Source organism: Taurulus bubalis, assembly GCF_910589615.1.
Source record: "Taurulus bubalis genome assembly, chromosome: 13".
Taxonomy (NCBI): Eukaryota; Metazoa; Chordata; class Actinopteri; order Perciformes; family Cottidae; genus Taurulus; species Taurulus bubalis.
The window spans coordinates 20759127-20863218 of NC_136601.1; the positions used below are offsets into that span (position 1 = coordinate 20759127).

At 44.3% G+C, this 104092-nt stretch overlaps 6 protein-coding genes across 6 annotated transcripts in view; 3 read left to right on the forward strand and 3 right to left on the reverse strand.

The window, feature by feature from the left end:
* gpc3 (glypican 3) overlaps nucleotides 1–2140 on the forward strand; it is a gene marked incomplete at both ends in the record, with an annotated part of 95173 nt that extends 93033 nt beyond the window's left edge. Inside the window, one exon of the mRNA XM_079228757.1 lies at nucleotides 1965–2140. Coding sequence (XP_079084883.1) covers nucleotides 1965–2140 — 176 coding nt within the window. The remainder of the gene's footprint in view (nucleotides 1–1964) is intronic.
* An 8479-nt stretch (nucleotides 2141–10619) lies between these two features.
* On the forward strand, nucleotides 10620–36762 carry gpc4 (glypican 4; the record flags this gene model as incomplete). Its single annotated transcript, XM_079229095.1, has 9 exons — nucleotides 10620–10776; nucleotides 29378–29536; nucleotides 33892–34289; nucleotides 34600–34765; nucleotides 35561–35691; nucleotides 35789–35935; nucleotides 36022–36146; nucleotides 36259–36431; nucleotides 36536–36762. The coding sequence occupies 9 exons, from the start codon at nucleotides 10620–10622 to the stop codon at nucleotides 36760–36762; spliced, it is 1683 nt and encodes a 560-aa protein (XP_079085221.1).
* Nucleotides 36763–42208: 5446 nt separating this feature from the next.
* brd8b (bromodomain containing 8b) lies at nucleotides 42209–56726 on the forward strand (the record flags this gene model as incomplete). The annotated part of the gene is made up of 18 exons (XM_079228876.1): nucleotides 42209–42227; nucleotides 42967–43123; nucleotides 44081–44150; nucleotides 44278–44327; nucleotides 44457–44579; nucleotides 44874–44954; nucleotides 45645–45709; nucleotides 46325–46500; nucleotides 46943–47134; nucleotides 47633–47726; nucleotides 47923–48065; nucleotides 48542–48968; nucleotides 49076–49113; nucleotides 49197–49396; nucleotides 49889–49981; nucleotides 50697–50765; nucleotides 50878–51163; nucleotides 55090–56726. 18 exons carry the CDS (start codon nucleotides 42209–42211, stop codon nucleotides 55147–55149), a joined length of 2343 nt encoding a protein of 780 aa, XP_079085002.1. The 3' UTR covers nucleotides 55150–56726.
* Nucleotides 56727–56858: 132 nt separating this feature from the next.
* On the reverse strand, nucleotides 56859–58453 carry LOC306746344 (DNA damage-inducible transcript 4-like protein). The gene is made up of 2 exons (XM_079229244.1): nucleotides 58234–58453; nucleotides 56859–57623 (listed from the first exon to the last, which is right to left on the reverse strand). Exons 1-2 carry the CDS (start codon nucleotides 58397–58399, stop codon nucleotides 57178–57180), a joined length of 612 nt encoding a protein of 203 aa, XP_079085370.1. The 5' UTR covers nucleotides 58400–58453; the 3' UTR covers nucleotides 56859–57177.
* Nucleotides 58454–65738: 7285 nt separating this feature from the next.
* sting1 (stimulator of interferon response cGAMP interactor 1) lies at nucleotides 65739–72856 on the reverse strand (the record flags this gene model as incomplete). The annotated part of the gene is made up of 6 exons (XM_079228765.1): nucleotides 65739–66614; nucleotides 67129–67315; nucleotides 69137–69372; nucleotides 69586–69694; nucleotides 71297–71489; nucleotides 72630–72856. The coding sequence occupies 6 exons, from the start codon at nucleotides 72854–72856 to the stop codon at nucleotides 66334–66336; spliced, it is 1233 nt and encodes a 410-aa protein (XP_079084891.1). The 3' UTR covers nucleotides 65739–66333.
* Nucleotides 72857–77754: 4898 nt separating this feature from the next.
* Nucleotides 77755–95799, reverse strand: ppp3cb (protein phosphatase 3, catalytic subunit, beta isozyme; the record flags this gene model as incomplete). Its single annotated transcript, XM_079228877.1, has 14 exons — nucleotides 77755–77933; nucleotides 80047–80094; nucleotides 81009–81106; nucleotides 81302–81386; nucleotides 81536–81613; nucleotides 82403–82528; nucleotides 82770–82864; nucleotides 84400–84477; nucleotides 85624–85763; nucleotides 87413–87558; nucleotides 90201–90312; nucleotides 92225–92349; nucleotides 95220–95420; nucleotides 95751–95799. Coding segments are annotated over 14 exons (1560 nt in total), but the record flags the coding sequence as incomplete, so codon positions are not given.
* Between the last annotated feature and the right edge of the window lie 8293 nt (nucleotides 95800–104092).

A 104092-nucleotide genomic window follows, 5' to 3' on the forward strand; every position in this document is an offset into this window, starting at 1 on the left:
GATCAGACGGCTAATTCAATTTGGAGCTATCTGTTATTTCAGGAGCTCGGATGTGTGACGGTGTATGTGTGTGTGTGTGTGTGTGAGAGAAAGTGGGCGAATGTGTGCCCAGCCACCGAGACGTGTGCGAGGGAGAGGTATGTAAAAAATGCACCAGTGTGTGTGTGCGTGTGTGTGTGTGTGTGTGTGTGTGTGTGTGTGTGCGCTCTGCGTCTGGCTTGTCAGGGGACAGCTCATAGCTGGCGTTCCTACCCAGAGAGCTGCTTTATTAGATATCCTCCTGCCCTCTCTCATATAACTCAGCCTTCTTATTTCAGTCTCCCTCATAGCGTTCTGCCAGGCGAAGCAGCACAGAATATGTCACACACACACACACACACACACACACACACACAGAGGGAGGGAGAGCTCAGCTCGGCGTCGGTAGGGGAAACAGCTGTGGATGCAGAGCAGCGGGTTATCAGCAAGTGGGAGCGGAGCAGCAGGTGACTGTGAAGTCGCTGCAGTGTGCAGAACAGATGGAGACGACGGGAGGAGAAACAGTGAGATGCGGGAGCGACTGAGGAGTAATTCGCTTTTTCAAACTTTCACTCATCTAAGCGAGGATCTGCGTGGCGCTCGGCCTCACGGCCCCACAGTGAAAGACACCCGGGCGTCTCCCAGTCTGCTGCCAACAGACGCCGTTACTGCGGCAAATGAGTTAAGTGCCTTGCTTGAGGGCACCTGCGCGGTCGTCGTGGAGGGAGAGGTGAAAGTTGAGGGTGATGGTCCGGTCACAGTGGATATCGCCCGCGGCACGCAGACCAGGAGCCCCACAGCAGGTGTCATTTTGTCCACACCGTCCCTGAAGTCGTCAGGAACTATGTTCCCACGGTCCCAGAGAACCGCAGCGCAGCCGCTCAGCGGCGTGTATGATTAACAGCGCGACGAAAGCAAAAGCGTCGGCCACAAACATAACTAATAGCTGCACGAGAGAGGGGGTCGGGTTCGAAGTCCCCTGTCCCCGCAGGACTTTGGAGTCAGTGTAACAGCCAACATCTCTGCACACAGCGAGCTTTTATTCTATGTAATTGAAGACATTTGTAAGGGTAATAAATCTGAACCATTTTGCAGCGTTCCCCCCACTGCTTCCAGTCTTCGTGCCAAACGCCGCTAGCAGACTCCCGACTCTCCAGCTCCATAGTTACTGCACATTAGAGTACTCATCCTCTCATCTAACGCTCGGCCCGAAAGCGTATGGGCATATTTCCCAAAATGTGAAACTATTCTTTAAAAATGCAGTGTTGACCCTATGTTTTCGGCCCTAGGGCCCTGGTTTGTCTCTGGAGTCTCTCCCTCCACAGGAATATACTGTATATCCCTCCCTGCTGCCTACAACATACCTTCAATAGTAAAAAATGAGGTGTTATCGTTCCCTTTATCCACTTTGAAAATTACAAAAGGAACCACAAAGTACCATAGACGGTGGACTTCTATCTATTTCTGGACTCATTTAATAAAACAACCTAGTTTCCTTCAAACAATGAAGTCATATCAAAGAGAAGACGCACAGCAGTCGAAATGATTGTGCGTTTCAGATCCTGAGACATGACCTCATTCAGCCTCTGTGGGTTTTAATTTTCATTTCTTGTTTTCAGCATCTCACCACTTAAATCCACATTTCAACACTCACTCCGGGTGAAATATGTGTCTGTGTGATTCTGCTTGTGTCTGCAACAATAACATGCAACATCTGGTTCTGTGCGGAGTTTCCTCGTTCTCCGAGTGCAACATTGCTTTTACAGCTGTGTAAGACATCATGTGAAAAGGAGGACAGGCGTAGCGGCGCACATGTTTTTCAGCTTCTGTGACAGCGTTTGTTCTAATTGTCTCCGCGCCTGTTTTTCCCTGCCTCTCTCATATTTGTCATTCTTTGTCTCCTCCTCGCTGTCTCCTGTCCATCTCCGTCTGACCTCCCCTCTCAGACCTGGCCGATAACCTGGTAATGGACGACTTCACCTTCCAGGAGCAGCTGCTGACCCCTCGCCTGGCCACGGCCGGGGTCGGCGGCGCCTCCTCGCCTGCCGCTCCGCTGTGGAGGAGCCGTCTGGTCCCGGCGCTCCCGGTGACGCTCGCCCTGCTCCTGCTTCGTCCGCACTGAGCGGTGCGATATCTCACACTCCCGTCACCTCTCTCTCCCCTGGGATCCAATACAAGGAAACCTGGTTGGTTTCTTTTTTCCGGTTCCCAGTGTAAAGTTCAGTGGCTCGTCAAAGGGAGCGTCGGACAGTAAATGCTACATTTCTCTTCATCTGTCTCAGCAAGAACCCGTTTGGCTTCATTCAAAAGCACTGTTAGTCCTCAACAAACCTATTAAAGCACGCCAGATAAACCCACGGCGTCGTGTACATAATGAACGTGCCCTCCGGTCGACTCCCACTGCGACTTCTGTGCCCTCTCGCCTCGCCTCCTCTCTGCTCTCATGCGGACTTCTGTGTGGAGACAAAGTGACGGGGGATCCTCGCCATGACACGGCCGTGTCATGGACCTGCAAGTGAGGAGAACAGACACACACAACAGACCTTTTCAAAATGCTCCCAGTCTGCAACACGTTATTGTTAAGTTGGAAGAAGAAGAATACAAACTTTTGCTACTCTCTTCCATGACTGGTCTGCTGCCAGGACTGGACTCCAGCTGGGGGAGTTGTTGTGAATGTTTTATCTCTGGAGGTGAAACCCCCATTTAAACATGCACTGTACCTTAAGATGCCCTGTTACTACTTAAAGCTGGGGTAGCCACTTTATTTTTTTGAGTTATTGGGCAAAAGAAATCCATTATAATAACCTTTTAGAAGTGGTTAGGTAGTTTTCTGTCAGAATTTGAAAATACAGGGTCGCTTTGCCGTATAGGCAGGCGTTGCCAATTCTGGAATAGCAACTTTTTAATGCAGGATCTTCCTCCGTTGAATCAGGCTTTCACCGTCTGAAGGGATGTGCATCTGCCTCTGTAGAACAGCCAATGGGAGAGCCGTCTCTGGCCAAAGTTCCTTGTCGCGCGGACGGTTTTCTAAAGCCAGAAAACAGAGCCAAGGTCAGTCCACTTGAATTATAACTTTTGCCCAATGACACCAAAGATAAACTGCCTCCTGCTTTAAGCCCCGCCCCCTCTTTCTCTCTCATTGTTTATGTCCTAGTGATGGCTAAATTATTTTAGACTCAAGTGTTCACACTCCCACCATCAGTGTTTGCTTCGTTTTGTAACACTGATGATTTTTTTTTTATTGATTTTTTTTTTTTAAGGAACAGCCCTATAATAAAACAAAAAAGATCATACAAGCCTAAATCTCCAAATCAGCCTGATTACTGTACAGATGTATGTTTCTCTGTGTTGCTATGTTTACAAAAAAATTGTTTATTTGAAATATTGCCATATTTCCCAAGACTATGTGGTTTGTGGACTGAATTGTTGACGAATTCTGAACTTATTCTTTAGCGCTGTGAGTAAAGCGATGAGTAATGTGTAACTTTTGTAGTTGGTTTGCATTGCGCGTTCTCAAAGTCTGGACCTTTGTATTCAATCATTTCTCCTTCTATGTTCTGTTTGAACCAGAAGTCAGATTTTTGTTTATTTATGTTTTATTATTTGTTGGGTTTAGTTTATTTTGATGTACTCCGGCATGCAGCAGAGCACCAGGGGGCCTAAACAGAATGCAGCTTTCATTCATCGTTTCATGCATATGAGGAAAGTGCAATGTATAATAAACTAGACATGTTTTAGTGTTTTGTGATTTCTTTGTTGATGGAAGACATGAGGCTTTCTTATTTCATGTGTTTCGTAACAGTCGTGATTGTGACTAATAAGCCAAGAATGTATTTGCCAGGAATGTTTATGGACCATGTGTACTATTCTGCAGATTTGCTTTTGTCATAAAATACAGATGTGTTATAACGTAAACGTATTTCTCATATTTAAATTCATATTCAAGGCAGTTTAAAGAAAATATCCAGACTGTAGCACAACAAATTTAAAGATAGTCTCCACATTAAAACCCCTAGAAACTTGGTTTCAAATCGTATGAATCTCAATGTTAAATATCAAAGATATTAGAATAAAATAAAACTGGTATTTGTGACAAAACAAGCTACAATCAAGGATTGAATTAGGAAAACGACTAAACTAATCGACTAGTCAAAAGCCAAAGCTAATCTAAGGAACACTGTCGAAGGGAGATTTATTTTATTGAAATATTGCTGAATCCTGATTGGTGCTCTGTGAATGTGACTCCCGCCTTCCTCCAAAAGCGACCCCGCCCACTTTGAACCGCTGAAAGAGAGCACAGACAAAAACCTGACTGACAGAAACCGGGAACATGAAATATCCCAAACTGTTATAATTACACCCCTCATTACAGAAAGGTGTGAGCAGGTGTGTTCTGTCGTACCTGTGGCCACACCCAGCTGTGATGTAGCGGTGCACAGTCCCGCTTAACGGCAGCGCAGGCCGGATTTTCAGCCTGAACTGCACGCAGTCATGGGTCTTTTCTCTTGTGTATTTTTCTATTGTGTAACCGGTCCAACAGAGAGCATGGGAGGTCACCTCAAGGTTGTTGTTTTTCCATTGCGGCAACACAGGGATCAATATCATAAACAATCCAGTCCTCTAGCACGTATCTGGTAAGTGTTCCCCGCTAGACTTTGCACAGCTCTCAACGATTAAGAAATTATCCGTTGTGCAAACAGCGGTTGCTAGTTTGTACACCAGCAGCCACAGCACACCAGATTCAAATGCAACATGTTTTGTGACTTCCCAAGTGTAAAAACCTATTTTGCTGACTTTATTTTTATCTCGACTGCTCTCTGCTCGCACTCATAATCCACAGTTGCAGTAATTGGACGAGTCCAGATGCTGCTTCACTTCCCCGAAACCTTGTGCTTCACGAGGTTTCAGTTTTTGTGGGTTTCTCAGTTTCTCTCGTTTCTTTTCTCTCTGGGGTTTTCCTATTAAATCAGCGATAACAGGACGTTAACATTTGGATACCCCATTTAAGTTAAGATAAAACTACTATTGCAACTGTAGTTCCCATGAGTCTTCGCCAGAGGTTTGCTATCAGTCATTGCTCACAAAATACTTATTCTGTTGAAACGATGGGGTGTTCGATTCCTTCCCAAGATACTCATTAAAGGCGTGTATATGTACAATTTCTATGTGATTATAAAGTCTAATCAAATTATTTGTAGCTTTTAGCTTGTAGACTAACGAGACGGCCGCTGTTAATGAGGCTTGTATTGTTGTTTTTGTGGTTAGCATGGTTCGCGACCCGCTTCTCTGGATTGGATCACAAATTCAAATCGGTCGAAGTTAAGGAACAATTGACCAATCAGAGATCAGAAGGTTAAGAATGAGGACATCATCTTCCTCCATAGATAGATAGCTATTTAGCTCCATTCATGACAAATAGTGACAGAAAAAAAGGCAACAAGTGTGGAAGAGATCGCGTGGACGTACGTAGACTTAAATAAATAAACAAATAATTATTTTGATCAGTGGGAAAAATGTCAGCTTCCATGTCGACAGAAAATGATGTTGGCGGGACAAATATGTCACTCGCTCCTAATTGGTTGAAGCAAGATAAAACAAAATAGCTCCCCTTCCAGGAGAAAAATATTAAATTATGCAACTTAGTTTGTGTCAGGCTACTTTTACATTAGAAAAATGGACAGAAAACACCAGAATTGTGTTTTATCTTTTCCATTTCTGAGGAAATACATTGTTAAACTGATGTTACAGAGGGACGCAGAGATGGGGGTTTTCCATTGGATTTTGTGGTAAAAAAAAACAGCAACAACAACGTTATACACACATGTTTTGTTCTTTTATGAATCGGCAAAAAAGCTAGGTTGTAAAGAAATAGTGGGGAACCAAAGCGCTCAGAATGACAGATCAGCTTGAACAACTTGAACGTCACGTCACGTTTTTAGGGCATTCTTTAAGAGCAAGGAAAATAAGAGAGAGAAAATGGATGGTGTGCCACAGGGGTTATGAATAGGACACACAATGTTGCAAGTATATATATATATATATATATATATATATATATATATATATATATATATATATATATGTTACTTTATGTTCCTTTTACCCTCTGATCCACTTCAAAGCCCTTCTCGAATCATATAATTTATGTTTCTCTGGAGTGTGCTGCTTGTTTTCAAAGCGCCATGTGAATCATGTGTGTGATTCTCTGGATCTGTGTTGCTCCCTCCCAGCAGATGATGAACCACTCTGGGCATGACATCTGCTCTCTGTGGGGTTTCTCTACATTGAACCCCATTAGTTTTACCCCTGGAGTCACCTCAGCCAGGTAACAGACACTCACTCACAGCGCAACAATGAAACGGAGGTGGTGTACTCTGAATGCTAATGGCAGGCTGGAGAAAGGGCAAACAGGCCCATTGAAATGCAGAGTTCATGTGTTTTTCTTAGGGTAATGTTGGGGCAATGTTGGGAACGGCCGGCATGATGAGAGTGAAAGGTCAATGTGATGTTTGTCAGCAGGAACAGTGAGAATAGCTGACTATCAGGAATTGTTGCATTTTCTGCCCTTATGAATATGTATTTCAGCTTTATTTCATGGTCGCACAAAGCTGTTTGGGCTTGGGCACCTTTACGGGCTTTAGGGGTCATCGGGCGGTGCATGTGGATTAAAATAACAATGTGCTTCAGGTGCTTGAGTGTGCTTGGTCCAGTCCGGTTTTCTTTCTTTTTTTAACCAAGCTGGATGTTGAAATTCCTCCGCTGGAGAGCAAAGCCTGAGACATGTCACGTCGTTCAAAGCTCATTCATGTCTAATTACCATGGCACTGGACCATTTTCGTACCTTTTGTTGGCCCGTGGAGGGGAGCGCCGGGCCCACGCTCTCCCATGCACACGGCTCCAGCGTCCTCCTCCTCGGCTTCCCTGCAGCAGCCGCAGTCACACGGAATGAATGGAGCCGCCTGAGGAATGTGGACACAAAAGGAGGAATGTCATTTTGCTGAGTGCTAACCCCCCAAACCATTGGACGTGTGCGCACACACACACACACACACACACACACACACACAGCGAAGCACCCCACAAGTCCAGGCATGTTTAAACGCAGGGGGTAAGAAGTCTGATTACGACTTATTTGTGTACAAGGCTGAGTTCAGAATCTGTGCACTTCATTGAATTCTGTATCCAATATTCATTTTTGTAAAAAAAAAAAAAATGTCTCGACTTCATTTTATGATTTATAATGAGTATCGTAAAGAGAGGAAAACTCTCGGGGGGGATTTAAAGGTGGACAGTTAACTTTTTGGGAACTGTCTTATCATGGGAAATTTAACTTCAATTGTTTTTTTCTCCAGTGTCACAAGAAGAAACAAATTACAAGGGAGGGTCAAAGGTCACGACAGCAGATCCAACACACTGCTTCTGAGAGGAGGCGAAAGAAAATAGAGGTGCAACAATATGATAGAAATATGAGGGAAGGACACAGGAGATATTCTTGGCAAGTCGAGGACGGACCAGGATGTGGGGGGATTCTGAGTATCTGTCGAACAGATGGCACTTTGAAAGAGTTAGAGAAGAAACATTTCATGCTCGTCCATATCAGACACATCTAGGTTGAACCTGTTGAGCCTGAAACTGTTTAGCGATGAAGGGATTGGTTAAAGTTTCCCCTTGACCTCAGTGTTATGCTGAGGCTTCAACGCAAACAACAAGAAGTTCAACTTGACGTTTTGAGTGATTTATTTCACCACAACAGCGGGACGCCCGGAGGGTCCGTGCGCCAAAACAAAGCAAATCGTCTCGTTATTCCCAGCGATCTTCCTTCATAATTCATTCGATCGCTTTTAAAATAACCTTTTGTCATCCCTGACATCTCCGCCGTGCTGCAGCCGACTGTTTACTCTAGTTTATAGCACTATATGAAGGGCAGCTGCACACGAGAGACACCATCGCCCCGTTGCGAGCAGCCTGACCCGTGTTTGTGTAAGGAACAGGCCTGTAATTTTGAGTGCATGGTCACGGAGCCACGAGCCGGGTTTTAATCCAATGGTTTTAAACAAACTAAGACGTATTAGATTAGAAAGGCCAAACAGAAATAACACATTTGGGGGGAAATGTGTCCTCGCTGCCATGCAGCAAAGACTTTAAGAGTTTACAGTGCAAATAAAACAATGCTGCACCATAATGACTTCACCGTCAAGTGGTTTTCAACGTTTGGGAGCCCTACTGGTCCTTGGGGGTGGTTCCAGTAGGTAAGTCCTTTATCTTCCCTCATTATTTCACTTATTCTACGTTAGGACAGACCTTTAGTTCAAAGAGTTTTTATCTCTGAGGTTATCTCCAGTCTGACAGTGAAAACTGATAAGAAAAGCCCTCTCAAGCACAGGTCAAAAGGGGCTCCGCAATGAAAGAGATTTGTGATTTTGAGAACGTTTGGTGATCTGGTTGTTTCCTTTCCTTCATGTCATGTGGGCCGGTAATAAGTCCTCATGTTCTGCCTCAGCGGAGCAGCTCCGCCTTCAGCTCCAGTCCGGATTTTCAAGACGGGTTTCCACACTGTATAGGAATGTCTATATAGTCTGTTTTACGCTAAATGTGACCATAAAATAATAATAAATGGACATCATGCTGTATTGAAGAGGACTTCTAATGAGCCATAAACTCTCAATGATGAGGTAGTACATCTAGGGTTCATACACATTTTGATCAATGGATTTCCATGACTTTTCCATAACTTTTCACCGAATTTCCATGACTAAACATTTTGTGAAATCTCGGTGTAAACATAAAAAAGTGAGAAAATGTAGTATTTAAACTAACAATGAGAATCCCGAAGCATACAGTAAACCTTAAAGGACACAAATGAATGAGAGACATTAGGCTCGTTCGAAATGAGCCAGTTCTGCGCAGAATCGATCGGCGTTGATCGGCGCGCAATGCATGCTGGTTAGATTTGTGTCCGACTTGCTCCCGACTTGCTCTGACGTCATGCACACGTGGTCAACGATACTCTCACGAGATCAAGTCGCCGTCGATTTCAGAGTCAGCCGCCGCAGTTGCTTTCCAATGACTGCGTGGCCCAGTGCATGATGGGAAATGCCTGGCTGTCGCCACATCAGAGAGCTGATTGGCTCTTAGATCTGACAGCAAACACCACGTGTTGTAGAAAATCCTTATTTTATGTGTAGTTGGAATACTTAACACTGGATTATTGACTATTAGTCTCATGTTTGATCTAAAAACATTTATTGTGTGGTTGTTAATACAAAATCGTATTTATACAACACACATCAAAACTACTAGTAATGTATTTCACAGGCAGACATCAAAAGACCAAAGGATGCAGCTACACACTCATTTCTACATAAATATATATTTATAAACACATATAATAAATCCAAACGTGATCTGTAAACTACAAGTAAACAAAAGTTCGGAACTAACAGGAAGTACTTTTTTCTGTGACTTCCTGTGTCTACTTTGAAGGCAACGAACCTAATAGTTTGATTAAAAGAATAAACATTTATATAGATGCCTGTATGTATGCCTGCTTATATTTTGAGCGTCTTTCTTTTAAAAGCAAATTCATTATTTCAAACTCAGCGTAAATGAACGTCATGAACGCATGAATATAACACATTTCCATGACTTTTCCAAAACTTTTGGGAACTTTCTTTTGTTTGAAGAACTTTTCCAGGCCTGGAAATAACCATTTTAAAATACAATGGCTTTTCCATGTTTTCCATGACCGCAAGAACCCTGTGTGTAGGTAGAAGTAGCTCCTTTTCCCATAGACTTCCATACTGATGGCTACTTAAAACATAAAAAATAAATAATGTGTGGCACTTCTGCATTGGCTTGCATTGCCCGGGCAACTTCTGAAAAGCCAACGCAGAAGTGCCACAAATGTTTATTTATTTATTTTCCACCGGTGTAGTTCGTGCAGAGGGATCCGGGGTCGGCTCCACCCCTGGTGTTCCCGGTTTCCAGGTCTTTTGTCCCCGGAACTTGCGCTCGCTCCTGGGTGTCCACTAGGGGTTTTCTCTCGCTCGCATCTGGATCCCAGTCCGACCAGCACGCAGACCAGTGTCCTGTCCTGCGGAAAGCCACGGCCTCAAGTTTTTGGGGAAAAGAGAGCGAGAAAAGAAAAGGAAGCCGAAAAAGAAGCAACTTTCCCCCCCGTGTCCTCGCCTCTGCGTGGTTTTAACTGTCGTCGAAGCCGTGAAGTGCAGTTAAAGAAAAAAACTTCCCCCATGTTTTAAAACTAACTTCTTTTTATTTTTTCGTGTTTTTTTTGGGGTCCTCGCGTGAGTCTGGAACTCGACATTTACGTGCTTTTAAACGGACAACGGTTGAGCAGCGTTTTACGGTTATTTTCGGTGTGTGTGAGTGTTTTTTCCTGCCTCAAAAGAAGTTTCAGAAGTGGCCTCAAGAGTGAATGAAGTGTCTGTTGAGCTGAAAGAAGGCAGCGCGCGCGGCTCCATGAGGAAACTCGGCGTGGGAGTCGCTGAAACTTTGTCCTAGCTCCACACACACCTGAGCGGTTTTACACACATCTATTTTACTTTTTTTTCTTCTGTGCTGGTACCCTCGTCTGGTTCGCCATGAAGACGCTGTCGGTGCTGTGTGTAGTCTGCACGCTGGTCGTGTTGTCCGGGTCGATGACTGCGGAGCAAAAGTTGAAAAACTGCAACGACGTGCGCGCGGCGTACAGCTCCAAAGGCTTCAACGTCAACGATGTTCCCAACAAAGGAGTCAACGGTAGGACGGCTTTTGTTGTTTTTATATACATATATTATTATGTTTTAGCTTTTAGGCCTGCCTATAACCTCAACTACTGTAGTCCTGAACAGTGGTTGCCAAAGCGGGGGCCGGGGACCCCCCGCGGGTCGTGGAGAAGTCCCCCGGTGGTCCTTAGGCTAATGAGAACTTTTTTTTAAGCTAGCAACGTTAGCATAATGTGGGCTCAGGGTAAAGGTCAGGGAAATGCATTCACTGTTGCATTGCCATTGTTATCAGCTTATAAATACAGAGGAGACAGTTTGCTGTTCAATGTCATAACTCTTTTTTTTTTTTTTTAAGAAGTGTTTTCCAGATGTGTTTTTTTTTCTTATAGACCAAATCTTCTTAAAATGTAATAAAGTGCAGTAGTGTGTAACATGAGAAAGTGTAGAACCGTTAAACTGTCACTTGTGTACATGGACATGTTGCGCTTCTGTCAAAGTCTATATGGAAACATGGGTATTCATGCAGGCATTGGGCCTCATCTCTTCTTTTTTTTCATGTGTTAAAACTTGCAGTACATTGTGAAGTTGTGTGTGGGGGAGAAGCTGTGAAACATTTGTGGGATGCATTCTTTGGGCTGAAAAGCTCTTCACCACTCCAGCGTGTAAATATAGCCCTCATTTAGGAAATACTTGAAGGTAATTCATAACAATAAAGAGGTATAATCAACACACGGGCTGTGCTCCCCGCTGAAAGAAGCCAGGCCTGTGTTTATTTCCAGGCTTCCTTAGCGGAGACTCCTATGGTTGGGAAGTGCCGGCAGCCTGCAGTGATTCAGTAAACAAGTCCTGTGCTTTTTTTTTTTTTAGCAAGGAGTTTGGACCCCCCTCTATCTGTCACTCTGTCTCTCTCTCTCTGGGTTAGTAGATTTTGTGGTTTTCACATATTCTGTGTAGGCACATGTTGTACTCCTCCATCTGCCTCTAGTCTGGTTTGCAGGACAGGATATTATGCACCAATGATGACCTCTCGGTAATAAAAAGGAGCTGCTGTGTTGCTATAACCAGACGGAGGTGAGAAGGCAAATCAATTTAGCTAATCACGAGTTAAACCCAAGTGATGGAAACTTACGTAGAGGGGGGGGCGTCTTTCACAGTGAAGGCCTGAAGGGGAGCCGAGGGAAGGGGGTTGGGTTGAAATTCCACTGTGCCCTGCATACTTTAAATCCCTCCCTTCTCTCATTTCCCTTTTCATTTATACGGTGGGTAAAATGAATATGCGCGCATATATTCAAACCCTTGAATTCAGTCCGGTTTGGTCGCCAGTTTGGCTTCATCTTGTTGTCCTTGTTTAAAATTACAGAAGTAGTTCATCCACGCTGTCATGTTTTCCACCTTTTACATTTTTAGTTTATCTCAGTGAACTTAATAATTAGCTTTTCACTTTTTCTCCTCAGACTTTCCCATCTTCTATTTGTCAGCTTTTGGCAATTTGTTCACAGCGCTACTCCATCTTGACAAGGGTGACCGATTTGTATGTGTTTTATTGTGCCAGTGCCCTTTATTAGTTTACTTTGCATAGTAAGAGGATGTTCACACTGTCTTTTTTGGCTGTTGACAACGGCTTATTAGAATTTAAGTCGGACGTAACTGTCAAAGGAGCTCAAGACTTATTTTCCCCCCTGCATTTCACACAAGTCTATAGGACCTTTTGTTTTCCGTCTGTATGTCTTTGTGATGCTAAATGTCATTGAGAGTAGCCCAACATGTCTGCATTGGTGGGACTTAATTGTCTTGCATCTCTGGGTTTTGAAAGACGGATCTGAATGAAGGCAGTTTTATTGTGCAGGTTTGTGTGCGACACACACACACACACACACACGTGCCTTTTTCCTTTTACAATAGATTCCTGGTGTATGTCTGGGCCTTAAGCAGGGCCGACCTCAATGAGCAGGTCTTTGTCATTGGGAGAGACTGAGATAATTGATCCATAGAAAGCAACATGGTCTACTGTCATTAAAGAGAGCTGAGGGTCACCAGAAAGTCGAAAATGCACATACAGAAGCCTCTCAAGATGTTTCACTTTGTCGGGGAGGAATGGCTCCAGATGTGCAGTCTGATTGAACTTCAGTCGTGTTTGCCAGAGCATCACTTCTGCACTTTGTAATGGGTCAAACTCCAAACATGGATTCCCCTCGTATCATAACACAGTCTGTGTTTAAATTTAACTGGGAGTGAGGTTGCAGAACATTCAATTCCTGCAGGTTATTTTTTTTTTTTGCTTCAGCAGTTAATAATCGAAGATCGGAAAAGTCTGTTTCACTTCTAACATCTGCAGAAGTTGAAATACTGAATATGTGATGCAGTGAAATACGGTTGTTCCACATGAGGCTCGTGGTTGTGATATGAACATTTCCACCAAAAATAATGGGCCTATTTGACGTGAACCAGAACTGTGCAGATTTCTGCTGCCGAGAAGACATACTTTGAAAATTGCACAGTATCTTTGCCAGTTGTCACAGAGGAACTTTTTGACGTGTTTACCTCCTTTTGATGCGCACACCATAAATCAGACCGATGGAATACGAGTCTCATTGAAGGCATAGGGTTCAAGACCCGCCTGCCACAACCACAGACATCTTGTGTTATTGTTGGCAGCGCGGAGATCAGAATGTTTGTTACCATTCACATTACCGAAGGGCCCGGCTAAAGCCAGACTTGAGATTCAATAAAGATTTTGAAGGCAGTAAAAACTAAAATGGAAACCCTGATTGCTTTGGCATCGACTAAATTGAGTAATGCAGAGCAACGACAGGCCCAGTTGGCGAATTCCTCGACGATCCCATGGTATCAATCTTTTACCACTCACGTGGAAGCAGTTCAAGACCTCATTCCCCGAGTTTCTTGTCTGCTGCATGATGATTTGTTTGGGGCATGTGGTTGAATACCTCACCTAAATGGGTAATGAATGAAGCTCGCCGTACTAGTGATGACACATAAATAATGTCGGCAATCATACGGAATGTAAACTGTATTATTTTACGCTCTGAAGTTATTTGCTAATAGCAGCTTGTGATTATTTTCTCTAACAGTTATATTTGATACTGTGATAAATGCTTAAAGGTGTCGAGACCAGCTCACGCCGAATACAGAGCCGTTAACACTGATCAGATCGGTGTCTGCCATGTCGAGGGCGACTCTTTTTTTATTCTTCTTTCTTCAAGCAAAATGTGTTTTGGTTTACTCTGGAAGTCGGGCCTGATGTCATGCTTCAGGTATGGAACAATGGTGGGGATCAAAGAAGAGGGTCGGTTTACCCGCCCGCGCGATGAGCGTCCCCCCGACTCGTAATCAGTTCAGCGCACTATGACTGAAACTCAAAGCGTGCATGACCTCAGTGCGTCGGCCTCTCGGAAAGCTCGAAGCGTACCGCGGCCCTCGCGTTGCTCCCTCCGCTCCTCCGCCGGCGGCTGTGCGCCTGGCATCGTAACGTTTCTTAGGGAAATAACAGGTTGTGTTATTGCAGCGACATTCGGCAGATAAGAGCGGGGAACTGGGCCGCGCTCAGTCTGCAGGGGCTTTTATAGCTCAAAGACCAATATTTGAGTGGCTCTGCTCCGTTCAACTGTGGCCTGGTATTTTAACGCCTGTAATAATTAACTAATAAACTACCAGCCAAGTGTCTAACTCGGCTCTCAAGGTCAATCCCATAAAACACCAACTGCCTTCTTTGTTTTATGTGAAACACTTTGCAAGTCTTATCATTAAGGATCACTCCGGCGCTGCGCTTAGTGATTAGGTTTAATTTCCTCTCATTTAAAAAATTGGTTCTAGAAAATTACAGAATAACTGTCTCTGCAATAGTTGTTGTTTTTCCCATATGGGAAATAAAAACACGCAAAGCCGCTTAGAGGAACCCAATTGTACAGTTTTATAATTAGTGCATTGTGTTTGTAATTGTTTACGCTATCGGTTTTAAACACTCGGCCTCCCTCCTGTTATTGCATTCTGCGAGGTCAAGAGTCCAAAAAACCCGTCTGTTTGTTAGCTGCACTACAAAGCAGCCACCAACATGCAGACAGAAGGTCGTTTATGTGGTCGCTGATATTGGATGACGCTTTAACAGTCAAGTAAAGTGATGTGTTCTTGGTGAACCACAGTGATACTGAGGGCCTGTGTGCAATCACATCTAGTCAAGATGTCGAAATCCGTCTCTAAACGGGCGATAAGAAAGAGGCATTTTATGTGGCCAAAGAAGTATAAGAATGCGTTCAATGTGTGAAGTCATTTAAGAAGTTGACAAAAATAGTTTCATGTTTTTTAAAGACTCTACAAACGTCGTAACACAACTCTTTTTGACTTGAATATCCCAAAATCTGTAGAGCACTTCGTTTCTTCTTTCTCAATTAGCACATAAAAGATATTTCGAGCCCTAACTCGTTTCTTGTCAGATGCAGCGGGATCAAAAAGATTCAGGTGTGTCATTGAAGAAACCGTCTTGGTTCCACCCACAGGCGTGGTCGCAACCAACGGTGGATTTCCACTTGCTTCATGACGGTAATAAGGAAATACTGTCGTTGCAGCCGCACAGCACATCAGATGAGATGTCGTTTCAAACCGTTACAGGAGTCAAATAAGGTCATGACAATTACTGCGTGGTTCATTTGAGTCCAAATGTAGTTTGTCTTAGCACAACTTTCTTTTTGTTTGACTAAGCTGCACAAACATTATCAATGATTGATTCAAGGAGAAAATTAAGTGTGTGTGGAGGGGGAGGAGGGTTTGAGATAATAATAAAAAAACACCCTGTATTAAAGCCAAAGCATGCCCAGTAATCACTGATAACATTCCTGAGCGAAGGCATAGACTGTTATATCTTCTGGTTTTCAAACCGCTGAAGCGCTTCCTCTCACTCGCCATGTATGCCTTTTTTTTTCCCGAGAACAGGTGTAAAAATGCAAGTTTTTCTGTAGTTTCACATGGAAATATTATTAGTGAGATCTAAAATGACAAATCACATTCAGCTCAGCCTTCATTGCTGACTTCCGCTTTGGTTTCGCCTGCATCGGGTTTACAAGAGAACGCAATGGCTCCAGGGCCGCGGTGCACTAAATAAATATATATATATATATATATATATATATATTTTTTTTTGTATTATTCTGATTGATGTTGCCACATTTCTAGTGTTCCAGGAAACCGGAAGGCTGGTCGACATCGTGAGCCCCTAGTGGTGTCCTTGGAGATCCCTTAAAAGCGGTGATAATGTGATGGTTCCTGTTGCTCACGGGACAGCCCTTCCCTAGCTGTTTGGCGAGCCTTCGGGATAATTGAGTTTAGGTATCATGAGGTTGAGGTCTTGTGCACCCGGGGGGGAGCCTGGCTGTGACTTGCAGCGTCCAGAGGAGGGAGGGAGGGAGGGAGGGCAGGCCGCTACACGTGCCTGCCAGCTCTGCGGTATCTCACCGCTCTTATCAACTTCCTGCGATCGCGGTGCAGCAGCTCTGAGATCAGGGTCTCTCTCTCTCTCTCTCTCTCTCTCTCTCTCTCTCTCTCTCTCTCTCTCTCTCTCTCTCTCTCTCTCTCTCTGTGTCCCGTTCTGCTCTCCCTAACGAATCAACCTTATCACAGCGTTCCTTTGAGAGGAAAAACTATTTCAAGAATGGTACTAAAACACCCTTGTTTGGTTGATTTCATTTTCATGGATGATTTTGTCACCCTCCACCCGTTCTGGTGCTCTTCTGTAACATGTAGGAATGTGGAATTCCCCCCCCCCCCAAAATTCATTTAGTATGCTCCAAGTGTAGCGTTTATTCAATAGCGGTGTGTGCGTGTGTCGACTGAGAGTCTGTAATTCCATCTCTCTGCATCCTTTTGCTTTGCCCCCACCCCTATAATGGCCAAGTGAGCGACAGATCAGTGGGGGGTGGATGCTGTGTGTGGGAACAATTGAGCACCCCCTTTTTTTTTTTTTTAAGGATGGCCTGCCCACCCCCCCTCTCACCACATTCCACACCGGACCACCAAGACCCGCACATTGCAGCCCCAGAGCTGGGAACACACGGCAACAAAGAGAGCGCCGGAGAGACAGACCGAGGAGGGAGGAGGGAGGAAGGAGGAGGGAGGAGGGAAGAGGGAGGAGAGGTTTGACTGACAGGAAAGAGTTTTGTACCGGAGCAAGTTTCACTGAGTATCTGGGAGAAACGGTGGGCCGGGCGGGAGCCAGAGACTCTGTGTATGTGACACAGGCTTGGGGAATCTGGGGAAAGTAACTAGAAGCGTGCATGCGCTGTGACTCCCCGTCGGCCAGTCACACAGGCATGTACATGCAGCTATGAGCACTCGGGTCTGACACAATACATGGTTTTAACCCAAGGGCCCCACGGTACATTTTTTTGGGCTCGGGTGGCCGCAGTTAAACTCGACACAATATAATTTGAAGTATCTCTGCTTGTCCCTGCCTGACGCAAGCTGTGAGAAATCCTGATCTGGCTTTTGTGGTTTTCCCCACTTTGAGCGCAGGGTAGCGACCCCCCGAACCGCCTTGTTACCGCGTCCCGACTGACATATCGGTTCATTTTCTGTTCCCCGCACTCGCTCTTCAGCAGCTCCTCCGGGAGGTTTAGTTTCATGCCGATCTTTCCTTTCCTCGTCATCCCTCGGTGATTTCTTCTCTTTTTCGCCATCGACGGTGGTTTGCTGCTATTTTGCTCCCGTGCTCCTTCAAACCCATCTACCCTCTTCTGTCTAGTGTCTGCTTTTTACATTTGTGGTTTTCTCTGGCTTCCAGATGATGCACATGCCAAAACTAGTGAACACACCGCTTTGTTATCAGTTGTAAATGTTTAAAAGCATTTGACTTTACACGGTGTTTGATGAGGTGCTGTTAGTATATCGGTGAGTTTATCACAGATACTGTTCCCTCTCCATCGTTCAGCTCCTCTGGCTGCTAAGGTCCTTTTTGTGCAGTCGATGCTTGGTAGTGTACTTTTATTTATTTTGTTCCTCTGATATTCGATGCCGCCGTGCGTCTCCTTTTGTGTTGAACACCTCGGTGCTGGTGTCACTCAGCCAGCTGTGAGGAGTGTGGCGAAAGGGCCACGGGCTCTGATCCCAAACTGCAGGGGTGGAGCGTGAACCCCCACTCCACCCCACCCTTTTGCCCGACACGCTGACGGCTCCGCTCGCTCCCCGAAGCCGTCTCACCGCGTAGCTGCCGGTGTGAGGGAGCGTGGTCGCGATGTAGGTGTAACTCTCAACCAAGTTTTATTGATTTCCCAACGAAGCCACAGCAGGATGGATGTCCGCGTTGATGGTCGTGATCATCGTTAGGATTTGTGCGACTCGCCAGAGGCCCGTGTGGTTGGGGAGAGCGGTGAGGGAGCGAAGCCAGGGACTTGCCTGGGTGTTTGGGCTGCAACCCCAGAGCTGGGTGCTGGCCAGGCGAGCTGTAATCCCTGCTAATTACTCCCAAGGCCGACATCAAGATCCCACTGACGAGGAAGTCACTCACACTTAGCTCATTTCTCCAAACTGCAGCAAGCTTAATAGGTTTCCTAATATTTGCCTAATCCCCTTGTGTGCTGCTCGCTCTCATTTATTTTCATATGAATTGTATTGTTAGAGCAAACCTCTCCCACCCCCCTTTTTTTTTTCCCCCCCTCGTCAAACTTTAAAAAAGTAATTTTCTCCGTTTAAAGAAAAAACAAGCAACAGGCAGATCTTTGGCGGCTTCACATAGCTCTGTGAATGTGACTGAGGAGTCGATGATACGCGTTAGAAGCAGCTCATAAGCGAGTGAGGGGGAAAAGGAAACCACACATGAAAGGATCAAATAGTTTGTTAAACAAGAGCTCCAAAAGCAGCAAATTCGGTTAGCGTGTTTTGAGAGCAGTTATTTCTTTTTCTTCTTGCTTTTGAGAGTCATCTCGCCAATGTTGTACATCGTCGGAGTGGAAAGCGTCTTTGATTTATCGACACATTCAGCGCACATCGTCGGGACCGGACTGAGCCGTCCATGACGGGGGCCCATTAGACCATTGTGCCGTTTAGGTTTAGGCTTTCGGGGCCCTTTGACAGACTGCGATGAGTGGTTCTCTTCCCACCGCCTTCGCTGGTGTCCAGTTTCGTAAGGCCCAACAGGTATATCAGAATCTTTGTTGCCCTTTTGTAGCTTTGAGCTTCCAGAAACCTGATCTTGTACCTGACCTCATTCTGCCTGGGGGGCCCCCGTCCTGCCTCAACATCTGGTGGACTTCAGCTGCTTTTGGATGTCTGTTATAAACATTGTCAGGACAGAGCTCCCTGTCCTTAGGAGGGGTTCGCCGGCTTTTTTACTGGCAGCGATGAAATGTATTGTTTGTGTGTCATGTCCTTTTTTTTTTTAAAGGCTTGCATATGTTTCAGCAAAGTAGGATTTCTTAAATTCTTCTTTTATGTGGAGTTGAAGGGTGGGGCGTCGTGATTAGTTTTTTTAAACTTGCAGGCCCATCGAGACCATTTTTAAGTCTAGCTGGCGCACTGTTCTGCAGCACATCTTAGAGAGGACTTATTCGTACGCCCAACAGTAGTCCGCTTCTCTGACGGCACCACAGTGTTTGCTCAGGGTCCCATGGTAAAGCACTTGGCCTTAAGCAAAATGTGTTTTTCCTTTTTCTCCTGCTTTTAAAGTGTGTTTTTAATTTCTATGCCATGAGTCAGTGGAAAAGATGGAGGTGCTGGTGTAGAGGGACAAGTCAGGAAGGTCTTTTGTGTCTCTCTACCTCTTTTTTATTCCCCCCCTTCTCCTCCTGACAATCACGCTGTGCTGTAACTTGTCCTCTCCGTTTGTCTGCAAAACCTCCGCCTGCCTCTGCAAACCTCCAACACAACGCAGTCTCGCTCTCTTTCACTCACTCACATTTCCTCGCACAGATGCACACAGACCAGGTAAAAGGTGGCATCTGTAGTAAAAGCATCAAACACTGGAACTCTGCGGCTCATCAAAAGGAACATAACCTTAAACACAGACGTGGAAGATTAGACCAGCTGTTAACGTGAATCATTGCTCCCTCTGATGGGTGCTGTTTAGAAAAGATTCCCAGCTGAGTGATGGTAGGAAGGAAAGTTTCTTTTCTCCTGTTTTTCCCTTTATGTATGGATCTATGGCCCATACAATATTTGACACAGCCGCTCATGTTTAACCACCTGGCTGACTGGGGAAGCCTGCGCAGGTCCGAATGCCTGGATGGCAGTCGAGCCAATCTCCAGTGGTTGCTGTGTTTACCGGAAGGAAGTCAAACAAGTTGATGATAGTTTGCGCAGAGCACGTTATGAAAGTGGCCCGAATTCAGTCACCTCCGGGAAAACGGGCCGCTTCTGTTTGAAGTACGAATTCCCCGATTCTATGTTAACATGAATCACGGCCTCCGGCTTTCTCGTAGTTGCAGACGGAGCCTGCTCAAGTGTTGAGTTTGACCTTTCATTTTTATGAGCCCATTTCTTCGCAGTGCTTTGTATTTCTTGACCTCTTGCAGACCTCTGTACTTGCTTAATGTCCACTTTAGCTTGTGGCAGTTTTGACTGAATTAGCCCCCTGTTCTGGCCTCCCCCTCATCTAATGTGTTGTTTTCTCACTCTTGAACTTTAATGGTTTCACTCAATATTCTCTCCAGAATAGTGTTGTGTCTTCATTTCGTTGGTGGTGAGCTGAAGCTTTTTTTTTTTTTGCCAACACATGAACCTTGCCCTTTCACAGAAGTGTTGCACGACTTGTAAACAAACCAGACGCACAAAGCAAAATATAGTTCTGCAGCTGAGGGTTATTAGGTGCACCTATACTTATAACGGTAATAAAATAATTACACAGCGGCCCAGTGGTCTAAACCAAGATGACAAACTCTTTGTCGCTCACATTGCAGCTACACTCTTTGTTACCTTTCACAATAAAAGCCCTGCGCCTATACCCTGCTTCACCCCTTACCAGAGGGAGCTTAAATTCAATATAGAGGAGGATTTCACCTTTTTTATACGTGAATGTGGAGAGATGTGACCACGTAAAGAACTGATCTAAATTATGAAATGCATCAAACAAATAAATCAATTAGTTTTCCTGATGGTATCGTGCCAGTACTGGTATCAAGATATGTCGGAAGGTGTAATATCCATCTTGCTATCAAGAGACTATGGCAATCATGTCATGCCACCTACACAAGAGGTCAGAGAGTCAAACACAGTCCCCCAGATTATTCTGTGACTGCGAGCGGTTTCATGTGTTTCTGTGCGGCAGGTGAATGTTTGAGCCCTGCCCCGGTGGTTGGAATTGTGTTCCTGACTTGTTAAATGTGCTCGGGGAAGTGCAGGAGCCAGTTGAAACCCTGACAAAGCAGTGACCTGGGAAGTGGTGTCGGCAGGGAGCTTTTGTGTGGGGAGACAAAGCCGGAGATGCAGGGCCGGGACGGGAGAGGGAAACAGACAGAGCGAGAGGCCGGGGCAATGTTGTGGAATCTCCCCAGGGGCTTCTGGGTAAATGTTCATGGATGACAGCGTTTTGGAATGTTCACAAATGTAGAGTTTTAATTGGCCAGAGGCCCAGACTGGTTTAGTAATCAGAAATGGACTCTGGTGGCGGAGGGCTCAGGTTTACAGATCACAGCGTGTGCTTTGCATGTGGGATTGTGCTCTTTCTTGGAAAACGATTCACGCCGAAATGCGGAGGATTTAGCGCAGATAAACATTTTAATGTGACACGTTCTCCCTCCGGAAGACAAATGGTCTATTTAGAGTTTCTCTGTGGCAGCGAAGTACGACTGCATTAAAAAGCAGTTGATCAGACGTGGAGCTTGTAAAGAGCTTCTCCTCGTGCCACGCAGCAGCAGACAAGCCTTTTCTCTACATTTTGGCAGTTTGGTGTTTTGACAGCTGTGTTGTGGAGGAGATTTTAATTCCTGATTTATTCACGGTAGCATCATTTTACTCAGTTATTATCCAAAGCCCTGTGGCTGGCTGGTAGCTGAGAACATTCACTCCAGAGAGTACTCCCCTAAACCAAAACTTCCTGCCTCATAAATGGATGGTGAGCATTGTTTTAAGCGGAGTAAATCTCTCATGTCGCAAGCAGCGCTGACGTTTCCCGAGCTCGCGGCTAACTGAGAGGCTTCCTCCCAGAAGTAGATCCTGCTATTTATGGATGTTACCGAGGGTCTATGCGATTGTTCTTTTCGCGTTAACCGCTCAACACTTGACTGTTTGATGCCGAGTCATGGGTTCGAATCAGCCTTGACGTCGTGACTCATCATGTGAGGAGGCACAGCTGCTTTCTGGTCAGCTGACGACACGCCGAGTGACACTCAAAGCTACAGGATGAATATTAACCGACAAGTGCGTTTTTATTGGTTATGATTTCGATCAGATTTAAAGTTTCTTGTCATTGGACACGGTCAAAAGATGTGTAGTGATGGTAAGAAGGGATGTAACTGAATACTATCTGTACACAGCAATCTGTGTTTTGTATACACAATGTATTAAGCCATTCACAGGCCTATCATACAATCAGCTGTTTGTCTTTATTTCATGGGACTCAGCTGCTCTTTATCTCTGTACTGTTGTACAAAACGTCAACATGGTGATTTATTGAACTACAAGGCTCTTGTTTTATGTGCCAGTGTGCGTGAGATGAGCACACCCCTCCTCATGAGGATACTATGTCGTTTTCAGTAAATAGAAAACGGCAACAACACGCACACACAAAAAGTTGGCTCCAAAATGCAACTGACCAATCTGGAAGAAAGAAATGTACAAGTACAGCATGTAACGCCGAATCCAAATAGCAGCACCAGAACAAACTGAGGCAGACACTTTTTTATTGAGGCCAACATGCAGATGTTCTGGTCGCAATTTTCAAACAATTCCTGTAAAAGATTTTACTACTTAGCTTAAAATGTTTAAAGCCGTCGCCCACTTCGGTTACATCCTTTACTGGCTATAGGCTGGTTATGAGAGCGACGTAATGTCTGAGTCATGGGTCAGCTGGAGCGCCATGCTAAAATGCTGTTGCCACTCCCTGCAAGGGGCCGCAGATTTACTGTGTGTGTGTGTGTGTGTGTGTGTTGCGTGTTGTGGAATACGCCGCAGACGTGGCACCTGGCATCTCCGGAGAGAGAGCTGGTTATCAGACCAAACACTGATTAATACCTCAGATGAGGAGAGTAGCATCCATTAGCCTGCCGATAAAGCGCTGCAACAGCTTCAACTACGCTGTCTGTTGTTTAAAGTTTCACTTCAGTTCTGCGTACACAGAGCAGCATTCAAGAGAAACGCTTAAGAGCAAAGAAATGGGATTGGCATCGCTGCCAACCATTTTGTTAAAATACTAGTCCATTTCAAAAGTCTCCTGCAAGCACATTCCAGGCTCTTCTGGACTGCTTTTAAAACATAAAAAAGTATTACTGGTTTGGCCTAAAGTGCTATAAACTTGTCATGACTCTATTTTTGTAAGAGGCTGACGTGTAGACACGGAGTAGGTGGAAGTATGGCCCTGCCCTGATTATCTCCATATGACCAGTCCAGTCTCTAATGATGGCTTCCGCTTACAGCATAATGTTGTTGAACCCTTTGCCCCGTTTTGCGGTTCATCCTGCCGTAGCTCAGAGTACACCCATGTACGCAGGATGTTGGCGCGTTAGATAAATGTAATGCCTAATACGACGTGTGTTATATCTATCCTGGCTTTTTTATGTGAGTCAGTGGTTTTGCTCTCCTTTACATGGTTTGGACAATCTCATTTCTCATTGTGAAATTCCACATAATGTAGTATAACTAATATTTAACTTTTGACTCCGCAGAGCATTTTTTTAAATTTCTACTTAACAGGACTGTTATGGTCATGGAAAACCTGGAAAAGGCATGGCATTTTAAAATGGTTATTTCCAGGCCTGGAAAAGTCCTTGGGGAAAAAAAAAAAAAATTCCAAAAATGTTCTACGAAAAGTAATGGACATGTGTTATATTCATGTGTTCATGACGTTCATTTACGACGAGTTTGAATTAATTAATGTTTTTAAAAGAAAGACGCTCAAAATATAAGCAGGCATCTATATAAATGTTTATTCTTTTGATCAAACTATTGTCCCTCATTCATTTGTCATTTAATATATATTGTATGCTTTGGGATACTACATTTTCAAATTTTTTCATGTATACACCGATATTTCACGAAATGTTTGGTCATGGAAATTTGGTTTAAAGTCATGGAAATCCATTGGTCAAAATGTGTATTAAGAATTGTGAAAATTGACCTCAGTTTGTCTGAAGAAAATAGCGAGAAACATCTGAAAGGGAAAGGCCATCAAGGCCCACTTTCCTCCCTCCTCCAGCTCCTGCTGGCACGATGCCCTTGAGCAAGAGTCTGCGGTTGTTGGGAGCAGCAGCCTGACGTGAATGTGTGGATGTTTGTAGCCTTCCCTCCTCCCCCTGCAGCACCTCCTCCAGGTTGTAAATAAGACTGAGCTCTCAGTCAGCTCGCCTAGTTAAAGGATTTCTTGTAATATGGGGGGAAATATCATATTATACCAGCACACTTTTCCGAACTGTAAACTGTGAAAGCTTTGTGTTAAAGAACAGGACACTGGTGGCTCAGATACGGCACGTTCCTCCCTTCATAGTTTGACTTTAGCACATTTTGTTTTTACTGCACTCGGCTGATCTCATGCGGGAGATTCCCCTCGCTGAACCCAGCCTCAATTATGCATCGAAAACATTTATTCCATCGTTGAATAGATGTTTAATTCCAAAAATGACACATCCGTCCCTCTGAACAAAATGCTGCCTTTTCCAAGGCCATTACTCAGTAAGCTGATAAAAGCAAAAACATTTTTGCGACGTTTGCTTTCAAATAACTTGATTTGATTCACTTGTGGAGGGCACCAAGTCAGAATGGTTTGACACAATGAATTGCTCGCTGAGAAACTAATTGGAAAAGCTTCTCCGAAATGGATGAATGGCATTTTTGAACGAGTCATGTGTAAAGGAATTCCTCTTTTTTAATATCCAGATAAAGCCCATAACTGTGGAGTCCTTCCAGATTAAAGAGGAAGGGAGTCAAAAAACAAAGTGGTGATTTGACAACATGCTGCAACAGGAAAGAATTTAAGAAGGGATTGACTTAGACAGCAATTGCTGGGATTTTGGAAATGAAATACGGCGCCTTTTAATCGCTCTTTTCAACTCAACATCTACAACTCTCAGTAGACATTGTGCTCGTAAGTAAAGCTTTACACCTTTAAAAAGCAGCATCACGGGCTCCTCGACTAGATGAGCTCATGTGATTGTGTTTGATAGGATGGGACGCAAAACAGAAAGTTATCCAACAAATGGCACCCGTCCCATAAACCCCCCTCCTCCCCGGGATAATTACACCCTAGACAGAGGTGAGAAGCAAGAGGAGAATGTTATGGCTGCAGGGCGCGCAAATTTACAACAGTCTGTGTGAGTAAGGCTCAGTAGACTGGCAGCGCTCTCCTTTACATGTTACAGCAGGGAACATAATACGACAAATCATAGTCCACCTCTGTGTTTCTAAATTTTGCGTTGCAGACGTCACAATGCTGAGTGTGTGTTTGAGGCTGACTTTTAAATGCCGGACATTTGGAGATCAATCGGACAGACTTGGAATATATTCACACGTTTTCTTTTTTTCCTTCCTTCTCTGTTTTTGAAATGAAATCGGCCCCAGTGTTCACCGTCTCCAATTACCTACATTCCGCCAGGATTGAGTTAGTGTGTGCATAGACTATGAGCAACGTACAGTTTATCACTTAATTATTTACAAATGTTGATGTCTGTGTGAAAGCTCGGAGGTTTGGGGTTGAGTCGCAGACCACCAGGCTCCAATTAGTGACAGACGTGGGCGACCGGTTCGTGACATGCGGTTCGATTCCCCCATGGCCTCCTCGGCTTCCCGAGCGGCTTTAGTGACGTCCCGAGTTCAGATGGGTACAGAAATACGACTTCAGATCTGCAGATCTCAACTTCAGATGTGAAGATTTTTTGACTTTTTCGGATCTTAATTGCTTGTATTCTCTTTTTTGTCTGCATGAGTGTTGGTGGTGTTATTCCTGGAGTGGTTGCTGTGTGTTGTGGTGTGCTGGCTGGCGGACAGGGTGGGGGGGGGGAGGGGGTCAGAGGACAGGACCTCTCTCAGAGGAGGGGCTGTTAACCCCTGACCCCGCTGGTTAAGCCTGCAGGGCGGTGGTGGTCGAGGCGGAGGTGTGTGTGTGTGTGTGTGTGTGTGGATCGGGGGTGGGGGGGCACCCTGAGGTCCGTCTAGTTCGGGGGCACATGATGGCAGGCAGAGGGGGCGGTGAGGTGTCTAATCTGGTTTTTGTCTGTGAGGCGTTTTCACTTCCCCCACCATCCTTCCTCTGAGAACAGCGTTTGAGAGGCAGGACAATGTCAGAGGGAAGTGACTTATTTTATGAGCCATTTAAAAAGGGGATGGTGGTCTCCCCACAAAGGGAAAGCAGGGAGGCTGATGAATGCCATGACACACAGTCGCATGTTTGTTTACAAGTTGCTGCTCTTGTTTTGACCACCATAAATGGCAGTACTCCTCTTCTGAGCGACGCTTGAACACTGCTCCGTCTCTGCGTCTTGTTGCATCCTAAAGTGCTCGGCAAGCTGGAGGGGTGAGAGCGCCCCCGCCTTTTTCTTAAGGAGCTCCGTACGGCAATGAGAGCCACACAAAGCCTCTTCATGCCAGCGATGGAGGATAAGTGACTGATTCGTCCGGGCTCCTTGTGAAATAGTGAGGCCTGTCACACACAGTCCGGCGTGACGCTGATTTTTATGGGATCGAACAGTTCCCGTTAACTGTTCGCTCCCTTGTGTTCCAGCAGGGCCGTTTCTTGTCTCCTGGCGGTTTGAGGAATTGGCTGCCAGAATGTTTTCACAAAGTATGCATTAGCTAAGAATCTTCACTTTTCAGAGACCTAATCCTTTGAGCTAACAATGTGACATTTGTGCAGACATTCCTGTGAAATATTGACCATCTCACTTTTATTTGTGTACTTTGGTAACTAGGGCTATTTTCCATGTGGATATAGCCCTTTGGATTGTGCGCCTGTGCTGTGGGCGAGCAGGGGGCCCCGCTGGAGGAGAGACTGGATGGCTGTTTCACCTAAAAGTCCAGTCTGTGTGCGCTGCTGCTGCTCCCTCCACCTCCAATCACGCCTGTACAAAGAGCCATGTGTTGAGCAGTGATGTGATGTGTGAATGTGTTTGGGTAGGGGCTGCCAACTGTGCCTGGGTATGTGCGAGTGTGTGTGTGTATATGCATATAGGAGGGTGAGGGGAGGGAGGGATGAGTTTTGGGGAGAGGACTGCGAGAGGAGGAGTGACTTGATTCTTATTTGGACTTGGTCCCAGACGGAGGGGTCCAGTTTATGGCGCCAGGGTGCATCCCTCCCTCTGGTGCCCGGTTTACATGATTGTACTGCAGTCACTTCTGACGCTGCCGTTGGATTATTCAACATTTAAGCTGCTATTTCAGACGAGTTATCATGTCAGTTTAACCGAGACGGTCTGTGTTGTTTGCGGCGTGATTCGCTTCATAGATCAGCCGGCACTCGTCAGGCTCTTGAAGCTCTTGGAAACTCGATCTAAACGTGTTTCTGTATCTATCTAAAGGTGTGTAAATAACAGAAGTCATCAAAGCAAAGTCCTGTTTCTATTACATGCACCAAAAGAATAAAAACAACCTCAAGATGTCAGAGAGGAACAAACCCACTTGGCTCAGATTGTTATGGTGACATGTAAAACACGGCAACCAGCAGTGAAGGTAACAGAAAAGACTGATGATCAAACCAGAGGAACTGCAGCCACCACAAAAAAAAACCTCCAGCAATAAAAAGTAATGGAATAGAGTTGGTTCACGGTTAACGCTCACAAAGCTGTAAGTGATAGAAGGCCGTGAGCTTTACCAAATCCCTTCACCAATAAAAAGAAAGATGACTCTTGTAGTTTGGATTCAAGGTACTTTCTGTCTTTTGTCGTCACTTAGAGAAAGTTGGGTTTTTGAATGGTGTCTAAACAAAACAGTTCACGGAAGAAAAATAAGGATGGGACAAATTTAAGGAGGAGCGGGAAGACATTCATGGTTATTGATAATGATTATAGGAGCTTCGTGAGCTTGAGTTCCCTGTGGCCTGAAACAAAATTTCAATGCTTCTCAGGGTTTCCCAAAACGGGAATGCACCCGACGCGTTTCGCTGCCCACACGATGTGGAGAGTCGGCCTGATCTCTTAAGGCTCAGTCAGTGTGGGATAAATAAATGCTACAAAAACATAACGGGCGATGGCGAAGCTCCGGTCCATGTGTGGCTCCAGTAGCAGCAACCTGCACACAGGCCTCGAGTCAGAGAGCACGAGCTGGTGGGGAAAACCAAAAGGGCCACTGGCTCCTGGATGCAGTGAAAGGATCCCTGTGTTCTCCCAAATTCCAACAGCCATGTTTAAGACAAAACATTATTGCAGCTGCGACTTTGCATTCGTCCTCCTCCGAACCCTCCTTCTTTAATTGGATGTTAAACTCACTTTTGACAAAGTTGGCAGTTGCTGTTTTATCAAGGACTGTATTTAGACATGTATTAGTGGAGGAAAAGCTCGTAGTGGGTTGTGTTGAGTTTATTTGGCTCGGTCCGAGAAGGCAGATGTGTTTGAGAACGTTTAAACAGTTACAAGTTCTCTGTCTACACTGGCATTTCTGGAACATTTGTCCGACTACACTGAAGAAAAACACTTCACATCTCTGCTCGTTGGCACGCGAGGGACACTTAAGCCGCTCCAGCAGGTGGCTCTCTGCTGTTTTCAAAGTGTTTGTTTACAAAGTAAGCATAGAAATAAAGAGAGATGGCATCATACATTCCTCTATGGATCACGACATCTGAGGTCACATGGAAATAAAAAAAGAAGTGCTTAATGACACAACAGACTCCTAAAACAGTTTCCAAAAATGCAGCTCTACGCAGATGCAAAGCCAAAAAAAAGAGAGAAGAAAATCCTTTACGAAAACATTTACCTGCATCAATGTTCCCGTGACCGGAGTCGGCCTTCTTACCAGCAAAGTGGGCGAAGAGCTAATCCTCTCCTCTTAAAAGTCTGTGTTTCAGAAGGACACGGCACTCAGAGAAAGCTACAGCGCTGAACTATCAATCAGGACGGGGAAGTGCCAGGATAAGAGCGAGGCTCCATAAAGTGGCCAGCTAAAGGCTGCTCTGGGCTGAGTGTTGCAATTAATCCACTTAAGTGCAGTTAAGGGGGTTTTCACAGCCAAGGTGCATTTGATTTGGTGAGGGGTGAAGTTGTTACTCTGTAGCGGAAAGGTTTCATCGGACAAAAGCAAGGAATGGTGTTAATGATCGATACGCTTGTGTTTCAAACGAGTAAAATATCCTCTAAGGCCGGCTCAGTTAATTGATAACCTCACACACGTTAACAAAAGCCACTCTGCAGTCGTTAAGATTCTGAATTGGTCTTAAAGTATGCCAATGAAATGGAATCACCTTTTTTAGAGGCGCACTGTTCAAAACTGTTTTCTTTGCAACGTAACCAATCGGCTTTATTCTACATTGAAGTGACCTGTGTCGTTCTCCTCGTCTCTTGCAGGAGCCCCGTTGAAAGTGTGTCCGCAGGGTTTCTCCTGCTGCACGCTGGAGATGGAGGAGAAGCTGAGCCAGCAGAGCCACACGGAGATCAAAGCTCCCGTTTCCAGGCTTAGCACCAACCTACAAACCACCTTCAGACAGAGGCACGACCACTTTGACAGTAAGCAAACACACACACACACACACGCACGCCAGCCGCTTTTCAGACTCGAGTGTGCCGGCGCTCTGCAGCAGCACTTGCGTTTTTGACGGACGCTCCCACCTGCCAGTGCACGGCCCCGGGCGGAGACAGTCAGTCTGTGTCCGTCGGCCCGTCCACCTGTCTCTCAGCGTCTCATCCTCCACCCCCACGCTGCCCACTTCCCTCGCTCCAGAGAGACGTGCACGCTTCCAGACGGACCACACACATCTTCAGATTTAGTCTTGTCTGTACTTCCTGTGTGTGCGTGCGTGAGCCTGTAAATATTGGGATCGGGTTTCTCTCTCTGAGGGTGGGAGCTCATGGGAACATGCAACAGTGCTGAGTCACCCAGGGAGCGGGACGGCTTCGGCTCCCCTCAGCCAACCGAGCGTGTCACCGGCGCTGGAGGACGAGTTTAAAGTTTGGAGTTTAAAGTGTCTGAATACATTGGCATGTTGCCTGTGATGTGCGTGGTTTGATGCGTCTGTTTGTCTGTTTGTTTGCACACATGCATGCCTGCGCACATGCGAGTCAGAGACCTTCAGATCTTACGTGTCCGTGAAACGGGGCGAGGGATCGTCGGTAACGAGGAGAGTGTGTATTGCAGCCAGATGTGAACAGGAATGTGACGTGTCGGAATGCAGTGGCTGCTCGAGCCGTCGCGCCTCTCTTTCCCTCCTCTCTTTCTGCCCCTTTGTCCCCATCAAACCTCCTCTCTTTTTACTACTCAGGCCCTCCTTTCTCTTTTACATCACACGCGATATCTCTCTGTTCATGTTGATCCCTTTAACGTTTCTGAGAGCTGAAAACGTTCCTCTCCCTACAGTAGCGCTTTCATGCTTTTTCCATTTTCTCCTGAGAACGTAGCGGTATGTGTCGCAATAGGACAAAAAAAAAAAAAAAGAGAAAAAGTAGAACGATTTCCAGGTTGAATAAGTACACCAGCATCTCTTGTAGCTGCTTTGCATTTGGTCTTTTGGGGCTGCGAGCGGTGACGTTTTTATTGTCTGCACATTTAATAATGGATGTGTTCCTGCTGAGAAAGATGGCGAGACTAAAAAGGAGCTCTTTGATACTGGAAACGCTGTTGTCTTGACAGTTTGTCTTTTTACATAACTATAAAAAAAACAGCTGTTATCCTTGGTTCACCCCAGGTGTGTAGCACAAACGTCACATCAGACTAATCGCGCAAAAGTCGAACAGAGTTAGACGAAGCCTGAATAGCTTGTGGGGTCAACTATCTGACCGAGAGAGCGCAGTCCTGCCTGCTGTCTCTGAACTGTTAGATGTGGGATCTCTTTACAAAAGCCTGCTGTGCTCTCTTCCACCCGGGACATCAGACCGTCCCTCACTGGATACGGTGACGGGCTCGGGTTGCCGTGCCATTATTTTCTGTTATCGCGTCAAGACAACCTGAAGGAGGCACTTCCGGCCGGTGAAACTGGCACAGGAAGTGCCCTTTTTTGGGCCATCCCGTCGATGACGCCGGCCGTTTGCGGTTGTGCGTAAACACAGCTGCGGCCGTACACGGAGACGGACGCAACAACCACTCGCACAACTAACAAACTCAGGAAGTAGTGTATGTGATTAGGCAGGCTCTCTTCATGCGCCTGGAGCTCGGAGTCACGGCCAATTAAGACCAGGGCCGGGAATAGTTCTTCCCTCGCTGTGTGTTTGTCCTGGCCTCAGCCTGTCTGTCCCACTGCACTGACCCCGTCCAGCAGAGCAAGCCTATGTCTGGGATTTAAGCGCTTGGATTAAGGCCCCTTCGCTCCAGACACACACACAAGAGACATCCATCCGAAAGCTCTGCAGTCCAACAGCAGGAGGGACAGAATCCCATCCCATAAGAAAAGGGAGAAGCGCAGGGACTAATTGGCACAAATAGGATGCAATTACTGTCTGAGCTGGGGTTGGGAGGAGCAGAGTTTATAGGGACGGGGGAGGGGAGGGGGGGTGGCTCTCCTTGGAGGAGGAAGTGGGAGGGAGGAGTGGGCGGAGAATCGGTCAGCTCCTCTGTTCCCATGATGGATCGGGCCCACAGATCATCGCGTATAATTTAGGGCCTTCTCTGCAACATGTGGAAATGATGACAGGGAGAGGGGAGAAAGACGAGCGCTCACGGAGGCAGGAGTCGTCCTTCTTCCTTACATTTCGCTACAGCGTTCTCTCTCTCTCTCTCTCCCGTGTAACCTTTCACCCAGATTCCCGCAGACCATTGGCGGAGCGACCCGGCAACATTTTTAATGGAAAAATCATGAGGGAGTGAGTGTTCGGCTCCCCGGCCTGTTGGCAGACGGCTGTGTGTCATAAACTGTTTTTAATGACAATGCAAGATGCCTGTGTAATGCTGCTCATACTTCAGACCCCCAGCTTGGGCCAAAGAGCCCCCCACCCGCTCCCCCGCTACCACCACACACACACACTTTTCTTTTTCTTTTAACCAGTGGGTTTGTCCAAACTCATTACAGGGCTTATCTGTTTAGCATATAGGCATTACCGCTCTAATAAACTGTAGAAAGGAAATAGAGAAGTTTGGGTTTGTCCTCCTGCTTCGTGCTTCTCTCCCTCCTCCCCCCCCCCCCCCCCCATCCTCCCCCTCCCCCTCTTCCTCCTCCTCCTCACCTCCTCCGTCTCCTTTCACTGACTTTAAACTTGTGGCTACTATGACATTCCAGGGGTGGGGGTGGACCTTTTGTTTTAATCTCTGTCAATGGAGCGTGGAACTTGGTGCCCTCTCCCCTAGCTTTGTGTGTGTGTGTGTGTGTGTCCGTGTGTGTGTGTGTTGGGGGGGCAATGATGGCGGGGAGGTAAATGGAGGGGCTGCAGTGTTTCCGGTATCCTTGGCGACACAGTGGGGATTTGGAGTTAAAAAAGCCCTCAATTTAACCCTCGCCCCTCCCCTACCTCATTTTTTCTTTTTAGTGTGTCAGGCTGAAGTGGAAGTGACAGCGCTACTCTATATATATGTGTGTGTGTGTGTGTGTGTGTGTGTGTGTGTGTGTGTGTGTGTGTGTGTGTGTGTGTGTGTGTGTCCTGGTGGCAGGCAGCGTTTAGTGACTCCCTCTGTGAGAGCATGGGAACTTTACATTTCAAAGCCAAGCAGAGGGCACCCAGAGAATCTGCTGCAGGACAGAGGTTTTGAGAGGGAGAGAGATGAGTGAAAGGGGGCGAGCGAGTGTATGCTTGCATGCACGCAAGACTGAAGGTGAAGCATTTTTCAGAGACTCAGGAATTCTCATTTTGTTCAGATTAAGAAAGTTGGGGGGGTTGAGGAGGGGGTGTCCGTGGGAGAGGGGGTCTGGATTATTGGGGGTGGGGGTGATGGACATTCCTCAGGATGAAGTAGGTCATTGTTCCCTGTCTCTAGTGAAGAGAGCTCTCTGAAGGAACTGATGAAGTGAAAGCGGCGGAGGGAGGGAGATGCAGGGCTACATGGGGGGGTACAGGTCCATATATGGGAGGGGAGGAGGGGGGAGGGGGTCGCATTATTCAGTAATCCTATTGAAAATGCCTCTGAAGGACAGTCCAGGACAAGCCGGGAGAAAGGAAAGCGAATGGAATGTGACAACAGAAAAATGCCATTGATGGTGGTCAGTTTGAAGCGGCTTGATGTGGAGAGACGTCGCCGCTGAATGGCAAGTCTGCCGCTCCGCTCCCAGACCCGGGGCTCGCTTGTTCAGCCTGACGGAGATGCTCCACCTTTCACCCCTCCTGCTGCACTCCTCTCAGCGCCTCACTCCCAAACCACAAAACATTCTTTTGCCTTTTCATCCGAGGTTTTATGCTCAAACGGTTGAGATGCGATGAGAACGTCAGGACGTGGGCACACAGGTGATGAGCGTCGTCCTGATTTCTAATGGTGACGGCAGCGTCAGGAAGTGGGTGGTGGGCTGGAATACAGTCTTGTGGCGGCGGTATTGTGCTTTTGAACTGTTGACAACGTCAATAATGTAGTTATTTACATGCACTGTGGTCATGCTGGAATCTGTCTATTGCAATAACTTGAGGAAAACGTCACAATGTTGCCGTGCGGCGCTTTTTGTTTTGCAATCGGGAACCCACAAAGCAGTGTGTGAATTTCCTGTGCCCAAACCAGCCAATTCATCAGCAGAAGTTATTATATTAATGATCGATAAAACCTCAGCCTCTGTACATGTCCCAAGCAATATGTTACCCATTATACAAATTCAATTTTCTTTTGTGGCGTCTTTTAAAATCCGACCTATAAACGGGCATGAAATGTTAACAATGTGAAATTGTTTGTTCGGCTCTCTGGCAGCCTCGGCATTTACTCATCGCACTAATCCGCCTCCTCTTTCTTCCCCCAACAGACTTTTTCCGTGAGCTTTTGAAAAATGCAGAGGTCTCGCTGCACAACATGTTCGTGCGAACGTACGGGATGATGTACGTGCAGAACGCGGAGCTGTTCAAGAACTTCTTCGAGTCCCTGACGCGGTACTACGTGTCCGGCAGCGCCGCCGTCAACCTGGACTCCATGCTGTCGGACTTCTGGGCCGACCTCCTGGAGAGGATGTTTCGGCTGGTCAACGTGCAGTACGAGTTCAGCGAGGCCTACATGGAGTGCGTCAGCCGGCACACGGAGCAGCTGCAGCCTTTCGGCGACGTGCCGCGCAAGCTCCACATCCAGCTGACGCGGGCATTTGTCGCCGCGCGCACCTTCGTACGCGGCCTGACACTCATGCCACAGGTGGTCAATAAAGTTTCCACGGTACGTGGAGCGATCATAACGAACAGAGACGGCTTCCAGGAAGCTGTCCGTCCCTCCCTTCTGTGTTCCTGACTTCATATCTTTCTTGTACAAACTGGCTGCGGTTGCATCGCAGTGTCTCTGATAACATAAGCCACGTTGACTCTTCTGGGAAGGCATGTTTTTCCACTGCAGCGAGTGATTTATTAGGGATAAGTTTATACTGCTTTCTGGAGTTGAAGTATAACTTCATGCAGTCTAAGTACATGTCTGTGTGGATGAGTGTCCTGCTAGGCTGAAATGATAACAGTCTGCCTCCTGCCTTCTCCAGGTCACTGCCTCTCCCAGCTGCGTGCGAGCGGCCATGAAGATGTTGTACTGTCCCTACTGCTCGGGCCAAGTGGCGCTGAAACCCTGCCAGAATTACTGTCTGAACGTGCTGCGGGGGTGTCTGGCCAACCAGGCCGACTTGGACATCGAATGGAACAACTTCCTCGGTAAGCGACCGTCGTGCGATCAAAGACAGCTTCTGCAGCCGACTGAGAGAGCACCCTGTGTTTGATTTGAAAGTATATTCATTAAACTCCCTGCTTCTATGTTCTATTCAAACTCGCATTTCACCCCCATTAAAAGTTGGATCTAATCTACCTCTGCCTTATCTAAGCATGCACCCCTTTTGAAACCATGAAACCAGTGTGACATGATGGGATTGGGGTAATTAGATGAAATATATACATATGCCTCCAGTGTATTTTGTGGGTTCATTGCACTCGAGCAAGAACCAATTTAACAAAGGAGCACAGTGTTTATTGGAGAGTAAAAAAGAAAGAAGAATCTTGTACAAACGCGTCCCTCATTCTTTAGCATCTTGTATAAGTCCAGGGAGAGGGGTAGTGCAAGCTGTACATGTTGTGACCCACAGCATGAATGCAGCTCCTGTGTTGTGTAAACACAGCGCCAGATCCGTTTCATTACATACAGGGCGCCCACCGTTCCCCTCGTTTTATTTATTCGACGCGACTCACATGACCAAAGATGTTTCCTGGTTTCTATACCGCCGTTAAATGCGTCCGTCCCTGACTGCTGACAGCGCTCCCGTCAGTGGAGGCGTCCGGTTTCTGCCGCCTCCTCGCCGTGCAGCAGCTTTTCTCTGCCATGAGCTTCGTCTCCTGCTCTTAGGCATGTGCTTCCCCCTAGTGGCCGCTTCTTTGTAACATCAAGCTTTAAAAATTCTCAATGATTCCATTTCTTCTTCTCTTATTCATTTGATGTTCTTATCGTCTGGTTTTCAGATGCCATGCTGAGTCTAGCGGATCGGCTCGAAGGTCCTTTTAATTTTGAGTCCGTCATGGATCCCATCGACGTGAAGATTTCCGAGGCCATTATGAACATGCAGGAGAACAGCATGCAAGTGTCGCAGAAAGTCAGTATAATTTCACAGTATTTTAAATACTAATAAAGGCAAGAAATGAAGAGCTCCGTTCCATTAAGTTCACTCGATACTCGTTTATTTCTGACAGGTTTTCCAAGGATGTGGGCAGCCCAAACCAAGCGTGGCCTTCCGTTCCAAACGCAACATCAAAGATACCGGCTTCAACGGGCGCTTCCGCCCTTACAGCCCCGACGCTCGACCCACGACCGCTGCTGGGACGAGTTTAGACCGACTGGTAAGGACGAGGAGAAACCCAGAGCACAACTACACTTCTGCTTTGAAATCTTTGAGTCTGACTTTCTTTTCTTTTCTTCAATGCAGACAAACGATGTGAAGAAGAAGCTGAAACATGCAAAAAAGTTCTGGTCCACGTTGCCAGAAACCGTTTGTGCAGGTGAGAGGATCGCACCTGGGGACGACTGCTGGAACGGAACGGCAAAAAGCAGGTAAGATACTCACACACACACACACACACACACAATCTACATCTCACTGCCTTTTAAAGTATCGCAAAAATAATCCAACATCTCTGCTAATATTAATTCCCACTCTACGTAGGTACGAGTCAGTTGTCATTGGCAACGGCCTGGCCAATCAGGTGTCAAACCCTGACGTGGAAGTGGACATAACGAAGCCAGACATCGTGATCCGCAGTCAGATCGCAGCTTTGAAGGAAATGACGAGCAGGCTCAAAGCGGCACACAGCGGCAAAGACCCCTTCACCGACGACAGTGAGAACGGTGAGGACGGTTTATGCTCTTCACGACTTTCTTTCTGACATAATATCCAAGTTGAACACACCTGACCCTCGTGTCTTCTTCTTCTTCTTCTCTAGATGAGGACAGCAGCGGCGGGGAGGAGAGCGGTAGCGGCTGCGACTCGCCGTCCTGCGACACGGACCGGGACATCTACTTCTCCACTCCCCCGAACCCCGGCAAACCCGCCGACGATCAAAAGGTGAAGGGCCGAGGTCCGTCGGCCGGTGGCGCCGCTACAAAGGGAAGCATGGCGCTGGCGCTCTGCGGGCTGATCCTGGCCCTGCTCGCCGCCCACTTGAGATAAAACTGGCTGGGCAAGAAGAGGAAGAGAACGACCGGGAATGACGGAGCGAAGGAGAAAACTGTCAGAGACTTTAAAAAGACTGCCTTCAGGACCTTGGACTGTCCGCCATTTGGGGAGGGGGGGTGGGCGGGGGAGGGAGGGAGAAGACTTTTCTTAATATTACAATAACTTCACTTTTAATTATTTGTATGTTTTTAAGGACATCCGTGTACAGCAATACAATTTCCTTGCCAAGAAATTCACCTGTCCCCCAGATAAACCTTTACTCCTTATGGCTCTTTTGGAGCTCCGCTATGGTTCTGCTTGCAGCAATACAAACGTCGTACAATTGTCTTATTTTGGCAGTTTAATCTCATAATCCATTTTTGTGCCGCCTTCGGTGACCGCCAGCTGATATCTGAATAGTTACCCAGATGTTTGGTTGAACAGTGAGTGCCTGTGGTGGGACATGTCTTCATATTTCTGAGGATGTTTCTTCCTTTCCTTTTATTCAGAGATGGTTGTTATGGACGTTAACGGTCGTTCGAATGCGAACGCTGAATGTTTGTGTCTGTGCCTACGTCAGCCAGTCGGGAAGGAATTAGGGAGCTAGCTGTTTGTCAACTGGGGCACAGTCGGAGCTTTTGTTGGCTCCGAAGAGACCCGAAAACATCTTCTTATCTCTTGGAAATACAGTGAGAGAAGTTGCAGCACAGGTATTTACGTTTGACCTGGAGATGGAATCGTCCTTTAGAAGAGCTTTTGGAAAACGTGCATATTGTATGTCTGCTATGAGCATTATCACAACCTAACCTTCTTTTTATCCCCATTTCCTTCATACATTTTTAATTTCACTTCCCCAGCTCAAACGGTTCAGTGGTAAAGGTCGTACCTCACGCGCACTCACAGCCAATGCAAGCGAGTGATGTTGAGTTGAAAGTGTCTGACGTGTGGAGATATGTGGCTGACGTCCTGGTGAAAGGTAACCGGCGTGGAGGGAGAAGGACTCCCCTGGCATTAACCCTAAAGAAGGCAGAGCTGACAAGTCCTGAATGCCCCTTTTTTGTTTTGTTTTGGTACTGTAAGCTCAGTTCAGCACAGAGGATCTGACTCTACACAGTCTTGTTTAAAAAGAGAAGGTGGCAACACGTACGTTCATAAAGCGAGAAGAGAGGAACAAAAGACAGTGCTTTGATCAAATGAAATCAAGAAAAAAGATTATTTTAATACAGGGTTTTGTGTCGAAGAGGTGTTGTAATGTTTAGCTATTTTTGGTATGAAGATATATATTAGGTACTACAGTGGATTTTACTGCTAGTTTAGGTGGTGGAAGAGGACAATGTGCACAGATATCGGGGGCTTTTTTTGGTCAATGCACAGTTTTTATTTTTTGGTGCTTCTTTTCTTTGTCGCCCACATCCCCGGTCCCATAACACACTCGTGCCTCGTGACCGTGTGAACGGACTCTGGACCATTTGATCTACCTACCCTCATTCCTACGTTCTCATCATTTCAACTTGAGGTGGAATGTTAAACTTGTGTCACCAGTGCTACCAAAATGAATGCAAAGTAATGGTGCCTGAATTCTTTTTTTTTTTTCTTTTTTACCTTGGTACATTATTAGCAACTTCTTGAGGTAAAAAAGAAAGAATGTAGATGTTGATGATTTGTATCCATTACGTGCTCCTATTCCCTGCAGGGTGTTTGAGTACGTCGTTACCAGCTGACAAGCACAACATAAGGTTTTCTATATCTTCTAATGTTATAACCGGGTCTGTAAGTTGCATTAGCTCCATTTCATCTCTAAAACGACGCTGCATGTAGCGTCTGTACAGTAACTTATGCATGTCTTCTAACGTCCTTGTAAACATGCTTTTAGAACCAACATAGATGGTCCAAGATACAGTATTCAAAATGTTTCCATATGCAAAACATGGGTGAAAGAGAGTAATTGATTTGAATTGATCAGAGTTGGGAGGCTTTGAATATGCATTTTGTGAAAATTGGAATGGTTCCGCATGTTTCACATGTGTCTGCAGGTCTGAAACATTTGGCTGCAGGTGAGACGGACGGTAACTACTGGACACAACTTCTGTGCCTCTTGTTCGCCTTTTTGAAATTGACAGGTTGATTGTAAGCTTCCATGAAAGTTTTCTTCAAAACAAAAGTGACGTTACCAACTAAACAGGCTTCCAAATCAATGAGGGCACCAATATTAAGAATCTGACTTTAAAGGAACGACAAAGAAACCCACGTAGACGTACTGCCGCTTTGATGTAAGATAGCGGAGCGGCTTTTGCCTCCGCGGGCGACCGCTTCAATTCAGTTCTCCTGGTGTTTGTGGTCCGCCAGCATGTCCACCAGGGCTCGTGCGTGTGTTGGCGTCACGTGGAAGAGATGTGTCGAGTGTGAAGAAACCCAACTTTCTGAGGGCGGGAGGAAATGTGTCTGGGTGATGACGGTAAATGTCTGTGCTTGCGGGCCGGGGCGGCAACATCTTCCAGCTGGCAGGGAGTTGGCCCGGCTGCTGGATGTTGTTCATTTGATCCACAGAGCAACTTTCTGTCTAGCGACGTAAAAAGTTGAGTTGGACAGGTGTTGAAAAAACCTTCCATCAGCCTTTGGCCCACGAGAACAGAAGAAAGGACTCTCTTTCTGAGGAGAGAGTGAGAAGAATAAAGAAATAAAAGTGTAAATAAAGAGCAGCCGGTTTAGATGTCTCTAAAAGAGGCCATAACAGTACATCAGATTTTTACTTGTCAGAGTATCTCCTAAATGTTATGGAAAAAAACAAGATGAGATAGATGTTAAATTGTAAGAGAAAATGTATATTAAACAACATTTCTTAGTCTTGTTGAAATAAAGACTGCCAATATTTAAACTGTCGTGAATGGTCTCATTTCATCGTCTCTCTTAATGGACTGACTGGTCCCCAGAAAGTCTACAGTTTGAACGGAGAGTCATGATACTGTGAATAAGTCACCAGATGATGGATTTTGACACGAGTCTAAATGGAGCTGAGGGAAAAAACATGGTTTCATATTTTTGCTTTTGAGAAACACGGTAAACCAATTTGTATAAATAAAAAAAACACAGAGTTCACATGTTACAGCGTTTTGTCCGAGCTGGCATGCAATGACTAACTTTGTTACGGTTTACTTCAGAAAGCTGAAGCTACACTTTTGTCCTTGAATTGCTATGTTTTTTTTTAATCAACACATCACATGTTATCAGACATCTCTGCCAATCAATGAATCTTCCCTTCAGGTAATCGGATCTGTCCCGATCATCACTCCGGTGTAATGGAAGTCTCGTTCAGCTGCCACCATTTATTTCACTCTCCAGAATATGTCCACTTTGTGACCCTGATGTAGGTTCTTCCACACATGTGAGACATTTGTATACACATGTAACGCCTCATCCTCCGCGCTTGACGTGGATCTTTCTGTTGTGCTGGTGTTGTAGGCGACACTTCCCCACCGCTACCCTTTGCACTATCCTCATGCCCACGTTAACACTGTCTACATTACACTATAATTCAAGACGCTTGAATGTTATTACACATGTTGTGTATATCCCTTGCAAAAATAATTTAGGGTTCTTTTTTATTTCTTTTAAATGCAACTTTTTTATAGTTAATTATATAGTTAATATTTTATTCTAATTCCAATATTTGAAGATAACTTTATATACATTGTATGTTTTTAGACTGGAGGGGACTACTAATGTGTTGTGAAATGACAATAAAACCTTGAACGGCAGTTAGTTACTTAAACACGTTCAGTTCTTCTCAGATGGCCTACATGTGATTACAATTCACAACCAAGGCAAAGGCCGTGTCCCAGGTATTGTTTCCGGACATTTAGGGATTCTAATAAATTATGGAGATGTCTGTATTTCACAAACACACATGGCTTTGTTGTTGTTGATTCTGATGTGTATTAGACTCTACATGTAAGTGTGTTTAGCTAAAGCAAACAATAAATTAAACAAGATCATATGCATTAAAAACGATGATGTATGTCAACCCCAGAATTATATTCCTGACAATGTATATAAAATATATATTTATATAAAATAAGACTTTTTTCATTTAAATGCATAAAAACAAAAATACATCAGAAGAATTCACTTTTTTTGTTGGTGTCGGCCCCAAAAAGTATTAATGGGGTAGAGTTGCGATGGGTAACTTCCACTCCTGACTTCAGTCTCCTCTGAAGACAGTGGAGATGGTTGTGGATGTCAGGAAGAACGCAGCCCAACCCGCCCCTCTCCCCCTGTGTGACTCCCCCGTCGACGCTGTGGAGTCCTTCCTCTTCCTGGGCTCCATCCTAACCCAGGACCTCAAGTGGGAGCTGAACATCAGCTCCATCACTAAGAAGGCCCAGCAGAGGATGTTCTTCCTGAGGCAGCTGAAGAAATTCAACCTGCCAAAGACTATGATGGTGCACTTCTACACTGCCATCGTTGAGTCCATCCTCTGCTCCTCCATCACCGTCTGGTACGCTGCAGCCTCTGCCAAGGACAAGGGCAGGCTGCAGCGCATCATCCGCTCTGCTGAGAGGGTGATCGGCTCTAATCTGCCATCCCTCCAGGACTCTGAAGCGGGCGAGAAAGATTGTAGCTGACCCCTCTCACCCTGGACATGTTGGAGTCCCTTCCCTCTGGCAGGAGGCTGAGGTCCATCAGGACCAAGACCACACGATACACTAACAGTTTTTTTCATCAACAGAGCCCGGGTCCCCCACTGACTGACCCTGTCACCCCCAGGACTATCCCGTACCGTTCACTCCCCCGCACATCCCTCCACACCTCATATTTATATTTAAATCTTGTCACTTTACTTTACACTTGTCACGTTCACATAATCACTTCATTCCGTGCACTTCATTTTTATTTTAACTTTAATTTGTATTTTCTGCATATCAAACTGTAAATATTCAGTACACCCAATTGTAAATATTCATGCTCCCTTTTTATTGCACTCTGTTTTATGCTTATCGCTAAATGTTTATTCAAATTCAAATTTCTTGTATGTGTAAACTTACTTGGCAATAAATGGTTCTGATTCTGATTCTGAGTATGTCAAAAAAAACTGACAGCCCTGCTCACAACAATGTTTTTCTTTGGTCATTGTTCTTGCAAAGGAACAATAAGTATCTGCTTGTGAGACACTTCTGGTGCAGTGGTTGGGGTTTTCACTCCCATTTAACACAGGGGAGACAGCAGCTAATATGTGTAGTACCTAATACGTATAAACATAACATACACTACAAACCTCATATCAACCTTTTCTTGACTAGGCTTGAACTATTTTTAAAACTCACTCAAACGGGCACTTTTAGCCATTCTGTTCTACTGTACTGACTGCAGTCTGAGTATTTATGCCTTTTTTTTAACCGTAACATTGGTGCACCACTGAAATCTGTCCGGCGGAAGTTGTGCTCACGGCCTTATCACAAAAGAAATGGCGAGCGGTATCGGCAGTGAGTAATATTTCCCAAATCTTTCTCGGTTTTCTTCCACATTGCATAACAAATATATCAGCGAACACACTCCAAACATTGCAGTTAATTGAGTTTGGTCGAACCAAGTCGGGTTTGTTGCATGAAAAGCCGTTACACCGCGTAGCTGTGTGTGTGTCCCGTGAATGTGTCCCCCGCCATCACCGCTGCTAAGCTAACGTCAACGCTACTGTTGAGATTTTTTATCAAACGCTAAGTGTATTTGTTATGTGTATATGTTATTATGGCTTCTGTGTCATTGTAATTACTTGTAGATGTTGCATTTAAGCTCCGATACTTGTACGAAAAGAAACGAAGTGCCAGAAGCATCCTCAAGCTAGCACATTACTGTAAACAATGTAGCTAGCAGTAGCTAGCTAGCTAACGTTGACAAACAGGAAAATAAAAAAAAGACGGTTTCATGTTTATATCATTAATAAATTACAGCCCGTCTGGTTAATTGGGTTGTATGGGTGGGGAAAGGGTGCCATTAGGAGTAACTGTGTGTAACCATAAATAAATCCCCCCCGGGAAAACAAACCAAAACACATAACGTGAAGTTACCTAATATGACAGTTTGTTAACTAGAAACATAAACGACAGCTTAATTTATTAACTCTGAGGGCAATGTCTCTCATTGAAGCATCTGTTTTCATCCGCGCTATGTGGACTTTAATTGCTCTTTGTTTGTGCCCTGACACCAAGCGTTTGTGTCCAATAGCAACAAGCTGCCAGGAACCTTGGACGAGTCGTGATGTCTATCTGCACTTTGTCTTCACAGAACACAAGATCCTGAATGTGGGACCCACGGAGCCCTGGTCCGTCAGGGAGAAACTGTGCCTGGCCTCCTCTGTTATGAGGAGTGGTGACCAAAACTGGTAAGAAACAGACCTACTCAATATATTTAGTCATTCCTTGTGTCATTCACAAACCATAGTACATCAGAAAACAGGTAGATGTCTGTCGGTTATATGAGCCCATCCATATGTGGGCAGCTGGGGCAAAAGTAATGCCAGAAGAAGACGCATAAAAGAGTGTTGTGTTAGCTGTGCACACATTTATATGGCATAGAATATAAAGTGCCTACTTTCTCCATTATATTATATATAATGATAATTTAAGAAGCTGCCATGTATGTATTCCTGCTTATACACACTTAGATTTACTTTGTGTAAAAGGCTTGTAAAAGAGCAAAAACACATATTTTTCGACTACACCTTGAATAAGGACCCCGTAGTAGCACTTTAGTAGCACTTAAATGGCACTTACTGATAGCACTTTGTAGTTTAACTTTATTGAGGGAAATTGTACTTTCTTGATTCTTGTTGTTCTGAGTTTGTACTCATGGTTGAATGCACTTATTGTAAGTCGCTTGGGATGAAAGCGTCAGCTAAAGGAAAAGTAAAAGCATATTAGCTTCCATACATCATCTGGTTATGTCCATCTTTTAGGACACAGTAGTGTTTCCTGTTACATCTGTTAGTCTCAAGTTTCACCACTAGGGGTCAGATTTAGGCAACTAATAAGCAGTTTGTAAGAGAAGACCGATATCTACCTGTGTATTAAAACAACAACAACAATGTATCAGTGTAACCCATTTATTGAAATAAGATTCCTTTTGACAGCTACTGGCATATTGCTGCTCACCATTTTATGTTCTCTATAAACTGCCAATGCTCATATGAATGTGACTTTTAACTTTCACTTCACACAGCTCTTAACTTTCATCCTCATTTATTCCCAATTTGAATGCATTTCTTCAGTTTCCACATTAATTTATTTCCAGATTGTTTTCTCAACGTGTGTTGTTTCTGAGGAATTTCTCTGTCTTCCAGGGTGTCTGTAAGTAGAGCCATCAAGCCGTTCTCAGAGCCTGGCCGTCCACCTGACTGGTTCTCACAGAAGGTAAGACATCTACAAACCTAAAAATCATTTTCTCTTCATGTCTTTTGAGCAGGTTACTATTCCGAGTTCTACTCAGGCTGTGGCCAAAATGCTCCTCAGTATAACAAGCTTTCTCTCTGTTTCTCAGCACTGTGCCTCACAATACTCCGAGCTGCTAGAGGCCACAGAAGCACCCAAGTCAGTACTCTAACACAGACGTAGCCAAACACCTCAGAATTCTAGTAATGTGTCGACACTTTTGTTGGTGAACGAAGGTCAAATATGGTGTGAGTTAACCTAAAGCGCTTTTGCCCTCCTATACTGCAGGCGTAAGCGTGGTGAGAAGGGTGAGGTGGTCGAAACCATTGAAGATGTCATCGTGCGTAGGCTGACTACAGAGAGGATAGAGGAACTGAAAAAACTGCTGCGAGACACACAAGAGCAGTACAGGTACATACACACTTGGGGTAGAGTGGTCGACCTGCAACCGCAAGGTAGTCGGTTCGATCCCTGGTCCCGTAGTTCCTTGAGCAAGACACTGAACCCCCAGCTGCTCCCCGGGCGCTTCACAGCAGGACACTGCTCCTAAATTGCTAAGGATGGGTTAAATGCAGAGACAACATTTCATGTATTTATGTAAAATATGTTAAACATAATAAAGTTTAAGTTTTAAAATACAATAAGTTAAAATACATTTGATTGCGTGTCATGATCTTTAACCCCGCTGTATTTTCTGTCCTGCAGGAAGTTGAAGAAGGATATGGATCTGATACAGATGGGTCACATGGACTCCCAGCTGAAGGAGCTGTGGGCAGAGATCACACTGTGAGACTCTTATCAGTTCTTCTGTTTGATAACATTTTACAGAACAAGATATGCATGGCATAGAAAAACGGTTACAAAAAAAGCTAATTCATTTCTTTTGGACTTTGAGGGTCACTCAGCTTTGTATTCAACACCACCGTGACAGAAATTTGCCACAGAGAATTCCCATAACTTCTTGGCCTTAATGCTGCTCTAGCGTGTGGATATGCGCCACATTACATGCTACATGTTTCTCTTGAACAGATAGCTGTCTAGTCGGGCCGTATCTGAAAGCCCCTCTAATTTAATATATAGTGCACTACATTTACCCTGTGCCATTTTTTTTTATGACCGTCTATATTCTGAGTGTGTAAGTGCTTCTCAAAAACTCAACACTGGAACAAAAAAAAAGTAGTGCACATTTACCACTTTCTGTCAATCCCATAATGCAGAGCGTTGCTTTTCATAGATGTTAAAATGAACCGTGTTACTCAGCATCTGTCGGTGATGACACCAAAAGAGTGTTAGAAGTCTTCATTCACGGCTCACGGTAGAGTGAAGTACTGAGTGTCTAGTTATATTGAGGGGAGTGAATGAGAGAACATGCCAACAGTTATCACTATAAAGCATGGGAGAGGGTTCAGTCCAACCTCTTTACCTTTTTCTATTATTCTATTAAACTGTGATTTTCTTTCTTTCTCCCAAACACAGAAAGAAGAAGCAGGCTGAGGAGGAAGCAGAACAGAAGAGGAAAGCCACAGAAACAGCGTTCCAAGGTAGGTTCAGTCTGCACTGTTGACCTGCATCAGGAAATCTAAATGTCTCGGATCACGTGAGTATTGGCAGAGAACGTCTTGGTTATCTCTGTGGCGGGTGTTGCCACACATTCCCCTCACATGACCCGGCATGCTGCCATACGGAGTTTAAAGTCTCATCAAACACACTGCTCTGAACCACACGTCTGTTTTTCAAGGTGTGAGCTCTATTTTGCCGAGATAAACGTTTCATGAACTTCATAGCAATCGCAGTGTTGTGTGGTTTAATGACGGTTATACTGTGTACTGTCCATTGCTCTTTATGTTAAGGATTAAGGGCAATCTATGTATAACAAGTAGTGTGAAGTAATATGTAAAAATGTATATTCCAGTCAGGGCTTTCCCAGTCTATATACAACAAATCTACCTGAATACTTTTCTCTGCCCTCTACTTGGACTGTTTGTTTTTATTACTTGTTAAGACAGAGTGACTGTTTCTCTGATGTGCTTTGGGTTGACATGACTCTTAATTTCTGTGCTGCAGTTTTTTTCTTCTAACTCCTGTAAGAAAGAAAAAAACTAGTCTAAACAGATTGATATATTCTTTCTTTCTCTGATCCTCTCTGTCCCTCACAGCTCGTCAGGCGCTGAAAAACACGCCTAAGCGTCTGCCCAGCATAACGGTCCGTTCTCCTCTGGGTGCCAGCCCGCCCACCGTGGACGCTGTGGCCGACTCTTCGGTCCCCGCGACACCCATGGATACAGGCGGTGTGGCCTCCGATGACACCAACACCACCAGCACCCACTCAGTTGTAAGAACATCCTTTAATAGAGCAGTGTTTGCCTTATGTAGTTATGTAGCAGTGATGAGATACCACAAGAATACGGCTAATACAGAGAGAAAAATATGTTGTATACGGTTTTCTTTATTTTATTATGAAGGGAATTTCACACTCACTGCACTGAAGTTTAATTCAGGCTTCACTGTAATCGATTTAGAGGCTGTCGCATGCATTAAAAGTCCCTGCTGTGTTTGTTTTCATTAATATCTTGACATTGATTTCAGAACTATAGACTCCACAAAAGGGCCCATCTGTATCTCCGATTAGTTTTTGGTCCCATTGTGAGTCAGTGGAGAAAAAATCATCTCACACTGTGGTGTTTTTGGCACTCCCTGCTCCTCGGGGAAGGAGATGGTTGAGATACTTCAGCTCACTGTGCCGACCGCTCTCACTGACTCTTTGTCTCTGCCAGGCCCCGGGGGTCGGAGTGTTTCTCCCAGCGTCGGATGCTCCAGGCCCGGGGCCCAAAGACGGAGCCCTGGCGGCTCAAGTAGATGACTCGCCACAGAAGAGGCTCCTGACCCAGAAGGCCACGCCGCCGCCCTCCCCTCTCCTGTCGGAACTGCTGAAAAAAGGCAACCTCATCACGGCCAGCCCCCGCCTGGTAAGAGCCCGATCAGATCGAAAACATCCAAAACTACAAGAATGCCGGGAATTAAACACGATATGACATCATACAAGGCAACAGGCAAGACTCGGTCATAAACGCCTCAAAAGATATGCCCCGTAAACACCAATTTATAGAATGCTACTATAAACTGAAACTTGAAATGTCGGCTGTTCAATATTAATTTGAAACAGCTGCTGGTAAAGCATATGCATGTGTGTATATACATGAGCATATGGAGGATTGGCTATGCAGCTTTCTAAGACTTTTCTTATTTTACCCTGCAGTCTTTTGGATATTGCCACATATATCTTTATTGTATAATTATATGCGTGCATTCATTCACTGCTTTGATGACTTTCTTTGACAGACAGACAGACATTTGACTACAATATTCAATTTAAATGTCGATGAATATTTGTAATGTTTCCCCCCCACAATGGGTCTAAAAAGTCATAGCAATGCTGGATTAAATTGACAATTTGTCGGTGTCAGGTTGGGGAGGGAGACTCGACTGGAAGCCTCACCAACGGAGTTCAGACCGTCACCGTAGCCGCCGCCTTACCACCTGGTCATGAGGTCATCACAGGTAAATACACTTTGCATAACTGTTGGTGCCCACAGATACACGTGGTTCACATGGAGGAGAAAGGATCTTGACCTGCACTGTTCATGGTGTACAGGACATAAAGATACTGGGCTCCGACCTAATAATTAATTAATTAATAACCTTGCAGGTTTTCATTGTGTTCTCATTTACTCTTTGTGTGTGTATGTGTTTGCAGAAGGTGAAGCAGAAGCTGCAGTGAAGGTGGAGCTCGGTGAGGAGGCAGGATTAGTAGAAGAGGACCTTGTAGCAGGGACTTACATGGGAGACGAGTTGGACCTGGCGACAGTGGGAGACATCATTGCTATCATAGAGGAAAAGGTGCGCACTGTGGTCTGGTTGCCTTTTTAATTGTGTTAGACGTAAGTGAATGACTGACGAAAGTTATAGTAGACACCTCATAGAAGTCACATTACTGCACCAATATGTGAAGGAGTATACCTGCAGGAGTGAAACACACTTACGGTCCAGATTTCTTTATTTACTGAACCCCAAAGGAAGATCTGCTGCTGTTCATGACAGTAACACTCATTTGTTGAATGATCACTTCCAAGTCGGTGACCTCTGGAGTGCTTTATTCCTTGTTGAGAAGTATGAAATTCACTCAATCAATATTTCAGAGTCATGTAGTCGTGTGTGTGGAATTCTGAGTGCAGAAAAAAGGCATTATGTAACAAAAACAACATTTGAGATAATACTGGCTACAAGGTAAGATCAGATAATCCTTTATTCGTCCCGCAGTACGGACATTTGCAGGCTTGCACCGGTTCAGTCTTTTCGGTCTCTGTCCTTCCCAGGTCGACGACTCTGTGGAGGCCTTGGATGCGGCAGCAGTGGAAGCGGCTCTCTCCTTGTGTGAAGAGGCGGTCTCAGAAGGACACACCCTCCCCGGCCCCTGGGAGACCCAGGAGCTGAAGGCTTCGGACCCGGCGCCCGCCGTCCAAGACTCCGACCCCGCACCGGAGCCTCGGGATGCGACCGCGATGTCGGCCCCGACTCCCGCAGGCACCGAGACCCAGAATCAAGCGGAAACCAAACGAGAACAACAGCTCAAGGGAAACTGTGAGGGACCTGAGGTAACAGGAAGTGATGTCACCTCTGACGACGGTGCAACAGGAAGCGAGGTCACGGAGGAGGGGGCGGCAGGGAAGGAGGCCACTGAGGCGACGGTCAAGAGCGAAGGAGAGGAGTGGAGCCAGCCGGAGCCCAACCCGCCGTGCCTGGGTGGGTGATGTCACCACACACACACACACACACACACACACACACACACACACACCCTGCTGATGTATTTCCTTTTTTCTAATCCTCTTCTCATTTCTGTCCCACAGACTCTGAGGACAGCTCTGTGTCCGGGAAAGAGTCCAAGGTAACACACCTATGCACATGTGCACACACGCAACCTTTGTTAAACAGTCATTTGACTCAATGTGTGTGTGTTCTTGAACCCAGGAGGTGAAGGAGGAGGAGGCGGGGAGCGAGGGCTACCCAGAAGAAGGGATGGAGCTGAAGGAGGAGTGCGGGGAGGGGGAGGGGCCCTACCTGTCGGAGGTGGAGCGGGCGGCCAGCGAGAGTGAAGACGGCTACGGCCCGCCCTCCCAGCGCTACACGGCGGACTCCCTAGCCAGCAGCCCAGCCTCGTCTTCCCAGCTGTAGGTGTCTGTGTCTGTGTGTGTGTGTGTGTGTGTGTGTGTGTGTGTGTGTGTGTGTGTGTGTGTGTGTGTGTGTGTGTGTGTGTGTGTGTGTGTGTGTGTGTGTGTGTGTTCACGGCTGCAGAAAAAGGGCTGTGATTGTGTCATAGTAACCATGTTTATGAGTAATATGTAGTGGGGAAGTGGCTTGTTTAAATCCAGAGCCGCGTCCTTAGCGTAGCTTGCGTTTGTCATGGGCGTTCAGGTCATGACCTCTGAATCATACTAGGACTCCGTTTAATTTCTCTGAGCTATGCTGCTGACATAACAATTCTAACAGTGACGCTTTTGTCTCCGCTTGCCTCTGTGCCACTCTTCTGCTTCTTGTTTCCATTCACTTCCCAATCCTCTGTCTCCGCTCCCCCTCTGTCTTCGCTTCTCTCTCTCTCTCTCTCTCTCTCTCTCTCTCTCTCTCTCTCTCTCTCTGTCTCTCTCTCTCTCTCTCTCCGTCAGATCTACATGTGGTGAGGACCAGGAGGCAGTGCAGGCCCAGAAGATCTGGAAGAAAGCCATCATGCTGGTGTGGAGAGCCGCAGCCAACCACAGGTGGAGCTTCTTGGAATGCCGCAACCTCAGCAATGAATCAAAGTCTTTGTTGGCCAAAAACACTCCAGCAGTAGTAACATGTTTTAAGGTCGTCACCCAACCGTCCTGATTGTAATGAGCTGAATAGAATAGGAGTCGTCCAGATTTAGGAAACACTGAGGCCATGAGTGCTTTGCCTGCAGTGCGACCTCAACTCCCCGAAAACACTTTGGCAAAGCACCATAAAGTACATTGTCCATTGTACTTAGTCAATTTGTTTTAGTTCAGTGAATCCGTTCATATATTTTGTATCTAAAAACAGAACCCCACTGTGTGTATAGCCATCAAAACCCCACATTCCCAGAAACAACAACAAGGACTTGACCATGGTGTCTTCAATAATAGCTACAGGCCAAATACTATAACCAAAATATTTGTGTTGATCTTAACCCTAAGTTCAACAGAAGCGGAGACAATAATAATGTTTATCGTGGCTAATATCCAATAGCAGCCAAAGATCTGTGAAACCAGCACATGAAGAGTGGAACACCAGTTTACATTTTTGACTGAACTCTATTTTCTCCGAGTATTATTTTGAGCAAACCAGCATTGAATTTGAATTTTTCTTTTCAACACACAAAAAATAATTTACTGGAACCAAAGCACAGCATTAAAACCATCTCCCCCAGCAGTTATAGGGAAACCATGTTTTACTTTGTGAATTCCTGTTTCTCAGGTATGCCAGCGTCTTCCTGCAGCCTGTGTCAGACGACATCGCCCCTGGTTACCATAGCATCGTACACAGGTAAGAACACACATACTCTCGCTCTTATTTTTCATCCCAATCCTGCTCATTTGCACGTTTGACAGACGTTTACTCATCTCCCTCGTGGCTCCCGCCGTCCTTCCTGCTCCAGGCCCATGGACCTGTCGGCCATCAAGAAGAACATTGAGTCCGGCGTGATCCGCACCACGGCCGAGTTCCAGCGCGACATCATGCTGATGTTCCAGAACGCCGTCATGTACAACTCGTCGGACCACGACGTGTACCACATGGCGCTGGAGATGCAACGGGACGTCCTGGAGCACGTCCAGCAGTTCCTGGCCACCCAGCTCATCATGCAGACCTCGGAGAGCGCCATCTCCGCCAAGAGCCTCCGCGGCAGGGAGGGGAACCGTAAGCCAGGAGAGCCGGCTGAGAAGGTGGGTTGGGCGACTTGTTGGGGGACAAACTAGGATTCCCTTAAAAGTCTGATTCTGATCAAGCACTCGATAAACTTCCAACTCCAAACATTTCACTGTAAGTGTTGGAATCTGTCAAAATATGTCATTTTATTTGATCTATTTTGCTCTGAGACTTTCTCGTGACTTCTCCTCTTTTTTTTAATAGAACCTTAAATTTAAACTCAACCAGGTGCCCATGGTGGGGAGCACAGTTATTTATTATCTTATGTTTGAAAAAGATCTGCAGTGTATATACAAAATTATACTAAATACATGCTAGCAAAAAAGAAAAATGGCGTTGTTTCTTCAGCGCAGCGAGAGATGGAGTGGATTCATTTACCGCTCATGGAAATGTCCCCGGACCCTTAGCTTTATGAAAACGGGGCCCCCGGAACAATATATTTGAATCGCGCCGGTATATGGAGTGATCTCAAGAAAGGGACAGTTATTTGTAAAAAAGAAAAAAAGACTTAACCCATTTGTATAGTTATAAAAGCTTTATTTATGAAATGGCGTCTTTTGAAAATGTCTTATTGTTCAGCTTTAGAATTTGATGACGGTCTCTAGTGTTGGCTGACAAGAATGTATGAAGATGCATTAATGGTCGTATGAAAAGGTAAACATCCAGGAACAAAGATCCTGTTGGTATTGCTTGAACAGGAGGGATGAATGGATGAATGTTACACAGAGCCTGTTCACAGAGTAGCTTGTTGACTCAAGTCACACATTTGTTGAAGTGACCATACAGTCAGTGTGGTTCTCTTTTTTTATTTTTCATTTTATTTTATCAAAATATGTCTCAAAAGATACCTGACTAATGCTCGACATGTTTTAATTGACCATGATGTCCTTGGTACTATTTGAATGGATTGAGCAGATCATCATCATCATCATCATCATCATCTTCATCGTATAACAAATGTGGGGCCTTTGGATTGACTGCTCTGTGTCTAATATCTCTTTTTTTTAATGCTGTATCATTTAGAGATTGTATACTTGCTCCTAAGACGTGTTGATCGCATGTGTGTTATCTCCTTCCATCAATGTGGGACAATCTACTCATGTGAATAAAACTAACTTGAACTGCTTAAAATTCTAGGAGGAACGGTTTGGCTCTCTGTTTTGATATTACATTGAACAACAATATACCTTCACGTCTGTCGAATCCTTTCATATCTGAATTTAAAGAACTTGTGTCGAACCCTTTTGGAACCAAACTCCTCGATGTCTCCCGAGGTTCCTGCTGTCGGACTCGTTCCTCACTGATTAGTTAAAGTGTGCCTGAGCAGATGATGCCGGTCTCTCTCGGCGCGGATCACATGCATTGTGTTTGCGTTTCACCTTCACACACGTTGACCATACGGAGCACTTGAGGCAACTCGGTGCGGTGGTCTCGCTGCAATGTGCTTCAGTGGAATAACTTCTCGTGTCGACTTCCCTGCTGATTCATGTCCTGCATGCTGGCTGCACCTCTCCTCACTAACGTGTGTGTGTGTGTGTGTGTGTGTGTGTGTGTGTGTGTGTGTGTGTGTGTGTGTGTGTGTGTGTGTGTGTGTGAGAGAGTGTGACAGTCTTGAGTGCGTGTCTAACAGGGTTCCCGTAGTTCATGGCATTTTTGAAGTATCATGGAATTTAGAAATGTCCGTTCCAGACGGGGTTTATGTGGGAATTTTCTCAGGAAATTCAGATTTGTGGGTGAATTTTGCAAATGGTTAAAAAATATATATATATGTTTTAAAGGCTCCACCAAAAATGATACAAATCTGTTGATTGGCTTCTCTACAGCAGAGTTGAAATGAGACCGTCACAACCTTTTTATTACTTGAATTACCTCAACAGTAAAAAAACACGTCTGTAGTCCATGGAAGTGTTACGGCTGAATGGAAGTCATGATATTTTTCATAGTGGCCATGATGGGAACTGTGGTATGGTGTTTGTGAGCCGACTTGAAGATGGGAGTGTGCTTGCCTGCTTGTATTCGTGCCTAATTGTCTCAGGTGTGTTTGTCTACGTCTGTGTATAGCAGTCTCACTTTTTACGATCTGTATATTCGATGTGTGTGTGTGTGTGTGTGTGTGTGTGTGTGTGTGTGTGTGTGTGTGTGTGTGTGTGTGTGTGTGCAGCGCGTTCCTCGGTGCGCTTCCATGTTTGACGCAGACTTGTGTGAAACTTGCTTTCTCACGCACGTGTGTGTGTTTTTCTCTCTCTTTCTCACTCCAATGTTTGTCCTCCTACAGGACAGTGTCCCAATGGCCTCTCCTGCTTTCCTTCTCTCTCTCTTTGTAAGTATTCAGGTTCTCCCTCAGATTTCACCAGAACCAGGCCACGCTACGCACATGCTCGCCTCAAAGCACACACACACACACACACACACACACACACACTCACATGTTGAAACACACTCTGTACACATCTGTTTCTACCTCTCATCTCTTTTCTTTCTCTGGTTCAGTTACATTTTAGTGGCATTAAAGAAAGCAAAATAAAGCTAGGAGTTAAGTTCTTATTGGAGCCATTAAAACGGACCACTGTTAATACTGTAAATATTAAACAATTCAAGAGTTTCCATTTGAACATGTTTGGCAATGCTACCACTGTTTTCAAAACCAATAGTTCATTTAAAATAAAAAGTACACAATCAGTGTTTTTTTTCTCCTCTCCGGGAGCATGAAACAAATCCTCATGAGTAGAGCCAGACTGATAATAAAAGGGCCGATACTGTACTGGCATCGGCGTTTATGTCGACTGATAAGTTGCAGTACAGAAAAGCAGAACTAGGGCTGAGGTTTTTTTACAAACCGTGTCGCGCTGACGTAGTTTTCTCACCAGGAAGCTGCATGAAGATAGTTTACTACGGTTATGTGTTCATGTTAAAATAAATATGTAACACCATGTCTGAAACGCCTGCCTAAAATTATCAAGCAGAAACAATTAATCTTTTATTTATCGTGTGTGTGTGTGTGTGTGTGTGTGCGTGTGCGCGCTTTGATCAGATTTGACAGATAAGCAACAACCTCACAGCTTCACATGTTTTCCTGATTGGTGCTCAGTAGGCTTGCTGTAGTGTTACGGTGTCGCCTCTTCTTTAATATTACGGATTTAAAGCGCTCTAAATATGTGCAGCATCATCCACAAATCTCTTTCCTTGTAAAGTGTCAGTTGTAATCGACAACACCGGTATTTATTGACATTATTTATCAACCTCTAAGGTACTAAACTTATGTATTCACACAGAAGAAGAAAAAACCTGACGAGACGAAAAAAGACCCGATGTGTGGCGTCGATCACAACTCAAGGCCTCTTTGTCTCTCACTCTTCCTCTCTGGCAGATTCTCACACACACACACACACACCTCTGAACACAATGTTCTTGTCACCCTCATAAACTATAAGTTCTGTTTTGACACAATATCCTACACACACACACACACACACACACACACACACACACACACACACACACACACACACACACACACACACACACACACACACACACACAGGCTCCCGTAACCCTTCATCACCCAAGCTTCCGTCGACCTTCGGGTAATGACCCCATGCCGGTTTCCTGTGTGTTTCTGTTTACGTGCGATTGTCCGTGTCTTTGCATGTTCTAATTTCTTTTCTCCTTCTTTTCTTTTGAATTCTTCCTTCTTTTTTTTATTTATGTATTTCAACCATCATGTTTTTATTTGTTCTGTTCTTCATTTGGAGAGGAAGCCTTCCGAGGTGGACTTTGCTGTGTTTTTTTTTTTTTTGCGCAATCGCGTGAGGAGGTCTGACGCTGGGCCTCCCGTCACTCTGTCCAACTGACCTTTGACCTTAACACCCTTATGTGAATGTTCTTTTTCCGTCTCTTTCCTTCTCCCCCACCCTCTTTCTCCTGGTCTGTCTCTGTGCTGCAGGACGGAGGCACTAGGGGTCGCCGTAGTGCCATGGAGGCAGACCTGAAAATGAAGAAATAGTCTTGAGATTTCAGAAAGCGAGACCGTCACTCAGAAGGTGAATACTAAATGGTCACTTTGGTTGTTTTCTGAAGGGAACTGTGCAGTCTCTGTGTGTGTGCGTATACACACTTATTTATCTGTACTTTGGCGTAGACCAGGGCCTATGTGGACGGTTGCGTCTGTCGGTGTGTGTGTGAGGGCTGCACAGAGCTTCTTCTTCATGTGATTGGTTTATGTGCAGCATCGTTGGGGATTCGCTCCACTTTCCCCACGTATCATTTCACCAGCAAAGAGTCGTCCCTCTGCTGAGATGGAGCAGTGAAGAAGTGTGACAGAGAGAGAGAGAGAGATAAAGAAGAAAGAAAAAACATTTTCACCAGCAAAAGTTTGTTTGGGATCAAATGCTGAACAGCGGGACGAGCTCTACTCGCCAGAGTTGATCACGTTGAATCGTGCTGCATTACTACGAGCTGATTGGCCGATCTGTTTGAGTGAGCCGCACCGAGCTGTGCCCGGCCAGCATGGGCTGAAAGACAACAACAACAACAACAACAACCCCCACATGGCGAATCATAATGTAAAGGTCCACTATTTCCAGAACTACTAGTCCTGCATGTTGGTCTGTGATCGCTGCTAAAACGTTCTTCAAATGTATCACAAATCTTTACGACTGGATTTTCCGACCTTTTTTTTCCATTAATGGATTGTTTTTCTAAATTAAGAAAATCTGTTGTCACCAGACTGGCTTTCTTTCAGTCAGCTGGCCGATACATTTACCAGTGGTTTTGCTTATTTCGGCCTATTAACTGCAAACTTTATATACTTTACATTTGTTTGAAGTTTCACGACCTTCTCTATTGAAGCTTCCATTCAAGGAGACGATGTAACTGGTCTTCGTAAATCAACTTTATAACGGAAATAAAAACATGCTTGAGAAACGTAATCAGTCACGGTAAACGGTGCGTTGCCTTCTATCGCCGATCCTGTGCGGTACAGCGGTGCCCGGTTTCAATCGTGTTGCATTCAAGTACACTCGTGCATCTGAAATTATTTTTTAAGTCCAAAATACAAGCAAGCTATCCTGGAAACTGTTGAATGCACATTGTTTGTTTACATGTAAAAGATCACCATTTGCCAGCAGACTTTACAATTTCAAATGCCAGAGTGTCCTTGAAAGCCCCAACAGCAACAAACTGAAGGATCATCTTAACCTCAAACGCCACGGCTTGTTGTCGTCAAATGAATGGAAACCAATAGCTGCCTTTTGAAGGTAGAGAATCAGAAAGTGTCTGAAAACTAAATGTATTCTTTGTAAAATAGTTGGCTGTATCGTAAAGCGCTGGTGTTTCACTGAGTGTTGAAACGTAGGACGTGGAGTTGGTTGTTGCTGAAATAGTATTGATGCTTCCCAACTCACTTAGGATGTAGCAGAGTGCGATGCAGAAAGCGTCAGAAACATGTTTGTAATGTGTCTTTAAGTACAAAGGCAAGTTTTGTACCTGTGCGATAGATCGTGTAGAGTTGTGTTTGGGTAGCTGATACATGTGTCATGTCTTCTGTTGTACATTTGTTAAATAAAGATTATTTGATCTAAATTGAAACCATGGAGTTGCGTATTTGCTTTAGAGTCTAGGTACAAGTCATCAGCCCCATAATGAAGTACATATAGCATTATGTACAAAGTGTATAGAAGTATACTTAAAATGCAAAGCACAGGACCCAGAAAGTGTGAAAAATGTATTTTATTACAATTGCATAAATATAAAAAAGTACAGCACAATTCAGGACCGAGACCCGCCCAATCCTTTTGTTTTAGAGTGAACACTTTTAACATTCATCCATTCTGTGCAAAATACTGTGTTCATGAGGTAAACGTGTTTGACCTCCTGCTCAAAGTCAGGCATTCATACATGAAAAACATCCAACTCTCTAGATAGAAAACACCACGGCAGAACTCCAGTGCAGTCCAGGCTGAACCTTTGCCTGACAAACAAATTCACAACAACAAAAAGAGGTCTGGTGAAACAGGTTTACATTCTTGACTCCCTAGTTGAAATCATGGATGACGGGGCTGGCCGAGGAGTAGAGCTTCCTCTTCACCAGCCGGTACTCGGGCCTCAGCTTCATCACCTTGTCGGTATCGAACATGACCTTGAGCGGCGGCCAGCCGGCGGCCCGCTCCGCCCTGAAGATCACGGACAGCTCAAAGGTCGGGGTGACGCTCGGGTCCAGGAGGACGGCGCCTGCGGGCGTCAGGCCGTCTTTGCCGTCCACGTAGACTTTGATGGAGGCGCCCCGGAGGCCGCAGGGCTCGTCGGCAGAGGAGCGCACCACGTCCTGGCCGACCCTGGCGGTCATCTGGCGGGGCAGCAGCAGCAGGCGGCAGTGGAGGGCGGACGCCTTGGCCTCCGTCAGACAGCGCTCTATCTGCCGGGTCACGTCCTGCTGCAGGAGCCACTCGTCCTGCTCCAAACCAGCGTCCATGTTGGCATCTGTAGACAGAAACCACGGGCGTTAGAATAGTGGTTCAACCTTTTTTCAGTGATGTACCCCCTGACCAGTGCAAAGTGTTTTTGGTTTAAAAAAAAAAAAAGATGTAATACACAGCGCTGTGCCATCAGTGTCTGATTTAATATAGAATATATACAACTAAGTTGATGAACTTACACTTATTGAATATGTATTAATTAACTCTTTGTAAAGGATTGTTTTAAATGTAATGTTAAATATATTTAAAACAAATCTCGCGTACCCCCATTTGAGAACCACTGCGTTAGAATATGTGCACGTCTGTCAGAATGTTTTTATAAGAGTGAAATGCAAGTGAATCCGAAATAATCTAATCCTCAATACTTGTATCATGTGATCAATGTCTAAAACATACGAGTCATCAGAATTAAGGTCATCAGCTTATCAGAGACCTGCATGAGTTACATCCATTGACTGTTACATCAGCCAATTAATGTGTTCCTCCGTCAAATTATATAGTTATAATGTTACGCGTGTGGTCACTGTAGTACTTTATTCACGGTTTTATTATTATTATTATTATCATCATGTCTTTTTAAACAAAACTACGTTAAACTTTCCTGAAGGACTTACCAGGAGAGTTGCTCTCGCGCTCGCCGCAGCTCTCCACGCTCCCCCGCCGGGCTGCGCTCGTGCCTCGGCCCGGGCTCGTGAGCCGGAGGAAGTACTTCCCGATCATCTCCACGACGCTGTCGTCCTCCTCCGCCGGGGCGGAGAGCATCGCAGCGGTAAACACCATCCTGATTCCTGTGGGTTGCGCTCCGGTGTCTCCTCCGAACGTCTGCTGAGTGTCTCCTCCATGTAGTACCTGTGTGCGGCTCGAGCCGCGAGCGCGAGGCTTTTATAGCGGCGCGTTGCGTCAGCCCTCCCGAGGGGGCGTGGCCGACCAGGCCCATAGAGAAGGTTCCAGTCTCGCGCAACATGTCTGGGCATTGCGCGGAGCGAGACCTAACAGACGGCTAGTGTTAGTGAAGGAAAAACACGAAGTAACTCATAGTAACTTAGTCACCCAACATCAGGTTACTTATTCATCTGACGTATATTCCTATAATTTAAGCAGAAATAGGTAATTTAGTGTCAACTAAACACTTTCATACGAGCTAAAGTGTATGCAATTGATCAAATGTCCAGTTTTTATTTCATATACTAAGGTTGGTTTGAATGTGTGCAACTCAGAATTCTGATGAATTAATTCATTTTCAAGATATTTTTAGTGTCATATGCACAGATAAGACAGTTACTCTGTACAATGAAAAGCTTATTTTGCCGGGTCCTCCTAACACAGAATTACAATAAACTTAAAGGCAAAAAAAAAAAAATCAATAAAAATTAAAAAAAGGCACAACATATAGTGACAGTATTGCACAACAATATGTATAAAGCACACTATGCATTGCTACAATATCCAAAGTATGGTCGTGACAAGAAGTCGCAGCAGCAGCCGTTCACAGTTCAGTGATGTGTGTTTTATTTCATCATATAGACAGTTGCAGGTGGACTGGTGTATAAACGGTCTGTGGACGATGGAAGACACTTAAGGTTTGATCAAACATGGTTTTTATCTTTGTCAAACATTATCAAGTCTACACTTTGTTTCTTGGAAGATTGCTATACAGCCTACAGCTATAGCCTAGGCTATAGAGCCTACAGTATCAAAGTAACAGGATCAAGTCGTTTTTATTTTGGACTGTGCAAATAAACATAAAAACACTTTCCTGTGTTATTGCTAACTACACATATAACCCATCAATTCCGTATTTATCGTGTTACATGTTAAGACGGATGCTTTTATTGGTCATATACACTTTATTATATTGTAGATATCATATGAGACATCAAAAGACGACGTCGGGCAAGAAGAGGAACGTTGCACAGACCAACTAAGACAACATCTTCTCTCTGCTCAAGTTGTGGAGGTAGATTAGTTTCTTCATTACCATCCGTGTTGTGTATAATGTTGAATATGGAAATCATACATTTACACAGAATATCGTCTCGATTTCTAGATTTGAATGATCGTCTGTACATGTAATGCGTTGCGTGTTCTTCAGGAAACACAGGAGCAGCTGGAGAACCACATGAGGCTCATCAGAACCACCGAGACGAGATTGATGCTGGACAAACTATATATTATCTTACTTCTTTGAAAAGCCTCCGTTTAAAAAGCGGTTAACCACGGTGTGTTATGAGATGCATCTCAATTAAGTAGAATAACACAATGTGGAGTTTTCATTAACTGTAAGCCAGTCATCAACATTCACATACATAAATGCATCACCCTGTGTGTAATGAATCCATACAATATACGAGTTTCCCTTTTTGAATTGAATTCCTGAAATAAATTAACTTTTCTTGCACCAGTATTGGACAGGAGAGACTTTATAGGTTTTGTAAATGTTGGTATAAATGTCCAGACAATGAACAAAGGGACCTGAAGCCTGGAGGAGATACGAGCTGGAGCACATGGAATGAATATTTGGCTACCATCAAATCCACAACGTGGAGGTAAAGTTAGCACTCTGCATGGTTATTAGATTTCCTCACAAACAGACCTCTGGCGGTTTGGATGGCAGCTTAAGAGTCACATCGGAGGACATGGGTTTTAGTGACAGTGTGTCACGTTCCCACGCTTTGAGAAATATATGGATGAAATTACGATTGCTATTTACTAAAATAGATACTTAATACCAATGCGTAAAATAATGCTTGAGGGATTTATTACCATTGAACTTAAAACAAGCTCAGACTTTGTTTTCTTTCCATTTCCAAAATATTCTTGTAGACCATTTGCCACGTGGCAGCGATGACCCAGTTCAGGTCGTCCTCTTGTTAGCCGTTCTAATACAAGCGGGCATCGTAGCTTTGTCCTCCAATCCACGTCCATCTCTTTACTGCCCCTGAAAGCTGCCGTTCAGTTGGCTCTGGTCTCACGTCCATTGCTGTCAGTTTGCTGTGTGGTGGTGATGACCAACACTTTGTGTGTTGTGTTCATGCTGCAGGTCCCAAGTCCTTTGGCATAGATTTAAGAGTGTTGTTTTCTTCTTCTTCAAAAAAGAGTTCAAGCCATCTGGTGGAGCACGAGAAGAACGTTTGTCCATCTGAAGCTTGCAGAACGGTCCACTTTAGCAGTGGATGCAGCTCAGTTTACAGTCCGAGATGTTCCTTTCTCCTCATCTGCTCGCCTTCATTTTCAGAATTTTTTTTGCCATAAATTCATAATTGAACTAGAATTTAGTTTCCCAGTCTTACTTTTTCTTCTTATGGCAATAAACCCCATTATGGACTCATGCATACACATTCATTCAACACACAATTCAATTTAAACTCTTCCACCTTTAATGGTTTTTGATCGTCAACAGGTGCAGCAGATCAATCGGCACACATTTTGTAGTAAATACACTTCAGTAACCAATCTCGCCCTTACTGTGCTCACCAGCTGGAGGCCATCTGATGGTGATCATACCTCCTGGAGATGAACGTGGTTCCGGGATTCAAGCCTCGCGATGCTGCACATCGTCCTCCACAGCGACGCTCCTCTCCGGCGCACTGCGCTCCAGCACGCAGCCCCCGTCTGGCTCTGACGTCATCGTCGTCTCCAAAATCCCAACGGAAGTTTGGGACTTGATGCTGAAGGTTAAGCAGCAGCTTGAAGCCTAATGGATGCACCGGTCGACGTGTCTGACGCGCATCTGGTGAAGTAGACAAACGTTCCTCTTGACCACTAAACTCACTAAACTCGGACATGGTTTCAATGCGCGCGGACCACAACCTGCTGACCACGAGCATCCTGTCCCGCTGGATGTGGTCAAACACTAATTAGCTTCCGGGCGGAACACCTGTGTGTGTGTACACGTTGGTTAACAGAGATGAGGCTAATTGGCCTCCACAGGTGCGTCTGTGTGAAACGTGAACGTGTCTGCAGTTTAGTCATTTTACATTTACGTGATATAAGCAATGCCTTCTATCTGATAATATGTGTTTGTAATGTCGACTCTCCTGTCTAATATCTATATTATTTAGAAACCAGACCATAATATATGATTTACGGATAGGTTCATTCATCTCTTTCAGATCAAAGTAATCTAATGACTGTTTTTAGAATGATTTATACCATTGAATATTCTCCTTTAAAAGTGGACACAGTATCTATTGGAGCTTGGAGTGTTTAGTTTTAACATTGTAAGAGTAGTTTACATTTTGAGATCCATACTATAATATCAGAATTTTAATTATGATACAAAACTTTTATTTAAACGTTTATTTTGGCATACTTCGTTATCTAATAACATGACAACACATTTTGCTTCACTGCACCACCTTTATTGCGTTTGAACAAAGTTTCTTACACTTCACACACTTCATATACTTACACATACATACTTTGCATGTTTGCACTTCTCTATTGTTTAAGTTTAATTAAATTTCCTAAATCTCTGCGCTGTACATATCTTTCATCCCAGCTATTTTTATTTTTGTATATCTATCTCATCCCTGTTGTTTTTAATATGTTGTTTTTAGTCTGTAAATTGCTACTCTGACAAAAAAAATCCCCTTGGGGATTAATAAAGTATATATTCATTGAGTCACACAGCCTGCAATGATGATCCAATAATATTGGCTGATATATAATACCTCTATATGCTATATTATAGTAAAGTTATAAATAAACATACTCTTTCACTCTTCGGCTGTAACCTAAACCCGCTGTACGGTTTTAAGATAACTGTTTTTGTGACACATCTTCAATGTCTTCAGAGATCGAGTCAGGAAGGATCAAATAATGCAGTCTAATATACAAATACTTTATTAATGAATAGAAAACATTCAAAGGGACATTTTTCTGCATCGTGAACGATTTTACTTTTAAAACTTAACGTAACGTATATTACTTATAAAATGTCTGCTTTCACTTTTGTAAGAATTGTAATGCAGGCCAATTACATTTAATAGAGAAGCCTATTTGAGTTGTATTTTTGAGGACTTGATATAAAAATGTTCAGTTGAAAACTCCTGATAGGTGGAATGGGCATAGGCTGCAATGGAAATCTACCAGCTGATGACTAATATAGGTCATACATAATGTGGTCTGAGTAAAAATAAATGTGCTTCGGGCATAGAAAAGTTCTCTCAGAAGGGAAAATGATAACAGTGATAACAATGTGCCAGTACATATTCTTTATATGTGCATTATAAAAACACATTGAAAGAGAAACCCAAATAATCTATAATCTGTTTGTTAATGTGGTTCCTCCGAGAGGGTGCGTCAGTCTGGTGGCGGTTATGATAAAAGTGTGATCATCTTTTCTTTTTAAGCCCAGACAGTCAGAAGTGCCCCACCTGATTCCTTTTATTTGACAAACGCCTGATCGTAACAGGAGGGAGCGCTTGATACACAGTCCTCCTCAACACAAAACCAAACACACCCTGACACCATGGGGTGATGTAGGGATTATGTGTCCACTATCACTGAAGGATTATAGTATTGCTGTGTGATAAACGTTATTTCATGTATTCATTGATCATCAGGTTCTTAGCTCATACAGGAACAAGTTCTTGACTTGTTCTAAATTAAATTGATAATATGTCTACAATATGCCGGCGGTTTTTCTGGCCTGAAGGAAAAAATAATAAATAAATATTGAAGCTGAAGGAAATCTTCCGGAGGTGAAGTTTAACCTTTAATCTGCCTGAAATGCAGATTAATTAAGAGAAACTACTCAGAAATTACTTTATAAAAACAGTGGATGAAATAGACAATATGATTTTATGTACAATATTTATGTTGACGTTCATTAAAATAGTGCAGACTTTGATTCGTTCATTGAAACATTGTTCTGGAATTTTACAGTTTTCCCAGTGAAACAAAAACCTGTAACATCAGACTTTGGCAATGATTTTATTTTTAAAAAAGTGCTCTAATAGTTCCATCAAATGTTCTCATCAGTTAGTATTGAATGTGATTCTCAGTCAGTCGAACCCTCAGACTGCCTTCAGTGTACGCACAAGATTCCTGCGAGTGTGTGTGAGCATGTCCGGTCTAGACGCAGCGGCATGAGCACTACCTTACTCACAGGTGAGTAACACACACACACCTGAGCGTCGGAAGTGTATCCACTAAACACAGGACTGTTGTTTATGTATGCGACCCCGACCGCCACATAACACATTTACCCAAATTAGATCCACAACTGGTTGAGAAACCATAAGAAATACTGTACTTAGTCATCGTGTTACGGAGCAATTAGGGAAAGCATTGTTGTTTAATTTAATTTCATAGAAAAGCGCTTTTGTTATAGAGAGTGCTATTCAGATGAAGTGCATATCAGGCCACATGGTACAATTGAGAACATGTTGCCCCAGAGACTAATCTAAGACAACTGAGAACATAATGATTGTTTCAATATAAGCAATCATTGTGTGTGCTGTGGATGAACAGTCGGGAAGAGTACAGGGAAATCGTCCCTTTAACTTTCATTCAGCTGGTTGCTGTCTGTCAGGTTTAATAGTAGAGTCATTGCTTCCCTTTGGTGAAGTCCAGCCCACAGGCCTGACGTGAGTGCCGGCACGCAGCAGTAAGGTGGTTCTTACAGTTCAACCTCTGAAGCTGACTCACCTTCTGAGAAAATATCCCTTCTGTGACATCACTTCTGCTAACCAATCAGGTTCAGATGAAATGCTGCGCTCAGGAAGACTTGCCACAGAGGAGGAAGTGTCTCTCTGTGGAACTGAAGGGGAACTAGAGTGTGCAAGGCCGGTATGTGCTCACTCTACCTCATATCGCCTGTTGTTCACTCTGGGCTTGAGTCCAGTGTTATATCTATATCAGAACAAATCTGTCCTCTCCACATCTGTTCGTGACTTGATTTTGAAGTGTAAAAACTACCATTTTTTAACCATAACTTTAATAATTATTACAAACTCTGAGTGACGGCGGTCGCTGGTTCAATATTTTATGAAGTCATGGCCAATAAGGGAACAATGAGTCACCGTTAGAACGTACACTTGTGACAACAATAATCTGTGTTATACATAAGTCGACGTCAGTGGGTCACCTGATGTCAGTGGGTCACCTGATGTCAGTGGATCACCTGATGTCAGCATGATGTCGTGTTTCTGGTAGAAAACTGGTCAGACCTGCTTCTGGCAGCCGTGACTAAAACTCACACGTCTGCAGCAGAGAGTGAGTGTCGTTTTCCTTTTAAAATCCTTATCTAACGTGGTCAGATCACACATTGTTATCAGTGGCCTGATGGAATAACTTCCTGCAGAGGACCGGTTACCGTCAGATACACCTATACTCGTATTACACATTACTGCTGAGCGGGGACACATCATGGAAAGAAGAGAACAATCTTTTTCTTTTTACTTGACAAATAACTCAAATGTGTACAAAAAGTATAGTTTATGGACCAGCTGATGTGCTATCAGGTGTTAAACAAGTGACTCAGGCTACTTGACTGTAAAGTCAATACATGTGTCATATCAAAGCTTCTGTCGTCTATTATATTATATTAAATATCCATTGAACGCTCTGGTGCAGCAACTTTTTGACAATTTGCATGGAAAGGTCGCGGTGTCCAGCAAAAGAAACGCAGAGGGAAGTGTATAAAACTCCACGGTCCGCTTTCCGCTTTTACTTTATTTGCACAGATGCTAGATTTGCATGTTATGAATCACGTGTTTGGATCGAATGACTCTTGGCTCTGCCCCGTCAAGGAGGGGCTGTAAACATGGCTGATGAAACCACACCTAGCAGTTTCAGCAGCCAGGAGGGGTGTGTGTGTGTGTGTGTGTGTGTGTGTGTGTGTGTGTGTGTGTGTGTTGTGGTATGAATTAAAATATTTATTGTAGACCGAACATTTGCATTTTAACCATCCTTCTGTTCACCATGCCCTTGAAAGACCATTGTTGTGATATTAAGGTGAACTGCAGACAGCATTTTATAGCTAAATGCTGACCGTGCTTAGAGTCTGAGACGGTTGAATGGACCAACAGCAGGACTAGTGGACCACCTCCTCGAGAACATTTGACATATTAACCAGAGATAAGATAATCCTTTATTATTAGAAATTGCAGGATTACAGCAGCAGTGCACAGAAGAGACACATAGTGAATACAAATCAAGAAATATAAATAAACAGTAAAACAGTCATTAAAAAAAGAAGATTACAAACTGTTCTCTACAACAAGCAGGAGGATAATCTTCCAAACAAAAGCTTCAGGGTGTCACACACACACACACACACACACACACACACACACACACACACACACACACACACACACACACACACACACACTTTTTGAATCTCAATGCTGTGGCCGGATCTAATCACACCCCCGGAGCTATCTCTAGATGGATAGATAAGCCAACACATATTGTGATGCTTTTCACAGTTACACTGTGTGTACCTTCAGTGACAGGAGCTCACCAAACAATTAATAATAGAGAACCTTTCATCTAAGCCAATATTTGCATATATTTAATATCTAAGAATTCAGACACAGACAGATAAAATAGACTCTGCAGATAAATCACTTAAGAAGTTCAAATGTAAGAAAATGAGCTGCACTGATTTTTTTTTAAATCACTAATCTGTCATCTTGGTATATAACAAGAATATAGTATAACAGTGTGTGTGTGTGTGTGTTTATGTTCCTGTGAGCCTGAGTTTATATTTGTCCCCAATAATGGTCGCTGTCCTCAACAGCTTCCTTCAGAGGCTGAGGTTTCTCCAGGCTGAACATGAGCGTCGGCTCCCTGCTCATCGGCTCATGGAGGCGACGGTCACCGTTCATGCGCGGGGCGCTTGGCGGGGCGCTTGACGGCCCTGCGAAGGGGTTCCTCATCTCCTGTTGAGTAGGCGGGGTGAGGCAGAACTCCTCTCTCTCCTGCTGCTGCAGGTGTCTGAGGAGGGCTTTGGACAGGAGGTGAGGGTCGTCCTCGTGCTCATCTGGAAGAAGAAGAGCACACCGTCAGTGGGCTGTTTCAGCATCCGGCTCCAATCATTCATTGTCTCACTCCTTTTCAAAAGTTAAGGCTCTAACGATCTCGTACTTTTGTTAGAACATTTTGTTTCTTACTGCCAGTACAAAGATGAAAAGTTCACACGAGGCTGGAGATAACTGGACCAAAGCCAGAAAAGGTCTTAACCGATACTCTGACCATTGCCCTTCATTTCAGTCACATAGTGTGTGTGTGTGTGTGTGTGTGTGTGTGTGTGTGTGTGTGTGTGTGTGTGTGTGTGTGTGTGTGTGTGTGTGTGTGTTTACTTACACACACCTAGCTGCATGAGACATACATGCTTTTAGGGGGATTTCAGCTTTTAGCTTATCCGCTTCCCCACAAGGATTGACAATCAGGATTTGCGTATTTATAGATTCTTTTGCTGTTTCTGTGTTTTTAGAAACGGTTTTGTTGACACACACACACACACACACACACACACACACACACACACTTCCTACCATTGAGCAGGATGAGTGTGTAGCGGTTGCGGCACTCCAGCGAGTGCTCTAGTATTTCCTGCAGGGTCCTGTAGAAGAGCAGCACCTGCTGTCGGCGCTCCGGCTCCCCGAAACCAGCGCTGCTCTCCTGGGACATGCTGTACAGCGTCAGCAGAGGCGTTGCATACTCCACCACACACTCATGGTTCTGTTCTCACACACACACACACACAGACACAGACACAGACAGATACATTACATGGATAAATAATCCTTTAAAAGCTTGTGGGACTCTGGCACCAGACATGTTTGATTGCCATGTTTTACATGTAGATGGTGCTGTTATGATGCGTTACTAAAGCAGATCTCCACTGGTGAGTTCTCAGGTTTACCAGCAGGTGGCGCTCACGCTGTGCTGTGGGAAACATTTACTATTCTCTGAAGATTTCTGTCATATTCTCGGAGTTTGTTTAAGACAAGAGGACACAAGTCTTATATGGTGTAATGTTTGAAGTGTAAATACATTCTAATCAATTAAATAAATCTATAAATTAAAAGCTCAGCCTTAACAGTACAGCACTCAGGGTCGAGTAACTCTTATCAGTTTAAACTGGCTCAAGTTTTCTCTACTTAAAAAGTATCACATAGTCTCACTTTAAAGTATCAATAGTAGTAGGCTACATCTTATGCACATCATTATATATTTATATACATATCATTGGAACATCACCACAGATGCATTAAGATGTAGGAGACCGTTTTAGTCTTCTACCTGGTCTCCAAAGCTTTTCTCTGTTTTATATCAGTGAAATATGAATGACTTTGGGTTTCCTTGATGAAGTGAAGTGAAATGGAGGCCATGTTTAAGAACAGCAAAACAATATCACAAAGTCTCACTCAACACCTGCAGCCCATCTCCAGACTCTTTGTCCAGGCGTATGCTCGGTGCTCGCATGACCTCTGTCTCGTACGCGGACTCAGTAATGACGGAAATGTTTCAAAAAAGTTCTTCTTAAACCTGGCCTATATTTAGTTCAACTCATCAAGGGTTTAATAGTTTTCTGATGTCTCCCTCAGTGTGGAGACATGCGAGGAAAACACAGTTTTTCTTTAAGAATCCAACTTCACACTCGGTGAGGGATTTATATAATATAATATATATATATATAGTGGTCAGAGGCCAAACATTCATCGTCACCTTATTCTGCCAGTCCTGTGTGGCGACTGCGACTGTAAAACACGGCCGTAACACCATTCTGGCAATCACTTTGATATAATTGGTGGCTATTTCTGGCCTCACTTGAAACCCAGACTTCTTTCATGCATGCCAAACTTTCCCTCGACTAAACTACAAAAGCGGTTTTGAGTACAATCGCTGTTAGACTTGCCACATCAAACATATTGAATATGGAGCACACTGACGTGCTATCATGAAATATTGAAGAAAATATACAGAAACAGCCCCTTGAGTCTGTCACTTTACTGTGACTCTCTTTCTGTCTCTCTCTCTGTCTCTCTCTTTCTCTCTCTCTCTATCTCTCTCTCTTTGTCACATTTTTGGTGTGCAGTCTTTACAAATCTGATCAAAGGAGAAGATGTCAGCCCTCTAAGTCTTTCAACTCACGCTGGCAATAAGAAGACAGACACCGAGTTGAATCTCAGTGGCATTTACACCGCAGGTTCTCTGATTACCTTAGTTAATGTTGACTGAATACTTCTGCTGTGCACCTGAAAGACATTTCTGAATATAATCTGATTATTGATTATCTGCTTAATCTGCGTAAATCAGTTTACATCAGTTTGCAACTCAATTGAAGATCTATAAGTTAAAATAGTAAAGGTATACAACTCTGAGATAGAAGGGTGAACTATCTGTGGTGTTTTCTTTTCTTTCCCTTTGACCCAATGCATTATGGGATATTTTTCAGCCCCCTTTGATTCTTAAAACTACAGCCAATGGATGGCATACAGCTATTATTTCATGAAAGCGCTTCAGTGTCATTCTGTCTTGTTTTTCAGCCCCGCCTACCTTCCCATGCTCGTCCAATACTCTGTAGACGCTGTGCTTATAGACCCGCCCCCGGACGCCTGCCCTGTTTATCTCGTTGTTGGGCAAGTTGTCATAGAAGTGGATGTTGTCGTCCTCTTCCTCCAGCTTGTGAGAGATGTTGGCATTGAGAGGTATGAGGATCAGGAGCTTCCTGGAGCCACGACCCCAGAACGCCTTATGGGTGTCACAAAATGCTGTGATGGAGTCCTCTAAACCTGCGCACACACACATTCATTCAGATCTCTACAGGCACTAGTTGCGTTATTGAGACACTATAAAACACAAGGGACATAGAATACAACTCAGTATCACCTATGTACAGTACTATACAGTGTATAACATTACATAGATTATATTGTACGAGTCCCACTAACTGGTGAACAAATGCTCCAGTGTAATCTGAAATATAAGGAGGTGTGTGTACTGACGCGGCAGCACCAGTTGCAGGTAGCCCAGGTAGAAGGACCAGGCCAGGCCGTGGGCCACGTTCATCTTCCGCCCCTCGCAGATGTCAGACACCTCCACCTCCGACGGGCCCTGCACAGACCACAGAAAGAGCCAGGAGGACGTCATGAGACCTCGCCTCAGAGAAATGGCACGCTTGCACCCCTGCTGCCCTCTGGGACCAGGGGTAATAACGGACTGCATGTAATCTTATTACAAAACAATTCCCTTTTATTTACATTGAAAATGTACGAGGAAAATGTGGAGTAAATGCTCCTCTTGCGCCCTCCATGTGGACTTTGATTAAAAAAACGTATACCTCAGACACAGCGTCCCACATGATGTAGAATACACACAGTACACCTGTAGCTTGTGCCAGTATGGTTTTTGTAAGGGTCCTTTGATTTGATAAACTGTAAATGCAAACTATGTGAAATGCATTTTATTTGCATTAAATGTTTTGTTATGTTTGAAGAGAAAGTAATATTTGTGCAATTTTTCTTTTTGTGTGTATAAACTCCAATGGTTGGTTTTAATTCATCCATAAGTATTCAGATTAGATTAAATAAAAGTAATTGGAAATGTTGCCATGAAATGTGTATTCAATAAGTGACTACACTTCAAAGTAATCTGTGTGGGACGAATATCTTACTTAATTCAACATAGACACCCGAACTTGAACTGGATTTTAATCTGTAACGCCGATAGTTTCTATAAGGAGTCTGAGGGAACAGTGAGCTTTGTTCAGAATTATACAGCGATTCTTTGAGGACAGTGTTATGGTCATTCTTGCTGATGAAGACATATTTTAAGCCTATTTTTACTCCAGAAATGCCACATCAATTACAATCAACCGAGGCCTCGGGAAGTGTTGTTACTTTGGGACTGTTCTCTCTGAAGTGCAGCGCTCTGATGCTCAAACAGGCTATTTCCACTTCTGCCACGGCGCTCTGAGCTGCAACAATAAGCTCTCAATTGATAACCGCTCTAATAAAATCAATAATTTAAATTAATCGGGATTGTGGATAGAATTCTTTCTTCTTACCGGTCACTCCCCTGCACACTTCATACTTACATACACTTTAACTTAAACACACATGTCACTTTAACATACACTTATATTAACGTTATCTGTTTGTCTGAGCACTTTATCTTACACTTGATTTAATATCATTGCACTGTTGTTGTCGATGATTGATGATTGTTGTTTGTCTCGTCTAACGTCTCGTGTCTAATGTATGCACCTTCCGCCTAGAAAAATTCCTTGTTTGTGTAAACATTCCTGGCAAATAAACGGTTTCTGATTCTGAAGTGATTAGCCGAGGTGCTGTACGAACGCTGGTCTCTCCTTTCTGACTGTGTGTGTGACAGCATTCACACAGTTCACCTTCTCAAAACTCTCTTTGATTATTGTAAAATGTCTTTTCAATGCCACATCAGAGACATTACTTCTCTGGGGCGGTGAGGCAAGAACTGACACTGCTAAATGAGTGATATCGAGTATGTCTCTGGACCAGGACTTTAAGGGATTTACATTAAGAGATGTCTACAGTCACGAGGCTCAAACTGTGTTTTTGTATGTTGTAGCCTGTTAGGAATTACCAAAACATGCTGATTTAGACCTTTCAGTGTAGTGGAAGAGAAAGACCCCAGATAAACAAAGACAGGGTTGTTGTGTGTCTGCGTGGACCTCACCAGGACTCCCAGGCTTTTGAACAGAGCGTAAAGGGCCGAGGTCAGGAGGAGGAGTTTCCAGCATTGCTCTTCGTGTGGCAGAGGAGGTCCGGCCAGGTAGAGCAGCAGACCTGCCAGCCCTGCAGCCAGCAGGGTCTTTCCCCCAAAACCACAGGCCGGCAGCACGTGACTCAGCAGCCACCGGCCTCTATACCTTAAAAAAACAGGGAGGATGCTGTTGACCCAGTTACCGTGTCTCAGTTTAGCATTGTAATAACAGTGAAACATGTAAATATTAAAACTGCAGTCAGGTGATGATACTCTGTGGGTTTGTCACTATGAGGGACTTCTTTGATGCACAGTGGCTGGATTCTCTCAATGTCACGAGATGATGTAATGCTCCGGGGTCGCATAGCACACAAAAATCCATCTTGTCCAATCAAGTAATGTGTTCTGTAAGCCAGAGGGCTTCAGAAAGAGTTTGATTGACAGATGGTTCATCCAATCACCTAAACTAGCTTTTCCCAAACAGTTCCATTGCGTGTCAGGTTCATTTTGAATGTTAAAGCTGTAGAATACTAGATTGGGAGCATTTCGATTGGTGGCTCTCGACCTGGCGACGGCTGAGCCGGTGGCTTGTAGCTAACGGTGCTAACATCGCTAGCGGTGCAACCGTGAGAACAGAGCCAACAGCGTTTACCTGAGGGGGAATCGGAGGATGGGTGCTACGCGTGGAGGTATTACAGGTGGGGCGCGGGGGAGAGATTTAAAAAAATAATAATCTTTTAAATCATTCTTTTAATAATCATTTATTAATCCCAGAGTGGGGAAATTATTCTCTGCATTTTACCCATCCTCGCACACAGCTGCACTCATTTTGTTTTGTTTGGCACAAGTTGAATGCTATTGTTATGATCTTATATTTAGTGCAAAACAGTTCAATTGCAGCCACAATAGGCAATTTGCAGTTTGCACAGATCTAACTTGTATTCGCATTGTTCTAACAAAGTGATTGCACATGTTATTAGTTTTTGTCTGATGGAGCGATCTGGTTTACTTGAAATTTATTTCAATTGTCTTTATTCTATTATGTGAAAAAGCACTGACGGAAGAGTCACAAAAAGTTATTTCAATAAAAATTCAGCATTGACCATTTTGTTAGAATTTTGTTGCCCCAACAAAATTCTAGCAAGATTTAAAAATTATTGCATTTTGAACTAAACCATTGGTTCTCAAACTTTTTCTGTCTCAGTTCTGGGGCATGAACATTTTTCTTCCGCTAAAGACAGGCGTGACAGAAAAAGTTTGAGAACCACTGAGCTATAGTGCGGCTAACCAACCCGCTGTCTCTCACCTCGTCTTTGAATGGTTCAGCATCTCCTCCGCCAGCAGACAGAGCCCGTGCAGCAGGGGGCCGAGGGTCAGGATGAGGATTACCATGGCAACCCATCCAAACAACCGCTCAGGAGACAGAAACATGACGCCTCCTATTGCCATGGCAGCCAGCGCCACGGCACACACCTTGGGCAAAGTCCCCCGAGGGCGAGGGATAAGAGCGTCCTGGTCTCGGAGGCGACGCATCTGTGAGGGCGTTTTGTTTTTACATCCTCATCATTAGCTATAAATATGCTCACTGCAGTCAAATATAAACAAAACCATGCAAATCAGAAGTTCTAGGAGGAGGCACTGAGTCTTTACTCTGGGCTTCTCTACTCGCTGTGGACGGAAACCTGTTGTGAAATACATGGTGCCACCTGGCTCAGTCCCCATCGACTGTGTCAATGAAAGGCGTGTGGACCGGTTCGTCTAAATATTCCTCAAAGGTTCAAAGTACTGAAGAGATAAGTGATTCCACCTGTGAAAGGCTTTCCAACTTGGAAACCGACCGCCTTCGTGAACGATGTGCCTGAGGCTCCTGTGTGTGTGTGTGTGTGTGTGTGTGTGTGTGTGTGTGTGTGTGTGTGTGTGTGTGTGTGTGTGTGTGTGTGTGTGTGTGTGCAGCCTCTCCTCTCCTCAAGTTGCATGGCGGAGAGCTGTATGCTGTGTAGATTGTAAAGCTCCCTGAGGTGAATTTGTGATTTGGGGCTAAATTGACTGGATGATTTTAGAATATAAAATGTATCCCAAAGCTGAATAAACCAGATGTGTGTTCTCTGTTAATCAATAGTCACACCTTACAAGTTACACTCTCACGGGAATAAATCCATCCAAAGCCCAGCCAGGATAACCACAAAGCAGTGCAGCCACCATGAGTCCAATGCACTAAATGCACTGCACACTAGTCGGTGACCATATTTGAAATACTATAAATAAGACAGTTTAATACAAAGCAGTGAGGATTTAAGAAACGTCCTTCCTTTTCTTTCTTTTTTACCACAAACACATCACTGATGATGCCTAATTTGTGAACAGTAGAGGGAAAAGTCTAATCTAGCAGGGAGCCACTAACTCCATCCAAAGCATTTTAAAACTAGACGAGAAGAGAAGGAATAAATGAATGCATGAAGGGACTCACCTGGTGTGTCAGCTTTGATCCAAATAAGAGAGATATCCTTTGTCTTCTGTTCTCCTTCTGCTGCTCCTCTCTCTCCGCCCCTTTACTCATCATCCAACACTTTCACTTTCAATTCACGGTAAATTTATACCTTTTGCTAGAATTCAAATTACCCAAACATCTCGGTAAGGACAAGGAGTCGGAGGAGGCAGAGATTATTGGACATGTTCATGAAAGAGGAAGTTCCCATTCTGCAAATATAAATGTTGTTGTAATGTGTTTGTTTAACTTGTCAATTCTTTCACAATATAATAGGTGCGGGCTGCTATTTTTTCATTTGGATATCAAAGTGAAAACCTGCTTTATACCGATGGGGAAAATGAGTAAGCAAAAACCAAACGTATGAATAATTCAATTGAGGTCACGATTTATGACTGGTGCACACCAGTAGGTAAATTGTGGCCTCAAGTTATGTATTGTTCTCTCTCTATGGCCATTCCACACTGTATATTGCTTTAACACTGTTATTTATATATTTATATTATAAATATACATTTTATGTAGTGTTTATCGTAACAATTTCATTCATACAATTTATGTAATGTTTGGGTTGGTTTGCATCGCAACCATCACTTTTAGTGAACGCTAACTAACACGATCTATTTAACCGTTTATAAAAGGAGCCAACGTTACTTTGAGCTATTTCACCATTTGTCCATTACTTCTATCTAGATGGCTCATCCATTTACTACTTTTCGATCATTTGAAGTGTTTTGACATCAAGTTCATTCTTGAGCAGCTATTGGTTTCAACTTGTTTGGATTCACTCTCGACCGCAACACACAACGTTCATAACAGCTGACTCATGACTGTTCTTTCTATTTTTACACTTAATTAACACATTCCACAAGCTTTCCACGTTCTCTCTTGCAACTGCAGAAGTCCTCCTCTCTGTACGCGTACCTCTGGTCGAGCAGACCCCTTCTTATGTACTATGGAGGTCACAGAGGTCATGCACTTAGGTCTCTGGCCATGTGAGACTACGGCCTGTTCATTTTTACACACATATTACTTGACCGTTTTTTTAAAGGTTATTCAAAAACTTTATTTTAATAGATGTAAGAAAAATAAGATTAATTTAGTATTCTTCACCAAAATGTGTATATACCTGTAGATACACATCTTTTTAACTTTTTTTTTTTATAGACTTTGGTTGATGGCTAGTCAAAAGTGTTCTTGGTCCCATGGGGTTATGCTGTTTTTTTCGTCTCTTAAAACTAGTGTTAAAACCCTTGCTTCCACCGCGCCCTATAATTCACCCAACCAACCCTCTCATTTCACTTGTACCGCCTGCACGGAAGTATTTATTCAGGTATCTGCAAATGTTTCACATAATTAATCCAGTAATTACTCGTCTATATCAAGTCAAACCAAACACCAATTGCACTTACTGCAGTGTTTCCCAGCTGGGGTTTGGGGCCCCAACACAAAGTCATATGCATTGTTACACGTTGATTTCCTGGTCGGACATTTTGAGAAAAAGACTAAATCCTGCTGCACGAGATTATCAATCTTTTCTATAAATTTTGTTTATTATTATTATTTATCATCATCATCATCATCATCATCATCATCATCATCATCATCATCATCATCACCATCAGGGCGGTTCTTTGGTATTGTCATTTGCAGCGCGTGTGTCCATGTGCATGTGGTAACAAAATAAAGGCTCAGTATGCAAACCAAAGGTTCATGCATATTTTATTCAAGAGTAAAAAAGTGGATCGTCCCATGGGGCATGCTTACAGTGTTAGTGACTGGGGAGTCAGAACAGAGAGAGAGAGAGAGAGGGAGAGAGAGAGAGAGAGAGAGAGAGAGAGAGAGTTAGAACCGTGGCACAATTTCTATGGCACAGGGTCTCCCAGGGGTTTCACCTCTCCCAAAGAAGCACAACAAGATCAACCAAGGAGCAACGCAACATGAAGAGCAACCAGCAGAGAGAGAGAGAGAGAGAGAGAGAGAGAGAGAGCTTAAATATTAAGAATAATGTCCATAATAAATAGAATCATAATAATCATAGAATCATAAATATCATCAAATAACAAGAGGAATCATCAAGAATGATCAGAGAGAGTACACTTTGTTTTCCTTTAAATTGTGACGACAACACACCGGCTCTTCTGTTAAAATGTGTCTTGCTGCTTTTGGCTTGAAACAGCACACATTTTAACCATGCAATCATGCTTTTGGCTGCCTGAATGCCTGTGCCTCTGTATATAGAACGGTCATTCACCAAATGCGAGTTTAATATTTGTTTATCGTAATTCGTATTCGCCGTTGAGAACAACTCCTGTACACCGACGAAGAAGAGAGGAGAGAACGTGGACTCGACACTTTGAAGAGAAGCGTCCCGTCATTCTGTACAGCGCCGCGAGAAACCGGATACACAGGTTGTGAAAAAGAAAACATGGAAATATAACACAAAATGAATACAAAAAAAGAAGTTAAATAAACATTATGTACAAAATAATTGATTCATTATTCCTCAGTTCATTTATATAAGCCAGAAAAACAAAAAGAAAGGAAAAAAAACCTACCACAGTGAAACACAGAGCACGAATATAATCTTCACATTATTATCAAAGAACTTAACTCTGCATGCACTGATGCGTTAATATAAATGCTTTACAAAGACCTTTTCTTCTGCCTTCTTGTTGTTGTTGGGGCGGCTGTCTTAACAAGAAGAATCAGTTTCCCCTGTGAAATTATTTCCTGCTTTTCAGGCCAGAGATTCACGGCCAGCCCTGCTGTTTGGGAGCAGACGGCAACGCGGGAAGAAAGGAGGATGTAGAAAGAGAATGAGTGGAGTATGACTTCACATTTCACCCCCCGGGCACATCGAGCATCATACGTCCGCTATACTGCATCTTGCATCTTGTGCAATAAAACCTTTCTATGTAACCTATTTACACGCAACAGGTCGGGATAAACACTCGCTTCAGATCTAATCCAGGCCCAGTTTCAAGACTTTCCCGAGAGCTAGCTGGCCTGGGACCAGAGGGGTGGTGACCTCCACTTGGCTTTGTGGAGGATGGGTACAGTGTAGTGCTACAAAAGCAAACGGGAACCTCCTTCCAAGAAGAAGAGGACAGCAAGGGCTCAGATTAGACTGCAGCTGAGATGATCTCCACACATCTCTCAGCAACAGATACCACACCACACATAAAAAAAAAAGAAGAGATCTCGCTGTTGCCCGGCTGATGGCGAGATCAGCTCGTGTTTGCAAACGGAAACACATTTCCCAATAGAACCGCATGGACATTTACATGTTAAAGCATGTGCACACACACACACACACACACACACACACACACACACACACACACACACACACACACACACACACACACACGCAGGCAGGCATGTCCGCAACACTAAAAAAATCTACCTATCCACTTCCTGTTTGGGGATGCAAACAGGAAAGAGAAGCATACATGTCTTCAGCGCCCTCACCCGCGTGCAAACACTCGACCCCGCCCGACACAGCCACGCCAATCTGACACATGGCCACACACGGTGAGCAGAGCAGCTCCTCCTGTTTTGCATGGTGAAGTGTTTGTAGTTTCTTTCCCGTTTGTTGTGCAGGTACATGGGAGCTGTAGTTCTTTAAAGAGGGCCGAACAGTTCAGTGAAGAGACTCAGCCTTTGGTGGTAAAGTCCGGTTACGCTCATGCCTTTACAAACAACTGCGGGCAACGGGGATGGGCTAGGTAATTGTGTGTGTGTGTGTGTGTGTGTGTGTGTGTGTGTGAGGTCGTCTGTAGCCTATTCAGTGAATGTAATACTGTGTGTGTGTGTGTGTGTGTGTGTGTGGTGCATTTTCGTTGTGGATATATGCCTAAGTACATGTGTCTCTAAATCCGGTACCTCATCAGAGTTGTTGTAACTGCAGGTATGTGTCTGGGCTTGTGGGAGTGAACGTCCATCACTGTATATTGCTGTTGCTGTCGGTCCCGTTGGGCTCTCCCATGTTCATGCGGCCCATCGACAGGCCCACGCTGTTCACGCCCTCGCGTCGCGGAGGCATCCTCTCGTTGATCCGATCCAGGCCTTTGGCCTCCTCGAAACTCTTGATCCGATGCTGCGGAGAGAAGCCCCGGATGGCTGCGGAGACAGGCGGGCGCACAGCCACACGCAGACACACACACACAAACATACATACATACATACGCGCGCACAGAGTTAATATTTAACTAGACATTAAGTACCATCTTGTGTATCCAAACCCCTGGGATGCTTTGAGGGAAATATTCAGAGACTCCAAAGCACATTTTATTCACTTATGAAATGTGAATGTGCACAAGTTTCCAAAGTCTGTTTTTAATTCAGCTTTTAAATGCTTTCAATTGAGGACATTTCAACAGTTTTAACCTTTAGCAGGGGGACATTTGGGGTTCGGATGAACAAGGTTGTGTCATATTTGCACATTAACAGGGTTCTTACACAAACAACTACACACATTATTCACGTGTTCATCTATTGTCTGAACACTGAGTGGGGATCAGTTCGACCTGGTGCTGAAGATCCTTAAAACCTCTGTGAACAGTCAGTCAGACGTTTGTTTTGAGCGTTTCCACTTATATTTTGGACCCTGTGAGTCAAAACTAAAAGTTAAAGACAAAAGTCAGATGTCAGGCGGATTCTTTTGACCTTAGATTTGAGCGAATGTATCTTTTTTTTTTTAATAATGGTCTTCAGCTTTGTCGTAATTCCTCTTCCTCAGCGAGTTTAATGAATAACATGCACTCCAATGTTTTAATAAAGAGGCACTACACATGCTGTCAGTTGACCGACATCATCAAGGTTATCTTGGTTTGTAGACTAGAAATGTTTCAAAGGAATAGTGAAGTGACCTCCCGCAGGTCGTTAGCTTAGCTAAGCTTAGCTTAGTTAGCTTAGCCTAAAGTCTGTCTTCAAGCACTCTGAAGCTCACAAATGAACACATTGTATCAAGTTACATGCTGGAAGCCCAACTTTACGTCTTTACATTTGTGTTTGTGTACAAATTAAACAAGCGTACAACATTTTCAACGATTCTGTTAAAATGCAAATGAGGGGCATTGTGTATATAAGACATGGACGCTTACCAAGCATGAAGGATCTAACAAAAGGATGTTGTTGGTTATATTATGGGAAATGAAGGCTGCAACTAGGGATTCAAACTCTTTTGCTTCAGCTACACCATTCAACACTGTTATAATCCGCTTCTTTTGAGTCTCCCATTAAAGAAAGGGCAATCATAAATAGCTCAGGCGCCCCTTTAAACTGGACTAAAAGCGGACTACATAAAATCAGATAGAGAACAGTTAGAGTTAACACTTATAATGCTGGTGGTCACAAAAAGCTTTGAGATCAGCTGAACTCTGTGTGACAGAACCTGATGACACCTACCACCTAGCTACAAATTATCACACATAGCAGAGAAAACACGAGAGATACCCATCATTTATTTGCTTAAACAAATTATAGTTCAGGACTTCAAAAAGGTACAAACACAGAGGGACTACAGTTAACAGAAGCGTGCAGTAATAACACAGTAGTATACAGAAGACACACTAAAGACAAACGACCACAATCTGTTCAGCAGCACAGAAGAACCTGGCAGACCTGTTCTGGCTTGAATGATCAGCGTCACGTGATCAGAGGAAGTCTATGATTGGTTAGTAACATGAATAGAAACATTCCCTTAACACTTTGCGTTCATTCGTAATAATCATCTCAGGTCAGTCTGGTTCTGCTTGCTGGGGAACAGATTGGTTGCATGTTTATATTCTACAGAATTATAGCACCTATGCAATATAAAGGAAAGACTGCACCACACAGTGTCCCTGCCCACCCTGTGTGTGTGTGTGTGTGTGTGTGTGTGTGTGTGTGTGTGTGTGTGTGTGTGTGTGTAAACTGGGTGTGATATGCCATGTGTGTTTGGAGAGAAGGTGTAGTGGTGTTTCCTGTGTCTCAAGAGAAGGAAAGAGAAAAGTGTGTGGAAGCTTCATGTGCTGTAATGTGGTGGCTTCAGCGTGAGCACTGATGTGGTTAGAAGAGCTCAGTGTATCGTGGGTAAAAAAAAAATCTATGACCTTATGGACATGGGTGGCTGAGAACGCAGCCATGCTGCACACACACACAAACACACACACACACACACACACACACACACACACACACACACACACACACACACACACACAAACACACAGTGAAATGAGTGGGAGTTTACCTTCAGCGTCCTTAACTGTCTCGATGGCTTCAATGGCCTCAATGGTAGCTGAAGGATGGGCAAAAAGAAAAGAGAAAGAAAGGAGGACATGGAGAGAAGATGACAAAGATATACAAAGGAAGAGGAAGAGAGGAAGTGAAGGCTGAAACATGCTTCTGTGCAGCTGCGCATAAAGGTGAACGCCAGGGTGACCGTGGCTCAGGGAGGAGCCTTCATAATATCAGTTAAAGGGCTACTCGGGTCTGTCCAGCACCAAATAAGAAAACACAACTCATCACAGAGAATGAAGCAGATAAGACAAGAAAGTATAACTTGTAGTGAGATACACATCAATACAAATATTTGTATGACGTCATAGAGGCTAAGATGCCTCAACTTCTCCAGTTCGAGACCTCCGTTGCTCTGCTTCTCTCCCTCCCTCTGCCTGACCACTAACCTCTATGAATAAAAAAATAAAATGCTCCCACCCCCAAAGAAAAAAACCTCATAGCTCACTGTTATACAGAATATATGCAATTTGTGTTAGCAGACGAGTGGGTACGCATGACTCAGAGACATGTTCCAGGCTGTGGTCATGTGAGGCCCAGAGCAGCACGGAGCTATGGCAGAGGGCACCTGGTGTTAGCAGTAGCTGGGATTAGCTCTCTCTCACATACACACACACACACTTTGGCGGTCTGTCCTTACTCTCTGTCATTCTCTAACTCCTTCTATCTCTCACACACACAGCCAGCAGGCTGTTAGTATCCTCAGCGCCGGTGAGGTGGAGTGGGTGAGCGAGTCAGTGAGGCAGAGGATGAAGAAAAAAACAGCGGAGGAGGAGAAGAGGAAAGAGGGCTGGAGATAACCGGAGGATGGTCCGAAGGAGAAACTCAAACTATGTGTACTTGTGTGTGTGTGTGTGCGTTTTAGTTCTGTTTTCGAAAGTGTGTCCAGTGTGTTTGTGCGTGTTCTACACTCACCGCTCTGCAAGGTCTGCTTTCCCCCAGACAGCACTCCGCTGGGCAGCATGCCCGTAGGGGTCAGCCCCTTCAGGGTCAACACGTTCTCACTCTCCTCCCTGAGAGACAGACAGAGGCGGTGTATGTGTGTGTGTGTGTGTGACAGGTGTGTGTGTGTGGATAAAAAGACAAAGAAATACAGAGAATTACAGACTTCCCCTCATTGTGCACCTGTAAAACACACAAAACATGCTGGTGGGTTAAAACACTGAATGCTGAACGTGACAATCTGGTGACACACACACACAACCCACCGTAAAACGGAGAACATTTTCGCCATCTTCCCGATGGCTCGAATCTTGTTTTTGATCACCTCTTTCCTGGCTGCTGCTGCACTGGCTGGAAAAGCGCCACACAAACGCATTCATGTGATTTATTGTCGTCATTATCTTTCCAAATTTGCCAGATGTCTCGTGTCTCAGGCATTTATTCACAATTACGCAGGTTTGAGTCAAATTGCTTTGATGTCAGCGTTGAGCGTCTCTTACCGTCGAAGATCTCCTCTCCGTCGTTCATGAGTTCGTCGTCAGAGCAGATACTCAGGACGTTGACCAGCATCTCAGTCACTGCAGACACACAAGACGCACAAACTTATCCAGGGAAGTATTGGAGCACCTCCGGTTCGCGCCCAGCTGGGGACGCTTGTTGTGTGTCATTCCCCATCGCGCTCTCGCCTCAATGCCTGTCATCTCCCCGCTGCTGCTGTCCAATTAAGGCATAAAATGCCTCAAATCTGACTCAACTCTGGTTACCCACGAGTCCGTAATCCTGTAAGTACGGGCTGTACACCTTTTTAAGCCGATCTAATTGCTATTTTTGGAGAAAATTATAAAGTGGTACAAGAACTGCTGTGAAGTACATTACAATGATCTTCCCCTAAAACTAAGAAATGTATTATCCCGTGTACCGTTTCAACCTTCAACTGTGAGATCCAGCGAGGACATGGACATGACGTGTGTTACTTCATCAATCACTGCACAGGAAACAGCCGGCCACTCTGTTTTTTTAAAGCTACATTAGATGGAAATGTATCATGAATATAATTTGCATTGTTGCTACGACTATGATTTAATTTTTGGCACAACACTTCTTTGTCTTCACTTATTCTACCTGTGTTAACTGATCCACGACAGCTGCTATTTCACTTCATGTGAATTAAGATGAGAAGAACTCCAAATAGCTCAGATTTTAATTTAGCCGAAAGAAGGTTGGTTTTGATCAGCATTTCAACGAGTTTAAGACACGAGCATTTCATTGTTACGGCGTCACTGAAGACAGCTTGGCCCTATGATGTTTTGATTAAAATACAACAGTGTGAAGAGTCTAAATAAAAGATATGCGTGTGTGTGTGTTACCCTTTTCTCCCACGAAAGGCAGCGACCAGGTGAAGACGTCCATGAAGTTGGGCAGCCAGTAGGGGTGAGGCGAGCAGTTGAACTGACGGATGTTCATCACATTGTTCTCATACTTCAGCACCGCCGCTGCACACACACACACACACACACACACACACACACACACACACACACACACGCACACACACACACACACACACACACACACACACACACACACACACACATCAAATATCATGTTCATCATATATGCAGAATTGTACTGTTCAGTCTAAAGTAATGTCAACGATGTGTGTGTGTGTGTGTGTGTGTGTGTGTGTGTGTGTGTGTGTGTGTGTGTGTGTACTGTGTGTTCTGAGTGTCAGACCTTTGTTGTTGTAGACATCCAGGTAGTTTGGAGCAGAGAAGATGGTGATGAGAGAGGGAAAACCTGTAGTCTGACTCTTCCTGTACATACGATACCTGAGGAGAGAGAGACAAACAACGCCCACGTTGCTGAACAAAAAAATAAAAAACAAACACATTGTGGAGGATTTGCTTCAGAGGACTTTGAAACCAGACAGACACTGGTTGAAGGCGAGACAGAGACGCGTTTTAAACCTCGCAAAATGGTTAAAGTGAGAGTGCCAGTGAGCAGGACACTGGGCCGCCAGCACAAAGCTAACATTTTGAATTAGGCCCAGATCTTGTGACATAGTCGCAATAAAAAATCAAGTCTGGGTGCAATTAGTTTCAAGCATGCAAACAACCTACAGAGATTAGACATGATAATGAACTCAAGCACACGTTTTTAATTTGTTCCCACCAACAAAGCACAAAAGCAGCCTCTGCCAGCTGGGTCCCATAAGGATAGGCTAATTACCAAACTCATCAGTAATCAAGAATTTGGGTTATTTATTCTAGACCAATATAATCTGTGTGTGCAGCATAATTAGTTTGCTGCTTACTTATCAGAGTGATTTTAATAGTGTCTGTTATTATGGCGGTCCAGTGTCCGACATGCATCAGAGTCATCAGCAGGAAGGCTGGTTCTTGTTTTGGTCTTCGCTGATGAACAAACTTTGTCCGTGTGACCGTGAGCCAATCAAATCAAGGCAAAGTAATGGCCTCGTATCAAACAGGCCCCTGATTGGCTGCCTGTTACCTGGCTCTACCACAGTGGCACAGACGTCAACGTTGCACTAATGTGAACAGTTTTCACAGTTAGTATGCAATAAATCAACATATTTTAAATTGTTATATTGTGGAATAATACAATAAGTGCACTGTTGTACATCAATCACAAAGAAAAAACAATAGTTTTCCAGAAATGCGTATAGGTACAGTTCTTTTGTGTTGTCTGAGGTGTTCCTGGAGCAGTTTTGCTCCCATCCACAATATAGGTCAATTTGTTACATTAAGCACCATTTAGAAGTATGAACTAAAACTGTAGTAGTGTTTGGAATGGTAATGCGTTGTGTTTCCGGCAGCCCGTATGCAAGTGCACCAACGTTTGCTGCCCAGCTGCACATTAGATAAAATGCTGTTAATGGGTTCACCAAACAGCACAAACCACAGCGACAGCACCACTCACAATGCAGCAATTAAGGCTGCACTATTATATTTAGAGGATTTACACTAAGATAGCAGATGCCAGGGATGGATTTGTGGGTCTGGGAATTGTATTTTTGCCCTAACTGCTTTATTTAGACTCGTGGTGCTAACCTCGCATGGCTCTTTGCCGTTCCACATTGTTGTCAAGAGATGAGTTAGTGGACTTGCATGTTGTTCAGGCTGCTGGTGCTCTCCGTCAGACAATCTCTAACAATGCTAATAACACAGTTTAAGTGTGACAGAGGGGAAATTGTGGAACCTCTTTCCCCGTAATGTGCCAGTTACCCGACAAAGAAAAAGAACAGCTCGGAACATGAAGTGTCGAGGTAAGCCATTAAATTAAATGGAGCTCTCTTTTAAGCCGAGAGAAAGGACTGAGTCAGTCGGTCCGTCAGTCAGCTTACCCGGCATCCTGTGCTTCATGCGCTCTGATGATTGACAGCAGGTTGTTGGTCTGTAGGAACTCGCACACTGCCGGGTAACTGTGGACAACAACAGACAGACACAGTCAGTTCATCTGAAGAAACACGCACAAACATCCAGTAAAAACATAGCAAACATGTCACTATATCAACAATGCTGGAAACTACAAAACACATGGAAGTATTTAAAAGACGAGCAGGGGGAGATGAGTGGGCCTCTGGTCTTCAGGTCGTGTCTCACGGAGACCAGTAGGGGGCATCAGCGAGCACAAGGCAGGCCTGAGCTCATGGCCTCCAAGCTTCACTAGATGGTCGATTGATGCTGTGTCTGATAAACATAGAGAATCAGTGTTCTCCACAGACACCATGTCATGAGGCCCGGGAGCAACACACTCTACACACTCTACACACTCTAAGCGACCGCATTGACTTCAGCTCCTCGTCGATAAACGCCTCCATTTTTTTTTATTTCTTCATTTCCATCTTTTACCCCACCACCGCCACGACCGCCGCCCTCCTCCCGTGTTGCTCTCCCTGTATCTTGATATCACTCCGGTATCTGGCAGGACTAGCCAGTCGTCATAGCAACAGAACCGTGCAGTCTCCCTGGGGATTGTGGGATATCGTTTCATGCTGAAACGGAACTGTACGTGTATGTGTGGGTTTGTGTGTACGTGCGTAAGCGCTGTGTTTATGCGTTTGCTCGTACATTGGATGTGTGTGTGTGTGTGTGTGTGTGTACACTGGGCAAGATGTATTGTCTCTTGTACAAACCCCAGTGGTTGTTATTGGATCTTGGATGTGGTGTAACACATCTCGCTCTCTCACCACCAACATCCCCAAACCAATAGACTGAGGTCCTCCAAACTTATTAGATTCATGATTTGTAGATGGAAGTCACATCTCGCTGACACTGGGCGATCACGCGGCACACGGATCATTAAAACACAACGAATGAGCGCGCAGCAACACGTTGGAGGATCAATCTTGTTTCCGGCTCCACGTTTCAGCTGCTAATTATAAAGAATATTGTTCTTTGTGTGTATTCTTGCATTCATTCTGTTTGGACGTCAGGTTCATATCTCTGAGCTTCACTCGTCCGGGGATCAACAATACTCGACTGCATTCATTCCCATTCAAGTTGATTTTCTCTTATGTAATGTTTCTTTTCAGTCGGTGCTTGTGAGGAGTCATTTTTGTGCGTACCTGTAAAAATAGGAGCAGCCTCTGACTGTGTTGTGGCCAAAGTACTCTTGGGTCTTCTCGTTGCCAAAGTCTTCCAGGGGGTCGGCCCACAGCAGGTCGCACATGGGCCCGAACGCCGGGGGCTCCTTGAACCGGTCCAACTAGGACATGCAAGGAACACACACACACACACACACACACACACACACACACACACACACGCACACACGCACACACACAAACACACGCACACACACATACACAAACGCATGCACAGACACACACGCACGCACATACACACACGCACACAAATGCACGCACACACAAACACAAACGCACACACAAACGCACACACACACAAACACGCACGCACACACACACGCACGCACGCACAAACACACACAAACACACACACACACATACACAAACACATACATACACACACACACACACATACACACACATACACACACACACACACACACACACACACAAACACATATACTGTCAGAGCACAGCATCTCCGTGGCAACCCTCACCACACAGGAGGGAGAAGATGTCACACCAGCAGATTCACCATGGAAACGCTGCCATTAGATGAGGAAGTGTGTGTCCTCGTGTGTTCGTGTGTGTGCTTTTGTTTTCCTAATTACTGTTATACATACAGCCTCTGTGGCTCTGTGTGTTTACTGGTGTCTGCATTGACAGCACATGTGGTGTGTGTTTAAGTGGATAACATGTTACACTGACATGAGCATTCCCTGGAGATTAAACACATGTTACTTGTATGTATAGGGACGTAAATACAGAGATAGTGAAGTAGAGAAAAAGGGATTTCAAGATTTCAGACTGGCAGGCAAAGTGAAGCTTGTAATGTCTTCTTTAAATGCCTTATTTGAACTGCAACAGAAACCAAATATAGCTAAAAACGGCATCTTCAAGGAGTACAATGGGGGCAGTATCAACATAAATCTGTTCTATCAGCTTCCGTGACCATTTTAACGAATTGAAACAAGAGGATATGTTTTATTTTGATTATTTACAGTCCACAGACCAAACAAATGAAATGCATTTGTTTGCAAGGTGTCTGTCTTTCTTTCCACTCCTATTATTTATATTAATTAATATAATGACGTCATAAACAATCTAATGAATCTAAATGTGAGTTAAAGGCGCGTTAACCTCATAATGTTGACATGGCAGCGACTGAGATCTGCTAAGCTAGTTATCTTTAGCAGTTTAAGGCGTGTTTCTCTCCGTTGGGGTTGAATTCAGCCACGGCTACATTTAATTATACGGATTTACAAACTTAGAATGATTAAGATTACAGTTCCTCAAATGGAAACTTTTATTTACAGGCTACCTAAATTGAATAAGTACATCTAGTTTATTAGCCATGGCATCTCATCAGCTAGCCAGAGCATTTATTATATTCCCTCTATACAGTCACTCTCTTTCCCCACATTTTTTGTCTCTCTCCACAGTAGCTGTCTAATGACGGCATACAATCGCCACTGAAAAAATATATTTAAAAATACATATAAAATAATTAAAATGTATTTAAAAAATCGCTGTCTAGTTTGCTGTTTCTCTGTAGCAGAGTTAGCATTATAGGCTAACTGTGACAGAAGCTTCTAGATTCCACAGATTACCAAAACCATAGTGTTTAGCTTTTAGCTCCGTTTTAAAATTCAGAAATGATATGCCACATAATATGTATGCAGTAACCCAGATTCCTGCATGTTTTACCTTTGTATAGGGCAGTATTGTTAATTCAAACTGTGATGTGTGTGTGAGCCTCTTTTCGTACCTTCTTGATGTCGTCCAGCGTGTGGATCTCTGGTGAAAGCCCTCCATGCACACACAGGAACTGCTGGTTCATCAGGGCTGCCAGGGGCAGGCAATCAAACGCCTCCATGCAGGAGTCATACACCTGCTCCGAGTACTTGATCTTACCTGGAGGTGGTTACATAGGGGGAGAGATATGTCAAGGCTCGAGACAAAGAAGGAATTGGGTTATAACAGCCACGTGCATCAGCAGAGTGTGACTGTTACACATCACACACAAACACACTGCACAAGATAAACAGAGAGCAAGCAAACAAACATGGAGCTTTTACATCTACGGATCTAAAGAGCTCATTCAAAGGCTAAAGGCCTCAGCCGGACGTGTGCGGCTCCTCTAAAGACATTACTCTGCTCACGTGGGTGTAAAGGCGGCAACATGGAGCATTTTCTCATCGCATGATGTTATTAATTTAAACCGACGTCTCTTCTCCGGCGCTCCCATATGACACAGTTCTCTCCTCTCTGATGATTTAGAAATGCTACTTCCCAGAGAAGAAATGCACGTTGGTGAAAACACAATCCATATTGCAGTGCCTGCCGTATTATTACAGACAACATATGGAAGCACAGACTCCGGTTCTGTTCCAGTGAACAAAATCTGACCCAAATATAAGCATGAAGCAGCAGCAGCAGCAGAGGCGTCATCACAAGGATTTTTTTTTTTTGCTTTCTGAAAAACTCCTTTTGATTTGGCAGCGATATCAATAAAGGCATCCAACATCTTAAAAGCACATTTCACACATGGGCGCAACAATACATCAAAACACAAAACAATATCACAGGATTAAAATAGCTCAAAGGAGATCGGAGGAGAACGATAAAAGAGGAAGAAAATAGAGAGGGAGAAGGGTGGATTTTTGATGAGTGCAAGCAAGGAGGAGAGAAAAGGAGAATGATTATTTCATAAAGGAGACTGGAGAAGGAGGAGAGGTTAGGAGCGGTGACAGGAAGGAGAGGAAGGAGAGGAGACAGTGAGGAAAGAGAGACGGGAAGGAAGAGTGTGAGGACGTGAGGACGACACGTACACAAATCAAAGCCAGTATTGCAGAGTACCACGGTACAGTAGCCAGCATGTGTGTGTGTGTGTGTTTGTGGGAATGTGTGTGTGAGTGTGTGAGTGAGAGACAGCGAGTGTGTTTGTCAACCGCTCCATCTGCCTCGTGTAAAGCAAGAGCTCATTACTGCTAGTCCACCAATTTTCGGCTCCTTCCACACACACAGACACTTAAACATTTATGAAGACCCTCTTGCACACGCATGCAGTCACAGTACATGCTGTTGCACACACTTGTGGTGCACGCACACACACACGTCGTACACACAGCAGATGGTAATTGAGGGCGACCACTATTTGCCACGAGCACCGAGGGAAATTAGCTTCCTTGTCCCTTGGCCAATCAGACACAGAAGAGCAAGTCCCTGAGCCAATCATTAAGGGCCAAATTAATTTGCTGCTAATCACCGACTCTCGGACAGGACGCGAGGAGAGTCAGGGAGAGACTGTGAGAGGGAGGAAAAGATGGAGAGGAATAAGAAATACGGGGGGTGAGGAGGAGTGGAGGGGTGGATGGGAGTGTGAAAGGAGGGAGGATACCACCCAGGAGGATGGACAGAAGAAGAAAAACCCATAACTTTATAGCTGAAATAGTCGTAATGATTAGTTGAGTGACAAAATGAATCTGCAACAAGTGACTGTTTGTTAAACCCCTCCCCCGAGCAGCACATTGTCCAATCCTAGCTTAGCATCTGTAGCTAGTCATGGCAGGCCGAGCTTTGAAGTTCTATACATGTTGAAGAGCATTGTGGCTTTGGCAAGAGTGACAGGTCCCAAAACACAAGCGCAAAAGTGTAAGCAAGGGGCCGAACAGTGTGTCCGTCTGCTCTTACTTAAGCTGAGGACACAACCCTTTCATTAGCTCACTACAGTGCCGCTATGTGTTGCGATAGAAGAAGCCCCCGTTCACAGCAGCACATTGCCTCTGCAGTCTTTCCCCAGTGAGGAAGGAAGCCGGTCCTCCTGGACGGCATGAGAGCGTTGGCGAAGGCGAAGACTACAGCGGGCCAGTCCTGCTCAGTCGTATGTGAGGATGCCAAACTCATTATGTAAGAAATCATTACATTACGAACGCATCTGTACGTCTTCGTTCTAAAAGCTTTTTGTCTTATAACAGGGAAAGTGAAACTATTTAGAAACATGAACTGTGAAGCAACCGCTGCCTTACATAAGCTAAGCCGTTAACAGGGTTATGTTAGCATGAATTAACTGTCTGATCTTGTATTTGGTCTTGTAGTTCTCATATCGCTTTGAATAACAAGCTCTATACTGAAAAAACTAGACCAGATCCTGTCTCTTTATATCATATCTTCCACATGGATCTTCAGCTGGTGAAGATGATGACGCTTTTGCCTCGGACACGTAGCTTCAGCCTCGGTCTCTTTGCGTTATTTCATGTTTATAGGATTCTTTTTACAGAGTCAGCTTATTAAATATTTTTTAAACAAACAAAAAAGACTCCAAAGTGAATATTTTCTGGTTTTCTATTAATATAGTTTTGAGTGCAATTTATAAAAAAGATTATCTGCGGATGAATCGATACTGAAAATAATTGTGAGCTGCAGCTTAATTGGCTTTATAATAACTGAAACAGAAAAGACTGGCATCATTTGAAGGAGTGTGATGGGATGAAGAACAAAAGAGAGAAGGAGAGAAGGAGCACATTACATTAGGATGAAGTGCAAGAGTTACTCACATTCTTGTTTGAAGGTGAAATATTCTGTCAGATGTCTACATTCATGGTTTCCCCGTAGAAGAAAGAGCGTCTTTGGGTAGAGGATTTTCAGTGACCACAGGTATAGCACACACTAAAGGTTCACCAGGGAAGACAGAAGCACAGCACCTGGTTAGAGAGAAGCAGCGGTACCGAACAACAACATAACCGTCATGCATGTACAATGCAATGTGGGATGTAATTGCAGCATGAATACATGTTACAAATGAAGCTTATCGCATTTTTAGTCACCTAAAATGTAACTTATGACAGCTGTGACGGCGTCTTTACGCTCGAGACGTAGATGCCATCATCATGCCGGCATATGGCCGGTTGTCTGCGTGCATCTGTTCTTTGTCACTTCGTTCTCACGTGTCCTGCCGGATAGTTCTGCTCCACGAGGAACGCCAAAGCACGACCAGCGGCTCATTTTGTATTGGTCAATACCCAGCGTCCAGTCAGATGTCATTCAATTACGTTCTAAATCCGATTAGGGTTGTGTTGTATTTTTACAACTTCCATCAATCAAATTGGTTAACTATTTAGGTGCAATCACATTTACTTGCAAACAAGGAAGGCACCAACTGGTACATCTGGTTCAATAATGTGATTATGTTTTATTCATTATCTGAGCACATCCTTGTGATGAAATCAACTTGTAAAAAAAACTAAACAATTGCTTGAAGAAAATATTGTGGATTTGCCATGAAAACTATTTGTTCTATACCGTTTTTTAGCCACGGTACAATTGAGACTTATACGCTTCAGACAGCTTCCAGACTAATGTACTGAAAATATACCATACAGGTAACAAATATGAGTAAAAGGGTGAATATTGTGACAAGTATGGCTCTCGACTTTCCCCTACTATTCTGGAAATATATTAAATTTTTATATTGCCTGACTCGAAGGACAAGTTTGACATTTTAGGAGGTAAGGTACAGTCATAACAGAGCTGTTTCCACCTTCTAACAAGAAAGCAAATAAATGTATTTCCCAAATTGTCAAACTATTCCTTTAAAAATCAGTAAAAAACGTTCTCTTTCGCACATCATTGCTACTAAGTAACTGCATCAGGAAGAGTTGTACTCATTCAATTCAAGTTGTACATTTAAAGTGAGACACAGAGAATCAGGTGCATGAACTATCAACTGCCCACATTTGTTGAGCCGAAAGCCAATTGGTCCTCACCCCGGTCCGGGCTGATTGAGTTCACAGGAAAAGAAAAGTGAATTGGGAGGAGCTGCTGCTGTCAGACATCTTTTAGAATATTAGATCAGCCAGCGTGTTTTCACTTTGTTGATGCTCCACATGTCTCAGAGGCTGTTCTCTCACCGGCACACGGCATCATCCGAGCTCTTCATTAGCTCCTATACTGTGCCCTTGAAGTGTGTGAGGGAAGTGGCCTGAACATTACTCAGCCCTCATGCCATGGAGGCCAAGTGGCTCAACAGGTGGGGGCATCCGCCATGCGCTGGTGTTATTATGGATTCAGTCACACATCTGATCTGTGGAGCCCTTCTGCCCGACAGAGCAATCACAAAAATACTTCATTGCACTCACGTCTATTTGACAGAAATGTCCAGACGTTCCCCTGAAGATACCTTCTCCACTCAGTTTCTATACATATTTCAGTGCGCAGCATATTATATACCCTTGTTGGTCATTACTGACCTTGGATGAACCATGAATGTTAAATCATTTTGGTCTGTGTTCCTTTTCAGACACACACTGTTGTGCGTCAATGCTAATCTCAAGCACCTTTTTATAGGTTTATAATTCATTAAATACAGCACAGTGTGGTAACTGTACACCCCCATAGTGAAATGAACCTTGCCAGTAGAAACTGTATAAGAGACTTCAGGGCGATATACACCATAATGGACATTGATTTAGTTGTAAGCTCGCTGGTCACACAATACAGCCCGCTGACAGTATTTCCGTGTGGATACACACCCAGTAGAATAGTGTGATGTTCAGATAAGTGCTTCAGTGTCCAGCCTCACCTCGATACTGAAGTAGCCCCTGTCCACGTAGTCCCCCAGGAAGAGGTAGCGAGTGTTGGCAGGAGAACCCCCCACTTCAAACAGCTTCATCAAGTCGAAGAACTGGCCGTGGATATCTCCGCACACTGTGGAGGCAGCACACAACACTGTTAGGGTCACAAAGGCCGCCACATGTTCGGTTTTTCATAAATCTGTAAAAGCGCGTGGCACCATCTCTGCTTCAGTGGCTCCATATGGCCGGATATGTCTGTTCTGTCTGCTGAGCGAGAAACACTCACCTGCCTCACGAGAAAGAACACAGAAACAGAACAATGTAAAAGATAAGAATATCCTCTGGAAAGAATCACGTTACGGTCTGTGTTTGATTCCTACCAGTCAGGGAACGCACTATATATATATATATATATATATATATGTATATATATACATATATATATATATATATATATATGTATATATATATACATATATATTTTATTTGTCTAATATGATTTTACACTGAATATCTTTGAGCTTTGGGCTGTTAGTTGGACAAAATTAGCTATTTGAATATGTCCTTGGGCTTTGGGAAATTGTTATTATCATTTTACAACATTTTATATCCCAAACAATCACAGAGGCAATTTAATTGATTATGAAACACTACAAATTTTAGCCCTAATGCTACTAACAACTGTTGAGCTATATATCAGTTTATAGTACTGTTATCTGTTTTTCTGTGCACTTTATTATATCTTTTATATTCTATTGTAAATTGAATATGTTTCTATTTCTTGCACTGTGTTGATTGTTGGTGAATGTCTGTCTAATGTAGCACGACTCGCCAAGACAAATTCCTCGTATGTAGAACATACCAGGCAATAAATGGTTCTGATTCTGGTTCTGATCATAATCGTTTTAAGATAACAGCAACCTTTACTGCACTACATTAGGTGAAATTTCACATCTATCAGACTTTTACCCTCTAGTTTTCTCGCTGGAGCCTCATAGACTCTGATATTATATCACTCGCCGTGTTTACAATCATCTCCCCACAGTTTTGTTTCAAGTCACACGCAGGAGTTTTGGATCTAACTCTTATCAGGCTTCACATGCCGAACACTTTGTGTTTTGAAAGACTTCAGAACTGTCTGTCTGTGTGATCTGCCTGCGTACATCTTCCCAGACGCCTCCCGGCGCCATCTGCCTGGCCTCTCCTGTTCACTTCTAGTTCAGTGTTCCCCTCTGCAGCCCATCTATACGATGGCCATCTTGCCTGTCCCTCCATCTGCTTGCAGTGTTAGTGTCTGTTTTTGTGTCTACTCCTTCGCATTCACTTTAATTTGAGCAGGGAATTGGGAATGCAAAATGGCATGAGGGAAATTGAGCCGTACCTGTTTCCCTCCTCAGACCTGCCTCGGTATTCTCCCAGAGGCCTTCACGTGGCTCCCTAAAAGCCTGTCCGCTCACATTTCAACCATCCACCTGCCTGTCCGTTCACTGGTCGTCTATCTCCGTGCGTCTCCAGAGAGACTAAACTGTGCGTAATATATCTCCTCAACTTTACCTTTGCTTACGAGAACCTGCACTATTTTTCCTGTAGTTTCCAATCACAGCTAACTCAGACACAGATCCACTCAGGTGGGTGTTTCTGGGTCAGAATCTGTAAAAGTGGAGAACCTTGGAAACTGATCAATATGTTATGAGAACCTCTGCAGTAAGCAGCTTATGATCGACTGTCTCCCGCTCTCTGTCCTCGTCCCCAGGGATCTGTACCTGTGAAAGCCGAGCGATGTTCCCACACTGCGTGGGCACGACGTCCCACACAGAATCATCTCATCACTTGCATTTGCATAAACATGCACACACACACACACACACACACACACACACACAGACACGCGCATGCAGAGATACAATGGTACATTAAGCAAGCAGTGTCAATGTGTTGACGGTGTCTGGGTCTGCCTGCCTGCATGTCTGTCTTCTGTGTTATCGCCTCAGAAACTTGTTTTCTGTTTTGTCCTCCCCTCCTCCTCCCTTCAACATTCTCCACGGTTCATAACCTTCCCTGGCAATGGAATACACGCAGATATCCCCAAAGCTAGCGTCTGCCATTGTGAGGCGCACAAGTGCCAATTGGTTCCCTCAGTGAAGTGCGACCGAACAACAGTTCATATTAAAAGCGTGGCAGATACATATGGCAGATTAATGAATTAATTTTCCAATCCTCTGTCTCTCTCTCTGTGTGACTCGTTATCTGTACCCTTGGAGTTAAAGTGTGTGATCCATTTGCTTGTCATGCACATGCAACTGCTCCGACTATGTTATGCTTAGCTTAGCATAAAGACTGAAAACAGGGGAACAGTTAGCCTGGCTGACTAAATTTAACAGAATCTGCCTACCAGCACAACTAAAGCTAACTAACTTGCACGTTACATCTTGTTGGTTTACTCTATACAAGAACGGAAGTGTAAAAAACTGAATTCACAGTTTTACGGAGGTTATGTACGGGACTATTTCTTGAGCAGGAGTAGTTCCCAAGTTAGTTCCCAGGCAACTAGTTTACACTTCAGGATGTTATCGCTCCCGACCAGTAAATAACCATGAAATGATGAAGTGGTGTTTTTTTATACATTACATTTCATTTATCTGACATACCCAAAGCGACTTACATTTTTGCTCTATACACCATAGACACAGCAACGGGGAGGAATTTGGGGTTAAGTGTCTTGCTCAAGGTTACATCGACCTAGAGCTAGCAGAGCCGGGGCTCAAACCACCGATCGAAAGACGGGCATGCTAACCACTGAGCCACAGTCGCCCCACTGATTACACAGATTAAATAAGTTATTACACTTTAATTAATTAAATTGAATAGTTGTCTCCTATGTTTCCAGTCGTTCTGCTAAACTAAGCTCAGCTAACCGTGTGCTGCTCAAAATGTCAAACTATCTCTTTAACTGACATCAGGTTTGGCTTTTCTACCAAATTTCATTTCCTCACTATGACATACCCGTGACTGGCGCCTCAATGTCCAACATCGTGCGCTCCTGGCGCAGGATGGCGGCGCCCTCATCGATGATGCGCAGGGCCACGGCCTCCTCCAGGCGGCCCTCCTTGGTGAGGTGAGCTTTGAGCAGGTCCACCCGCGGCCGGCCCTCGGCATCAAACACCTCCTTCATGGAGAGCCGGTGGGCCAGGGGGAAGGGGACCGCTGGAGAGGGGGGTTGGGGAGTGATGAAGAGGAGGGTTGGGGAGTGATGAAGAGGAGGTGGAAGTGAGAAGAAAACGGTGTGTAGAGAGATGGAGACAGAAGGGATCAATGATGCAGGAAGGAAGATGCATAAAATATGGGAGGTATTGTTTGAGATTAAGAAGGCGGAGGAGAGTTTGAATGCGTGTATGAATATATGGATGGGGTTCAATGACAGGGGATGACACAGACGAAAATATAAGAATGCTTATTATAATGCATGATTTATTGATATTTCCTGTAGTTTTTATCAAGCTTTCCCCACAAACATCAGAGGCCCTTGATCCTCACCATTATCCTGATCACACCTCCGCTGGAGCCTTTGAGTGTTTGTGTGTGTGTGTGTGTGTGTGTGTGTGTGTGTGTGTGTGTGTGTGTGTGTGTGTGTGTGTGTGTGTGTGCGTGTGCGTGTGCGTGTGCGTGTGTTATGGAGGCCTAAGCGGGTTGTACTGAAGCAGGGGCTGCCAGAGTTATCAGGCGCTGCCTGCCTCTGTTCTGCAGTAATGTCTTTCTTACATAATGAAGGCCCCCAGGGCGCTGCTGGAGAGGGGGGTTGACTGACGACGGGGGTGATACAGCAGGAGCGCACAGCTGCACGTGAGGAGTCACATACACACATACGAAGACACGATCGGCAAAACGCACACACACACACACACACACACACACACACACACAACAAGCAGGCCCAAACTCAGTGGCAAGAAACAAAAGGCAGAGGCAGAGGGGCGCATGCGTACATCATGTATGGCACAATGGCATTAACACGCATGATCGCATACAGTGTGTGTTTGTGTGTGTGTGGGTGTGTGTCTACAGTGGTGCACAGGCACATACAAGCTCATAAAAGGTATTGTTATGCAGTATCCACAGAGCCTGTTGGAGCCCCACCAGTGCTAACACAGATAATGGCCTAGATCATAAACTCAAAACTAGGCCTGGCTCTCTCTCTCTCTCTCTCTCTCTCTCTCTCTCTCTCTCTCTCTCTCTCTCTCTCTCTCTCTCTCTCTCTCTCTCTCGACACACACACACACACACACACACACACACACACACACACACCCTTTCACTCTCTGTCACTTGGTCTCTGTTTTGCACTCTCTCCTCTTGCCCCTTCTCTCTTTCTTTTTCTTTAAATGTTTCACTCCTCTTACTGCCGCTTCCCTCTCTTCCTGTCACTTTAAGGCCTCTTCACTAAGCTTTCTCCACTGATGCCCATCATTACATTTTTATACTGACACTTATTTAATTTTTTACAGTGAAAGCAGCTCCACAACCATATAAAACCACCCTGAATGTTGTTATGTAATCACCAGTGAAACATCAGCAACATTCGGCAGAACATCCCAGGACACCTTAACCAAAACGCAGCTCAGGATACCCTAAAGTATCTAATGGCACCTGGGCGACTGTGGCACAGTGATGAGCAGGGTCGTCATTTCAATTAGAGGACTGGTGGTTCGATCCCCGGCTCCGCTAGCCCATGTCGCTGTGTCCTTGGGCAAGACACTTAACCCCAAATTGCTCCCGCATCTGTGCCTACAGCGTATGAATGTGTGTATGAATGTTAGCTACTCCTGATGGGCAGGTGGCACCTTAGCCCCTCCCATCAGTGTATGAATGTGTGAATGATGACAAGTAGTGTCAAAGCTTTGAGTGTAAGTACAGGTCCATTTACCTTAGGGTATAGGTCGGCCCCATACGGCTCCCCAAGACATTTTTACGCACCTTAAGAACACTAAACACAACACACAAGAGCACCCTGAGACATCGCAGGACACTACGAGCTGCCAAGCTGAAGAGTCTGCTTCCCATCGATTGAGAACAGCAGACCTACGTGTAAAAACCAGTCTCAATGATTGTTATGATAAAAAGGTTTGTGCGTGCCAAGCTGTCAGAGAACATAAGACAGAAAAATAATTACTCATGACTTCATCTTTATTTATAAAAAGAAACAGGGCTCAGTCAGTGTCTAATTATCTTATTGTCCTGAGATGTAATGTGATGCACTGCCTTGTATAGATGACGGCACCACACAGTACTGTACTGGGGTACCAGCTATAGTGAGGCGGGTGCAAGTCACAAAAAGACGCATCATAGTGGAACAAAAAAAGGGTACAGTATTCTTTTGAAGCTTGCACACATGCATGAACTCAATGTGTGTACATGTACGGTATGTCTGGTTATCCTGGCTCCTGGTCTGTGTGTGCGTGTGTGTTTGAGAGTGTGTGAGAGAAGGAGAAAGAGAGGAGGGAGAGCGGAGAAGGGAGAGGGAAGGAGTGTGAAACTCGTAAATTGTGTGAGCAGTGTGAAAGTAGGGCAGGTATGAGACAGAGCTTGGGGAAGGGACTATACTTGGGAAAACTATACTTGGCAGTTAGGGAATGGGAAAGAGGAGAATCAAAGCAAGAAGGTCTTCTGCACCTGACAGCTGATTTGATGAGCGCACAATTCACTACTGGATTTCAGACCAATTTAAGAGGTCCAGGCACACATTGAAAGGCCGAAGACGGCCTGAGGTTTAGATCTGAACATTATGAATGCTGTTCCAGCTCCTTCTTCTTCTTCTTCTTCCTCAAAGCAATTTTGTTGGCAAAAAAGATTGTTGGTCTGGAGCACAACATCGGCACATAAGAAACGTATTTACATTTAATACAGCGGCCACATTTATGATCTACACTATATGCATTCAGCAGTAGTACAACTGAGCATCACATGTCTGCCAGTGTGTGGGCCGCCTGATATATAGGCCTGGTTCACGCTTGTGTAGACCGTGTTCCTGTAACGCTCTAGTCCGGATTATATCTAGGCCTTTACAAAAGATAACATAGGGATGCTCACGGTCTCATGTTTAGCATGAATCATTTCTGCCATCTTAGTTTAGCATCTTAGCATGCTAGAATTTGCAAATTAGCATTAAACACAAAGTGCAGGTGCGGCTGATGGGAGTGTCATTAGTTGAGCAAATGTTTGGACATGCATCTAATTTTGAACTGATGGCTGCACAAGAGGATCACAGAAGTAATTAGGATTCATCCTCTGGGCACCATGAATAGATACCATTGCTGCTAGCGTTGATAACAGTCTGTGATTACAAAGAGACACACTCTGCACTGTCCTCTGTTTTCCCGCTATGGTTTCTCTCTATAACCCTTTAAAAATGTTGTAAAATTTTCACCCATAAGTACATTTTAAGTCTTTGGTATTTTTATGCAAAATAAAGCTTGAGCTGGAAGCAAATCAAAAAGGTGTTAAACCACGAAGGGCTTGAAATTGAGTTAAATACCCATTCAGTTCAGTCAAATCAAAGGTATCAACAAGTTTTCATTCTCAACATTTTTATCATAAAAGATGTCGAGTAAACGTTCAGTGACTAAATTGAACGTGAAGCATTGCGGCTTCCTCACCTTAAAAAGACGTCATGTTTTCGTTCCTAACAAAGGATCATTACGTGTGATTTCAAGCTGACATTTCATTCTTGGATTTGTGCAGAATCAAATTCAAAACGTTGAGTAGTTTCAAGTGGTCGGTTGTAGCCCGCCCACTTATAGTCATTGAGTGAGAGCAGAGTATTATCAGTCTGCGCCGTTTCTGAATGCATGAGTGATGACCCGGGCCATGCAGCGAGAAAACAAGCAGCTGGGATTGACTTTTGTCTCTGCAGCTGTTGTTGAGAAATCCACATCATACACACAGACTGAAAGCGTCTGAATCAGTTCACACCGACTGCTTTATGGTAATCTGCTGGTCTCTGATATTATAATGCGACACAGAGATGCTTTTTCTTTGAGCTCATTCTGATGATTTTAAAAATAACCTTTATACACAAAATCTTATGTTAGACTGATGTTAGCAAACTAAACGTCAAACCAAGTCATCACTAATATAACTAATCTTGCTAGCTTGATGCACACACTCTAGCAAGCTCTGAAACACAAGCAGTCTTTGACCAAATTCTGCAAGCTAAAGCAGACTTTTCTGCTTTTAAACATTTGAGTGTCCTCCAGTTGGCTACACACTTTGTTTAAGAGGGAGTCCAATACATTTAGCCCATGACACCACATTCAGAAACAGCGGTTGTAGTTTAAAATTCTGTGTCAAGATGAGAAGTGGTTCACATGCTAAATTATTCACATTCAGACCTGTTGGGAGAACCAGAGGGCAGATTTCAAGGTAGCTACTATGCTAAAACAAAACACCATGAAAACATCGATCAGCTGATGGAGCGTAGTAGAGAAGTAGTATGGGAATTACATGGCCTGGCGCAAACAGTAAATCCACATTTTCCAACAATTTAAAACAAGGACGAGGGTTCATTTAACAGTTTGCTTACTTTAATGTTTTTGGACAGTGTGTTTGGCTAACAGCTAACGGACCTAGCAGTACACACAATGCTCTCTCTGAAACTCAGCCACTGCATAGAAGACAGACAGCTTGGTGAGTTTAATTTTAGTTTTGGCAAGAATGTATGAAATGTCTTATTTGACGACTACGAGCCGATTCCCTGAATTAATATGTGCTTTTTTTCTCGTTTGAATGAAGTGTGTTTTATTACATCTTGCAGCCCAGACAGGGGGGTTAGCCAGTTCTATTCATTCAAGTGGTTGTTGCAAACACACCTGGCAGAGATCTGGAAGCTGTATTTTTCGAGTTAGATAATCAGATGGCCATTTGTTTTTGGGATTTCAGGATGTCGGACAAATGGGTTTTCAGTCCAATCGGACATTTTTGTGTTTTAATGCGAACAATACGTTTATTTATCACGTAAATGCATTGACAGTGACATCATTATGTTAATACAATGTTGTACTTTATCCTATTTAAGGGTCAACCATAAACCTTTGCATGGGGCCGGCGTCACCTGTACCCTTCGACCCTCACTGACGCTTACAATTAGCCAGCTGACTTACAATGACACATACTGTACACAGAAATGTTGATTGTGTTATCAATCTTATAAATAAATGTATAATATAAAAATAAATACTGGATAAAAAGGGATGAAATCATTCCTAATCAGATACCAGCAGTGTAAAGAGCATGTCAGCTTGTACAGGAAGCTCAGACTATAGTATTGGCGGATAGTATTTTTTCTCTCAAATACTGCTCTCACATTTTTTGATCTGTTCCAACCTTGTGAGGGAACTTTTCGCTCTGACAGTACAGCCTGAGCTGTGTCTCGTCTGAGTTCAGATGATCACACGCTGAACTCTCTGAAGTGCAGACAAGTGAAAACAGAACTTCCCTTTGCACAACAAGCAGCCACTTACAGGACCGCATGGCATGCGTGTGCGGGGAGCAGAACCAGGGGGTGTAAGACGAGCAAAGAGGTGAAAGCATTTTTAGCCTCTTCCTAATGTACTGTTTTTGTTTTCTGGCCCACTCTACAAAGCTGAGCTCCCCAGTGTGGAATTTATTACGCGCCAAAGGTGCAAGCTCAGCCAAAAATCTCCACATCACAGCGCAGTGAGGGGGAGCCTGGGAGAAAATCTATGACATAGCTTTCAACCAAATCTGCTAAATTTGTTTGGGCTGGCCTAATAGCCTAACTGGAGCAGAATCTAATCAGAATCATCTTGTAATTGTGAGCATCTTCCCTAATGGCTAAAGTTAATTATGGGGATATTCCATCAGATTTCATCACAGAGGAACACCATTCACAATGAGAGTGCAGGATGGAGGAAGTGACAGCAAGCGAGAGCAGACAGATTGCAGAAATGACTGTAGGAGTCACCCGTGATCCATCTGTCCTCATTTGTGTCTGTCCTCCAAATGTTGCCAAATAGGACCAAATAGGTAGAACAAAAACATGTTCTCCTCAATCAACTGGTTGTCAGATCATTGAAAAGGAAATCATCGTTGGTGCTGAGCAATTAATATGATTAAGGTTCAACTTAAATGGTACATACAAAGTAATTACAGAAGCATGTACAATATAAACAGCCTCCGTGTGCTCTATTCAACCTACGAACCACTTCATTACAGTGCAATGTCTGATCAGACTATCAGATCTAGTCTAGTGTTTATCCAGCGGCATCGACCAGAACTAATGACATGCCGGTATGTGTTTGTATGTTAGATGTGTTGCCCTCTGCAGGACCTTATCTAAAGTGATCACACACACACACACACACACACACACACACACACACACACACACACACACACACACACACACACACACACTCACACACACATGCACACACACATCTCCCCAGATCTGTCTCTGCATGAATAAATGAAGGAGGGATGAAAGAACGAGTGCGACGAATGAGAAGAAGAGAGAGGGCGAGCAAAGATTGGGGTGTATGAGATAGCAAAGACACGAGACCGTTGGCATGCATGTTGTGTGTGTGTGTGTGTGTGTGTGTGTGTGTGTGTGTGTGTGTGTGTGTTTTTCTACCATCTTTGACCCAGATCCGCTAACATAGATTCAGGGGTCTTTGAAGGTGGTTGTGGAGGGGGCAACTAAAGATGTGTTTGAAGTTGTTCAATTAATGCACACTACACACATGAAGGACCATCTGTGTACACACACACACACACACACACACACACACACACACACACACACACACACACACACACACACACGCACACGCACACACACGCACACACATGCACACACAGAAACAACGGCCCACCCCTAACAGCCTGTCCTCATTAGACAATCCCTTTCTCTCTCTCTCTCTCTCTCTCTCTCTCTCTCTCTCTCTCTCTCTCTCTCTCTCCCCCCCCCCCCCCCCCATCTCTCTCTCTCTCTGGAGTGCCTTCTCTATAAATAGCCCTTGCCCTGCCACCCTGCCACCCTCCCCACAGGACACACAGAGACCTGTCAAGGTGGGACCATTGGCTCACAAGGATAACACCAAAAATCCAACCGACAGACACACACACACACACACACACACACACACACACACACACACACACACACACACACACACACACACACACACACACACACACACACACACAGGACTCTGGGGGAACTATGAGGGAATGAGACAGCATGTTACACTAAAAGGAAATATGCCCAGTGTGCCCCAAGCCTTGCCAGAGGTAATGTGTGAGTGTGTGTGTGAGAGTGTGTTTGTGAATGCATGAGTGCACGCATGCATGCGTGCATATTGGATATGCCTGCACTCGGCTTCGGTGAACACTCTTCACACATTGATTGATATGTTTAACAGGTCACAATTTGTACACAATAAATATCCGGATTTAAAAGTGATCAAACTCTTGTGTTATCAGGCAGTTATATCACACCACCCAATGTATGACAAGATGTTGTGCAGCAAACTTGTGTAGCTCTGTCCTGCATTAAGCTAGCACACAGTACAGGATGCTAAGTAATCACACGACCAATAACATCCTAAAAGTGACAACTCTGAGGTTGGATGGTTTAAACTCTCCTGAGCTGTTTCAAGGTGATCGATGTGAGATCGGGAGCGTTTCAATTGCCTTTCCTTAATGGCTCTCAACATGGCGACAGCTGAGCCGGCGGCTCACGGTGCTGTACCGTAACTGTCAAGAAATAGTTTGCTGCTATATTAATGCTCTGAATCCCATATATTGCACCTCTCAGAGATGAAGATAAAGCAGCTTGTGTGGATTGGGTCTACCTCGTCTTCAACAGAAAAAGATGTAATCAACACCAATTTAGGATAACCTAAAATGTTCATTTCCATACAGTTATGCTTTGTTTATACGGCGCTGTTATAAACTCAAGACTCAGCGGTAATTTAAGTATCATTACAGTCATCATGCACTGAGTTTGCAGTTTTATGAGCTGCACCCGTGAAATCAGATGCATAACATTTTCGCTCATAATGTTCAGTCAGAAAGGAGTATTGAATCCACTCTATTGCCATCTTTTAGATTGCCTAGGTCTCTTTGAATTGTCAAAGCGGTAAAGGTGCAGCTGACTAATAACGTAAATGGCCTATTCCATTTAGAGGAGGCAGGAGGCCGTGTCAGTGAGCCAGCCTGCACTTCACCCGGGCTGCTCCACACTACGGCGGATAAATGCCACACAGCCATGATAAATGCTATCAGTCACACCTGTGTTTGACTCATCACATTACCCACCATGAGTGGGGTCAATTGGATTGCAATCGACTGAAATATATTGTGTTTTATGAAGCACACTTCATATCTATGTTGCAACTGATTTTTCCACCTTCTGATGCGCTGCTGTATCCGATGGGTCACAGTGGGATGTTTTTTCTCAATGGGTAAATTATTTAATCTATGATCTAAAAAAAAGTCATTAAAACAGATGTCCATCATTAGTTACCCAAACCCAAAGGGATATCTCTGGACGACCCTGTGACCACGAAAAAAAAAGAGCTTCTCGTGGCTTGACTGGTCGCACCAAGCCGAGAGACATCACTGTGAGTATAAGCCATGCCGCAACACCAGGACGCCTGAAACCGGCAGATATATACAGGATGCAGCCATCGTTGATGTTAATTACACCTGGGCTTCTGCCATGAATAAAGGTCTGAGGCAGAAGCTGTGACACCGGTACTTTATTTTATTATCTGTGAGACGCATTTTGTTTGTGTTTCCATGCTTAGGAATCAAGCATTAGCGGTCCTCACTGTCAGGACTCTGGATCTCAGGGACAG

Bases quoted from the DNA above. Each gene is read 5' to 3' on its own strand.
- LOC306746344 (XM_079229244.1), bottom strand. From the start codon at position 58,399: ATGGTGTTTACCGCTGCGATGCTCTCCGCCCCGGCGGAGGAGGACGAC. The intron at 57,624-58,233 runs GTAAGTCCTTCA...TTCTGTCTACAG, and splicing joins GCGCGAGAGCAACTCTCCTG to ATGCCAACATGGACGCTGGT.